Source organism: Crinia signifera, chromosome 19 (assembly GCF_055691185.1).
Source record: "Crinia signifera chromosome 19, ASM5569118v1, whole genome shotgun sequence".
Lineage (NCBI taxonomy): Eukaryota > Metazoa > Chordata > Amphibia > Anura > Myobatrachidae > Crinia > Crinia signifera.
This window is the reverse complement of record NC_139226.1, coordinates 143,220,916-143,336,424: the sequence shown is the minus strand read 5'-3', so window position 1 is coordinate 143,336,424 and position 115,509 is coordinate 143,220,916. Positions and strand designations below refer to the sequence as shown.

General features: G+C 47.7%; 1 protein-coding gene and 1 long non-coding RNA gene across 2 annotated transcripts; one reads left to right on the top strand and one right to left on the bottom strand.

Annotated features, from left to right (window-relative positions):
• Positions 1–12,699: 12,699 nt before the first annotated feature.
• Positions 12,700–40,139, top strand: LOC146043133 (uncharacterized). The gene is made up of 5 exons (XR_014464137.1): positions 12,700–13,328; positions 20,905–20,966; positions 21,503–21,570; positions 23,106–23,250; positions 39,986–40,139. It is a non-coding gene; the product is annotated as an uncharacterized LOC146043133 (long non-coding RNA).
• A 1,526-nt stretch (positions 40,140–41,665) lies between these two features.
• LOC146043132 (sialate O-acetylesterase-like) lies at positions 41,666–96,715 on the bottom strand. The gene is made up of 10 exons (XM_083163571.1): positions 96,600–96,715; positions 59,389–59,550; positions 54,255–54,427; positions 52,016–52,154; positions 51,749–51,926; positions 49,188–49,297; positions 47,946–48,079; positions 46,188–46,342; positions 43,013–43,208; positions 41,666–42,735 (listed from the first exon to the last, which is right to left on the bottom strand). The coding sequence occupies exons 1-10, from the start codon at positions 96,655–96,657 to the stop codon at positions 42,490–42,492; spliced, it is 1,551 nt and encodes a 516-aa protein (XP_083019697.1). The 5' UTR covers positions 96,658–96,715; the 3' UTR covers positions 41,666–42,489.
• Positions 96,716–115,509: the final 18,794 nt, after the last annotated feature.

Sequence of the window (115,509 nt, the reverse complement as noted above, 5' to 3'; positions counted from 1 at the left end):
AATGCATTCGACCAAACGATCCCAACCCGATGTGAGGAGGGGAATGGGGGCAGCAGGAAGCCACAGACTGAGAGTTATATAGTGGGAGGAGCAGGGTCCCCAGCAGCACAGAGTATATCAGGAGATGAGGGATGTGTCAGTGAGGACAGGGCTGTATGTGACAGGGGCAGTGACATGATGTGAGGAGGGGAATGGGGGCAGCAGGAAGCCACAGACTGAGAGTTATATAGTGGGAGGAGCAGGGTTTCCCCAGCAGCACAGAGTATATCAGGAGATGAGTGATGTGTCAGTGAGGACAGGGCTGCATGTGACAGGGGCAGTGATGTGATGTGAGGAGGGGAATGGAGGCAGCAGGAAGCCACAGACTGAGAGTTATATAGTGGGAGGAGCAGGGTCCCCAGCAGCACAGAGTATATCAGGAGATGAGGGATGTGTCAGTGAGGACAGGGCTGCATGTGACAGGGGCAGTGACATGATGTGAGGAGGGGAATGGGGGCAGCAGGAAGCCACAGACTGAGAGTTATATAGTGGGAGGAGCAGGGTCCCCAGCAGCACAGAGTATATCAGGAGATGAGGGATGTGTCAGTGAGGACAGGGCTGCATGTGACAGGAGCAGTGACATGATGTGAGGAGGGGAATGGAGGCAGCAGGAAGCCACAGACTGAGAGTTATATAGTGGGAGGAGCAGGGTCCCCCAGCAGCACAGAGTATATCAGGAGATGAGTGATGTGTCAGTGAGGACAGGGCTGCATGTGACAGGGGCAGTGACATGATGTGAGGAGGGGAATGGGGGCAGCAGGAAGCCACAGACTAAGAGTTATACAGTGGGAGGAGCAGGGTCCCCAGCAGCACAGAGTATATCAGGAGATGAGTGATGTGTCAGTGAGGACAGGGCTGCATGTGACAGGGCAGTGACATGATGTGAGGAGGGGAATGGAGGCAGCAGGAAGCCACAGACTGAGAGTTATATAGTGGGAGGAGCAGGGTCCCCAGCAGCACAGAGTATATCAGGAGATGAGTGATGTGTCAGTGATGACAGGGCTGCATGTGACAGGGCAGTGACATGATGTGAGGAGGGGAATGGAGGCAGCAGGAAGCCACAGACTGAGGGTTATATAGTGGGTGGAGCAGGGTCCCCAGCAGCACAGAGTATATCAGGAGATGGGTGATGTGTCAGTGAGGACAGGGCTGCATGTGACAGGGGCAGTGACATGATGTGAGGAGGGGAATGGGGGCAGCAGGAAGCCACAGACTGAGTTATATAGTGGGAGGAGCAGGGTCCCCAGCAGCACAGAGTGTATCAGGAGATGGGGGATGTGTCAGTGAGGACAGGGCTGCATGTGACAGGGGCAGTGACATGATGTGAGGAGGGGAATGGTGGCAGCAGGAAGCCACAGTCTGACAGTTATATAGTGGGAGGAGCAGGGTCCCCCGCAGCACAGAGTATATCAGGAGTGAAGTGATGTGTCAGTGAGGACAGGGCTGCATGTGACAGGGGCAGTGACATGATGTGAGGAGGGGAATGGGGGCAGCAGGAAGCCACAGACTGAGAGTTATATAGTGGGAGAAGCAGGGTCCCCAGCAGCACAGAGTATATCAGGAGATGAGGGATGTGTCAGTGAGGACAGGGCTGCATGTGACAGGGGCAGTGACATGATGTGAGGAGGGGAATGGAGGCAGCAGGAAGCCACAGACTGAGAGTTATATAGTGGGAGGAGCAGGGTCCCCAGCAGCACAGAGTATATCAGGAGATGAGTGATGTGTCAGTGAGGACAGGGCTGCATGTGACAGGGGCAGTGACATGATGTGAGGAGGGGAATGGAGGCAGCAGGAAGCCACAGACTGAGAGTTATATAGTGGGAGGAGCAGGGTCCCCAGCAGCACAGAGTATATCAGAAGATGGGGGATGTGTCAGTGAAGACAGGGCTGCATGTGACTGGGGCAGTGACATGATGTGAGGAGGGGAATGGTGGCAGCAGGAAGCCACAGTCTGACAGTTATATAGTGGGAGGAGCAGGGTCCCCCGCAGCACAGAGTATATCAGGAGTGGAGTGATGTATCAGTGAGTACAGGGCTGCATGTGACAGGGGCAGTGACATGATGTGAGGAGGGGAATCTAGGCAGCAGGAAGCCACAGACTGAGAGTTATGTAGTGGGAGGAGCAGGGTACCCAGCAGCACAGAGTATATTAGGAGATGAGTGATGTGTTAGTGAGGACAGTGCTGCATGTGACAGGGGCAGTGACATGATGTGAGGAGGGGAATGGGGGCAGCAGGAAGCCACAGACTGAGAGTTATATAGTGGGAGGAGCAGGGTCCCCAGCAGCACAGAGTATATTAGGAGATGAGGGATGTGTCAGTGAGGACAGGGCTGCATGTGACAGGGGCAGTGACATGATGTGAGGAGGGGAATGGAGGCAGCAGGAAGCCACAGACTGAGAGTTATATAGTGGGAGGAGCAGGGTCCCCAGCAGCACAGAGTATATCAGGCGATGAGGGATGTGTCAGTGAGGACAGGGCTGCATGTGACTGGTGCAATGACATGACGTGAGGAGGGGAATGGGGGCAGCAGGAAGCCACAGACTGAGAGTTATATAGTGGGAGGAGCAGGGTCCCCAGCAGCACAGAGTATATCAGGAGATGAGTGATGTGTCAGTGGGGACAGGGCTGCATGTGACAGGGGCAGTGACATGATGTGAGGAGGGGAATGGGGGCAGCAGGAAGTCACAGACTGAGAGTTATACAGTGGGAGGAGCAGGGTTCCCAGCAGCACAGAGTATATCAGGAGATGGGGGATGTGTCAGTGAGGACAGGGCTGCATGTGACAGGGGCAGTGACATGATGTGAGGAGGGGAATGGAGGCAGCAGGAAGCCACAGACTGAGAGTTATACAGTGGGAGGAGCAGGGTCCCCAGCAGCACAGAGTATATCAGGAGATGGGGGATGTGTCAGTGAGGACAGGGCTGCATGTGACAGGGGCAGTGACATGATGTGAGGAGGGGGATGGAGGCCACAGACTGAGAGTTATATAGTGGGAGGAGCAGGGTCCCCAGCAGCACAGAGTATATCAGCAGATGAGGGATGTGTCAGTGAGGACAGGGCTGCATGTGACAGGGGCAGTGACATGATGTGAGGAGGGGGATGGAGGCCACAGACTGAGAGTTATATAGTGGGAGGACCCGGAGGAGCAGGGTCCACAGGAGCACAGAGTATATCAAGAGATGAGGGATGTGTCAGTGAGGACAGGGCTGTATGTGACAGGGGCAGTGACATGATGTGAGGAGGGGAATGGAGGCAGCAGGAAGCCACAGACTGAGAGTTATATAGTGGGAGGAGCAGGGTCCACAGGAGCACAGAGTATATCAAGAGATGAGGGATGTGTCAGTGAGGACAGGGCTGCATGTGACAGGGGCAGTGACATGATGTGAGGAGGGGGATGGAGGCCACAGACTGAGAGTTATATAGTGGGAGGAGCAGGGTCCCCAGCAGCACAGAGTATATCAGGAGATGAGGGATGTGTCAGTGGGGACAGGGCTGCATGTGACAGGGGCAGTGACATGATGTGAGGAGGGGAATGGAGGCATCAGGAAGCAACAGACTGAGAGTTATATAGTGGGAGGAGCAGGGTCCCACAGCAGCACAGAGTATATCAGGAGATGAGTGATGTGTCAGTGAGGACAGGGCTGCATGTGACAGGGGCAGTGACATGATGTGAGGAGGGGGATGGAGGCCACAGACTGAGAGTTATATAGTGGGAGGAGCAGGGTCCCCAGCAGCACAGAGTATATCAGGAGATGAGGGATGTGTCAGTGGGGACAGGGCTGCATGTGACAGGGGCAGTGATATGATGTGAGGAGGGGAATGGGGGCAGGAGGAAGCCACAGACTGAGAGTTATATAGTGGGAGGAGCAGGGTCCCACAGCAGCACAGAGTATATCAGGAGATGAGTGATGTGTCAGGGAGGACAGGGCTGCATGTGACAGGGGCAGTGACATGATGTGAGGAGGGGAATGGAGGCATCAAGAAGCAACAGACTGAGAGTTATATAGTGGGAGGAGCCGGGTCCCACAGCAGCACAGAGTATATCAGGTGATGTGTTAGTGTTGTGACAGTGACATATTGTGAGGAGGGGAATGTAGACAGCAGGAAGCCACAGTCTGAGAGATGAATAATGTAAGGTGCAGCACAGAATAGTGATACAAGGTTCCCATATCTCCCAACTGTCCCTATTTTTAAAGGGAGAGCCCCGTTCATTTGTGACTGTCAGCAGTGTTCCGCAGTATGTGTGTGTGTGTGTGTGTGTTGGGGGGGGGGGGGGTGCAGTTGCGAGTCCCCCAGTCACTCGCATGCACCCAGTATTTTATCACGGCAGACCAGAGCCGGGCCTAGGCATAGGCAAACTAGGCAACTGCCTAGTGCATTTGGAATGCCTAGGGGCACCAGCAGCCTCTGCTGATTAAAATGATATGCAGCATGCCTATATTCTGTGTGTGAGTGAGGCTGTGTCTGCATATGAAATAGTGTATTCATGGAAATCACTGTAACATAGCATTCCGTATGCAGGTACAGCCACAGTCGCATACAGAATATAGGCATGCTGCATATCATTTTAATCATTGGAAGCTCCTTGTGTGTCCTGGTCACATATCAATGCAAATGAGATGAATTTTCAGCAAAAAAGGCACCCAACGTTAGCAGAACTGGCCAGGAGCTGCATGGCCTATTGAGGCAAGATGTATGAGGAAACATCTGTATCCAAGCAGAGGCAGAGGTCACAGTGTTAGCGCAGAGGCAGAGGTCACAGTGTTAGCGGCTGTGTGAGTGCTGTCTGCGGGTGGGTTGGTTGTGCAATAGTGTTCGGCATATGTGTAAGGGGCATTATGTGTGTCATGTATAAATGCATTAATAATGTGCAACATAAGTGTAAGGGGCATTATGTGTGTCATGTATAAATGCATTAATAATGTGCGACATACAGTATGTGTAAGGGGCATTATGTGTGTCATGTGTATAAGGGCATTAATAATGTGCAACATATGTGTAACGGGCATTATGTGTGTCATTATGTGTATGAAGGGCATTAATAAAGGTTGGCACAATGTGTAAGGGGCATTATGGTTATAAGGGCATTAATAATGTGTGTCATGTGTAAGGGGCATTACTGTGTGGTATTATCAGGGGTGCCGAGAGAAAGGGGTAGGGGGTACAAATTACCCAGGCCAAAGTCTGATGGAAGGGCCCAGTGGGGGCCCCGGGCCCCCTCCCCTTAAGTGACAGCAGCAGCTGCAGTTCTCTCCTCTGCCCAGCATGCACTGCTTTGTGCTGGATTGTGGCCATGGAGGCGCTTAAAATACAATATTTTCTCAGGATTTTTTTCTAAGGGTATAATGTGAATAATGTGAGGAGTAAGGTATATAAGGTAAAGTGGTACTACTGTGTGATGTAATGTGAATAAGGGACACCATCGCATGATATAATGTGAATAAAGTTGCACTACTGTGTGGCATAATTTGAATTGGGAGCAGGGGCGTAGCTAAGAATTCATGGGCCCTGGTGCGAAAGGTCAGCTTGGGGCCCCCCTACATACAACAAAATTAAAATCTCAGTCTGTTTATATTTTAATACATCAAGTATATTATGTTAATAATAGAACTAACATTTAAACATAGGATAGTAGTTTATTTAAATAAAATATTAAAAGAACAAAGATGATAAAACTGGAGAGGCCCAGGTTAGCAGTTTCCTGGCTTTCAATCTTTTCAAAATGCAATCCTAGTGGGGAAGGACAGTCTGCAGTGACATCGCAGCACTGCATGCAATGATAGTGGCAACAAGCAATTACTCCCATTAGAATGTCCAGTGCATGCATTGTTACCACTAACTAGTCTCTTCCAAGTTCCATGTGAGATCCCCATAACACTGTCTGTAACTAATGTGTTATCCTTCACAAAGGTGCAGGCAAGATAAAATGATAGTTTAAGGTGAAGCCTCCAACATTTATATGTATGCAATTGCCCACTCACTCTGTGTTCTGCTCACTGCTCCCCACTTACTGTGTCCAGACTCCCGCCAGCCGCTGCAGGTGCTCCACAGTCCTTCTGCTCCACGGCGCTTTGTATACTCTGCAGAGTATGCACCCGCGGAGGAGTGTGGGAGGTCCTCCTAATCCATGGCGCCTCAGCAGACCATACGCCAACAGAGGAGTACGGGAGGGTACGTGCCAGAGCCGCGTGACGTCAGCGCGACGCACGCTGGCCGGGCCCGCAAAGCACCACTGGGAACGGGTGCTACTGTTCACTACCCTCATCCAGGACGGCCGGACAGTGGCGGGGGCTGGGCCCCCCTGGCTCAGGGGCCCGGTCGCAGGTGCGACCGCTGCGACCCCTGTAGCTATGCCACTGATTGGGAGTAGTATTGTGTGGCCATGCCCCTTCCCAGCAAGAACGCACCCCTGTTTGGGCTGCGCACCAAATGTGTGCACTGTTTCTATTTAAAATATTGCGGGTAGGAGCACCAAAATGATGACTGCTATGATGAGGGTTAATGGTGCCGGGAAAGGGGAGCAGGGTCAGAGGCAGAAGTAGTGGCGGTGCTAGGGGGCACCAGCCAAAATCTTGCATAGGGAGTCATTAAGGAAAGGGCCGGCTCTGCGGCAGACAAAAGGACTGCAGCTCCCAGACTCTTACTTGCCAACCCTTCCGGAATGGCTGGGAAACTTCTGAAATTTGAGCGACCCTTCCAGCCCCCCGGAAAGGTGGGCAAGTCACCGCATCCTCCCCAGTCCCCCGCAACACACTCGTTAGCCAATACAAATACCAGAAAACGCAGTGCTTTGGTGGAGCTAAAATTATGCAAATCACACAATTTTGCCTCATTTTATCACCACCCTTTCTTCATAGACCGGCGAATCACGGCATTTGGTTGGAATGGGGGCGGAGCTTGAGGATATCAGCGTTATCAGTTAACATAACTGACTGCAATCATACACTGAGGGGAAAGGCCAGGAGCAGAGCATCCTCCTGTAGCTGTATTGTGTCACAGGACACAAATCATTGTACTCACAGTCACATGAGCATTGTTTAAAAGTGCCGGTACAAGGTGTGCGCCAACTAACACGGGAAAGTCAGGTGATTGTTTTTCAACACATCATACTTGACCATGTGATGTTGTGCACCAGCACTCTGTCATATCGTTAAAGCCCCCCCCCTCCCCATCGTCTGAATATGCAGGTCATGTTGCTATGTAGCCAATGACCTGCATGATATCATTAACAGTATCTTCAGTGTGTACGCACCATTCGTCCACCCACTTCACCATAGATATTGTTACCGCGTTATCTAGGGTGTCTGGGCGTTAGGAATGGATATACTAAGAACACATGGGAAGATGTACCGTGTTTCCCCGATAATAAGACCTACCCCGAAAATAAGCCCTAGTAAAATGTCCTTACACGCAGTTCAGACAGTAAATTATACCATCACCACTCCCGCAAACCTCCCTCACCTCCACGGTGCTTGTTCTGCACAGACTTCCCGGTTCCAGGGATGCACTGCGGGCAGCATGTGACGTCACTGCGCACATCACGCGGCTGCAGCACAGAGAGAGCAGTGGCGCTGCCAAGAAGAACTGGAAAGTTCTTTATTGTTGGTGACTCTTACCGTACAGTATGTTATTTAAGGGAGGACTGGGGGCATGTTTAAGAAGGAGGACTGGGGGCATGTTTAAGAAGGAGGACTGGGGGCATGTTTAAGAAGGAGGACTGGGGGCATGTTTAAGAAGGAGGACTGGGGGCATGTTTAAGAAGAAGGACTGGGGGCATGTTTAAGAAGAAGGACTGGGGGCATGTTTAAGAAGGAGGATTGGGGGCATGTTTAAGAAGGAGGACTGGGGGCATGTTTAAGAAGGAGGACTGGGGGCATGTTTAAGAAGGAGGACTGGGGGCATGTTTAAGAAGGAGGACTGGGGGCATGTTTAAGAAGGAGGACTGGGGGCATGTTTAAGAAGAAGGACTGGGGGCATGTTTAAGAAGGAGGACTGGGGGCATGTTTAAGAAGGAGGACTGGGGGCATGTTTAAGAAGGAGGACTGGGGGCATGTTTAAGAAGGAGGACTGGTTAAGATGTGGCCGCTCTCGGCGCCCCGCCCACCGGAAGAATAACGCCGACACAGGACCAGGACATCAGGACCAGGGCTACCTACGGAAAGAAGATAGGTAAGTATCAGTATGTGTGGGCTTTGTATGTATTAAAGTTTTATTTAAAATGTGTGTCAGTGTGTTTTGTGTACTATTTTTTTAACTGTGGAACTACAAGTGCCAGCGAGCCCTTTAATGCCCAGCAGGCTGGGACTTGTGGTTCTCCAAGTCCCAGCTTGCTGGGGAGGCTTGCTGGCACTTGTAGTGCCACAGTAAAAAACAATAGTTTCATCTATTTTTAACACTTGAATCAGCCCGATGCCCACCGCCCAGGGGCATCGAGGACAGCACCAGGCTTCAGCCTGGTCAGGTAAGTCCTGGAGGGGGGGGACCCCTTCATTGGGGGGGTCCCCACTCCCCCAGGGCCCCTGGCCAGGCTGACCGGTCAGGGGGTTAATGCTTTGGCCGTGGGACCTTATATCATAAGTGTCCCCCGGCTGTGGCATTACCCTGCTGGCTGGTTGTGCCTGGGGCTGGTTCTTAAAATACGGGGGACCCCTAGTCATTTTGTCCCCCGTATTTTGGGCTCCTTCAGCCTGGTGCTGGTTACAGCTGTGGGGGGGACCCCACGCCGGTTTTTTTATTTATTTATTTAATTTTTCTATTTTTTTTTACAACTTGCAGCCTGCACGGATCTGACTGATCCGTGCAGACTGCCAGAAACATTCGTATTAGCGGCCGTATATATGGCCAGCTAATACGAATCACTACACCATCGGAGGGATACAAAGCAGTCGTATCTGACTGCTTTGTAATTTCCCCTCCGGAACACGACTTTGCATACGACTAAAACAGTCGTATGCAGCCGTAGGGGAAATACCAATACGAAAAACCAGGTTTTTCATATTGGTAAATTTCCCCCGAAATTACATTTCAAAAATAAAAAAATCGGTTTACATGCAATATCTCTGGAACCGATTGACCGATATGGACGAGCCTGGTATCATATTGAAGGCCCAGCGATTTGGAATTGAATGAGATCAGCAACAAGCTTCTGTGATGCCAGGGCGGGAACTGGCAGCCGTCGGAACCGGGTGGGGGTCGGAATTGACGGGTCCCATATTATCCTATGGGGAAAAAACGTTACAGCTTTGCCAGGCGATATCTCAGGTTCCCGGGGGGCTAGAGACACGGGGCTGGGCTCGTTGGAAAGCCCTGGTCCTCAGCTACAAAATGCAATGACAGGGGGCACGTGCCCGGGTGCTTCCCCCCCTGGATCCGCCACTGGTTACACCCTGTATATAACACATGTAACTGTGACAGGGAAGGTGGCCCCTCTCAGCTCTGGGCCCCATAGCAGCTGCACTCCCTGCACCTATGGTAGTTACATCCCTGTATATAACACATGTAACTGTGACAGGGAAGGTGGCCCCTCTCAGCTCTGGTCCCATAGCAGCTGTACCCCCTGCACCTATGGTAGCTACACCCTGTATATAACACATGTAACTGTGACAGGGAAGGTGGCCCCTCTCAGCTCTGGGCCCTGTAGCAGCTGCACTCCCTGCACCTATGGTAACTACACACTGTATATAACACCTGTGACAGGGAAGGTGGCCCCTCTCAGCTCTGGTCCCATAGCAGCTGCACTCCCTGCACCTATGGTAGCTACACCCTGTATATAACACATGTAACTGTGACAGGGAAGGTGGCCCCTCTCAGCTCTGGCCCCATAGCAGCAGCACTCCCTGCACCTATGGTAGCTACACCCCTGTATATATCACATGTAACTGTGACAGGGAAGGTGGCCCCTCTCAGCTCTGGCCCCATAGCAGCTGCACCCCCTGCACCTATGGTAGCTACACCCTGTATATAACACATGTAACTGTGACAGGGAAGGTGGCCCCTCTCAGCTCAGGCCCCATAGCAGCTGCACTCACTGCACCTATGGTAGCTACACCCCTGTATATAACACATGTAACTGTGACAGGGAAGGTGGCCCCTCTCAGCTCTGGTCCCATAGCAGCTGCACTCCCTGCACCTATGGTAGCTACACCCTGTATATAACACATGTAACTGTGACAGGGAAGGTGGCCGCTCTCAGCTCTGGGCCCCATAGCAGCTGTACTGCCTGCACCTATGGTAGCTACACCCTGTATATAACACATGTAACTGTGACAGGGAAGGTGGCCCCTCTCAGCTCTGGGCCCCATAGCAGCAGCACTCCCTGCACCTATGGTAGCTACACCCCTGTATATATCACATGTAACTGTGACAGGGAAGGTGGCCCCTCTCAGCTCTGGGCCCCATAGCAGCTGCACCCCCTGCACCTATGGTAGCTACACCCTGTATATAACACATGTAACTGTGACAGGGAAGGTGGCCCCTCTCAGCTCTGGGTCCCATAGCAGCTGCACCCCCTGCACCTATGGTAGCTACACCCCTGTATATAACGCATGTAACTGTGACAGGGAAGGTGGCCCCTCTCAGCTCTGGGCTCTGCACACCTGTAATCCAGACAGGCTTGTGGGTGGAGTCTCAGCAGTCTGTGCTGAGTCAGCTGTGAGTAAGGTGTTTGGTGAGCTCCAGCGCTGCATCCAGTGTTTGCAGGGGGATTCCCTGCGATTTTCCCCCAGGGGGATGGATCCTCCTGGGGGACATGTCTCCCGGAAGTCCTCACGTGGTTGTGGTACTACAGAATCCAAAGTGAAAATTCCTGGTGCCCAGACAACTAGTGCGGTTGGCCAGTCTAGTGCATCAGGTAGCAACATGAGCAGCTCGAGAGGCAATGACGGCAGTTCCCTCAGCATGGCTTCGGTACAGGTAGAGCCGCAGCAAGCCCTCCCTATGCCACAGGGTGCTCTCCTGTGTGATGGAACACAGGATGGAGCAGAAATGGAAGTGACCTGCTCTGTTGGCAAGGCTCCAGTGGGTCAACTGGAGCCTCAGTCGGATAACCCCAAACTCTCCCTGGATGCTCCCCTGCATGAAGGGAAAAAGAAATGTTATTCACTAGGAATAGTCAGGCGCCTTGCAGTGAGCTGGTTCTCTGAGTAGAGCAGCTGCTTGATTGTGGGGGTAGTCACTCCTCACTCGAGAATACAGAAAAAACAGAAAGACTCACACTAGGTGAGTCAAGCAGCGCTCAAATCAATGAAATAATACCAGAAATTTAAAAAGGTATAACAATTTTTACTGTTTCTTTAAAAACACATGTAAATACAGTACATACATAAAATCAATTTATAATGACATAATAGATGAAGGGGGGGGAGATAAAAGTAAATTGGAATGAATGTAAAAAGTATAAATAAACTTGAACAAAAAAAGTCCCGCCTCAATGGACACAAAAGAGTGGACTGTGTCGACACTTGGAAAAATAATGGGTAAGTGCACGTTACCGACAGTGAATGGTGGGTCCCTTGAATTAAGGTGGTACTGGGGATCCTCTCGATGTTTGCGGAGATGTTAGATACCGCTGGAGGTTACCGCTTGATGTTAACCAGACCTTTTGTAGTTGGAGTGAGAGACTGGTAGATTAGTCTCAATCATCAAGGTTGTCTGGAGCGATTTCACCCAGGTAGTGTTTCAAATGATGGAATAGGGAAGTGGCTTCCGTGCCAGGTAGCAGTCCACACTGGTGTAGATGTTGTTAACCAGGGGTTTGATGAGCACGGTGTCCGCCAATTAGAGATGCCAGTTGGAATGAGCAACAAAAGTAATGTCCAAATCTGTCGAAATTGTCACAGTAGTGTCCAGAGGTGGGGGGCAATCCCACCTCTGGACACTACTGTGACAATTTCGACAGATTTGGACATTACTTTTGTTGCTCATTCCAACTGGCATCTCTAATTGGCGGACACCGTGCTCATCAAACCCCTGGTTAACAACATCTACACCAGTGTGGACTGCTACCTGGCACGGAAGCCACTTCCCTATTCCATCATTTGAAACACTACCTGGGTGAAATCGCTCCAGACAACCTTGATGATTGAGACTAATCTACCAGTCTCTCACTCCAACTACAAAAGGTCTGGTTAACATCAAGCGGTAACCTCCAGCGGTATCTAACATCTCCGCAAACATCGAGAGGATCCCCAGTACCACCTTAATTCAAGGGACCCACCATTCACTGTCGGTAACGTGCACTTACCCATTATTTTTCCAAGTGTCGACACAGTCCACTCTTTTGTGTCCATTGAGGCGGGACTTTTTTTGTTCAAGTTTATTTATACTTTTTACATTCATTCCAATTTACTTTTATCTCCCCCCCTTCATCTATTATGTCATTATAAATTGATTTTATGTATGTACTGTATTTACATGTGTTTTTAAAGAAACAGTAAAAATTGTTATACCTTTTTAAATTTCTGGTATTATTTCATTGATTTGAGCGCTGCTTGACTCACCTAGTGTGAGTCTTTCTGTTGTTTCCCCTGCATGAAGTAATGCAGGGTCGAGTAGCAGCAGCCATTGCTTGTCCAGGGGGGAGTGAAGCGGGGGGGGGGGGGGAGTGAAGCGGGGGGGGGGGGGGGTGAAGCCTCTAGATCTGGGGTAGCCAACCCTAGTCCTCGAGAGCTACCAACAGTGCATGTTTTGCAGGTCTCCTCACAGAATCACAAGTGAACTAATTGGCTCCACTTGTGGATCTTTTAAAATGTGTCAGTGATTAATGAGTGCAGCTGTGCAGCAGCTAGGTTGTCTGGAAAATGTGAACTGTTGGTAGCTCTCGAGGGCTAGGGTTGGCTACCACTGCTTCTAGATGCATTGGAAAATGTACCTACATCCCCAGGTAATACAGAGGATGAAGAAGAGTGTGGTGAGGAGGAGGAAGAGTCCTTTAACAATTTCTCTATAGAGGACCTGCAAAAAGAAGCCAAGCGCATACAGTCCAAAATTGCAGATAAAAAGAAAAAAAGAAGTACCTGCCGCAAGTGGGAAAGGTCTGTACTGAAAGAGTCAATTGAATCCCTTTCTACCAACCTGGAAAGGGTTAAAGCCAAATTACAGGAGAAGCGACTGGAAAAGCAGGCAGCAGTGAAGGGGTTACCTGATTGTGATGGAGCTCAGCTGTTAACGAGGCCTGTGGAAATGGCAGAAGCTGCAGGTAGCACACCTGTGTCCCTTTCTGCTGAACTCGAAAGAAAAGCATCAACTGAGAGTGTGTCAGTCCTGGCAGCAGCAGAGGATGCCAGCAAGGTAACATTGTCTAGTATGGATCAGGGTGTCTCTGCTAATAATGATATTCCTACAGCAGCTGGTAATGTGGGCTCTGCAGCAGCTCAGCATGGTAGTGACTTTTGTACATTATCTGTATGGGATGGGTTAACAGACAAGGCTGTGAAGACTGTTTCTAACATTGTACAGACTTCTGCTTCTCACAGTGACTTAGTGCAGCCTTGTAACACTGCACAAGGGCTGCCTATCTTGGACAGAAACATTTTATCTGAGGGGGGTAGGGAAGTGATTCAGGCTGTGTATGGCCAGTTGGATGCTCCAGCCAGGTTAAAAGCTGCAGCTGAATTAATCAGCAGTGAGAAAAAGAGACTTGAAGCCAGAAATGTAGTAAATGTTTCTAATGCTGCAAATAATAAGACTGATGAAGTAAATAAGAAAATTGTCCCAGGCACAAGGTCTTATGCTAGTTTGGTAAATATGAATGTACCCCCAACAGCAGTTACTTCTGGCCAAATGACAAAGAGGAGAAATCTTTTGCAATTTAAATGGGCAGGGACAGGTGAAGTCTCAACTAAAGAAGTCTTTTTAGAGATGATTTTCAGCCTGGGCTTCCATGCTTCAGATCTGTATGCCTGTATCCATCCAGTCAAAACACCTGACTTTGATGTAAGTTTCCTTTCCTATCAGGGCTTACAGGCTTTTTGGACAAAGTGGCAGGCATGCAGATCCCAGGCACCATATAGTAACTATAGAACTAATTTAGTTACAAAGCAGGATAAGGTTAAAATAACAATATTAGTCAGAAATGAGTCCATTCCTGCCCAGGATATTTAGTTTTGGTTGTCCAGATTCTGCACAGTGCAATCTAATTTAATAAAGGTTGGTTTCACAATGGGAGTCTGGGGAGGTGCGTGGTCGGCTATGGTTCAGTTAAAAAGTACGGATAAAGGTTTCTTGCATATACCATCTGCGGCCTATATTGGCAGAGACCGCGTCCAGTGCTTTTACACTGGGCAGCCACGCACCTGCTTTAGATGTGGAGACTTCCGCCACTTGAGTAGTGATTGTAATGTCACCAAATGCACACTCTGTGGGAAAATTGGGCACATCTCAAGAGACTGTAATGATGTTAAATGTAACCTTTGTGGGGAGGACGGCCACCCTTACAGTCGATGTCCATGGGCAAGCCATAATATGGAGAGTGAGCGAGAACAGAGGGAGGAAGCTGTCAGGAAAGAGAAGGAGGGTCCAGTCAAAGAAATTGTCTTTGTAGGTGTGAAAACCAGGGCGGCTAATGTTGGGGAAAAGAAAGATAAATTTCAAAAAGAAAATAAAGGGAAGAGGAAAAAGGATGACAGTGAAAAATTAGTCCTCTCTAATAGATTTGATGTCTTTTCTACTGATGAAGAACAGGAGGGGGAGGTTCTAAAAAAAGGTAAAGAGTTATTTTTTGTCCCCAAGGTTAGTAAGAAGAAAGCAAAGCAGGGTAAGAGAAGGAAACAAGTGGAGAATGAGGAGAGTAGTGGAGAAGAGGGATTAGAGTGGGATCCGGTAGGCACAGAATTAGGGGCTGAGGAGGTAGCTGGAGATTCTGAGATAGATGGTACAGGCTGCCCTACTCAAGAGATGGTAATAGAGGAGACACAACAGGTAGAGGAAGATGAGGAAAAAATTGAAATGGATTCGTCAAATTCAGTAATTGCACCGAGTGGGGTAGCTGCAAAAGACCTATTGAGAGTTCCAGGTTTACCTCCTAGGTCAGAGAGTAAACCACCAGATCCTGGACCCTCACAAAGTAAGGGTGGTCTGACCCAGAAGTCAGGCAGTGATGGCATGCTGGGTGCCATTGGGGAGGGGGAAACCTCTCTCAAAGGGAAAGGTTCTAGAAGATCTAGGTCTTCAAATAGGGTGTCTGGGAAGAATGTAAATGAAAAGTGAGCAAGGTCCTGCTTTTATAACCCAATGAAACATGGATCCCCAACCCATACGATGTGCCACCATTAATGTGGCTTCCGTAGTCTCTGAACGTGCTCGTTTTATGGCCTTTGATTTTTTCAATACGGTTGAGATTGATTTTTTGTTTTTGCAAGAGACCAGAATTAGTAAGTTGAACATCCTCCACAAGGCAAAGAGGGAGTGGAAGCGCGGGCCTTCTTACTGGTCTCTTGCGGCCGAGCCGTACAGTGGGGTGGCAGTGCTTTTTACTGGTATGGTAACCGTGCACAGGGTTATAGAATTACAGGCAGGTAGGTGTATGATTTTAGATGTCAATCTGAGGGGACATGACCTGAGGCTCATTAATATCTATGGACCACAGTCAAAATGGGACAGGAAATGTCTCTTCAGTGAGATAAAACCGTTCCTTTTTACGGCTCAGCAGATTGTCTTTGGTGGTGATTTCAACACCGTTATTAGGCCAAAAGACAGGGGAGGTTCAAAGACAGCCCTGGGCTATGATTCTAATTTTTTAGTTAGCATGGTTAGACAGGCAGGTCTGGTAGATGTGCACGTTCGCCATTCTCCAGACCTCACGGGTTACACTTTCTTTAGTGGTAGTTGTAGGTCTAGAATAGATAGGTTTTTTTGTTAAGGAGACTTTGAAAACTTTGCCTCCAGAGGTAAAGCCAGTAGAGTTCTCTGATCACGTTTTTCTCTCTGTCATTTTGAATGCTTCAGAAGCTACTCAAAAGGGGCGGGGCCTATGGCGATTGAATTCTGAGCTCCTAAAAGAGGAAAAGGTTAGACAATCCCTTAGAGACTTCTTTCAATCTCAGGAAACACTTTTGGAGGCTGGATGGAGTAGATCTGAGTGGTGGGAAGAGATTAAAAAGAGAATTCGGAGATTCTTCAAGAGGTTGGTAGCTAAAAAGAACTTGATAAAGAGAAATATCTACCAGAGTTTGAGAAGGAAATTAGATTTCTTGATTTCTGAGGGTGGAGATAGTGGGGAAATCTCCCGAGTGAAGGCTCAGATGAGGGAATATCAGTATAACCGTCTGGATTCTTTGATTTTGGAAAGGGATTTTGGCAAATACCACTCGCCTGATCCTTACCAAAATTGCGGAAGATCAGTCGAGATGAAGGAGGTGAGGGGTCTTTTTGACAAACAGGGTGTTCTTCGTGAGGATAAGGAAGGTATCTTGGGAGTCATTAGATCTTATTACTCCGATCTTTTGTCTGAGCAGCCACTTATCAGAGAGAGGATGGAAACATTTCTGAGGGAGACACCTGGACTTTGTAATCCAGATGCCTCGATTGAAACCTTGGGTAGGAGTGTGACAGCAGAGGAAGTTAAGATGGCGATTGATAAGTTGAGTTGTAAGAAATCCCCAGGCCCAGATGGTTTAACATCTGAGTTTTATAAAGTATTTGCTGACCTCTTGATTCCTCGCCTTGTAGAAGTATATAATGAGTGCCTGGGTGGGGGAATCCTCCCTCCTTCTATGAGGATATCTGCCCTCATATTACTGTCCAAGGGGAAGGACCCATCTCGTATTGAGAACTGGCACCCCATCGCACTTCTCAATACAGATAGAAAGATTTTGGCAAAAGTACTTTTTAACAGGTTGTCAGAATTTTCAGAACACCTGCTTTCCCCATCCCAGCACTGTACTGTGAAGGGTCGAAGCACATTTAGTGCTGTCCTTGGTGTCCGGGAGGCCATAGAACGGTGCCGTGCTGAGAAATGGGGAAAACACTTGCTGGCGTTGGATCAGTCTAAGGCTTTTGACCGAGTAAATCATGAGTACCTATGGGCCCTACTTGAAAGGTATGGTTTTCCAGTCAGGGTGGTCTATTGGCTCAGAACATTATACAGTCAGGCCGAGAGCTTCCCACTTGTAAACGGTTGGGTGGGCCCTGCTTTTGAGGTGAGCTCTGGAGTTCGTCAGGGATGTCCCCTGAGCCCTCTCCTGTATGTATTCGCGATTGACCCCTTCATACGAAGGGTAGAAAACGGTACGGTGGGAGGGGTGCAGCTGGGCCCAGAGTTCCCTTTTAAAGTGGTGTCTTACGCAGATGATGTCACAGTGGTTCTGTCATCAGTGGCAGAGGCACGTGATATGGAAGAGCTCATCTGTGAATACTCTATAGCCTCGTGCTCTAGGGTAAACCAAGAGAAGTGTGAAGCTTTCTGGATGGGGGAGGAAGGAGAAGAATTTTCCCTTCCGGACAGCCTCCCCCGGCCCAGTCCTCAGATAAAGATTCTAGGTATTTGTTTTGACCATGGTGATTATGCCACTCTAAATTGGGTGAAGTGTCTGGAGAATGCTGCCAAGAAAGTGGAGTGCTGGAAGAGGTGTAAATTCTCTTTCAGGGAAAGGGTGGACTTGTGCAAAACTTACCTGATCCCGTTATTTCTATATGTCAGCTATGTGTGTTTTTTGCCTCAATCTTTATGGGCCAGGTTGAACTCCTTGTTTTTCCTTTTATTTTGGGGAAACAGGATGAACCTAATCAAGAGAGGTATTACTTACAAGTCGAGGAAAGACGGAGGAGCTGGCATGATCAACCCTGTCGTCTTTTTTGTTACAACCTTTTTAAAACTTAATCTTGGGAGTTTATTGTTAGAAACTCCTCCTCGATGGGTAAGTGGATTTGAAGTCTGGGTGTCCCCCTTCCTCAAACTTTGGTTAGGTGGTGGCCAAGTGAAGAATCTTCAAATTCGGAAAGGGTATCTTCCGATCTACGTTATCCAGAGCTTGAAGGTGACAAAGCGTTGGGGTCTGGAAGTGGGGGAAGTACAAAACCTTTCCAGGAAGGAGTTGGGGGACAGGATTTTGCGAACCCACTTTCATGTTCCGTTGTCACTAAGGGATTGCCCGAGTGATGTCGCTTTGGCTGGATTGGCTCTCAGAAATTCAGAGAGAATACCGCCGAAGTTTAGAGACATTGCTTGGCTTTCTTTCCATGGGAAGCTTTACGTGAAGGGGAACATGATGTGGAGAAATGCCAATGATCGTGGTTGTCCACGGGAGGAGTGTCTAGGGGAGGTGGAGACGATGGACCATTTCTTGATCAAGTGCCCCTTTAATGTAAATGTTTACAAGAGAGTTTCAGGAGCTTTGGGTATCCCGTGCCTTTCGGGGCTTAGTTACCCAGAGTGGGCTTATGGAGCATTCAGAAGATATGGTGTATTTAATTTGACCACAATTTATTTAGTCAGTTTAGTAGTTAGATACCACACATGGATGGCACGGTGTCAGGTTTCCCTAAAAGATAAAATCCTTCCTTGTGAAGTGGTGGTGGATTTGATTCTGCACGAGGTGGAGAGGATGATGGATCTAGACCGGAAAAGGGTAGATGCTGTTAGGTGGTCCAATTGGTGGGGCCGCCTGAAACCCCCTTGAGTGGGTGGCAGATATCCTTTTCCAGGTTTAGCTGGAACTTTCTATCTTTTCACATCCTGTAGATTTTGGTAATAAGGTTTTTTTTTAATGGAACAGGTTTTGCATAGATCTAAAAAGCCTCGCTCAGTTTTCCTTTGCAATATTGGGATGAAGTAGTTATAAAGCTAATATTCATGTGTATATATTTCTCTATTGATATTTTGCTTATTAGGCAGATGTATCCATTGATATTGCGGTTTGCATTCATTTATGTTATGTATTAAGATTTCATTTGTAAAATACTATTTATTTATTTATTGTGATATATTGTAAAATTAGTTGCAAGTTTTAATAAATGGGAGAATTCCCTCTCAGCTCTGGCCCCATAGCAGCTGCACTCCCTTCACCTATGGTAGTTACACCCCTGTATATAACACATGTAACTGTGACAGGGAAGGTGGCCCCTCTCAGCTCTGGGCCCCATAGCAGCTGCACCCCCTGCACCTACGGTAGCTACACCCTGTATATAACACATGTAACTGTGACAGGGAAGGTGGCCCCTCTCAGCTCTGGGCCACATAGCAGCTGCACCCCCTGCACCTATGGCGGCTACACCCTGTATATAACACATGTAACTGTGACAGGGAAGGTGGCCCCTCTCAGCTCTGGTCCCCATAGCAGCTGCACCCCCTGCACCTAAGGTAGCTACACCCTGTATATAACACATGTAACTGTGACAGGGAAGGTGGCCCCTCTCAGCTCTGGGCCCATAGCAGCTGCACCCCCTGCACCTATGGTAGTTACACCCCTGTATATAACACATGTAACTGTGACAGGGAAGGTGGCCCCTCTCAGCTCTGGGCCCCATAGCAGCTGCACCCCCTGCACCTATGGTAGCTACACCCTGTATATAACACATGTAACTGTGACAGGGAAGGTGGCCCCTCTCAGCTCTGGGCCCATAGCAGCTGCACCCCCTGCACCTATGGTAGCTACACCCCTGTATATAACACATGTAACTGTGACAAGGAAGGTGGCCCCTCTCAGCTCTGCTCCCCATAGCAGCTGTACTCCCTGCACCTATGGTAGCTACACCCCTGTATATAACACATGTAACTGTGACAGGGAAGGTGGCCCCTCTCAGCTCTGGGCCCATAGCAGCTGCACTCCCTGCACCTATGGTAGTTACACCCCTGTATATAACACATGTAACTGTGACAGGGAAGGTGGCCCTTCTCAGCTCTGGGCCCATAGCAGCTGTACCCCCTGCACCTATGGTAGCTACACCCTGTATATAACACATGTAACTGTGACAGGGAAGGTGGCCCCTCTCAGCTCTGGGCCACATAGCAGCTGCACCCCCTGCACCTATGGCGGCTACACCCTGTATATAACACATGTAACTGTGACAGGGAAGGTGGCCCCTCTCAGCTCTGGGCCCATAGCAGCTGCACCCCCTGCACCTATGGTAGTTACACCCCTGTATATAACACATGTAACTGTGACAGGGAAGGTGGCCCCTCTCAGCTCTGGGCCCCATAGCAGCTGCACCCCCTGCACCTATGGTAGCTACACCCTGTATATAACACATGTAACTGTGACAGGGAAGGTGGCCCCTCTCAGCTCTGGGCCCATAGCAGCTGCACCCCCTGCACCTATGGTAGCTACACCCCTGTATATAACACATGTAACTGTGACAAGGAAGGTGGCCCCTCTCAGCTCTGCTCCCCATAGCAGCTGTACTCCCTGCACCTATGGTAGCTACACCCCTGTATATAACACATGTAACTGTGATACTCTCTCAGATAAGTATCTTTATCCTTACAGGTTATCTTGCAACAGCAATTATCAACAGCTCACCACAATAACTCACGAGGAAAAATAATAGAGTAATTTTATTAAGCTGGAACTCCGTTTTTCTTAGAGGAACTGATGGAAATCAAGGATACTATTATGCACAAAATATCAATATATAAATACAAACATCAGAGATTCTTCCCACGTAACATTGGTGAGATATTGATGTATAACAATATTACTTAGAGCATAACTTGTACTATTCTGCAACAAGCAAATAAGCAACTATCCATTCACCTGCAATGTATAACAAACCGTTACAATATCAAAACAGGTTATAGCGTTTTACCAGAACTAGATTATCATTGCGCAATAATTGTTTATGTCTACAATAGTCTTGGGTTAACCCTATTATGACTGCAGTCACCTGTTCTTTAAGCGCTTATTTATAACAAATATTCTTTCTTTTTTAGGTCCCACGCTGCAAGGTCAATTCTCTGTGTATTTGTAATCCAAAGTCAAGAGAATACATAAGGTAAGTCTTGCGTAATAATGCTGCTGACTTTTAACTTGAACGTCAAATAATCTGATAATAGATGACAGAAACTAGCAATCTTTTTGGAATATCCTGAGTAGAATGATATAAGCAATTTTCCCTTAGCAGTATAATTGCCACAAGTGTCTCTATAAGTGTCAGTCTACTTCTGTAATATGCAGCTTTGGGGCTGATTCAGCAGCCACTACTCCCTTCCTCCTAACTTGTAGCTAAGGACGACTTGGGTATTGTGTGCAGTATTAACTACTAGAGTCTCTCCCCAAATGCCGGTGTAGGTACTGCTTATTGCTGCCTGGATGAGGTGAATGTTACACACAATGCTTTCTTTAGCCGGGAGAGGTGTTAGGCTGGCTATGAGGTTAATGCAGGGGCGTTACAGCTATCTGTGGGCCATCCTGTAGGCTGTCTCTGGCTGGACTATCTCTGGGCTGATCTGTGGGATATGCAGGAGACTGTACTGTGCTGCCTTGGGGCTGGACAATCACTCACCACACCCTCTTCTTTATCGATCACAGCTTGGATCAGTCACCGCCTCTGTCACCGCTGCTCAAGGGGACCTCGGGAAATCACCGGAGCCCTTTTGGTAAGTATTCTCCTAATTACAGCAACGCATCACACACTTTCCAGCTGCGCAGCTGTGCTGCCTTAACTTTCTCTCCACCACTGCTACACAGTGTCCTTTCTGCTGCACTTCAGCTTTCCTCAACCCCTATCCACAACACACCTAACGCTCTTTCCCCTGAGCATCTCTATAGTTCCTCCTCTGGGGTTTCCTGATGAGCAGGGGCTCTGCCAACTGTCAGAGTATATTTTCCTTTCTGGAATATTCCTCACAGTTCTCCCCTTTAAAGCAGGGTATATGGTATAGTCCACCCTAATGGGCTAGGAGGACAAGTCCATTGTCAGTTCAGGAAAGGGGTAAACAGTGTTCAATCCACAATATTCTATTAATAAGGCGTATTAACACATTAATACTTTTCCTAAATAATTAATTAACTACTAATATTACTTTTGATATCTGCTACATTTACTGTATCACAACCATATAACTTTTTAGTTTATGTATAAACATTAACCCTTATTGGGGTGTTACATTACTTCCCCGCTGGAACGTTGTGTGTCCTCACACAACAGACAACATCCAATATAGAACAGTCTAATATTTGTGGACACACACACACGCACTCAAAAAAAACCCCCACACTTTTTACAATTAATATTGACAAAAGCAGTACTTATTCTGACTTTTATGTTCAATCTAATGCCTATACTGTATAAATGGGGCACTTCTGTTTCTCATTCCAAATTTTCTCAAAATCTGGTGCATAATTAATGCTGTTTCACTGGAACTTATCTCAATATATTTACTATTTGGAAGTTTGTACTCTGATGGAACAGAAGTTAAGGGCTCTTTAACTGAAATATATGGTTCTTCACATAAAATAGATTCAGACTTTAGCATAAAAGAACCAAGGCAATTAAGTTCATGGGAACCCAACCTCTCTGCTGTGGTTGAGTGGGCAACTCTTTCAATGTCTTCCTTATATTCAACAGTTTTAAAATCTGGCTGGTTGTAGTGAACTTTACCGGCATGTGTGTCATCCATTCTAGGTTTAATCTGGTATTCTGGCTCTGGAAGAGATTGTGGTTTGTTAGTATCCTGTAGGTTCTGCTGCACCACTTCACTCTGTTGCTCTACATTTTGTTCAACTGTCCTCCCAACTGATTTTCTCTGCACGGGGACATTGGCATATGGACTGCGACCTGCTGCATATTTGCTGCCTTGCACTGAAACACCATTAGGACCAGTTACATTAGTAGCTTTGGTGCCCTTCTCTCCAATCACCACATTGAACTCCACCAACTCTCCTTCTTCCAAACTGCAGAAGAAGTTCCTGGGGTTGTTCTTCTTAATGGCAGTATAGTGCACAAATACATCTTCCTTGGTGTCAATACGGTTTATAAAGCCATAACCCCGTTGGACATTAAACCATAATACTCGACCCAAAATGTTCCTTGTGCTGGCTGGCAGAACACTGCCTGCATTAGGTACACCAACATTTTTAGCCTGGTTTTGCAATACTGTTTCTGGACCTATATCTTGTCTGTCATCCACAGGTTGATCAATTCTTGCTGTGCTTCCTGAGCACTGATCCTCTGCCTCAGGGTTTGAGTTTAAATTCTCATGTTGCCTGCAGTTGAACTGAACATGTTCCTTTTGTCTACGGCATTGACATACTGGCAATCCCTGTGCGTCATACTGGTAGGTCCGTTTTATTCTCGAATTCCTGGCTCTCTTTTCGATATAACCTTTCTGTTGTTCTTGAGGAAGCAATTGCTCTTTCGTTGGGTTTTCCACCTCCCTGCACAGTTCTGTAAAACCAAGGATAGATTCTTCAATCTTGCTTTTTAATACTTCACTTTGGTCAGGGCAGGAGGATAACTGAGCATGCTGTATGACTGCCTCTTTGGGTGCCATGGTTTTTTTTCTTTCATTATAGCTGATTTTAGAGGGACTTCTGGCCTCAGAATTTTCCACTGATAAGGAGGAGGTAGTTTCAGAAGATGTATTCAGTCCCAGAATTTTGATAACAGTCTCCTTAAATTCAGGGAAAGGGCAAGTTGGATTCTGTGATCTCACCATGCATAATGTAGTACGCACTGCATCCCCGAAAGCTCCTTCTATAAATTGACTGGTCAATGTTTCATCCTCTTGTTGTTTTTCACGGGGGTCAAAGTTCTGTAGTTCTTTGAGTGATTCCTGCAAACTGAGAGCAAATTCTCTTAAGGATTCATGGGGCTGTTGCTTTCTTCCATAGAAGTTAATTTTAAGTTTAGATAAAGTTTGCAAATCAAAAATAGTGGACAATTTTTTAAATATGTCTTCTACGTTCTTCTTCTGTTCAGTAGACCAAGAGTTTACTTCCCGAAGGGCTAGGCCTCTTAACTGTCCGATCAATATTTCCACCTTCTGTGGCTCATTAAGGGAACCTATGCAAAATAGTGACAGCAGTTTTGACTTGAAGTCCTTAAATATACTGTTACCTGGAGTACATGCTTTCCCAGAATAAGTTGGCAGCCATGGGGCTCCAGGGTAGTAAGGCATTGTGATTGGTGATGCCATTGTTCTTTGCCTGGGTGACATGGGTAACAATCTCCGTCTCAAAGTTAACACAGGAGTCTGGATATCCAACATCTTGTTCCTATCCTGTTCGCGGACGCCAAATGTAAACCTTCAGGTAATTGCAGATTCTTTACCTCTCACCGTCGATAGGTTCGGACTCCCAGTAGGTAAGTAGGTTTGCTTGTTTTTCACAGGAGATTTCAGACGGTTTACAACTTTTCTTTATTCATTGAAAGAATTAGCTTCTTGTACAGTCACAAGCATAACATCACAATACAATCAATACATAAAAGAACAGGGTATGGCAGTGGGTAATTAATACAGTACACCAAAAGATTTTATTGCACTGGAACCTGCATTCGACTCCTACGGTCCTCCTTTCGCCAGGGTTCACGTTAACTCCCTACTATAGCATCTTACCGTATTCACTGCAATTAACAATTAGGGTTAGCACCACCTCTTAAGTGGCAACAAACAAGGTAAGTATAAACGAATATTTAAATTAACTCCAGTCGAACATTTCATGCACCATGCACATTGAATAAGTGTATGCAACTCGTTACTATCCTATTATTGCGCAATAATATACTGTACAATCACTGCTTAACTCTAACTTTCTAAACTAAGCGCTTTTATTCCCTTACAGAGTTCTACCCCGTGGCCACAGTCCAGCGAAAACCCAGACAAGTCCGGAATGTTTACAGTGTGTACAAATGTAAGTGTAGTATCGTTAATCAGCACTTCTTTCTAGTCTTTCTCCTTACGGCATCCAATAATTTACTCCTTTCCCACCTCCTCTGAGCTAGAGCAAATGTACCTTCTCTCTGCGCCGAGTAACGGGCATTTGACTTTCCTTGCTAGCAAGGTGATGCGTTAGAAACGGTAAAGTAGCCTGTTAGGGTAACTAACTGCGTTGCGCTGTATGCTGGCTGAGAATAGTTCTTACTTACTAGGCATTTGGACTTATTACTGTACTGATAACTGTCCTTCCTGCAGTATCACTCGTTCTTGTACTCCTGGGTTGGTCTAGTTATATTCTCCTCTTTCCGGGCGTCCCCAGGCCCCTTCGTAAGCCGGGTTTAGCCCTCCTTCACTAGTAGGTCTACGCAGGAATAACACTGCACTTAACAGGCCAATAGCCAAACTAGAAAATGTCACTCTTCACAATGTATCAGCGGAATCTGTATTTTGGGTAGGCTGGCTTTTTGTCACCGCAGTGGGCGTCCCCTGACTTACGCCGGGTTTAGCCCTGGTGACAAGCGACTATGGTATATGACTGCACTATACCTAGCGTTTGGAGTAATTATATCTACTTTCTCAGTCTAATTCGGGGTCACTGGCAGTTCACCGTTTGCACAGGCTGTTAACTGGTCGCATAGCTACAATGTTGCACAGTCTGAGCAATATGCTGGGTAGCGTGTATTCAGAGGCTGTTTAGGGTCCCTAGCTCTCTATCTCCCCGTTTTATGTGATCTGTGGCAATTCCGTGCAGCCTGTACTATGTGTCGCTTTCCCTTCTCTAATGACAGGGAGCTCTGGGCGGGACTCACCGTACTTGAACACCGGCCTCCTCCAGCCTCCGGCCTGTCAGGTCACTCCACGTCACCTCGGCTCAGCCCTCCAACTTAGATGCTGCCCAACGCTGCTGCTGCCTCCGGCCCAGCCCTCGGCTTCGGGTCCCGCCTCCTCAGTGACGCCGCGTCTTCCCCAGAGTTTCTCCACACTGCGCTACACCGCTGACCGCGGGTGAGGGAAGAAGATGGCAGCTCTCGGCAACATATATCAGCGGCTCCTTGGGGCGGGTAAGTGTCGCTTTATATTCTGTCAGCACCGCTATCCGCCTCCGATCCAGCTGCGTAGCTCTGCTCCAACCGGACGCCTCCGGAGAACTGCGCCACAGCCGTTAACGGCTCTCAACTTCCCTCTCTCTTCACGCGCTCCCCTCCAGCCACGAGCACCACAACTTTATTCACCTGCGCTGGCTCGAGGATCAGACAATTCTTCCCCCCAACCAGCGTCGTAGGTTCGCCCTGTAACTATTCCTTCTGGCAGGTTCAATCCATTTTCCCCCGTGAGAGGGGAGCTTGCTGTACAAATGAAATAGCTGTTGTGCCTCCTATGAACGTCTGGGTGACACAGTAAAGTCCCCGCTGCCCTCTGTGAGGGTAATCAGTAATTTCCTATGGAAGTCCTAATTGCCTTCTGTGAAGGCACTGTGTAACATATATACACGTTCCACTGTCCTTATCCCCCCTATGCCAGTCTCTATATGCTGTATAACCTTCACTGTCCCCTATGGGGATTAGTTAACCAATAAACATTGAGTAGCCTCTATGAGGCACAAACAACATGACATCACATGTCAGCCAATATGGGTGTTACACAAGAATGATATAAGCAATTTTCCCTTAGCAGTATAATTGCCACAAGTGTCTCTATAAGTGTCAGTCCACTTCAGTAATATGCAGCTTTGGGGCTGATTCAGCAGCCACTACTCCCTTCCTCCTAACTTGTAGCTAAGGACGACTTGGGTATTGTGTGCAGTATTAACTACTAGAGTCTCTCCCCAAATGCCGGTGTAGGTACTGCTTATTGCTGCCTGGATGAGGTGAATGTTACACACAATGCTTTCTTTAGCCGGGAGAGGTGTTAGGCTGGCTATGAGGTTAATGCAGGGGCGTTACAGGGACTATGACTTTCACGCACCACACCCGCGGCCTTCATCTCTTCCAGCAACTTCCGAACAGGCTGATACATAGTGGGCGCTATGGGACGATACCGTTCTTTGATGGGGGGAGCATCTCCGGTAGGGATGTGATGACGCACCGTCTCGACCTTCCCAAAGTCAGTCGCGTGCTGGCTGAACGTACTGGCATTCTCTTTTACAACCTTTAGGATGCCTTCCTTGAGTTCTACCGGGGTTCGTTCATCCCCAACGTGAATTTCGTCCCACCATTGTTGCTCTGTGGACTCGCCAGACGAGGTCTGCTCCGCTTGAATTATTCTCAGGGTCAATGAGTCATAGATGTCTTGAAATGTGACCCACGACAGCTTGGCCAGGACATAGTTTCGGTGTAGTCTCACCACATAGTCGTGCGGGTTTAGGATTCTGACGGGAACTCTGCCATCATGTACAGTCACTAAGGCCCGGGCCACAATCACATCGGTTCGGCTGGAGACATGACAGGGTTCTACAATGGCCTCGTAAGGTTTTCCGGCGGGTCCACATCTGGTCTTTCCCCAGACTATCGTTTCGGAGTTAGGCTGTAAAAGGATAGCCTTTCGATCGGTTGTCTTGATTCTCCCAACTCCTCCATCCAGATTTTGAAAGCACTGTTGAGCTTGCAGGACGCGGATGACCTTTTGTAGCGGTTGTTTTAGCCTTGGGGCCGCTTGCCGGACCTCAAAGGTCAAGGCTGCAATCAGGGCTTCAGGACAATGGGCTAGAATGTTCATGCCAATGATAATGGCGGGGACTGACACATCACTGACCTCTGTAATAATGAAACCCTGCTTGGGTAGCCGGTCCCACTTGAAAGTCCATGAAATGCTGAAAATGTTCTGGCCCATCCATGGGAACTTGCTTGTAACCTATCCAGAGGCTAGTTCAAAAACTGTGGTTGAAATGTTTGATGTGAATGCATGCGAAGAAGCTGTTGCACCCCTGAATGAGTCCGCTGTCTTGTCCTCCGGACCTGCAGCAGATCAAATGAGGGGACTGGAGGATGAGACAGTCGACGAACCAGTGGAATTAAGAAGGTCCAGCCGGACCACCAAGGGGATTCTGCCACGGCGTTACTGTGATTGATCATACAGTGTATATGTGTGTATATAATAGATTCTATATATGTAACGTTTATAAGTGATGTTGTAATTCTTGTGGTGTGAACAAGAGTGCTGGTGGACCAGCAAGTTTCAGCGGGGGAGTGTGTAACACCCATATTGGCTGACATGTGATGTCATGTTGTTTGTGCCTCATAGAGGCTACTCAATGTTTATTGGTTAACTAATCCCCATAGGGGACAGTGAAGGTTATACAGCATATAGAGACTGGCATAGGGGGGATAAGGACAGTGGAACGTGTATATATGTTACACAGTGCCTTCACAGAAGGCAATTAGGACTTCCATAGGAAATTACTGATTACCCTCACAGAGGGCAGCGGGGACTTTACTGTGTCACCCAGACGTTCATAGGAGGCACAACAGCTATTTCATTTGTACAGCAAGCTCCCCTCTCACGGGGGAAAATGGATTGAACCTGCCAGAAGGAATAGTTACAGGGCGAACCTACGACGCTGGTTGGGGGGAAGAATTGTCTGATCCTCGAGCCAGCGCAGGTGAATAAAGTTGTGGTGCTCGTGGCTGGAGGGGAGCGCGTGAAGAGAGAGGGAAGTTGAGAGCCGTTAACGGCTGTGGCGCAGTTCTCCGGAGGCGTCCGGTTGGAGCAGAGCTACGCAGCTGGATCGGAGGCGGATAGCGGTGCTGACAGAATATAAAGCGACACTTACCCGCCCCAAGGAGCCGCTGATATATGTTGCCGAGAGCTGCCATCTTCTTCCCTCACCCGCGGTCAGCGGTGTAGCGCAGTGTGGAGAAACTCTGGGGAAGACGCGGCGTCACTGAGGAGGCGGGACCCGAAGCCGAGGGCTGGGCCGGAGGCAGCAGCAGCGTTGGGCAGCATCTAAGTTGGAGGGCTGAGCCGAGGTGACGTGGAGTGACCTGACAGGCCGGAGGCTGGAGGAGGCCGGTGTTCAAGTACGGTGAGTCCCGCCCAGAGCTCCCTGTCATTAGAGAAGGGAAAGCGACACATAGTACAGGCTGCACGGAATTGCCACAGATCACATAAAACGGGGAGATAGAGAGCTAGGGACCCTAAACAGCCTCTGAATACACGCTACCCAGCATATTGCTCAGACTGTGCAACATTGTAGCTATGCGACCAGTTAACAGCCTGTGCAAACGGTGAACTGCCAGTGACCCCGAATTAGACTGAGAAAGTAGATATAATTACTCCAAACGCTAGGTATAGTGCAGTCATATACCATAGTCGCTTGTCACCAGGGCTAAACCCGGCGTAAGTCAGGGGACGCCCACTGCGGTGACAAAAAGCCAGCCTACCCAAAATACAGATTCCGCTGATACATTGTGAAGAGTGACATTTTCTAGTTTGGCTATTGGCCTGTTAAGTGCAGTGTTATTCCTGCGTAGACCTACTAGTGAAGGAGGGCTAAACCCGGCTTACGAAGGGGCCTGGGGACGCCCGGAAAGAGGAGAATATAACTAGACCAACCCAGGAGTACAAGAACGAGTGATACTGCAGGAAGGACAGTTATCAGTACAGTAATAAGTCCAAATGCCTAGTAAGTAAGAACTATTCTCAGCCAGCATACAGCGCAACGCAGTTAGTTACCCTAACAGGCTACTTTACCGTTTCTAACGCATCACCTTGCTAGCAAGGAAAGTCAAATGCCCGTTACTCGGCGCAGAGAGAAGGTACATTTGCTCTAGCTCAGAGGAGGTGGGAAAGGAGTAAATTATTGGATGCCGTAAGGAGAAAGACTAGAAAGAAGTGCTGATTAACGATACTACACTTACATTTGTACACACTGTAAACATTCCGGACTTGTCTGGGTTTTCGCTGGACTGTGGCCACGGGGTAGAACTCTGTAAGGGAATAAAAGCGCTTAGTTTAGAAAGTTAGAGTTAAGCAGTGATTGTACAGTATATTATTGCGCAATAATAGGATAGTAACGAGTTGCATACACTTATTCAATGTGCATGGTGCATGAAATGTTCGACTGGAGTTAATTTAAATATTCGTTTATACTTACCTTGTTTGTTGCCACTTAAGAGGTGGTGCTAACCCTAATTGTTAATTGCAGTGAATACGGTAAGATGCTATAGTAGGGAGTTAACGTGAACCCTGGCGAAAGGAGGACCGTAGGAGTCGAATGCAGGTTCCAGTGCAATAAAATCTTTTGGTGTACTGTATTAATTACCCACTGCCATACCCTGTTCTTTTATGTATTGATTGTATTGTGATGTTATGCTTGTGACTGTACAAGAAGCTAATTCTTTCAATGAATAAAGAAAAGTTGTAAACCGTCTGAAATCTCCTGTGAAAAACAAGCAAACCTACTTACCTACTGGGAGTCCGAACCTATCGACGGTGAGAGGTAAAGAATCTGCAATTACCTGAAGGTTTACATAACTGTGACAGGGAAGGTGGCCCCTCTCAGCTCTGGGCCCATAGCAGCTGCACTCCCTGCACCTATGGTAGTTACACCCCTGTATATAACACATGTAACTGTGACAGGGAAGGTGGCCCTTCTCAGCTCTGGGCCCATAGCAGCTGTACCCCCTGCACCTATGGTAGCTACACCCTGTATATAACACATGTAACTGTGACAGGGAAGGTGGCCCCTCTCAGCTCTGGGCCCCATAGCAGCTGCACTTCCTGCACCTATGGTAGCTACACCCTGTATATAACACATGTAACTGTGACAGGGAAGGTGGCCCCTCTCAGCTCTGGGCCCCATAGCAGCTGCACCCCCTGCACCTATGGCAGCTACACCCTGTATATAACACATGTAACTGTGACAGGGAAGGTGGCCCCTCTCAGCTCTGGGCCCATAGCAGCTGCACTCCCTGCACCTATGGTAGTTACACCCCTGTATATAACACATGTAACTGTGACAGGGAAGGTGGCCCTTCTCAGCTCTGGGCCCATAGCAGCTGTACCCCCTGCACCTATGGTAGCTACACCCTGTATATAACACATGTAACTGTGACAGGGAAGGTGGCCCCTCTCAGCTCTGGGCCCCATAGCAGCTGCACTTCCTGCACCTATGGTAGCTACACCCTGTATATAACACATGTAACTGTGACAGGGAAGGTGGCCCCTCTCAGCTCTGGGCCCCATAGCAGCTGCACCCCCTGCACCTATGGCAGCTACACCCCTGTATATAACACATGTAACTGTGACAGGAAAGGTGGCCCCTCTCAGCTCTGGGCCCCATAGCAGCTGCACCCCCTGCACCTATGGTAGCTACACCCTGTATATAACACATGTAACTGTGACAGGGAAGGTGGCCCCTCTCAGCTCTGGGCCCCATAGCAGCTGCACCCCCTGCACCTATGGTAGCTACACCCTGTATATAACACATGTAACTGTGACAGGGAAGGTGGCTCCTCTCAGCTCTGGCCCCATAGCAGCTGCCCCCCCTGCACCTATGGTAGCTACACCCTGTATATAACACATGTAACTGTGACAGGAAGGTGGCCCCTCTCACCTCTGGGCCCATAGCAGCTGCACCCCCTGCACCTATGGTAGTTACACCAGTATATGTATACATTATATGTAGGCAGGACACACAGTGAGCAGAGATGTTTCCCTATATATGGCTATACACTGAGTGGCCACGTCATTATGACCACGCCCTCATTATAATGTTGGACCACCTTTTGCCCTTAATACTGCATGGATTCTTCTTGGCATGGACTGCACTTTCCAACTCCTTAATATTTGATGGTACTGGATCCAGCTGCCTGGATTGTGCAAGCAGTGGCATAACTATAAATTTAGCTCCCCTGCCAAAGAAAATTGTGGGGTACTTGTTTCCTAGCACGGCCACAATCGCGGCCATCGGGGGTAATTTTTAGTGGCCTGCGACGCGACCGACGCGATGCCCCCGATTTTTCCATTGAAAACAGTGAAAATCGCGTCGGTCGGGTCGTATGCGGCCAAAAATGCTTAAATGGTCCACCCGCGATGGCCGTGATTTCCCCATAGGGAACAATGTTAAATGCCTCAATTTACCCGCGATGACCGCGATTTCCCATAGGAAACAATTTTAAATGGGTGAATTTACCCAAATCATCATAGGGAAGAATGGTAAATGGGCCAGAAACCCCCCAAAAAACCCCTGAACATTAACATGTCCCCACAAAAGTAGTTCACGCCACCCCGTGATCAATGTGAACCTGAAGCGTGGCGAGCGCAGCGAGCCGGCGAGAAGCGGCGGTACGCGTCCTCCGACCTTTTCATACCCCCACTATCCACGTCGGCGTGGAGTTGAGAATAGAATAGTGTGGCGAGCGCAGCAAGCCACCGAGCCCGAAGCGTGGCGAGGGGACGCGGATACCTTCACAGGTAAACGCGTCCCTTCGCGGGCTTCACAGGTGTCCGCCTCGCCATGGACACCTGGGAAGCCCGCGAGGGGACGCGTATAACTGTGAAGGTATCCGCGGGGCTCGCTGCGCTCGCCACGCTTTGGGCTCGGTGGCTCGCTGCGCTCGCCACACTATTCTATTCTCAACTCCACGCCGACGTGGATAGTGGGGGTATGAAAAGGTCGGAGGACGCGTACCGCCGCCCCTCGCGCGCTCGCCACGCTTCGGGTTCACGTTGATCGCGGGGTGGCGTATAGTACTTTTGGGGGGACATGTCAATGTTCAGGGGGGGGTTTTGGGGTTTCTGGCCCATTTACCATTCTTCCCTATGATGATTTGGGTAAATTGACCCATTTAACATTGTTTCCTATGGGAAATCGCGGTCATCGCGGGTAAATTGACCCATTTAACATTGTTTCCTATGGGGAAATCGCGGGCATCGCGTCTGGCCCATCGCACCCGATTTTTTTAGTGCATGCGATGCCCGTGATGGCCCCGATTTTACCCCCGATGACCGCGATCATGATCGTTGTGGCCGTGCTAGGAAACAAGTACCAATTGTGGCACCCCTCCCCCCTCCTTTCTTTAGTAAAACACGACAATGGTGCAGATTGGTTACCTGGGCCACTGTGCGCTGCCATGTGTACAAGTGGTCATAATAATGTGGCCACTAAGTGTATATTTCCTTCAATGGGCCTGATTCTTGTTTTATCGGACAGGGCTTAATTCGGCCCTGTTTCTGATGGTGGTGGACCCCCTGTCGATTCGCCTGTAGGTCTCACATTCATTTAGGTGTTCACATGGGCAGGGGATTATGTGCATCCCCATGAACACGCTGGGTGTTCCCCTGGGAATGCAGGCAGTTTGATGCCTGCTCGGGGCGGGGGCTGACGTCACATGACATCATTTCGCCCATCTCCGTCTCGGATAAAAGTAATGATAGGCTTCCTTTATCCAAGGCGGCCACATGCTAGGGGATGTGTCTGCGTACGCATCTCCTCACATGCTAGCAAGGGGATTCGGGGGGGCGGCCGTTTCATCCAGCAGCGCTTACCTGTTGGCTAGGCCTATCTAACAGGGCTGACCCTATGAAAAAGGTGCTTTCCAGTGATCTGCAATGGTACCTGGATGACTACTTGCAGTTTATGTAGACACCACCAGAGGGCAGTACACATCCAATTTTATGGCTTGTAAAATTGGGTGTGGTATGGGACTCCGACAGTCGGGATCCCGACAGTCATTATCCCGACGTCGGGATCCCGACTGGCCGGAGTCAGACAGCATGGCCAGTGCAAAAAAGCCCCTTGCTGCGCTCGCCACGCTACGCTCGCCACCTATTCTATTCTCCCTCTATGGGGGTCGTGGACCCCCACAAGGGAAAATAGCGGGGGGGGGGGTGTCGTGGACCCCCATGAGGGAGAATAGCGGGGGGTGGCCGTCGGGCACCCGGCTGTCGGGGTTTTGACAGTCGGGATCCCAACATTGGGTAAATGACTGTCGGGATCCCGACTGACGGGAACCCGTCCGGCACCCGCAAACACCTACAGCATGTGCTGAGCCTGCTGTCAGCACAGCACATGCTGTAGGTGTGTGCTGCAGATGCTGAGGAGGGTGGAGACAATAACACTCCTCCCTCAACTTTAAAGTGTGTTTTCACCCCCTAATTGTTTTGGGAGCGTGGCCCAGGGCCGGCGCCACCACTAGGCAAATCTAGGCATTTGCCTAGGGCACCGGCCACTGGAGGGTGGCATTTCACCCCCCTCCCCCCCCCCCCCCCCGTGCCGCGGGGGTACCTGTCCTGCGGCTGTGTATATAAAGCTGGCGGCGGCGGCAGCAGCGGGGGTCCCTGCAGTCGATAAGAAATAACGAGCGCTATCCGCCTGGCTACGCGGAAGCTCTTCTGTTGTGGAAACACTGGCCGCACGCTGATTGGCTGAGATTCAGCCAATCAGCATGCGCCGTGCGGCCAGTGTTTCCACAACAGAAGCGCTTCCGCGTAGCCAGGCGGATAGCGCTCGTTATTTCTTATCGACTGCAGGGACCCCCGCTGCTGCCGCCGCCGCAAGCTTTATATACACAGCCGCAGGACAGGTACAACCCCCGGCACCGGGGCGCCCCCACCCCGACTCGCCTGGGGCGCTCCGGTGTGGCCTAATAGCGGGGCCCGGCATTCCTCTCGGCTTCCCTGGTCTCCCCCCTTCCCCATATTCCAGGTACTTCCAATCGGAGTTAATAAGTGCGCTTATGGGACACACACACACACACGGATATAATTACAACACAAGACACAAAGTCCTGGTCACTATAACACCATGAAGCAATAACAGTCTTGTTTACTAATTAATGCTAATCCTTCATATGCAAAGCCATAAGCAACCCATACACGCAGCGATGCGGGCTGTGCGTTCTGTGCTTTGAGGTGCGGGCTCCCGCGGCACCTCATCACACAGTACAGTGTGTGCTTGCATCACATTGCATGCACAGGCAATGCAACGCAATGTGATCCGTGCTTGTTCAGCGCGGAACGCACGCCTGTATCGGGGTGTTTATGGGCAGCATTCATATGCAGAATCTGTAATTGGCAGCGACGGCTGTGTGTCATGTTTCCCTGACTGCTCTGACAGCGTGTTGTATGCTTGCAGATCGGTTCTGACTTCATTTCACCAATGTCCATGGTTTGTATTTACAGGACCTGGAACATAAGAAATATGTCGATTCCGTTCTCAAACACAAATTATCGCATCCCGCAGGGTTTTGCGAATCTCCTAGAGGGTCTGACCAGGGAAGTGCTCAGGGAGCAGCCGAAGGATATTCCGCTGTTTGCAGCAAAGTATTTCGCTGGAATCCTTAGAAAGCGAGAGGGTGAGTGGTGGCGGGCGCGCCCAGGAATTGGCGTCACGCAGCGTGCTGTATCGTGTGTGTGTGTGTGTCACGCAGAATCTTGCGTTTCACCAATCTCCTCACACTGCTGTATTGGGCCCATTTATATTTGCTGCAAACTAGGTTCCCTGCACTTAGGTACTGCTCGCAGCTACTTCCCCCATAGGTTCCTCTGCTGCCCAATTTACCAATATCTGGAATGTACAGCATCCCAGATATCTGGTACGGCAGCTACTGGCATCTCAGAATGGTGGTAGCCCACTATGGGCCTAGTGAATGGTAAGGCTGTACTCTCAGTGATGTCACTGGTTCCTAGTGAATGGTTACGCTGCACCCTCAGTGATGTCACTGCTTCCTAGTGAATGGTTAGGCTGCACCCTCAGTGATGTCACTGCTTCCTAGTGAATGGTTAGGCTGCACTCTCAGTGATGTCACTTGTTCCTAGTGAATGGTTAGGCTGCACCCTCAGTGATGTTACTGGTTCCTAGTGAATGGTTAGGTTGCACCCTCAGTGATGTCACTGGTTCCTAGTGAATGGTTAGGCTGCACCCTCAGTGATGTCACTGCTTCCTAGTGAATGGTTAGGCTGCACCCTCAGTGATGTCACTGGTTCCTAGTGAATGGTTAGACTGCACCCTCAGTGATGTCACTGGTTCCTAGTGAATGGTTAGGTTGCACCCTCAGTGATGTCACTGGTTCCTAGTGAATGGTTAGACTGCACCCTCAGTGATGTCACTGCTTCCTAGTGAATGGTTAGGCTGCACCCTCAGTGATGTCACTGCTTCCTAGTGAATGGTTAGGCTGCACTCTCAGTGATGTCACTTGTTCCTAGTGAATGGTTAGGCTGCACCCTCAGTGATGTTACTGGTTCCTAGTGAATGGTTAGGTTGCACCCTCAGTGATGTCACTGGTTCCTAGTGAATGGTTAGGCTGCACCCTCAGTGATGTCACTGCTTCCTAGTGAATGGTTAGGCTGCACCCTCAGTGATGTCACTGGTTCCTAGTGAATGGTTAGACTGCACCCTCAGTGATGTCACTGGTTCCTAGTGAATGGTTAGGTTGCACCCTCAGTGATGTCACTGGTTCCTAGTGAATGGTTAGACTGCACCCTCAGTGATGTCACTGCTTCCTAGTGAATGGTTAGGCTGCACCCTCAGTGATGTCACTGCTTCCTAGTGAATGGTTAGACTGCACCCTCAGTGATGTCACTGGTTCCTAGTGAATGGTTAGGCTGCACCCTCAGTGATGTTACTGGTTCCTAGTGAATGGTTAGGTTGCACCCTCAGTGATGTCACTGGTTCCTAGTGAATGGTTAGGCTGCACCCTCAGTGATGTCACTGCTTCCTAGTGAATGGTTAGGCTGCACCCTCAGTGATGTCACTGGTTCCTAGTGAATGGTTACGCTGCACCCTCAGTGATGTCACTGCTTCCTAGTGAATGGTTAGGCTGCACCCTCAGTGATGTCACTGCTTCCTAGTGAATGGTTAGACTGCACCCTCAGTGATGTCACTGGTTCCTAGTGAATGGTTAGGCTGCAACCTCAGTGATGTCACCTGGTTCTTGTATAACACACACCTTATTACAGAGCAGTTACAATGTGGTGTATTATGTATAGAGGGCTGGCAGTCTGTATAATGTAGTGTGTAGTACTCTGGGATCTGTGTGTTCTGCTCTCAGAGTCCGGCTGTGGCCCAGCAGTATGTGGTGTATTATGTATAGGGGGCCGGCAGTCTGTATAATGTAGTGTGTGGTGCTCCGCATTCACTTGGTTCTGTGTCTTCTGTTCTCAGAGTCCAGCTGTGACCCAGCAGCAGGGGGTGTATTATGTATAGGGGCTGGCAGTCTGTATAATGTAGTGCGTGGTGCTCCGCATTCATTTGGTTCTGTGTCTTCTGTTCTCAGAGTCCAGCTGTGACCCAGCAGCAGGTGGTGTAATATGTATAGGGGGATGGCAGTAGATACGCCACTAGTAGATATGACATTAGTAGATACGCCACTAGTAGATATGACATTAGTAGATACGCCACTAGTAGATACGCCACTAGTAGATACGTCACTAGTATATACGCCACTAGTAAATACGCCACTAGTAAATACGCCACTAGTAGATATCCCACAAGTAGATATCCCACTAGTAGATACCCCACTAGTATATACCCCACTAGTAGATAAGCCACAAGTAGATACGCCACAAGTAGATACGCCACTAGTAGATACGCCACTAGTAGATACGCCACTAGTAGATACGCCACTAGTAGATACGCCACTAGTATAGATGCCGCTAGTATAGATGCCACTAGTATATACCCCACTAGTATATACCCCACTAGTATATACCCCACTAGTATATACTCCACTAGTATATACGCCACTAGTATAGATTCCACTAGTATAGATGCCGCTAGTATAGATGCCGCTAGTATAGATGCCACTAGTATAGATGGCGCTAGTATAGATGCCGCTAGTATAGATGCCACTAGTATATACCCCACTAGTATATACCCCACTAGTATATACCCCACTAGTATATACTCCACTAGTATATACGCCACTAGTATAGATTCCACTAGTATAGATGCCGCTAGTATAGATGCCGCTAGTATAGATGCCACTAGTATAGATGCCGCTAGTATAGATGCCGCTAGTATAGATGCCACTAGTATAAATCCCGCTAGTATAGATGCCACTAGTATATATGCCGCTAGTATAGATGCCACTAGTATAAATCCCGCTAGTATAGATGCCACTAGTATATATCCCACTAGTATAGATGCCACTAGTATATATCCCACTAGTATATACGCCACTAGTATAGATGCCGCTAGTATAGATGCCACTAGTATAGATGCCACTAGTATATACCCCACTAGTATAGCTGCCACTAGTATAGCTGCCACTGGTATATACCCCACTAGTATATACCCCACTAGTATATACCCCACTAGTATATATACCCCACTAGTATATACCCCACTAGTATAGATGCCACTAGTATATACCCCACTAGTATAGATGCCACTTGTATATATCCCACTAGTATATATACCCCACTAGTGTATATATCCCACTAGTATATATACCCCACTAGTATATATACCCCACTAGTATATACCCCACTAGTATATACCCCACTAGTATAGCTGCCACTAGTATAGCTGCCACTAGTATAGCTGCCACTAGTATAGCTGCCACTAGTATATACCCCACTAGTATATACCCCACTAGTATATACCCCACTAGTATATACCCCACTAGTATATACTCCACTAGTATAGATGCCACTAGTATAGATGCCACTAGTATAAATCCCACTAGTATAGATGCCACTAGTATAGATGCCACTAGTATAGATGCCACTAGTATATATCCCACTAGTATATACGCCACTAGTATATATATGCCACTAGTATATATATGCCACTAGTATATATATGCCACTAGTATATAGATGCCGCTAGTATAGATGCCGCTAGTATAGATGCCGCTAGTATAGATGCCGCTAGTATAGATGCCGCTAGTATATACACCACTAGTATAGATGCCACTAGTATATACACCAATAGTATATACGCCACTAGTATAGATGCCACTAGTATATACCCCACTAGTATATATCCCACTAGGATATACCCCACTAGTATATACCCCACTAGTATAGATGCCTTTAGTATATACCCCACTAGTATAGATGCCACTAGTATAGATGCCTTTAGTATATACCCCACTAGTATAGATGCCACTAGTATATACCCCACTAGTATAGCTGCCACTAGTATAGCTGCCACTAGTATAGATGCTGCTAGTATATACCCCACTAGTATAGATGCCACTAGTATATACCCCACTAGTATAGATGCCACTAGTATATATCCCACTAGTATATACCCCACTAGTATAGCTGCCACTAGTATAGCTGCCACTAGTATAGCTGCCACTAGTATATACCCCACTAGTATATACCCCACTAGTATATACCCCACTAGTATATACCCCACTAGTATAGCTGCCACTAGTATATACCCCACTAGTATATACCCCACTAGTATATACCCCACTAGTATATACCCCACTAGTATATACGCCACTAGTATAGATGCCGCTAGTATATATGCCGCTAGTATATACCCCACTAGTATAGATGCCGCTAGTATAGCTGCCACTAGTATAGATGCCGCTGTTATAGATGCCGCTGTTATAGATGCCGCTGTTATAGATGCCGCTGTTATAGATGCCGCTGTTATAGATGCCGCTGTTATAGATGCCGCTGTTATAGATGCCGCTGTTATAGATGCCGCTGTTATAGATGCCGCTAGTATAGATGCCACTAGTCTGATGTTTTGAGTCTGTGCGTGTACCTAGCAATGCTGCCGTGGACTCCACTTCCCAGCATGATGTGCAACATTAATTTATAGATTGTTTTGTTAATAGTGTGTGAGGCCATGCGGATACATGCTTTACAAACATAGCTTTAGGCCTATAATTTGTACAGCAATGGCCAACATTTTACTAAGTAAGGAGTGGTTAAGCCACAACAATGTCAGTCCCCTAAATAGCACAGGTTAATTGTGAGGTTAGAGGTGATTCCACCAAAACAAAACTAACAATTGGGATACAGCATACATTCATCCAAGATGTAATATGTACAGTATGTGTGTGTCAACAGAATAGTATTTAGGACCATGTTTACAGCATACCCATCTTCAATGTAGTTGAAAAATGTATGTGGCCTTCACACTTAACTCACAACTTCTTATTATGTACAAATACAACAAACATTTGTGTATGTTATATATATTTTTTTTTGTATCCCTTCACTACAGACACTGAACAGCACCAGGAGGAGGTGGCCCATATACTGCAAGAAATGTTCCTGACCATCCTGTACTTGCATATTCTTTTCGGCCAACTGCAGGCCCTTGTTTAATTTTTTTAATATTTACATTTTATATTATTAATAAAAAAAGTTGATGTTCAGTTAGAAGTTGCCTGTGTTTTTCATCATAAATATGTGAGAGGGTTTGTAAGGGCAGGTACATACAGATGTGTAATGTAAGTTATATTTGTAATTAGAGGTGAGGGGTAACGATTGATGTGTGAATGTGTGTGTTTTTGGGTTAAATAACACATAGGGCCTTATTTTGGTTCACTCTTTCTGACAAAATCCTTCTTAGATTGACAAAACCATGTGCACTGCAGGGGAGCATATGCAAAATGTGCTGAGAGAGTTAGATTTGGGTGGGGTTTTACTTCAAAGTGAGATCTATATTGAAGTGTAAAAATAAAGCAGCCAGTATTTTCCCTGCACAGAAACAAAATTACTCACCCAAATCTAATTCTCTCTGCACATGTTACATCTGCCCCCCTGCAGTGCACATGGTTTTGTCCATCTAAGAAGTATTTTGTCAGAAAGAGTGAACCAAAATAAGGCCCATAGTGAAAATGCATGAATGTTGAATGTTGTTAGATTAAAACATCACACATAACATCAGGGTAGGTATACATGTTAAAAAATCAGATCAAACTAATTATGGACATAATTTAGTACATATACACAAACACCTAACATAACTTGATTTAAAAGTAACAGCAATGTGGGGACACATAGATAGTGATTAAAATGTAACATTAGAACATAATAAATATACATGTAATGAGGGTTAAAATGTTGTTTTATTAGGGTCTTTATTAAGGTAGACAATTGAGTTAATAGAAAACAAAAATTGACTAACAATTAGAATAATTAATTAAATGTCATAATCATAGTTGACAGGCTAGATTAGCAGGTCCATATATGTGAAGGGTATGCCAGCGTGCACGGACGTACGCTCACTCTCACGAGCGGTGACATAAGCTGAGTTTTCCATTGAAAACAATAGCGACCCGCCCGTGCAAGCTGGCGTACGCTCAGATAGCCGCAAGAAGTCAGTGGGAAGACGGACGAGAGAAGTCCGTAAACGGTGGCGTACGCTCTGTTGTACGCCAGTTGTCGGAGTCTAAGGGGTGATCCGTCCGTGTACGTTGGCGTACGCTCAATTGTACGCCACTCCCCTTTGTCGGTGTTTGTGCCCGTACATATGCGGCTGTTTTGTGGGTGGACTTTACCTCAATGGCCGCGTACGGAGAGCGCACGTTGATATGGAACGTATGTACGTTTGGCCGCACCAACCAGAATAAACCCCTATGTTACATTGCATGCACCCGCGACCAACTTTTCATAATTATTCCTCGTGATGTCACTCAGCTTTGGTTTAAAAGTAACTGCTTGGCATAGAATGGAAAGTTATTAGCTGTATTTACCAGAAGACTTTGCTGAACATGCGTAGGGAGACCGTAAGGGAAAACAGACTAAACTGAAAGGTTCTCCCAATCTGCTGCTGTAAATTTAGCAAATTAGGAGCCAAGCAGTGGATGACTATCCCTGGACATTATTATACTGATAACTAAACCAATAACTTCACACAGAAACTGCCAACTATCAGTGCCTGTAATAAGACATCAGCCAGACGTAATCCCCTTTATTCCGCCATCACATATCGAACAGAATTGGCAATTTAATGTTGCATTTATTCTGTGTATAACTGTATTGTACTTGGAAAATGCGCCTTTAGAACATATTAATAACACTGTCCAGGCACCGACTGCCTTATGTATAAGACACTTCATGCAAGTACTATATTGTGTAATGCACCACCAGAGGCTACCATTACCAGTCACCCAGGACCAGTGTTCCCTCTAAGCTGTGCGCACGTGCGCGCGCACACACCTTGACGAGCGTGCGCACAGACATTACAACTGAGTGGACAAAGCAGCAGTGGTCCCTTTTTGCAGTTGTGGACTCAATTAATGTGTGTTTCACCCCTTAACTACATTGTGTACTGTATTTTGAATGTTTAATATCATTTTGAAGTAAAGTTAACACAAATGCTGAATGTCATTTTCCAGTTATATATAAGTGACGCACAAAAAAGGAAATTTCATTCCAAAGTTGCACAGCCAAAATCTTTAGCCGCACACAGCCTTCGTAAAATTAGAGGGAACATTGCCCAGGACGCCCAGTGTAAACTCGGCGCATACTGTATATTACATCTTGAGATTCAGCCAGTTCTGCAAGTGGTGTAAATGCGTCTTCCGCAGGCGGTGCAGCCACGTCCTGCTGTTAATGTTGAGGGTATGTTGTATGATCAGAGGTTTAGGATTTGCAGGTTTGCAGAGCACAGAGAAAGAGCTGAGTGTAATTACCCAAATAACAGTCACCATAATTTGTGATTACAAAATTCCTTATTTCACCTTTTTGTCCCCAGAAATCTACAAATAAAAAAATAATTTAAATAAATTTGCGTCCCTTCTGAAAGTACTTTATGAATAGCGGAGCGGGAAGACCATGGTGGACGCTGTAAATGGGGCACTGTTTGTAGTCACAAGGCCAATCCAACCAGGCGTACCGGACCCCGGAGATGTGGGGGCAGCCTTTAAACGAGACAGTGACCACTTTAGAAGAGGAGGCTATTAATGACGCTGACACCCGGAGCCAGACGTAACTTTCTTCATCCTTACTGTTGCTGCAAAGTACCTGCAGTAATCAGAAACAAGCGATTAGTAACTAATGATCAGTCGTGTTCCATTGTAGTACATCCATCATGGAAGAGTCATGTGATGTGGGTGGAGCAGTTTTATTTGTCACAGAGAAGGCTTAAGTCAGGTCCCGCAGTCTGACTCAATGTCTGTTATCAATAAAATGGAAGTGATCATTCTGCAGGACATGTTCTCCTGGATCCGTGTTCGGAGCAATTACAGGCATCATTATACATATGTCTCCCAAGTATAATATGGTTTTACTTCCCACCTACCTCAAAGATCTTGTCCGATGTGTGAGTTATTAAAAGGTCCTGGTCATAGGTTATATTCATGTACGAATAGTCGTAGTTGACATCGATGGTGACTGGGAATGGACCCTGGAAAGAGACGTCCTGCTCGCCATATGCAATAGCTCGAGCCCCTAGGAACAGCCTGTATGCTACGGTTTGCTTATCCCTCGGGTGAATGCTGGAGAGAGAATGAAGTCATTGCACATCTATATGACCCAGTCCAAAACATCAAAGAAAATGGGCAATAACACTTGGCATGTGTACAGTAGGTATTTGTGTAATAGCACGGCGACCGGCTAAGCTACGTTTTCAGCGTAGGCTAAGCTACGCTGTCAGCGTAGGCCAACGGCTGCCTAGCGTACTTAGTGTAGTGACTCCGCGGCTGCCTAACATACTTAGCGTAGTGACTCCGCGGCTGCCTAACATACTTAGCGTAGTGACTCCGCAGCAGCCCAACGGCTGCCTAACGTACTTAGCGTAGTGACTCCGCGGCAGCCCAACGGCTGCCTAACGTACTTAGCGTAGTGACTCCGCGGCAGCCCAACGGCTGCCTAGCGTACTTAACATAGTGACTCCACGGCAGCCCAACGGCTGCCTAACGTACTTAGCGTAGTGACTCCGCGGCAGCCCAACGGCTGCCTAACGTACTTAGTGTAGTGACTCCGCGGCAGCCCAACGGCTGCCTAACGTACTTAGCGTAGTGACTCCGCGGCAGCCCAACGGCTGCCTAGCGTACTTAACATAGTGACTCCACGGCAGCCCAACGGCTGCCTAACGTACTTAGCGTAGTGACTCCGCGGCAGCCCAACGGCTGCCTAACGTACTTAGGCTCTTATTCAGATCTGATCGCAGTACAAATTTGTTTGGAAAATGGGCAAAACCATGTGCACTGCAGGTGGGGCAGATGTAACATGTGCAGAGAGAGTAAAATTTGGGTGGGGTGTGTTGAAACATAAAATCTAAATTGCAGTGTAAAAATAATGCAGCCAGTATTTACCCTGCACAGAAACAAAATAACTCACGCAAATCTAACTCTCTCTGCACATGTTACATCTGCCCCACCTGCAGTGCACATGGTTTTGCCCATTTTCCAAACAAATTTGTACTGCGATCAGATCTGAATAAAGGCCTTAGTGTAGTGACTCCGCGGCAGCCCAACGGCTGCCTAACGTACTTAGCGTAGTGACTCCGCGGCAGCCCAACGGCTGCCTAGCGTACTTAGCGTAGTGACTCCGCGGCAGCCCAACGGCTGCCTAGCGTACTTAGTGTAGTGACTCCGCAGCAGCCCAACGGCTGCCTAGCGTACTTAGCGTAGTGACTCCGTGGCAGCCCAACGGCTGCCTAGCGTACTTAGCGCACTTAGCGTAGTGACTCCGTGGCAGCCCAACGGCTGCCTAGCGTACTTAGCGTAGTGACTCCGCGGCAGCCCAACGGCTGCCTAGCGTACTTAGTGTAGTGACTCCGCAGCAGCCCAACGGCTGCCTAACGTACTTAGCGTAGTGACTCCGCGGCAGCCCAACGGCTGCCTAGCGTACTTAGCGTAGTGACTCCGCGGCAGCCCAACGGCTGCCTAGCGTACTTAGCGTAGTGACTCCGCGGCAGCCCAACGGCTGCCTAGCGTACTTAGTGTAGTGACTCCGCAGCAGCCCAACGGCTGCCTAGCGTACTTAGCGTAGTGACTCCGCAGCAGCCCAACGGCTGCCTAGCGTACTTAGCGTAGTGACTCCGTGGCAGCCCAACGGCTGCCTAGCGTACTTAGCGCACTTAGCGTAGTGACTCCGCGGCAGCCCAACGGCTGCCTAACGTACTTAGCGTAGTGACTCCGCGGCAGCCCAACGGCTGCCTAAAGTACTTAGCGTAGTGACTCCGCGGCAGCCCAACGGCTGCCTAACGTACTTAGCGTAGTGACTCCGCGGCAGCCCAACGGCTGCCTAAAGTACTTAGCGTAGTGACTCCGAGGCAGCCCAGCGGCTGCCTAGCGTACTTGGCGTAGTGACTCCGAGGCAGCCCAACGGCTGCCTAGCGTACTTAGCGTAGTGAATCCGCGGCAGCCCAACGGCTGCCTAACGTACTTAGTGTAGTGACTCCGCGGCAGCCTGGCTCTGTCCCCGGTGTCCATGGCTCTGTCCCCGGCGCCCATGGCAAGCCTATTGAGTGCCTCCCACACAGCGCCGGTAACCGCCAGATCCCCTGTGCTGGCAGATGCCAGCGGAGAGGGGATCATGCAGGCGCCGGCGGAGAGTTGCTCCAGCTGTCTGAGACGCACTATCCACTTCGGTGTGGAGTCAATTTTATAAAGCGTGGCGAGCACAGCGAGCCCCGTGTGGGGACGCGGATTACTTTACATGTATTCCGCTTGCCGCACTTCAGGCTTGGTGACTCGCTGCGCCCATCAGGCTTCGGGCTGCCGTGGTTAGTGGGGGTGTTTCAGGAACACATATCTGACAGGGACGCTGACTACGCTAGCGGGAACACTATGCTACTTCTGACTGACTATGCAAACTACGCTGATTCTGACAGGGCCGCCACGCTAACTACGTAACGGGCGCCGTGCTATTACAATATATATATATATATATATATATATATATATATATATTAACAGAAACCAGGGAGGGGGGGCAGTAACATCCATCACCCCACATCGCAGACATTCGCCGGGTACTGCATAGATAATAAGAGCTGTCCTTTGCTGGGAATGATCTGTGATGGATCCCTCAAATACCCGGCGATCAGGGTTTCAGTGCATGTGGATGGGTTTCAGCTCAGTGCCTACACTGTACACTGTCCTGCTCACATTCGGATGTTATTGTTCTGCTGCTGCACAAGTAGGAGCGCTAGTGACATCATTATGCTCCACCCATGGTGCCCTCTGACAGAGGGGGCTGGGGTACAGCATACTTTACACCCCTCCCTTAATCTGTCTATGAACACACTCTCACTTTCTTAATCCCACGAGTTTCATGAGGGGCAGTGAGAGAAACAGGCTGCAGAGGCCCGGGGCTGCAGAGGCCCGAGGCTGCAGAGACCCGAGGCTGCAGCTAGGGTGAGGAGGCACGTCCGGAAGACCTTGTACAGATGGTAGTGCAGCTTTAATGGCATGACGTATAAATACACATTGTTATACATTTATATTTATATATTCCGCTAAGCTCACCTCTTATATGGAGACATCTCATCACAGAGGTCCATTGCCACAGCCATAAATGTATTTGGCATCATTGGGTTGGGGGCATAACCGTAGTCAGCAGTTTGATGCCATCTGATTACGGGATAGTTGTCTTTTAGTGACCCTTTAGTGTATGTGCTTAGCTGGAAAGAATGAATAGAGCAGAGTTACACCAAACAGCGGATTACTGGTTCTAATACTTTTACCATCATCACCAAGAGGAAACCTTAGAGGTAATGTGATTCAGAATGCTTATAATCATTGTGTGCTGCTGTGACAGTATACCCTGTACCCTGCTCTTACCACAGGCTGCTGTGACAGTATACTCTGTACCCTGCTCTACCACAGGCTGCTGTGACAGCATACCCTGTACCCTGCTCTTACCACAGGCTGCTGTGACAGCATACCCTGTACCCTGCTCATACCACAGGCTGCTGTGACAGTATACCCTGTACCCTGCTCTACCACAGGCTGCTGTGACAGCATACCCTGTACCCTGCTCTTACCACAGGCTGCTGTGACAGCATACCCTGTACCCTGCTCTTACCACAGGCTGCTGTGACAGTATACCCTGTACCCTGCTCTTACCACAGGCTGCTGTGACAGCATACCCTGTACCCTGCTCTTACCACAGGCTGCTGTGACAGTATACCCTGTACCCTGCTCTTACCACAGGCTGCTGTGACTACATACCCTGTACCCTGCTCTTACCACAGGCTGCTGTGACAGCATACCCTGTACCCTGCTCTTACCACAGGCTGCTGTGACAGCATACCCTGTACCCTGCTCTACCACAGGCTGCTGTGACAGCATACCCTGTACCCTGCTCTTACCACAGGCTGCTGTGACAGCATACCCTGTACCCTGCTCTTACCACAGGCTGCTGTGACAGCATATCCTGTACCCTGCTCTACCACAGGCTGCTGTGACAGTATACCCTGTACCCTGCTCTTACCACAGGCTGCTGTGACAGCATACCCTGTACCCTGCTCTAACCACAGGCTGCTGTGACAGCATACCCTGTACCCTGCTCTTACCACAGGCTGCTGTGACAGCATACCCTGTACCCTGCTCTTACCACAGGCTGCTGTGACAGCATACCCTGTACCCTGCTCTTACCACAGGCTGCTGTGACAGCATACCCTGTACCCTGCTCTTACCACAGGCTGCTGTGACAGCATACCCTGTACCCTGCTCTTACCACAGGCTGCTGTGACAGCATACCCTGCTCTTACCACAGGCTGCTGTGACAGCATACCCTGTACCCTGCTCTTACCACAGGCTGGTGTGACAGCATACCCTGTACCCTGCTCTTACCACAGGCTGCTGTGACAGCATACCCTGTACCCTGCTCTTACCACTGGCTGCTGTGACAGCATACCCTGTACCCTGCTCTTACCACAGGCTGCTGTGACAGCATACCCTGTACCCTGCTCTTACCACAGGCTGCTGTGACAGAATACCCTGTACCCTGCTCTTACCACAGGCTGCTGTGACAGCATACCCTGTACCCTGCTCTTACCACAGGCTGCTGTGACAGCATACCCTGTACCCTGCTCTTACCACAGGCTGCTGTGACAGTATACCCTGTACCCTGCTCTTACCACAGGCTGCTGTGACAGTATACCCTGTACCCTGCTCTTACCACAGGCTGCTGTGCAGGGTAACTCTTTACTTTGTAATAACATTCTCTGCGTTTCCTGGCTGTCACAGCCTATTTTACTCTCAGGACTATAGGTTTATTACCTGGACAAATCCGAAGGGGAAGTTGGGGTCAGTTTGCCCCATAGAGCCCTCGTGGAAGGAACGTCTCCAGTCCTTGATGAGATTGGGGAAGGTGCAGTTGTACAGGTTTCTGTTTATGCCGGTGTTTTGCTCCCCTGGAGGGATTACAGGAGTGGATACAACAGTATGTAGTACAATAACGATCTACCATACAGGGAGCGCCATCTGCAGGGGATCCTGCAATGTACAGGGTACTAGCTGCTACAGGGACACTACGCAGTGCAACACGGCTGCTTCAGGGGTCTACGCAGTGCAACATGGCTGCTTCAGAGGGCTGCGCAGTGCAACACAGCTGCTCCAGGGACGCTACGCAGTGCAACACGGCTGCTCCCGAGATGCTACGCAGTGCAACACGGCTGCTCCAGGGACGCTACGCAGTGCAACTTGGCTGATTCAGGGGGCTACGCAGTGCAACACGGCTGCTTCAAGGGACTACGCAGTGCAACACTGCTGCTTCTGGGGACTATGCAGCGCAACACGGCTGCTTCAGGGGGCTACACAGTGTAACACGGCTGCTTCAGCGAGCTACGCAGTGCAACACAGCTACTTTAGGGGCTAAGCAGTGCAATACAGCTGCTTCAGGGAGCTACGCAGTGCAACACAGCTGCTTCAGGGGGATATGCAGTGCAACGCGGCTGCTTCAGGGAGCTACGCAGTGCAACACAGGTGCTTCAGGGAGCTATGCAGTGCAACACAGCTGCTACAGGGAGCTACGAAGTGCAAGACAGCTGCTACGGGGGGGCTACGCAGTGCAGTACAGCTGATTCAGGGAGATACACAGTGCAAGACAGCTGCTACGGGGGGCTACGCAATGCAACATGTCTGCTTCAGGGGGCTACGCAGTACAGCACAGCTGCTACAGGGAGCTACCCAAGTGCAACACAGCTGATTCAGGTGGGTTGCTATGGATTTGGGGGCTGCGTAGTGGGTTGCAGGGGATTCCAGGGCTGTGCTATGGGTTGCAGGGGATTTGGGGTGCTGCACAGTGAGTTGCTGGGGATTTGGGGTGCTGCGCAGTGAGTTGCTGGGGATTTGGGGTGCTGCGCAGTGAGTTGCCGTGGATTTGGGGTGCTGCGCAGTGAGTTGCCGGGGATTTGGGGTGCTGCGCAGTGAGTTGCTGGGGATTTGGGGTGCTGCACAGTGGATTGCTGGGGATTCTGGATGCAGTACAACCATGTTGCGGAACCTCGTAATCATTCTTACCCTGATACCATATGGCTCCTTTAATGGTCATGTTGAGGAGGGGATGGATCATGGCGTTCCAGAGGACTGAGTAATCACAATGACCCCCTATCCAATCTGAGAACTCAGCACTGCCGAAATAATTCCACAGTCACTGACAGCACATTCAGCAAAGAAATATTTCATTACTGCGATTACACCTGCTCAGCTAATACACATCCCAACACACAGCCCAACACACAGCCCTAACACACAGCCCAACACGCAGCCCAACACACAGCCCAACACAGCCCAACACGCAGCCCCAACACACAGCCCCAACACACAGCCCAACACACAGCCTAACACGCAGCCCTAACACGCAGCCCAACACACAGCCTAACACACAGCTCAACACACAGCCCAACACAGAGAGAGTCAGCCTCTCCCCTTTATAGGCAGCACAGGACACCAGCAGCACAGGACACCAGCAGCACTAGGCAGCACGGGACACCAGCAGCACGGGACACCAGCAGCACAGGACACCAGCATCACTAGGCAGCACAGGACACCAACAGCACAGGACACCAGCAGCACAGGACACCAACAGCACTAGGCAGCACAGGACACCAGCAGCACTAGGCAGCACAGGACACCAGCAGCACTAGGCAGCACAGGGCACTAGGCAGCACAGGACACCAGCAGCACTAGGCAGCACAGGACACCAGCAGCACAGGACACCAGCAGCACTAAGCAGCACAGGACACCAGCAGCACTAGGCAGCACAGGACTGGACTTTACACCAGGTTGCCACCCCCACAGACCACCACAACTCACCAGAGAACCTCCACCCACTTCCCTCTCCAATGCCGGAGTGAAGATGGTATATAGAGTCTGGATCCTGCGAGTTTGATGGTGGGATGATGATATTTCGGGGTGACCAGAGACCTAAGCCTGGCCAGAATCCCAGAACAGTGCTCGGGTCTGTACTCGAATTGGGGGTGTTCGGGTTTATCCAAACCTGCTCACCCCGTCTACATCCTCTGGCATCATCTTATGCAGCCATGGCATCAGATAGGTATTACCATACTTGGCACTTGGTAATGGCACATGCGTATGGAATATACACAAATGGGGATTTCCAACCACGGGCACAAGATAGATCGAAGTGTCTGAGTCTTCTTGTGTTCTCCACAAAAGTTTCTCAACCATATAGGGAAATTTAGAAAAGAGATTGGTGATTAGATATGACCATCCCGAATCTTATAAAAAACTGGAGCAAAAAGATGAGTGTGTGATGAAAGACACCCCTGGAGGGAGAATAAATTAGCGTGCCGAGCGTGGCGAGCGCAGCGAGCCTGCAAGGGGGGGCGATCCACGTCCCCCCCTTGACGGGATTTCGGCGGTCGGGATTCCGGCTTCGGGATTTTGAACGCCGGGATCTCATATTGAATCCATACATATACCTCTAGTTCAGGGGTGAGGAACCTTTTTTGTGCCAAGGGCCATTTGTATGGGGAAAAAAATCCTTCGGGGGCCATATGTAAAAATTTCTCTTACAAATTGTCCTGCTGCAGCGATTTGACGCTCTGGCGGCTGCCACTGAATAGGACTGACAGTCTCCAGCTGCTGTTAATTAAGAGGAATCTCGCAAGAACTACCAACTTCTTGCGAGAATTCCCCTGTACTTGACTCCTGGCAAAGGGTGGGAGGGCCACTCAAACCGGCTACGGGGGCCGCATACGGCCCCAGGGCCTGAGGTTCCCCACCCCTGCTCTAGTTCAAAGAGGTATATTATGACTTATAATTAATTTGACACAATTTTTGTTATATTGTTTTATTATCACTACATCATTGGAGAGAAACATGGTCTCTTGACTGAAGTTGAGCCCCATTAAAAAGAACACGCTACGTGTACAAAGATACATCTTTCCACGTGAGTTGGGGTAGGCCAATACATCATTGGTCTCCATATGAAAAGTCTCTTTTGAATAAAGAAACCTTTATATATGTACCTTACTTGATTTCTTGGTGAGTAAGGTACGAACTAAACACTTCTCTCGATCTGATATTAAAGTCACGGGGTGTTTATTTTTGGATATACAGTGAACACAGTAGAAATCTATACATTGTATTTTTCCTTCACACGTCCACTCACGGAAACCGAGGAATTCACCTGGAAAAAGAGAGATCAGAAGAAAAGAAACTGCTACGGGTCTTTACGCTGCCCTGCCTACCGTAAGTAGGGTACGTCCATCCATCTTTCATCACACACTCATCTTTTTTCTCCAGTTTTTTATAAGATTCGGGATGGTCATATCTAATCACCAATCTATTTTCTAAATTTCCCTATATGGTTGAGAAACTTTTGTGGAGAACACAAGAAGACTCAGACACTTCGATCTATCTTGCGCCCGTGGTTGGAAATCCCCATTTGTGTATATTGTATGGTATTTTGGGTTATTTGGTGATAACCAGGGGTCAGAACAGTCCATAGGCAGCATAGCGCCATCACAGGTCATATCCTATAAATACCATAGTTGTACATGCGTATGGAAACCTAAGTTATCTATATACATGCGTGTCACACACCAGGATCTCACCTGTCCTTGGAGAGTCCACACTTCGCCAGCGCAGTTTTCGATGACCAGGACTCAATCGGCGTTCCTCCCCATGACGATTCCACAAGTCCTATGGGATATTTCAGCCGATGTGCCAAATGGCAACCAAACAGCCAGCAGACAGCAGAAAAATAGGTGAAATTCCCGTGTCCAAGGTTTTCTTTTCTCAAGACACAGAAATAACAGAGATTATTGAAAAGCCAAGAACACGGCCACTGAATGCTGGGTAATTTCTGCTTTATTCCTTACGAGCGGTTGGGACTGACCACGCCAAGTCCACTCTCGCCAGGTCCTGAAGTTCTGCATTGGCTGTTACTAGCGCCGCCGTGAATAACCGGACATTGGGGTAATGTGAAGCTTTCGCCAGCTCACTGCTAGCGTTGGAAATCTGTTTAAGAGAAGATATCCATAAGGGCCGTATTCTATGTCTGACCAGTTCATACTAGGTGGCAAGATAACCATGGGTGCCCAGGACCCTCCTCTATTGGTCAGTAATGATGGAGCAGGATCATGGTACTTGCTTTGTTTCTATGGAAACAATGCTTCTGATTCAAAGTCAGGCCCCATGTCCGATACAAAGGCAACACCCTTTTCACACCGCGGCTATAACATGGTTTATTGCCATTTTTTAAGCGTTTCAAAACGGTTCTAGCTGCAGTGGGAAAGCGCCACTTTGAATTTACCGGGTACAAAAACCCTGTATTTGAAAACGGGTAAAAAGAAGGATCCTATACGCTTCTGAGCCATTTCATTGGGCAGTGTGGAGGGCTCACACCCGGTATTTACAACACATGACTCTGCCACAGAAGGTAATAGGCTGTCTCCCTATGTGATGTCACTGGGCAGAAACAGGAAATAATAGGAGGAATCACATGCAGAGTGGGTTTAGACAGGCTATGGGGGTGACTAGGGGGACGCCTGGGCATCTAGTTTTAGACGGACTATCTGGGTGAGGAATCGGTACATCTGTCAGAATGAACTTAGGTCTACAGTCATTAGGTCGACCCCACTAGGTCGACTGGCAGGAAGGTTGACCTGACTTAAGGTCGACATGGGCCAAGGTCGACATGACTTAAGGTCGAATTTGCATAAAGGTCGACATGAGGAAGGTCGACTGGTCATAAGGTCGACATGGGTTTTTCACTGTTTTTTTATCCGAATGTCGACACAGTCGACATGGACACAGTTGGCAATGAGAATCGGACCCTTGCATCGCTCGCGATGCTTCGGGCACGGTGCCTCGCTGTGCTCGGCACACTATTTTATTCTCCCACCACGCCCTAGTGGATGGTAGGGCATGAAATACCGCCTGTCGGCACATGACGGCTCAAAAAACAGTGAAAAACCCATGTCGACCTTATGACCAGTCGACCTTCCTTATGTAGACCTTTATGCAAATTCGACCGTAAGTCATGTCGACCTTGGCCCATGTCGACCTTAAGTCAGGTCGACCTTCCTGCCAGTCGACCTAGTGGGGTCGACCTAATGACTGTAGACCTAAGTTCATTCTAATAGATGACCGCTTCCCCTGGGTGACTAGGGGGACATCTGGGCATCTAGTTTTAGACAGACTATGGGGATGACTAGGGGGACATCTGGGCATCTAGTTTTAGACGGACTATGGGGGTGAATAGGGGGACGCCTGGGCATCTAGTTTTAGACGGACTATGGGGGTGACTAGGGGGACGCCTGGGTGTCTAGTTTTAGACAGACTATGGGGGTGACTAGGGGGACATCTGGGCATCTAGTTTTAGATGGACTATGGGGGTGAATAGGGGGACGCCTGGGCATCTAGTTTTAGACGGACTATGGGGGTGACTAGGGGGACGCCTGGGTGTCTAAATTTAGACGGACTATGGGGGTGACGAGGGGGACGTCTGGGCGTCTAGTTTTAGACAGACTATGGGGGTGACTAGGGGGACACCTTGGTGTCTGGTTTTAGACGGACTATGGGGGTGACTAGGGGGACACCTGGGTGTCTAGTTTTAGATGGAATATGGGGATGAATAGGGGGGAAACCTGGGCATCTAGTTTTAGATGGACTATGGGGGTGACTAGGGGGATACCTGGGTGTCTGGTTTTAGACGGACTATGGGGGTGACTAGGTGGACGCCTGGGCATCTAGTTTTAGACGGACTATGGGGGTGACTAGGGGAACACCTGGGTGTCTAGATTTAGACGGACTATGGGGGTGACTAGTGCTGGCCCGTCATATGTGTGAACCAGAAAAGTCCATTTAACATGACATCACATTGTTTTCTAAGGGTGAAACGGGTTCAGTGTGAAGGGTACCAACCCGGTAATAAACAGGTTATATTCCGGTTCCAACATGCAATGTGAAAGGGGTTTAGCTTGCTCAGACCCGTTTAAGAAACATTTTAAAATCCCGGGTCAGAGCCGGGTTTGTGATGTGAAAGCGGTATTAGTTTGTCCCTGTGATAAGGAGACCCAAAGTGACATGAAAGTCATTAGCTGTCCCTCTCGGTACCTGGGACACAGTCATCTCCATATTACTCTGTCCGCTGCAAATCCAGACATCGCCAAACAGGACATCCTCCAAGTGGATGCTTGTGACCTCTTGCTTGTAGTTTTGCTGGGCCACCAAGTGGTAGGGCCCCCCGTGATCCATCGGGTTCAGCAGGACCTTCCAGATGCCCACATCTCCAGAGCGGAGAGGAGACAGAGAGAGATAAGTAATGGGGTGTACGACAAGATGGCGACACGAGATTTTCTATATTTTCTAAATGTATTTCCTTTTTTTTTTTAACTTACCGTCCTCAGCAATCACGCGGACTGCGATTGGGAACAAAGTGAACCATTCAAGGGTACGTGCTACACTTATTGGGGGGCTTTGTTGACAGGTGTCGGCATTGACATAAAATTGTGAAATGCTCATGCCGACCTTTTCATTTGTCAACCTTTTTCCATGTCAACATTTTGCTTGTTACATAGTTACATAGTAGGTAAGGCTGAAAAAAGACTTGCGTCCATCTAGTTCAACCTGGTATAGATATCCATTGCTGATTTGGTAGGTTCTGGTATTTTACAGACAAATTATATTTCTTATTTGTACCCATGGATGTATTTCTCCAGTAAATGTTTGTCCAACTTTGCCTTGAACGCATTTAATGAGCCAGCCGTTACCACCTCTCTGGGAAGAGAGTTCCAGAGTTTGACTGTTCTGACCGTAAAGAAATTCTTTCTACTAGCTGAATGAAATCTTTTTTCTTCTAATCTATACTCATGCCCTCGCGTCCTAGATTCCTTTCTAGTAGAAAATAGGGTGTGTGACAGTTCCTTATATTGGCCCCTGATATACTTGTACATGTTGAGCATGTCCCCCCTTAAACGTGTCTTTTCTAATGTAAATAGTCCCAAATTACTTAATTTCTCCCCGTAGCTTAAATTCTCCATTCCCCTAATAAGCTTTGTTGCTCGCCTTTGGACTTTTTCTAATTCTATGATGTCCTTTTTATAGTGTGGGGCCCAGAACTGTACTCCGTACTCTAGGTGAGGTCTCACCAATGCTTTATATAGTGGCATAATTACCCTTGAGTCCCTAGTTTCCATTCCCCTCTTAATACATGCCAGAATTTTGTTGGCCTTTTTTGTAGCTACATTACAATGGGCACTATATCCTAGATTGCTGTCTATTTGGACTCCTAGATCCTTTTCAAGTATGGAATTACCCAGTTCCTCTCCGCTAAGGTTGTAACTTGCACACTGGTTGTGTCTCCCAAGGTGCATAACCTTACATTTATCTACATTGAACCTCATCTTCCATTTTTTTGCCCACTCATCTAGAATTGCAAGATCATTTTGAAGCATGGTGACATCTTCTGGTGATTTGGTGACTTTGCTAAGTTTTGTATCGTCCGCAAAGATGGATACATTGCTGAGTAACCCTATCCCAATATCGTTAATAAAAATGTTAAACAAAATGGGCCCCAAAACCGAACCCTGGGGCACTCCACTTAGTACCGGTATCATATCTGATACGGCACCATCCACAACCACTCTTTGTTCTCTATTACATAGCCAATTCCCTACCCATCTGCAGATATTTTCACCCAATCCTAGGTTCTCCATTTTATTAATCAATCTCTTGTGTGGGACAGTATCAAATGCTTTAGCGAAATCTAGGAAAATCACATCTACTGTACAGCATTTCCATTATCGAGGTTTTTGCTAACCTCTTCATAGAACCCTAGTAGATTAGTTTGGCATGAACGATTTTTCACGAACCCATGTTGGTTAGCACTGAGTAGACTGTGATGATCTAAATATTCCTGGATACCATCCCTTAAAAATCCTTCAAATAGTTTACCCACAATTGATGTTAAACTAACGGGTCTGTAATTAGCTGGATCTTCCTTTTTTCCTTTTTTGAATATTGGCACTACCTCTGCAATTCTCCAATCTTTTGGTACTATACCTGACGATAGTGACTTGCTAAAGATATAATGTAGGGGGGTAGCTAGTTCATCCCTTAATTCCATTAATACCCTCGGATGAATCCCATCTGGCCCTGGTGACTTATTTGTTTTGAGTTTGCTTAGCCTCAGTATTATTTCTTTCGGCGTGAAATCCACAATGAGATCTGGCTTATTTGTCCCGTTTGTGGTAAATGTTCGTTCCACAGTCTGCTCTCCCTTAGTAAATACTGATGAGAAGAACTCATTTAACAGTTTTGCTTTTCCCTTGTCCTCAGTAACACTTTTTCCACTAGTATCAGTTAGTGGGCCTATGTTTTCCTTAATTAAACGTTTACTATTTATGTATTTAAAAAACTTCTTTGGGTTGGTTTTGCTTTCAGTGGCTATGCACTCTTCATATAATATTTTAGCTGCTTTGATTACCCCTTTACAAGTTTTGTTTGATTCTTTGTATTTTGCGAACGTCTCCTCATTCAAGTTATTTTTATAGAATTTAAAGGCTCTGGTTTTATTGTTGATAGCTGACCTTACTTCTTTGTCCAACCATGGTGGCTTTTTTTTGTTGAATTTACCTTTTAGTTACTTTAGGAATGTATTCAATAGTTAGTGAACCAAGCACCTTTTTTAGAGTATCCCACATTTCCTCTGCATTTTTTCCCTCCATAATCGTTTCCCACCCAATTCCTGTTAGGGCTTCCCTGAATAATTCAAAGTTCGCTTTTCTGAAGTTTAGTATTTTTGCAGATCCTTTTTGATGTTATTTACTGAAGTTGATTTCCAGTGAAACCATATTGTGATCACTATTCCCTAATTGTTTAATTACTTTTGTGTTTGAAACTAAGTCTGTTATTTGTTAATACTAAGTCCAAGAGTGCCTCATCACGAGTTGGAGTTTCTACCGTTTGTGTAATAAACTGGTCTTTAAGTAAGCTTAAGAACCCATTGCTTCTTGCTGATTTACCTGTTTCGTTTTCCCAATCAATGTCGGGTTAATTAAAATCCCCCATAATTAATACCTGACCCTGATTTGATGCTTGTTTGATTTGGTTTAAAAGAAGAGACTCTTCCCTTTCATTTATATTTGGTGGTCTATAGCATACCCCTATTATAAATTTGTTTTTTGGTTTCTTATTATTGTCGGTTATCTCTGCCCACACTGTCTCCGAGTTGTCGTCTTCCAGGTCTGTGCTCATATTTTTCTCACATGATTAAGTTATTATTTACATATAGGCACACACCCCCGCCCCTTCTATTTCCCCTGTCTTTCCTGTAGAGTGTATATCCCTCCATGTTTAATGCCCAGTCATGCGACTCATTACACCATGTTTCTGTAATACCAATGATGTCGTAGTCATCCCTACTGATCACCGTTTCAAGCTCCCCGATTTTACTCACTAAGCTTCTTGCATTAGCCAGTAAGCATTTTAATTTATGTTTATTTTTAGATATGGCTCTAATATTGTGATTAGTTTCACCCCAGGACCCATTTGAATTCTTTACTAGCGTCCTCTTTCCCCTCTCCCCTTCAGTAGACTCTCTACAGGCCTCCCCACCATGCACACTGCCTGCCCTCTCCATAGTTCCGGGAATTCTTCCTCTGTCATTCCCTCCTTCCCGTATACTAAGATCATCTGTACCTAAGAACTGTAATGGGGTAACGTGACTGTTACAACATAACATTTTATTACATGACATTCCTGATGCACCCTGAGAGTTACCCCCGATTATACCCTTGTTATGTCCCAGGACTTTGTCTATGTCTCCGTCCCCCCCCCCATCTCCTTCCCCCATATGATTCCTGATCCCAGTCCGGCTTCTCTCCCTGATGGTCCCATAATGTCTTGCTGCCCCCACCCCCCCGTCACCTAGTTTAAAATCTCCTCCAACCCTCTAACCATCCTTCCCCCCAGCACCGCAGCCCCCTCCTCGTTCAGGTGCAATCCATCACGGCAAAAAAGATGGCGCCTGACGAGAAGTCCGCCCAGTGTTCCATGAACACGAATCCCTCTTTCCTACACCAATCCTTAAGCCACACACTTACCTCCCTGATCTCCCTCTGCCTCCCTGAGCTAGCGCGTGGCACTGGTAATATTTCCGAGAAAATTACCCTAGATGTCCTCGCCTTTAATTTCTTACCTAATTCCCTATACTCTTTCTTGAGGACATCTTGTGTCGACCTTTTATCAATATCATACAGTATTAAGGAAATTAACGACAATTATGGCGTCTATGTACTAAGGACCTTATTCAGGTCCATTCGCAGTGGCCTTTCTTTCGCACGGGGTCGATGTTTTCTCAATGCACATGGGCATGCGCTGGGTGCGTGCGGCCACGGCGAACAGATTCGCCGGGTGCACGGGCCCAACCTTGTGGCCGATGGGCGGGGTGGAGGGCGGGGGTACCCATGTGCGTTCCGATGAGTACTCATAGGTGTTCCCATGGTAATCGCCCAGTGACGTATGCGCTGGGGGCGGGCAGCTGACATCACCGGATATCCGCGGCCCGCCCACTTCCCTCAGAATGTGCACACGGATGTAAGGTTGCTCTGAGCACGTTCCATTCCCCCCACGCGCTGCGACTGGGCGGCGGCCAGGCCACCATTCACAAGGCGGGGTTTGGTGGACTTCCAAGGCTGCGATTTCACAACTGGAATACCCCCCAAGTCTTGGAGAGAGATAACGTGCCTGGATGGAGGTAACGTACCAATCCACCAGCCCCTAACTGTCATTTTTCAAACAGGTTTTAACATTCTAGAAGTTGATTGGTTGGTATTTTATCTCTCTCCAAGGCTTAGGACATCGACCCTTTAATCTCCATCCACTTAATTTCTTTCCTAAGGGTATATTTACTTACAGTGATTTCTGTCGATGTTGAACGATATGTTACTTTTTTGGGGGGGAGGGGGTGATGATGTTTGATTCAAAATAGACCTTAAATCGATGTTGAAATTCTGGGACTAGAACACACATTTACTAACATTTAAAACTGAATATAAAAATGAATCTTTTAGCAATGGAACCCAACACTGATCAAAAACGATTTTAAAGTCGATCAACATTGACCCAAAATCCCCCTTTAGGAAATATTCCCCCAAGGCTCATCACATAGATCCGTAAGTCTCTACCAGTGGGGCCCCATCCCAGCGTGGTCCCATGCACAGTCCAATAAAACAAGTGGCCACTGTACCATTGATGATCACAGCCGTCTTCAGGACAGATTCCATCCCTTGCAGAAGAGAGACCGTTACCTGGGCTCCCACCTCTCCGTACCCCCAGACCAGGGCTTGGGCTGGCTTCTGCTGCAATACCATGTGGTCCCCATAGTAGGACGCAAACCTGAACGTAGCACCTGGAATACACAGATACAATGTATCACTTACTGTACTGTCACATCTACAATGTATCACTTACTGTACTGTCACATCTACAATGTATCACTTACTGTACTGTCACATCTACAATGTATCACTTACTGTACTGTCACATCTACAATGTATCACTTACTGCACTGTCACATCTACAATGTATCACTTACTGTACTGTCACATCTACAATGTATCACTTACTGTACTATCACATCTACAATGTATCATTTACTGTACTGTCACATCTACAATGTATCACTTACTGTACTGTCACATCTACAATGTATCACTTACTGTACTGTCACATCTACAATGTATCACTTACTGTACTGTCACATCTACAATGTATCACTTACTGTACTGTCACATCTACAATGCTGAACAAAGCAGCATTGCCGAGGTCTGGTGGTCTGCAAATGTATGTAACAGAGATCTCTGCAAAGTTATCAACCTTTAAAAATATGGGCACAGGTTGTGCGTGATTATGGCGTTACAAGACACATGTTTCAACATTAAAGCTGTCCCTTTAAAAATATTATCGCTGTAAATGGGGCAGTACGGATGGTGTAATGGTTAGCATTACTGCCTCAAAGCACTGAGGTCATGGGTTCTATCCCCACCATGTGTTATATATATACAGGGCAGTACAGATGGTGTAATGGTTATAGCATTACTGCCTCACAGTGCTGAGGTCATGGGTTCTATCCCCACCATGTGTTATATATATATACAGGGCAGTACAGACGGTGTAATGGTTATATTACTGCCCCACAGCGCTGAGGTCATGGGTTCTATCCCCACCATGTGTTATATATATACAGGGCAGTACAGATGGTGTAATGGTTATAGCATTACTGCCTCACAGCGCTGAGGTCATGGGTTCTATCCCCACCATGTGTTATATATATACAGGGCAGTACAGATGGTGTAATGGTTACATTACTGCCTCACAGCGCTGAGGTCATGGGTTCTATCCCCACCATGTGTTATATATACGGGGCAGTACGGACGGTGTAATGGTTAGCATTACTGCCTCAAAGCACTGAGGTCATGGGTTCTATCCCCACCATGATATATATACAGGGCAGTACAGATGGTGTAATGGTTATAGCATTACTCCCTCACAGCGCTGAGGTCATGGGTTCTATTCCCACCATGTGTTATATATATACGGGCCAGCACGGATGGTGTAATGGTTAGCATTACTGCCTCACAGTGTTGAGGTCATGGGTTCTATCCCCACCATGTGTTATATATACGGGCAGTACGGACGGTGTAATGGTTAGCATTACTGCCTCACAGTGTTGAGGTCATGGGTTCTATCCCCACCATGTGTTATATATACGGGGCAGTACGCATGGTGTAATGGTTAGCATTACTGCCTCACAGCACTGAGGTCATGGGTTATATCCCCACCATGTGTTATATATACGGGGCAGCACGGATGGTGTAATGGTTAGCATTACTGCCTCACAGCGCTGAGGTCATGGGTTCTATCCCCACCATGTGTTATATATACGGGGCAGTACGGATGGTGTAATGGTTATATTACAGCCTCACAGGTGGGTTCTATCCCCACCATGTGTTATATATACGGGGCAGTATGGATGGTGTAATGGTTATAGTATTACTGCCTCACAGCGCTGAGGTCATGGGTTCTATCCCCACCATGTGTTATAAATACGGGCAGTACGGATGGTGTAATGGTTATAGCATTACTGGCTCACAGCGCTGAGGTCATGAGTTCTATTCCCACCATATATATATACACGGGGCAGTACGGACGGTGTAATGGTTAGCATTACTGCCTCACAGCACTGAGGTCATGGGTTCTATTCCCACCATGTGTTATATATACGGGGCAGTACGGACGGTGTAATGGTTAGCATTACTGCCTCACAGCACTGAGGTCATGGGTTCTATCCCCACCATGTGTCATATATACGGGGCAGTACGGATGGTGTAATGGTTACATTACTGCCTCACAGCACTGAGGTCATGGATTTTATCCCCACCATGTGTTATGTATATGGGGCAGTATGGACGGTGTAATGGTCAGCATTACTGCCTCACAGCACTGAGGTCATGGGTTCTATCCCCACCATGTGTTATATATACGGGGCAGCACGGATGGTGTAATGGTTGCATTACTGCCTCACAGCGCTGAGGTCATGGGTTTTATCCCCACCATGTGTTATGTATACAGGGCAGTACGGATGGTGTAATGGTCAGCATTACTGCCTCACAGCACTGAGGTCATGGGTTCTATCCCACCATGTGTTATATATACAGGGCAGTATGGATGGTGTAATGGTCAGCATTACTGCCTCACAGCGCTGAGGTCATGGGTTCTATTCCCACCATGTGTTATATATACGGGGCAGTACGGACGGTGTAATGGTAACATTACTGCCTCACAGCACTGAGGTCATGGGTTCTATCCCCACCATGTGTTATATATACGGGGCAGCACGGATGGTGTAATGGTTAGCATTACTGCCTCACAGCACTGAGGTCATGGGTTCTATTCCCACCATGTGTTACATATACAGGGCAGTACGGATGGTGGGGAAAAGGGGAAATGGGAAATGTACCCGCGCACAAGTTGCACCCAAAATATATTTTTCAGATATCTAACAGGCAATTATTGACAATGAATTAATTCCACAATAAACAAGGGTATTTTCTAGTATAAATACAGAGACAGTTCTTAGGTGTGGAGGTGCACCCCTGAGAGTATAAAACATAGGGATTTGAAAGAACAAGAAAAAAGTACTCTCCTTTGTTTGGGGGCACGCTTGGAAAAATAAAGATTATATTAAATAGTAATGTAATGGTAGGTAATTTAAATACATAACTTTTATTATTTACTTTTTGAATACTTTTGTTAACAGACTGACATACAACACAAATCATATAAAGCAGTGGTATTCGACTGCACACTGCTTAATTGATTACCAAGATTGTAATCGCTAGGTAAGGCACTGTTGTTTAAATTCACAAGGCTAGCGAAATGTATGTACCGGTCAATTCCACATATACTGTTTATGCTTGCCAGATTCCTTTTTAGTCATTCATATATGTATGTGTACAATTATAATTGTGTCCAATTATTATCACCCTCTCTGAGGGAATTGAATGAATGCTGATAGGTAGGTAAGCAAATAGATTCGCCCTCGTTAGGCAGATTGGAGATCAGCGCTAGGATTTGATCAGGTTGAAAATAGTCCCACAGAAGTTTGATCTATGAATAATTTCTAAGACACAGTGTGTGTCTATGTGCAAAACAGTAGTTCTGTGAGGAAAATGGTTCAAGTATGTAGCAGGAGTATCTGCTGTCTCCGCCTTCTTTTGAATAAGGTGCCCTGTTGACACCAGGTCAGTGCAGGGTCTAGCCGAATTCTCAAATGGGGAGATGAGAGTACTATTACAATGAGATAGGAGGTGTGGGTAAAGAGACGACTTACATTAATCTTGTTTGTAGGCTACTGCTTCCCATTGTACATACATTGATGGGTAGTGAGCGGTACCCAACGACAACTGCGTTATGTATAGGTGGGGTATCTGCTATCCCCTTATTCCGGTATAAGGTGCTCTGTTGGTATTAAATCAGTGCAGGGTCCTGCCGAATCCCTTATCAGGGGATGAGAGTACTCCGAATAATAGTGGGTGCCTGTATAGGAACAAGTAGATCTATCTGTGCAATATGCTGCTGTGTCCTATTGCTAATTGCAATGATAGAAGATGAGCGTTATTGCCAGAAAGATTATGCATTAAGAGAAATGCCAGAAGGATAAGATCATTTATCAGATCGAGATATCGGGGATACGTATGTCCCTGCTTATTTTATGACAGTGTGGGCATGCGTTTAAATATTCTGGTGTTTAGGGTATACATAGTAGTAAAAGCAACAACACTCATGTATGCAATATATACCCATTCATAGTTGCCATTAGTAAGTGCACCCTTGCTGTCTAAGTATCTCAGTAGGACAGTCACTCCAGGTAACGCCGGTATACACAATGGAAAAACAGCATCAGGTCACACAAGTGTGCAGTCTATACACATTCCTTGTTGCAAATAGTGGGTACACCCTTAGTGTCCAAATATAGCAATAGGACAGTCACACCAGGTAACGTCTATATGCTGTATTATGATACTGTGGTTAATAGATAATTCTTTTAAGATCCACCCCTGGTTTATTACGGGTAAATTGCCCGACACAGGTGGTGTGTGGACTGGTATGTCTAGGTACACAGTGGACTTACCACCGTGTTCTTTGAGATCGCAGCTTACCCGTTCCCAGGAAATTCACCGCGCTGGTTTCTCCTTGGAGATGCCGGAGGCGCCGCTAGTACGCGTCAGTACTGTCAGCGCCTATGTTTGAAACAGGAGCAGACAGCTGTTTCGCTAAGACAAGCTTCGTCAGTGCTACTGGACGAGCTGCACATCACAGGGTTTTTTTTTTTTTAACAACTTTTTATTAAGTCAAAGCATCAAAACAGTATAAAATGCATTACTGTGCATAGAGGCATGTAGATCAAGTACAAAAGTCATAATACATCTAAAGGGGTTGCATAGTGATAAAAAGGGATTTTTGTAAGAACTTACCGTTCGAATCCCTTTCTCTGATATGGTCCTGGTGACACAGCTCAACAGTGGGATGTAGGAGGGTCCGTAGGAGCCAGGCACCTATCCTAAAGCTTTTTGATGGTAGGCTCCTCCCTTCTGCATCCCAGATTCCTCAGTTCAATCTTGCAAAGCCACTGGAATACATTAACTCAGTACAAACGCCTGCACATATTATATGCACAATTTTAAAACTTTAACTTTTCAACCATATATAACATGAAACATCATGAAAACTGGCATACTTACTGAGCGTAAGGGAGGGATCGCTGTGTCACCAGGACCATATCAAAGAAAGGGATTCGAACGGTAAGTTCTTACAAAAATCCCTTTTTCTCTTTCAATGGTCCTGGTGACACAGCTCAACATTGGGACGTTCCAGAGCCGGTCCTTTGGGTGGGTACGCTCAGGTCTGCAGCTCTCATCACTGCTCGCCCGAATGATGCGTCCTCCGACGCGAACTCATGGAACCTATAGAATTTGGAAAAAGTGTGAACAGATGACCAAGTGGCTGCCCTGCAAACCTGCTCAGCTGTGGCCCCATGGCGAACCGCCCAAGAGGTGGCAACCGACCTGGTGGTATGCGCGTTGATCCTGGCCGGCACAGGCCTACCAACCTTAGTATATGCAAAGGCAATGACAGAACGCAACCACCTAGCAATGGTCTGCTTAGAGGCAGGCCAACCAATCTTGTGCAAATCATACAAGACTAGCAAGGTATCAGTCTTCCTGACACCTTTCACCCTGTCCACATAAATGCGCAAGGCGCGCACAACATCCAAATTCCTCAATTTGTCCCTTTTCCTGGAACCCTCTGGGAGTTGAAACACAGGCAAAACTATCTCCAGATTCAAATGAAAAGCAGAGACTATTTTTGGTAAAAATTGGGGTACTGTTCGAAGAACAGCCCTGTCATCATGAAAAATAAGAAAGGGAGACTTGCAGGACAATGCTCCCAACTCCGAGACTCTCTTTGCAGAGGCAACAGCCAATAAAAAGACAAGTTTCCATGTAAGGAACTTAAGGTCAGCCGACCTTAACGGCTCAAAGGGCGCTCTTTGGAGACACTCCAGTACCAGTGATAAGTCCCAGGGAGCCACTGGTTGCTTATAGGGAGGTTTCAATCTGGAAACCCCTTGAAGAGAGGTCTGCACCTCCGGTAGTATTGCTATCCTCTTCTGGTAATAGATAGACAGAGCTGAGATCTGTACCTTGAGTGACTGAAGGCTTAGCCCAGACGAGAAGCCATCCTGCAAGAACTCAAGTAACCTTGAAAGTTGAAATCGAGACGTATGTGATTTCTGCCTCTCACACCATCTAATATAGGTCTTCCAGACCCTATAATTGCTAGCCGAAGACACAGACTTCCTGGCCTTTATCATGGTATTCACCAGAGCCTCTGAGAAACCCTTATTTTTTAAGATGGCGGTCTCAATAGCCAAGCCATCAAATTTAGCCGAGCTAAATCCAGGTGGAAGAACGGCCCTTGGCTTAACAGATCTGACCTCTGAGGTAGACGCCACGAGTCCACAGACAGTCTCTGTCATGATTGGATGCCATCTTGTCATGAGCGATCGCCATTTTTACGCCAGAAGGAGCGTAATTGTACGACGCCATTCTGCCCTAATTGTAAATGTAATGGAGAAAGTGACCTGCCTTTGCCCTGGATGGTTGGGAGGACTGGGGGGTGAAGCAGGAAGGCAGATGGGATCTCCTTCCTTTGAAGTCCATGCTCTGTTTACAATACTGTTTCTGATATGGTGTGCAATCTACTCATCCTGTATTTTTATGTGGGTAAAAAGGTTATTCCAACAACCCTTGCTCATCTGTTTGAAACTCAACAGGAAAGAAGAGGTTATCTCCTTCCCCCCCTGCATCTATAAAAGTCCAGGGTCTCTGGCAAATGTCTTCCCAGACCAGAAGAGATGCCAGAAAAGCAATTCCCTTAGACCTCTAGAATGACACCTTATTTGAGATAAGAATTAGGAGGCTCCAGGGGGTGATTGAATGGCTAAATTGCTAAGCCTCAAAAGAGAAGTCAATTAGCCAGCCCCTGGGTATATCTTCAGGAAACCCCTGGACAAGGAAGATTCCTGAGGTGGGGGCTGTGATTGTGTGTGTTTTGCAAATCTTAAAAGTGTGTGTCTCACAAGACATGTTTGTTCATTTTCTTGGGAATGGGATAGGTCCGATACCTGTCTCTGAAATGATCCAGTATCCGGAGAGGTTTCCACTCCAACCCCGCTTCATGCTGTGTGTCCTTGAAGTGGTTTGTTTCTTTATTCCCATTTTGTTTTATTTTGAAATTGTTTTTACGTTTGACTTACCTATTAATCATAGATCTTGTAACTTATGTTTTCTGTAATATACTGTAAGCCTTGTAGTGTTTTCACTTAATTAAAAAGTCATAATTAGTTCTGGTATCTGCTGTTTTCCAGCCCAAGCCTCTGACGAATTGCCAGAGCGCTACCCTGTAACTCATAATTTGGTGTGTCGGCAGAATCAAAGCTGTCGCGGACTAAGTCCAAAAAGCTTACTTTGATTGGTGGCAAGCGGAAACGTGGTGAAATACGCACACGCTTGGGATACTCAGTGAAAGTGTCACGTGGCCGGGATACTCAGATTGTCGTATCTGGGGAATCGCCGACTAGGGTCGTGACAAACTGGTGGCCAGCGGTGGGGATATTTCAAAAAGCAATTTTTGTTTTTTATTTGGATAACTTAAGTGAATACATTTCACCAGATACCAAAACTCAAGGCTTATGTAGTACTGTAAGTCACCGTAAAAGCATTTTCTGTTCCCCATCCCTGTTTTATTATTTTGGAGAAGTAACTGCAGCAGAATGGCAGCTACTTATAAGGAGGCACAGATTAAGTGGAGATTGACCTGTGACTCTATGGAGGAAGATACAGAGCATCACGATGGCGGACTTGTGCGTGAGAGTTCACCAGCCAGGGCTACTGAGGTAGCAAGAGGTGGACTTCGTACTGAACTTTTACTTTCTGCGGAAATTAATAGTGTGAAGTTGGATCGTGATGTGGTCTCTGGTATCAACCGAGTGGAGCCTGCCAAGGGGCAGACCAGGGAACAGATGATCCAAGTCCTCAGAGATGCGGACCAGCAGGTAGCTGGGGGGAATCAAGCGGATTCCAGGTCTGAGGTTGGAAATCATTCTGGTTCCAGAACAGAGGAAGAGGAGAAGCGGACAATGAAGATTGCAGGCCCCACACACCGTGGATTGGATGCCTTCAATTACTGCTCTGCCTTGGATCTGTATATGCAAGAGGCTCTGAAGTATGTGAAAGAGCCAGATAATGCCGTGGTGCTGAAACTGATAATGCAGTTTAATAAAAGGGAGTCCACTGCTGCAAAGGAAGCAGCAGATCGCAAGCTTCAGCTGGAACTAGCTAAGCTCAGCTGGCAGCCTGTGACAGTGGATGCAAATTTCAATGGACTGCGTTACAAGGATTTCCCTGTCTTTGAAACACACAGGGAGAGCAAAGTAAATGCCGGCTTGGTTGTGGATAACCAGCTGGACCTGGACTTTACTCAGGGGTCTGGCATTTCTGCTAGTACCAGGGAGACTGGAGGGTGCATGGCAGTCACAGAGGCTGCGGAGTACCAATCCCCTATGGTACCGGAGGAGTCCAGTGGGTATATTGACCCAGAGGAGGATGATGATGTGTTTACCCTAATGAGCACAGAGGAACTAACGGAAGAATGCCAGCTGCAAGGTATCTCCTGCCACCACCATACTCGTGGGGAGATGATCACGCAGCTCACCCAGGCAAGGGACGATGAGTGCAATGCCTTCAGCCAGTATCGTGCAGCATTTCGTGTCTGGGGTCCATCTGCGTCTCCTGAGGTGCTGCTGAGAGAGCTGGGAGAATGTTACCAATTCGCGCAGCAGGAGGTCGCTGCTTGGAGAAAGCTGGATACCCCATTTTGGAGAGATCAGTGCCGCCGGGTAGATGCGGAGTGGCATCGCCTAGAACAGCTGCTGTTACCAGCTCTGGATGCAAAGTCCCAGTTTAAACTGCTGGGAGAAGCAGAAGCTGAGGATGTCTGCAGCTTGCTCTCACCAGGAATGCCCTACCAGGACAAGGTAACTCTGCCTACTACAGTCGTCATGGAACCTGCTCAGGAGACCTCACATCACAAGGCCCAGTTTAAACTGCTGGAAGATGTGAGCAGCATGTTCCCATCCGTTGCCCCAGATTTGTTGCCGGAAGATGCTGACTGCATAGTGAAAGTATGCAGGGAAGAGACAGAAAGAGGAATGGGACTTTCTGACTGTATGCACACAAATGTGTGTGGGACTACTGATGTGGGACTTTTATTCACTCCACACATATGTGTCAATGTTTTACCCACTGTCGCTGACCCTTCTGAACCATATGATGCATCTCAGGTAGTATGTAACCATGCTGAACATTGCAATGTTGTGATTTCTTGTGAAACTCCTGGGATGATCTGTGATAGTGCCGTACCTTCTGTAGAGGTAAGGGAGGGTGAGTTAGAGACAGGTATAGTGGGTAATCCTTGCCAGTTTGTGGGGTTAAACGAATGCCCTAATCTACTTGGGAATGAGACACCCTCACTCACCAATGGTAGGAGTGCTGCTGGTGATGTCATTCAGGTTGCGGTGCTAGAAGCTAACCCTATTCTTCCCCAGGGACCTGAGGCTATAGAGGTTTTACCACTGGCCAATTGTAAGCCAGCAGGATGGGTCCCATGTGTTGTGGAAGATGCACAGGCTAATTTGCAGGTATTGCAGGATGTCTCCCCAGGTTATGAGATTGATGTTACTGTTGATAATGTGATGTCTTGTGCTACTGTGGGAAATGTGGTACCAGGTATAATCAGTGACCTGGTGGGTCCTGGGTGCACTGCAGAACTGTCAGATAGGGAGAGAGTGTCCCTTACTGCAGCTTCCCCCATAGACCCCCCTTCTTCTTGTCAGGACACAGTCACACAGCAGGAGGTCCCTGCACACCCTGAGGGCTCAATAGAAAGTGGATCTTTCAAAGTGGAATTGATAACGGCGAGTCTCAGGGCTGCAGCAGCAGCTGAGGAGTCAGATGGCTCCCAGGGTACTCCCAGGCTGTACTGGGAGAATGGTTGTTTGCATAGAGAGTATGGAGTCCACAACACTCCACCAGGGCAAGTTACGGAACGTCACCTGGTCATACCCCAAAGGTATAGGGCGGGTCTGCTTAAGGTAGCTCATGAAATTCCCCTCTCTGGACACCTTACGGTTAAAAAGACCGGGGCTCGCCTGCCTAAGTTCCACTGGCCAGGTATGATGAAAGAGGTGGACTGGTACTGTCGGACCTGCCATACCTGTCAGATAGTGGGGAAGCCTGGGGATGTGGGCAAGGCCCCCCTCATTTCTTTCCCCGTGGTATCAGAACACTTTGAGCGGGTGGCGGTAGACATTGTAGGGCCCCTTGCAATGCCCAGTAGCTCCAGAACAGAGTACATTTCAATAGGGGTAGATTACGCCACCCATTACCCAGAAGCTGTAGCCCTTTTATCCATTAGGGCCGACAAAGTGGTCGATGTCCTTGTCCCCATATTCTCCCGGGTATGGTTCCCCAGGGAGATATTGACGAACACAGGAACCCAGAAGGGGTCCCCTCCAATCACGGAGAGATTCGGTGACCAAACCACAGACATGGAGGCTGCAAGCCTGCAAATGCCAGGTGAGCCGCCTCCCACTGCGGCTGCCCCGTACCTGGGAAGTGTGAAAGATACACATGGGTATAGTGAGAGGAGGGTTGCTTCAGTAATAGAGCCAGTGGCAAGTGCTGTGTGTAACCAGAAGGGTCTGAGGGCCCAAGGAGCACAGATAAACTCAGCTCCATTAACCTCTGAAAGGCTGGAATTGGATGTTTCCAACACAGGGGACAATGACCTGTTGGTTTCCCCCCCTGCAGAAACCTGCCCCCCTTCACAATTCACACACACAAAGGCTTTGAGGGAGTGTACCTCCCCCCCAGTGAAAGGGAGGGGGGGTCAATCAGCTCAGGCAAGAGAGCAGGACAAGAGATTCTTGGAAGGTGACAGGATTACCTGTCCCACTGTATGTAGTGCTGAGGTAAACACAGGAAAGGCCCTAGCCCATATGATTTGTATCATATTTATTGTTGTTAACCTCATGTCATGTAAAGGTACTTTACAACACCTGATAGCATTGTCCCACAGTCCTCTTAAGGCTGCCCCAGCCAAGCAGAGGCTCTGGAATGCCTATACCTCAGGGGAATGCCCGTGTGGGGTGTGGCAGAAGAGGTTGGTTCTGACCCCAGGATGGCAAACGGAACTGCCGGCTGCAGGTGAGAATCTATGCCCAGGAGTCCAACGCACAGCTGGGGTGGGCTGTGTCCTTGCCAGCAAGGATGGCACAAGGGGACACAGCTTCCACTGTATCAGTGGGCCCACAGATGGCTTGGGCAGGTACACCTGTTTGCCCGCAGCTTGCTGTCTCCTGGAAGAGGAGCAAGAATCCGGTAGTTCGGAGACCCCGCCCATAGCGCTGGTCCTAACCTGGAAACTGCAGCAGTCTGTTGGGCAGGGCACTGACAAGGGTCAGGGCTCAGCATGGGATACTGTGGCTGGTTTGGCCACTGCTCCCATGCTGATCTTTAAAGGGGGAGGTGTCATGATTGGATGCCATCTTGTCATGAGCGATCGCCATTTTTACGCCAGAAGGAGCGTAATTGTACGACGCCATTCTGCCCTAATTGTAAATGTAATGGAGAAAGTGACCTGCCTTTGCCCTGGATGGTTGGGAGGACTGGGGGGTGAAGCAGGAAGGCAGATGGGATCTCCTTCCTTTGAAGTCCATGCTCTGTTTACAATACTGTTTCTGATATGGTGTGCAATCTACTCATCCTGTATTTTTATGTGGGTAAAAAGGTTATTCCAACAACCCTTGCTCATCTGTTTGAAACTCAACAGGAAAGAAGAGGTTATCTCCTTCCCCCCCTGCATCTATAAAAGTCCAGGGTCTCTGGCAAATGTCTTCCCAGACCAGAAGAGATGCCAGAAAAGCAATTCCCTTAGACCTCTAGAATGACACCTTATTTGAGATAAGAATTAGGAGGCTCCAGGGGGTGATTGAATGGCTAAATTGCTAAGCCTCAAAAGAGAAGTCAATTAGCCAGCCCCTGGGTATATCTTCAGGAAACCCCTGGACAAGGAAGATTCCTGAGGTGGGGGCTGTGATTGTGTGTGTTTTGCAAATCTTAAAAGTGTGTGTCTCACAAGACATGTTTGTTCATTTTCTTGGGAATGGGATAGGTCCGATACCTGTCTCTGAAATGATCCAGTATCCGGAGAGGTTTCCACTCCAACCCCGCTTCATGCTGTGTGTCCTTGAAGTGGTTTGTTTCTTTATTCCCATTTTGTTTTATTTTGAAATTGTTTTTACGTTTGACTTACCTATTAATCATAGATCTTGTAACTTATGTTTTCTGTAATATACTGTAAGCCTTGTAGTGTTTTCACTTAATTAAAAAGTCATAATTAGTTCTGGTATCTGCTGTTTTCCAGCCCAAGCCTCTGACGAATTGCCAGAGCGCTACCCTGTAACTCATAATTTGGTGTGTCGGCAGAATCAAAGCTGTCGCGGACTAAGTCCAAAAAGCTTACTTTGATTGGTGGCAAGCGGAAACGTGGTGAAATACGCACACGCTTGGGATACTCAGTGAAAGTGTCACGTGGCCGGGATACTCAGATTGTCGTATCTGGGGAATCGCCGACTAGGGTCGTGACAGTCTCTGAACACTCGAGTACCAGGACCTCATTGGCCAATCTGGAGCCACTAGAATCACCGGTATTCCTTGTGATTGAATTCGTTTCAGAACTCTTGCCAGCATTGGAAACGGCGGGAAAACATAAAGTAGATTCCCCTCCCAGGGGATAGTCATTGCATCCACCGCTTCGGCCAAGAGATCTCTTGTCCTGGCATAAAACCTGCGTACTTGATAATTGATTGGAGGAAGTGTTTTTATTCCGCACTGAGTGCTCCTTTTGTTCGGACCCTATACAATTCCCTGCTGTTTCTTTAACCCTCTTATTTGTATTTTACACTCTTAGTTATGTGCTTTCTCTTGTTTTGTATTTTTTAGAGCTATGGTGCTACCCTTCTCTAGATATGTTTACATATGCAATAGACAAAGAAGAAAAAGGCTAGAGGTATCTCGGGTGCACTCTGGTTTTGGTCATACGGTCCGATCAACTGTTTTGAAAGAAATATTTATTAAAAATTAGCCTTTATTATTATTATTATTTAAAAAAGAGGGAAGATATATATGTTCTCTCCTCTCCACAAAAAATGAAAGAAAAAGAAGTGTATTAAAGTAGGAAATGGTGCTTTTAAAAGAAAAATGATTGTAAAGTTCTGGTCTTCATGTGCCGTTATTTATATGCTTAATATTTGTATATCTTGTACCCTTTATTGTATTTCAACTTTAATTCCCTTATTCAGGGTATATTTATGTGTATTGTTAATCACTTCTTAATTGGATAATTTATCTCCTTTTTATTAGTTTGAGTAGATGACAGGCATAATTCACTGTTGGTATGTTCTCGGACTCTGTATCAATTCTTATTGCATTTCTAACCTTTTACTCTTTGATCTTTTTCTGGGCTCTCTGCCAGCTCTCAATTGCAATATTTAATGATACTTTGTGTCCTTCAGTGTGAGTTCTTTAGTGGGAGATGTATCTTTTTTTATTGTTGTTAAATCCGTTTATAAAGCTATCGTTTAAACAGGGGTGAGGGATATTTTGATTTTATTCGATGTGCCTCAGCACTTGTGTGCTTGTATGTTTGCTGCTTTTTACAGTTATGGTGTGTGCCCTGGGATTTTTGTTGTTCCCTCTTCTCCTTGTTATTTAATTACAGGAGAGGGTTACACTTATATGCAGCCTGTGACAGTCTTTCTTAAGACCTTTCCTTTTTCACCTTAACTACTGTAAGTGTTTTTGCACCCTGCAAGTCCTCACAGTTTGGTATCAGTACAGCATGGCATTCTGTTTATTGTCACTGTTAGTGGATGTATGGCATTACTGCTATGTATTGTGCTATTCACTCCGTCCTCCAATACTGCCTTGGGTAGCTGTCAATTGCTACGTTGACTGCTGCTAACTGTAGTTCCACCTTTGTTATTATATTTAAAAATTTGTATTATGAGTGTTGTCCATATAGTGTTTGGTGGCTGTTATTTATTTCACTTGCTGCTTATCTCCGCAGCCTATCTCCTGCTGGCAGTTCATGTGGCTATTACATCAATCAGTATAGCACTTAATGGTATTTTGTGACAATAACTCCCTGCTCTCGCCGCTTATATATATATATATATATATATATATATATATATATATATATATATATATAGATAGATAGATTTATATCTATATAGATTTCTACTGTGAGCTCTATCAGTGCCGTGCTTCAGACATTGCATACGGTAACTCTGGCTGTTAGTATCACTGCTTATCCTATGCAGCGTTATATTGTTACACGTGGCAGTAGTGCTATAATCTCCCTGTAGGATTTGCACATTTATTGTGTTTGTCGACACTATAATTGCTGACACACTCTAAAATATGTCCGTTGTGACAGTAGCTCCCTGCTCTCGCTGCTTATATCTGCAGCTAGTATCTTGTACTTTTATTCAATGCTTTGTACTGAGCTCAGTCTGTGCCGTATTCCAGACATTGCATCCGGTAACACTGGCTGTTGTTGTTGCTGCAGCGTTGTACTGTTGCACGTGGCAGTGGTGCTATACTCGCTCTATAGGCTTTCCACATTTATTGCATTTATCCCCGCTGTAATTGTGGACACACTCTATAATATCCCCGCTCTCCCCCGCTGGCGGTGTCCGTGTTTAGCCGCATGCAGGCTTACACGGCTCCGTCAGTCTATCTCCCTGGCGTGTCAGGCGTCTCAGCCCGGCACGTCTGTGCTGCTCCACACTCTGATTGGCGGCTCCTGCCTGTTCTCTACTGTGGCGGGTGCACGTATTTTACATTTCTAAACATTTTTTGGGCACCAGAACTATTTACAAATCAGCGCCTATGCGCATTTCACCGGGTACTTCCGGCTTCGTCAGGGCAAGCCGAGTGGCCACCTGCGGTCTGTCTTTATTTGTTTCCCTTAGTAACCGTTGTCAGGGGGAGGATCTGCTAATTATTTCTTTTCTTTCGGGTTTCCTCATTTTGTTCTATGTATTTTTATGAGGGGATTTCTTTATTTGTAAATCTAATGGACCCATTTTTCTTATATGGATGGCTTAGATTTCTTGTTGTTCTCTTGATATATTTATTATCAGTTTGTGGCTATTCACTGTTTATTTCATTAATTCATATTTACAGCCTATATATATTTTTAATTGGGGGGGGGGGGGGGGGGAGGTTCTTCCTTCTTTTTTATGTATATTTCTGTGTTCCCTCTGGATTGATTTTTCATTATTTGTAGGTTATGCTGCCCTTCTATTGTTTATATTTCTCCTTTTATTTGATTTGTCTCTTTTGCTGCTTTTTATGTATATTCATTGTTCAATGTTTCCAAGTCATTCTCTTGTAATGATTCGGAATCACCTCTCCTCCTTTTGCTCTTATTTGCCTCTATTCCTAGAATACTCCCTTCTGCAAATTATTATATGTTGTCTCCGACTATTCTATTATTTGTGTCTGCTGCGTGATGAAGTGCTGTGTTGTTATTAAATTCCGTTAGATATTTCTCTTTTGTGTCTGAGTGATGTCATATCTGACTATAATGTGAGGTTATGTTTCCCTAGTTCATATTATTTTTTTGATTAAATATGCTAGGAGAGAGTGTTGTAAAGAAAATTTTGTATAAACTGTGCATAAAAGTGAAAATAAGAAATACGTGAAAAAACTTTGTAATATCGTGAAAAACTCCTTACAAAAATTCATTACAAAAATCTATATTGTGAACATGAGGGATTTTAATCCCTTGCAAGTGAGTGTGAAACAGTTATTCAGATTTTTTATCCATTGGGTTTTATCCCTTCGTGTTTAAATTCCTTCAAGTGCTAGGAGTGAGTTTTTTTTTTTTTTGTTGTGTCATTTTTTCTTCTTTGTGTAATTTTCCTGAATGAGGGTCTCTGTTGTTATCTTTATTTTTAATCCTTTATTTTTCAGGAGAGTAGGATTGGATGAGTTATATGTGGAATCTTCATCTTATCCCCATTTATTCTATTTTATTTTTTATATTTTATGTGCTTGTTATTGCTTGTAACTTATTCCAACTCTGCTTTTCGCTTTTTCAGATCTGAGTGGACCCCCGTTTCTCCGTCTTCACCGGTCATCTTGAGGTATATTGGTAAGTATATTTTTATTTTTGTATATTCTCTCTCTTTTCTATTTTGTATTTTTTAGTTGTTTTTTAGTATTATTACTTTTATTTTTATTTCTCCCTTTCTCTCTCTCCTTAGATTTGATTTTTTACTACTTGTCATGTTCTCTTTGTGGGATTTGTTCTTATATCCTGTTGATATCTCCTTCAATGTGTAACTTTACTCCAGAAATGTCATGAAGTTGTTATTCTCATTCAAACCATTGGGTATGACCGTATTCATAAGATAGATCATCTTGGTTTCTCTCCTGACTAGTTCTTTCATCAGGTTTCCACCTCTTATCCCTAGTTTCACTTTCTCCATTCCGAAGGCTTTTAGATATTGAACCTGGATGCCATAAGGTCCACATCCGGAATTCCCGACTTCACTGTAATCTGGTGGAATATCTGTGGGTTCAGACTCCATTCCCCTTCGAGCAGTTCCTCCCTGCTCAGGAAATCGGCCTCGACATTCTTCACTCCGCCCACAAGAAGATCCGGGAAACTTCCCACATGGCCAGTCCGCTGCGTGTGCCCCCCTGATGATTCAGGTATGCCACAGCCGTGGCATTGTCCGACTGAATCCGCAAGGGGAGACCCTGCAATCTTTCTCCTGCCAGGGATATCACCATCCACACAGCCCGCAGTTCCAGGATATTGATCGGCAAGGCAGACTCCTCCGAGGTCCATAAGCCCTGGAGGCGCAGGCCCAAACCCACTGCCCCCCAGCCCCTGAGACTGGCGTCTGTAGTGACTACCAGCCAGTCCCAGGACTGCAGAGACCGACCCCACTGAAGGGAATCCACCTCCATCCACCACTCCAGGGAAGACCGGGTTTCTGGAGACAACACTATCTGTTCTGACCTCATGGTCTGAGTATTCCCTGACCAGGGTGTCAGAATGTTCCACTGGAATACTCGAGAGTGGAACCTGGCAAACTGTAGCGTCTCGAAAGTCGTCGCCATTTTCCCCAGCAGCTTGAGACACCTCCAAACTGATGGACTCCGAGGCCCCAGAATCTCCCGAACCAAGATTGACATGTCCCTGGCCTTTGTCTCTGGTAAAAATACCCGATGTAGATGGGTATCCAAGATAACCCCCAGGAACTGGATTCTCTGAGACGGCACGAGCTGAGACTTTTGTAAATTTAAAAGCCAACCGTGAACATGCAAAAACCTGATGGCTTCTTCCAAGTGTTTCTGCAAGATCTCCGCCGACTCTGCTTTGAACAGCAGGTCGTCCAAATACGGAATCATAGTGATTCCCCTCAGTCGGAGAGCAGCCGCCATCACTGACATGATTTTGGTGAATACCCTTGGAGCTGTGGCCAGACCAAAGGGCAACGCCTGAAATTGCAGATGCAGGTTTCCTATGGCAAACCTCAGGAGAATCTGATGTTCCGGGTGGATAGGAACATGCAGATATGCGTCCTGGACATCCATGGACGCCAAAACTTCTCCCTGGTCCAGGCTTAGCAACACAGACTGCAGGCTGAAAATCTTGAGGCCTGTTTTGCTGCAGGAGCCGGCAGGAAAGTACTTTTTCCTCCCGTGGCCTGCTTAATAATCTCTTCTAGTTCGGAACCAAACAGCAGCTTTCCTTTAAAAGCTAACGCCTCTAAGGCCTTTTTAGATTCGTTATCCGCCTCCCAGGCTTTAAGCCACAGCACTCTCCTGGCATTGACGGACACCGTGGATACTCTGGAAGCCATTTTAAGTGCTTCCTCCTCAGCCTCAAGCACATACTCCGCAGCTGCTTTCAATTTCTCAGCTAGCAGTAACACACCTGGGTCAGCGTGTAAAATAGTACATAAATCACTGGCCCAAACAATCATGGCCTTGGATACCCATGCTGATGCTATAAGAGGGCGTAAAGTGAAACCCACCCCCTCAAAGATTGCCTTGAGGTTACCTTCAAGCTTCTTGTCCACGTGGTCCTTAAAGGCTGCACCCCCTTGGACAGGTAGCACAGTGGCTTTAGAAAGCCGTGCCACGGAAGCATCTACCACCGGAACTTTTACCCAGAGGTCCGCATGAGCCTCAGGCATGGGGTACAGACTTAAATACATCTTAGGCATCTGAAGCCTCTTATCGGGCGTTTTCCAAGCCCCTTCCAATAAATCCTGTAAACCTTCATCCGCAGGGAAGGTAACAGTTTCCTTACGCTGCCACTTAAATATTCCTTTTGCAGGAGTTTTATCCTCCACAGACAAATTCAAAGCCTGTTTTACAGCAGCAATCAAATCCTCCACCCCTGAGGCCGAGGAATCTTCAGAATCATCACCCTGATCCCAGGGGATGTCTGTGCACTCTCCCTCTTCTTCAGCAACAAGCAATGGCACTGAATAAGACCTCTTAGGAGTCCCCACAGTATCACAATCAAATCTGTCAAGCAAATCATTAAATCTGCTGATCCCTTTTGCAGTATCCTGCATGACCTGAAAGAGCCCAGGATCTGCTTGGGTCAGAGGCAGGGAACCAGAGGACTGCTGAGATGATGACATAGGTCTAGGGGAAGATACCAACCCATCACTCTGCCTGTCCAGCAATTGCACTAAGGCATTTACAGACCTGCCCAGGGCACCGGCCCATGCAGGTTCCGATTGCTCTACCCTCTGGGGTTCACTCCCCATGGGTCTCACAGCAGCGCAAGTAATACACAAGCCCCCCTTGGCCATCTGCTCAGGGACAAAATTCAGTGTACAAACACTGCAAGCGCTCAATGCATTAAGGGCTCCCTCCCCCAAAGTCACAGACTGTTGCTCAGACATGATGTAAAAGTAACACAGTCACAGTGCACAAAGTACAGGCGTTTTATACAGAGCCAATGTACCACAGTCACTTATCTGTCTGAAGCCTTCAGAAGTGGGGAAACGATGCCCACGAAATCCAATCACTCTGCCAGGATCTGTCAGCCAGCTCAGCTCCGCTGCAAGCGTTCCGAATGGCACCAAAACAGAGTGAGGGAAGAGACCAAGTCCCTGCTGCTGCGGGGTCCGTGGCTTTTGGCGCCAACCACCCCCAGACAGCCGCTCCCACTGCAGGATCTCCAAGTTCCAGTGTCTCACCCTCTGCTGGGGACCACTTGGAACATGCCTGTAACTGTCACATACCTAGTTATTTCTGCACATTTGTTCAGCATGTTCTCTCCAGTTGCTGCATTCTCAGGATATTCCAGCCTGCACTTCTGCTTCCATACATTCAATGAAAGTCTGTGTGCTGCTAATTGCACACCTGTGACAACCCTATCTAGCTCAAAAACTCCTGATCAGCTATTAACTCCCTGATTGCCTGTTTGCTGAAGTCATGATAGCTGTCCTCTTATGCACCAACTATTCCATTCAGAGTCCATTTCTGCTATTGCAATTGCTGCCTGGATATTCATCCAATCAGTGCAAGGCAAGGGGTTTAAATATTCAGCTCCTGGACTAAGAGGTTGCTCTCAGCAAAGTCGCTACCACGTCCTGATACCAGGTACTCCACAGTTTCCTGACCTGCACCCAGCTATTGTGTGCTACATCTCTGCTGTGAAGCTTCCAGTAATCCTACCATTCAGCTGTATCCAGACCCTCATCAGTTGCTACACTGCAATCCTCCAACTCCAGGCCAGTCTCTGGTTATTCTCCAGTCAGCTCTACAGTGCTTACAGTTCACCAACTCTGGTCCAGCTATATCTTGATCCCAGCAGCTGTCAGCCAATCTTCAGTCATTCAACCATCCAATCTTCAGTCATCCAACCATCCAATCTTCAGTCATCCAACCATCCAATCTTCAGTCATCCAACCATCCAACCTTCAGTCATCCAACCATCCAATCTTCAGTCATCCAACCATCCAATTCTCAATCATCCAATGGTCCAATCTTCAGTTATCCTTCTTTTTCTTTAAACTCAAATCCTGAACATTGCCTTGTCCTCTCCGAATTTCCTGCATGTATTCTTGTTTATTTTGCAAAGGACTGCCATCTTTTTGCTATTTATCAGAGACTTGCATCTATTTATTATTTTGTCCACTCAAAGAATTATTGAACCTGGTTATTTTATCCGTTGTATGAGTTCATTCAATAAACCTGTTTGTGTTAACCCATCTCCTGCTGGTCACGCCTCTCTTCCTGAGATCCGCACAACACCATCAAATCCACCATCTGACCACTCCAGTCACGACTGATTCCACACACCCATCTCATGACAGTAACACACTGCTGTCCTCTCATACAGGAGCTCAGTGTGTAAGCTCCGCAGAAAATGGCCGCCGCCATCACGGAGCGCCTGTCCCCCATGATCCCCACCTAGCGTGAAGCCGGTTTCAGGACGCTCCGGAGCCCAGGCAGCCTCTTAATAGAAGCTGTAAGTGCTGCACAGAGAGACCAGACAGTGTCTCCCCTGTGCGCAGTGAGCTGACAGGACGCGCTTCTGTCAGCTCCTGCTGCGCTAGCAGTGTGAGGATTCACTATGAGAATCCTCACACTGTGCCTACCTAGCTAGGGTAAAAGTTAATAAAATAAAAAACTCCTAACTAACTCTAATCCTTCGGCTGCTCCAGCAGCCCTTTAGAATAGCACCCACTCCAGTGGGCACCTAACACGAACTGAGGAATCTGGGATGTAGAAGGGAGGAGCCTACCCTCCAAAAGCTTTAGGATAGGTGCCTGGCTCCTGCGGACCCTCCTACATCCCAATGTTGAGCTGAGTCCCCAGGACCATTGAAAGAGAAAAGAGGGAACAGGTTATTCCAGGACCTGCGGAGGATCATTAAGTAACATCTGTTCTTCGTACCAACGGGTACTTCTGAAACATTGGTGGAGTGTTTGTTTGGACGACATGGGTAAGGTTTCCATATAACTGTTCCAAGTAGCAAAGAACATTTTAGTTCGTGAGTCCTTTTTGGAGGGAGGCCTCCAACCAGTCCATGTGGGAAAAAAAAAAAGTTTGTCCCTGAACATTGCCAAGGCTGGAGTAGTATCCTGAATCCATTCTTGAAGAATCGTCTTACGAGCTGTGGATGAAATTGCTAGCATTCATTTTTTAATAGGTTTAGGGGCTCTGGTCCCTTCCGGAAGGATGCCAAATATAGCCCACTCTGGGGTAAGTGGAGTGAAGTTAACCAAGTTTTCGTTGGCGAAGTCTCGGACCTGTACCCAGAACCTCCTAACCAATGGGCATGCCCAAAAGCAGTGATACAGGTCTGCTTGAGGGTGATTGCATTTGGGACACTTGGGAGAATCTAAAATTTGCATTTGGAACCCTCGTGAGGGAGAAATGTATGATCGGTGAAAGATATTTAAATACATTTCCATGAATTTGGCCATTGGGAATGTGGTGATTGAAATCTGTAAAGTTTTTAACAAAAGTCCGTTGTCAGGGAGGGGAAATGTTCCAACCATTGATTGAGGCCTGTTCGTTGCGTTGAATAGTCTATGGTCTTTCTGAGAAGAAGTAGAGATCGCTTTTTTGGGTAGTGGGGGAGCTAAGAGTACATTGTCAAGGTCATTATTCCAATCCTTATCCGGAATAAGTTTAGAGATCTTGTCTACGTATGATTGGGCTTGGATGAAGTTTAGGTTAAGGGTTGTTATCATAGGAAAGTCTTTGGAAGCTTCTAGGAAAGTTAGTGGTTTATGAGTTTGGGGATCCATCAGCTGTCCAACTCTACATAGGCCTGCAGTATGCCAAGTCGTGAAAAGAGGTGGGGCATTACCGTCATGGAAATTAGGGTTTTGTATAAAAGGCAAGTGTATCGTGTGGTATGGGTTCAGGTGGAAATTATGGCGTAAAGTAAGCCACAGTTTACGAACCGACATTAAGGGGCAGATGTAAAATGTGCAGAGAGAATTAGATTTGGGTGAGTTATTTTGTTTCTGTGCAGGGTAAATACTGACTGCTTTATTTTTACACTGCAATATAGATCTCACTTTGAAGTAAAACCCCACCCAAATCTAATTCTCTCTGCACAAGTAACACCTGCCCCACCTGCAGTGCACATGGTTTTGTCCAGCTAAGAAGAAATTTGTCAGAAAGAGTGAACTAAAATAAGGCCCTAAGAGAGGATTTAGGTGTATATCTGGAGGAATTTCTCCATCTTCTAGGTGTAAAAAGGCAGTGAAAAACCCATGTCGACCTTATGACCAGACGACCTTCCTCATGTCGACCTTTATGCAAATTCGACCTTAAGTCATGTCGACCTTGGCCCATGTCGACCTTAAGTCAGGTCGACCTTCCTGCCAGTCGACCTAGTGGGGTCGACCTAATGACTGTAGACCTAAATGCAGTCTGACGAATGATCCCATTCCTGAGGTGACAACTGGAACCAAGCATCAGTACATCTTTTGTACAGGATCTTTTTGCAGAAGGTTGAGTTGAGACAACAATAGGGGGGTGAAAATGGGGGAGGGAGACCAGGTACAAGGTGTAGAGGGGGTAGGGAGCGAGTTAGGGGGGTGATGGTACTTGCTTATGGAGCACACTTGATGGACAGGGCATACAGACAGCCCCGAGGTCGCAGGGTGGCCGTGTGATACAGTAATAGTCCAAGTCTCTCAAAGCAAGCAGTGAGGCACTTCACGGTGAATGTCCACAGGCTGTGTGAGGAAGCAGGGGGTCTCTCTTAGGTGGACTGAAGAAGGAGTCCGTCAAGGGGGGCACTCAGGGGTGCAGCAGGGCCGTTTATTTCACCCTCCACCTGCGTATCCAGCAGTAAAGGCAGCGGCACCAGGGAATAAGGACAGGGGGCTAGTGATGCAAGCGGACACGGTCTCCCCGCGGCTCCACAGTGTCTGTTACCTTATGGGGCGTAGTCCATCAATCTGCAGTACCAAGCGATCCCCAGGAGCTCCAGTTCCCCGGTCCCCGGCCTGGCGCCCAGCCAGGACCTCGGCGGGTCACAGGAGCCGCGATGATCTGTTACAGGCGGCGGTAGTCAGGTGGTGAGGTATGCCGCAGGCTCCCAGCTCTCTCCCCTGCAGCGTCCAGGGGCCGTCAGCTCCACAGCAGGCACGGGTGTCACGTGGGCGCGCGGCTCCCTCTATCTCTCCGGGGCTCGCCGCTCACCACCTTCAGCCCGCACCGCAGTGACACCGGCACGCTATAGGTAAGGTGTCCAGGGATTAGGGCTGGACTCAGGGGGACCCGCGTCGTCAAAGGGGTAAGGGTAGGCAGGCAGGCAAGTCTCTCAGCCCGGTGCTGTCTCTTGTGAAGGCCCGAGCACAGGCCGGACTCCGGCGTAGATAGGCTTTCCCTGGGGCTAGCGGCTCGGTTCGGACACCAGCCAGCTCTCCGCGAGGTCAGGAGTATTCTAGGCTTGGTTCTGGTGTCACTCCTGGGCTTTCTTCTGGCGGATTGCAAGGGATGGAGCCTGGGTGAGCGGAGCTCAGCTAAAATGTGGCCATCTTGGATGCGCCACCCACCGGAAGTCCTCACATCACAGGGTTTTAAATCCTTGCCCTGTGATTGGCTTGTAAAAATGTGTGTGTGTGTCTGTCCAATAATATGGTACGGAACGCTGGAATGGCTAATTGTAGTAGGATATCTCCGTAGTATTGAAAAGTTCAGATTGTGTAGTGTGTATGAAACTGATTGATACGGTTTCACTTGTTGGGCATGTGAAAGGAAATGTTGATTTTTTGTTCTAACATTCGTAATGTACAGAAAGGGAAAATTAGGTGCAGGGACTGATACGGTGGTAGTACACCTAGTGATTTAAAGGTAAAGGTATTGTCTGTGTGTATCCGCTAAGTATGTTTAAATACCATGTTGTTCTGGACATGTAAGTTCCTTATATGATATAGGTGTATAAAATAATTGTATAGCAGAAGTGAATGGAGCCTGTTTATGTTCCCTACCCTCCTCCAATAGGAATTTATGGATATATGAAAAGAACGTTATATTTATATAACGTATATGTAGAGTAAGTTTGTGCCAAACTTTTAAGGGGATTATATATATTTTATTTTATTGTGTATAGAGATGCTACTTGTAACAGATTGATTGATAAATATCAGACAGGTGAATAACTTGTTCTATCCTCTGACACATACTGTATATATATGTGTGAAAGGTGGGCGTATATGCCCCTGTATATGGGCGTAACGTGTAAGTGGACTTTGTTACTATAGTACTAGTGTTGTGTAATGGTGCTTCAGGGAAATGCAATGTGCGCATATTCTGATTAATATGCGGTAGGTGATAATTGGATGGATAATGGGTGCGGTGTGTTATTTATATTAAGTGTCAAGGTTGTAGTACGTGTAGTTAAGTGTGATACATTATAAGTAACATGAGGAATGGGACAGTGATAGTTTTGGGAATTGGAGAGTGGTGGTTGTTGGTGATCTGATAAGATCGTGAGGATATGGTTCTACATAGTGTTCTGCGTGGGGGAGTGATGTGTGGGGGAATGATGAATTAGGGTAGGGAGTAGTTACAAATGCTACTACGTGCGTATGCAGGTGATCAATAAGGTATCGGTCTGTGATAGTATGATTTACTAGTATGTTGATCACAATGGAGCTCTTCCTATATACATATCTGTTTTTATAATGCCAACCTGTTCCTTGGATGGTGGGAGAGGGAGTCTGTCTTTTCAGAGGAAAACGAAAGATATACCAGCCAAATAACAACTTCGCTGAGATATATCGATGATATTTTCATGATCTGGCAAGGACCAAAAAGTGACCTTCTAGAGTTCATCTCAATACTCAACACAAATTATCTAAATTTGAAACTCACATTTAACATCAGCCAGGAGGAAGCTAATTTTCTGGACCTAAGAATATATCTAGGGACAGACAATTACATCCATACAGAACTCTACCGGAAAGAGACAGCTACCAATAGTCTTCTCCACCGAGAAAGCTCACATTCCCCTCCCCCCCACAATCAAGAACCTTCCTAAGGGAGAATTCCTGAGACTTAGGAGGAACTGTACCAATAGAGAGACATTCAACATTAAAAGCAAAGAACTAATGGCACGACTTGTGGAAAGAGGATATAGACAAAGAGCTATAAAAAGAGCCAGATCCTAGGCACTGCAGATAAACAGAGATGAACTTATCTTCCTTAAAAAAAGGCCAGAAACAGACACGCCCCCCGTGAGATTTGTCACAGAATTCTGCAAAGAATGGAAAGAATTGCAAAAGATCATTGGCGATAACTGGAATATTCTGAGAAATAATACAGACCTACAAAAGACTCTTACCAGAGAAACCAGCATTTAGCTGTAGAAGATCTAGAAACTTGAGAGATACGTTAGTACAGAGCCGTTACATTGGACCTCCCAGAAACAAACCATTATTGAGGGGTACATTTGCATGCAGGAACGGCAAAGCATGTGCACATATCCAGAAAATGGACAAAATCAGATAAATTTGGACAAATACATACCATCCAACAATTCATGAGCTGCAATACGGTGGGGGTTATCTACTGCCTCACATGCCCATGCGGACTTACGTGGGCATGACAACTAGAGCCCTTAAAAACAGAATCCTGAAACACGCAGGAAACATAAGAAATGCCAGAAATGATCAGACAAAATTCAGGAAATTAACATCAGTGGCGCGCCACTTCCTTACTGCTCATGATGGAAAACCAAACGACCTTAGGGCCTTCGGCCTAGAGCAAGTACGCCTAGGAATCAGAGGCGGTAACCTCACCCAGGAAAAAGAAACAAAATGGATATTTGAACTGAATACAGTAGTCCCCAATGGCCTTAATGAATATACTAACTACAATTCTTTCTTATAATTAACTTCCTCTTACTGATAGCAAAATAAATAGCCTTTTCGCTAAAAACTGTATTCGCCACCAAAATAAACGTACACATTAGGGTGGCCAATCCCGTGATCGGGATCGGCGGGATCCTGGGATTTGGCCCCCAAAACACCGGGATTCCAATCCTGGGATTTCGGGATTAGACTGCGCATGCCGGGCAGCGTCTGAGCACACGCTCAGACGCTGCCCGGCTTCTCCCATACCCGGAGAGCACTGCGCAGCGTGACATCAGAGGTCATGCTGCGCAGGAAGGCAGGCAGAGATCAGGCAGGCAGTGATCTCTGCCTGCCCACAGCAAGCGACTCTGCAGTGTCCGCAGTCCCGCTTCCCCATGGCTCCCGGCACTATGAAGGCGCACTACCGCCCGCCCACCTAGCCAGCAAACAGAAACTGCCCACCCACCCAGCAACCCGGCCGCAAAAGTAAGCAAATGCGGGGCGGCCAGGGCAGTTTTTTTATTAGGAAAGCCAATCCCGGGATTGAGCATTTTTCAATCTCGAATCCCGGATTGGCATCCCTAGTATACATGGTTTCTGGACATCATAGGACCTTAAATGATTCCTCCTCCTCAAACATACCCTCCTATAGTACCCTCAAATAATTGGACTGGGTAATACACACAAGGTAACCCATATACCAAATGAATAATATATCCTCAAAATAAGATAATAATATACAATACAGAGGGGAACACACAGCGACAAGGATACTCAATACTATCTACTTAACACACTTATAAAAACAGATATGTATATAGGAAGAGCTCCATTGTGATCAACATACTATTACATCATACTATCACAGACAGATCCCTTATTGATCACCTGCATACGCACGTAGTAGCATTTGTAACTACTCCCTACCCTAATTCATCATTCCCCCACACATCACTCCCCCACGCAGAACACTATGTAGAACCATATCCTCACGATCTTATCAGATCACCAACAACCACCACTCTCCAATTCCCAAAACTATCCCTGTCCCATTCCTCATGTTACTTATAATGTATCACACTTAACTACACGTACTACAACCTTGACACTTAATATAAATAACCACACCGCACCCATTATCCATCCAATTATCACCTACCGCATATTAATCAGAATATGCGCACATTGCATTTCCCTGAAGCACCATTACACAACACTAGTACTATAGTAACAAAGTCCACTTACACGCTACGCCCAGATACAGGGGCATATACGCCCACCTTTCACACATACATATGCAGTATGTGTCAGAGGATAGAACAACGTTATTCACCTGTCTGATATTTATCAATCAATCTGTTACAAGTAGAATCTCTATACACAATAAAATAAAATATATATAATCCCCTTAAAAGTTTGGCACAAACTTACTCTACATATACGTTATATAAATATAACGTTCTTTTCATATATCCATAAATTCCTATTGGAGGAGGGTAGGGAACATAAACAGGCTCCATTCACTTCTGCTATACAATTATTTTATACACCTATATCATATAAGGAACTTACATGTCCAGAACAACATGGTATTTAAACATACTTAGCGGATACACACAGACAATACCTTTACCTTTAAATCACTAGGTGTACTACCCCCGTATCAGTCCGTGCACCTAATTTTCCCTTTCTGTACATTAAGAAGACATTACCTGGTGTTACCTGGTGTGACTGTCCTATTGCTATATTTGGACACTAAGGGTGTACCCACTATTTGCAACAAGGAATGTGTATAGACTGCACACTTGTGTGACCTGATGCTGTTTTTCCATTGTGTATACCGGCGTTACCTGGAGTGACTGTCCTACTGAGATACTTAGACAGCAAGGGTGCACTTACTAATGGCAACTATGAATGGGTATATATTGCATACATGAGTGTTGTTGCTTTTACTACTATGTATACCCTAAACACCAGAATATTTAAACGCATGCCCACACTGTCATAAAATAAGCAGGGACATACGTATCCCCAATATCTCGATCTGATAAATGATCTTATCCTTCTGGCATTTCTCTTAATGCATAATCTTTCTGGCAATAACGCTCATCTTCTATCATTGCAATTAGCAATAGGACACATCAGCATATTGCACAGATAGATCTACTTGTTCCTATACAGCAGTGGTTCCCAACCTTTTTTCTCTCCCGTACCCCTTGATTAGGCTTTTCATTGATAAGTACCCCCTCTCATTTTGAAATATGGACAGTACTTAGTGGTATGCGGATCCTTATATTAAGGAGGAGCGGAGGAGTAGTATACAGCAAGGAATCATGCCCTTCTGTGTCTAGACACTGGTTGTGTATTATCTCCAGGATTCCCACTAACACCGGTAGGATTAATGCCGGTGCTTCCTCCACCTTTGTCAGTGCTGGGCAGATGACTGGTGATGTCTGAGGGCAGCATGGGAAGCTCCCAGTGGATTGCTGGTCAGGCATATGACACAACATGGTTTGTCTCCATGGCAATGGGTCTTCTTCAGCCATCAAAAGACCTTTTCATCGTCCGCCATTACCAATATTATTTTCAAGTACCCCCAACTGGTCTGCAGAGTACCCCCAGGGGTACTAGTACCCCAGGTTGGGAACCACTGCTATACAGGCACCCACTATTATTTAGGAGTACTCTCATCCCCTGATAAGGGATTCGGCAGGACCCTGCACTGATTTAATGTCAACAGGGCACCTTATACCGGAATAAGGGGATAGCAGATACCCCACCTATACATAACGCAGTTTTCGTTGAGTACCGCTCACTACCCATCAATGTATGTACAATGGGAAGCAGTAGCCTACAAACACGATTAATGTAAGTCATCTCTTTACCCACACCTCCTATTTCATTCTAATAGTACTCTCATCTCCCCATTTGAGAATTCGGCTAGACCCTGCACTGACCTGGTGTCAACAGGGCACCTTATTCAAAAGAAGGCGGAGACAGCAGATACTACTACTACATACTTGAACCATTTTCCTCACAGAACTACTGTTTTGCACATAGACACACACTGTGTCTTAGAAATTATTCATAGATCAAACTTCTGTGGGACTATTTTCAACCTGAACAAATCCTAGCGCTGATCTCCAATCTGCCTAACGAGGGCGAATCTATTTGCTTCCCTACCTATCAGCATTCATACAATTCCCTCAGAGAGGGTAATAATAATTGTACACAATTATAATTGTACACATACATATATGAATGACTAAAAAGGAATCTGGCAAGCATAAACTGTATATGTGGAATTGACCGGTACATACATTTCGCTAGCCTTGTGAATTTAAACAACAGTGCCTTACCTAGCGAGTACAATCTTGGTAATCAATTAAGCAGTGTGCAGTCGAATACCACTGCTTTATATGTTTTGTGTTGTATGTCAGTCTGTTAACAAAAGTATTTTAGAAAGTAAATAATAAAAGTTATGTATTAAAATTACCTACCATTACATTACTATTTAATATAATCTTTCTTTTTTCCAAGCATGCCCCCAAACAAAGGAGAGTACTTGTTCTTTCAAATCAGTACGGACGGTGTAATGGTTAGCATTACTGCCTCACAGCACTGAGGCCGTGCGAATGGTGGGCCAGAGTTCCACCGCCGGCTGCCAATGGATGTTTATGTAACACATCTATTTACATGTTGTGCGACCGTAAGTACGCGCAGTGCGAATGGTGGGCCAGAGTTCCACCGCCGGCTGCCAATGGATGTTTATGTAACACATCTATTTACATGTTGTGCGACCGTAAGTACGCGCCATGCGAATGGTGGGCCAGAGTTCCACCGCCGGCTGCCAATGGATGTTTATGTAACACATCTATTTACATGTTGTGCGACCGTAAGTACGCGCAGTGCGAATGGTGGGCCAGAGTTCCACCGCCGGCTGCCAATGGATGTTTATGTAACACATCTATTTACATGTTGTGCGACCGTAAGTACGCGCCATGCGAATGGTGGGCCAGAGTTCCACCGCCGGCTGCCAATGGATGTTTATGTAACACATCTATTTACATGTTGTGCGACCGTAAGTACGCGCCGTGCGAATGGTGGGCCAGAGTTCCACCGCCGGCTGCCAATGGATGTTTATGTAACATCTATTTACATGTTGTGCGACCGTAAGTACGCGCAGTGCCAATGGTGGGCCAGAGTTCCACCGCCGGCTGCCAATGGATGTTTATGTAAAACATATATTTACATGTTGTGCGACCGTAAGTACGCGCCGTGCGAATGGTGGGCCAGAGTTCCACCGCCGGCTGCCAATGGATGTTTATGTAACACATCTATTTACATGTTGTGCGACCGTAAGTACGCGCAGTGCGAATGTTGGGCCAGAGTTCCACCGCCGGCTGCCAATGGATGTTTATGTAACATCTATTTACATGTTGTGCGACCGTAAGTACGCGCAGTGCGAATGGTGGGCCAGAGTTCCACCGCCGGCTGCCAATGGATGTTTATGTAACACATCTATTTACATGTTGTGCGACCGTAAGTACACGCCGTGCGAATGGTGGGCCAGAGTTCCACCGCCGGCTGCCAATGGATGTTTATGTAACATCTATTTACATGTTGTGCGACCGTAAGTACGCGCAGTGCGAATGGTGGGCCAGAGTTCCATCGCCGGCTGCCAATGGATGTTTATGTAACACATCTATTTACATGTTGTGCGACCGTAAGTACGCACCATGCCAATGGTGGGCCAGAGTTCCACCGCCGGCTGCCAATGGATGTTTATGTAACACATCTATTTACATGTTGTGCGACCGTAAGTACGCGCCGTGCGAATGGTGGACCAGAGTTCCACCGCTGGCTGCCAATGGGTGTTTATGTAAAACATCTATTTACATGTTGTGCGACCGTAAGTACGCGCCGTGCGAATGGTGGGCCAGAGTTCCACCGCCGGCTGCCAATGGATGTTTATGTAACACATCTATTTACATGTTGTGCGACCGTAAGTACGCGCCGTGCCAATGGTGGGCCAGAGTTCCACCGCCGGCTGCCAATGGATGTTTATGTAACACATCTATTTACATGTTGTGCGACCGTAAGTACGCGCCGTGCGAATGGTGGGCCAGAGTTCCACCGCCGGCTGCCAATGGATGTTTATGTAACACATATATTTACATGTTGTGCGACCGTAAGTACGCGCCGTGCGAATGGTGGGCCAGAGTTCCACCGCCGGCTGCCAATGGATGTTTATGTAACACATATATTTACATGTTGTGCGACCGTAAGTACGCGCCGTGCCAATGGTGGGCCAGAGTTCCACCGCCGGCTGCCAATGGGTGTTTATGTAAAACATCTATTTACATGTTGTGCGACCGTAAGTACGCGCCGTGCGAATGGTGGACCAGAGTTCCACCGCCGGCTGCCAATGGATGTTTATGTAACACATCTATTTACATGTTGCGCGACCGTAAGTACGCGCAGTGCGAATGGTGGGCCAGAGTTCCACCGCCGGCTGCCAATGGATGTTTATGTAACACATCTATTGACATGTTGTGCGACCGTAAGTACGCGCAGTGTAAATGGTGGGCCAGAGTTCCACCGCCGGCTGCCAATGGATGTTTATGTAACACATATATTTACATGTTGTGCGACCGTAAGTACGCGCCGTGCCAATGGTGGGCCAGAGTTCCACCGCCGGCTGCCAATGGATGTTTATGTAACACATCTATTTACATGTTGTGCGACCGTAAGTACGCGCCGTGCGAATGGTGGGCCAGAGTTCCACCGCCGGCTGCCAATGGATGTTTATGTAACACATCTATTACCATGTTGTGCGACCGTAAGTACGCGCCGTGCGAATGGTGGGCCAGAGTTCCACCGCCGGCTGCCAATGGATGTTTATGTAACACATCTATTTACATGTTGTGCGACCGTAAGTACGCGCCGTGCGAATGGTGGGCCAGAGTTCCACCGCCGGCTGCCAATGGATGTTTATGTAAAACATATATTTACATGATGTGCGACCGTAAGTACGCGCCGTGCGAATGGTGGGCCAGAGTTCCACCGCCGGCTGCCAATGGATGTTTATGTAACACATCTATTACCATGTTGTGCGACCGTAAGTACGCGCCGTGCGAATGGTGGGCCAGAGTTTCACCGCCGGCTGCCAATGGATGTTTATGTAACACATCTATTTACATGTTGTACGACCGTAAGTACGCGCCGTGCGAATGGTGGGCCAGAGTTCCACCATTCGCAAAGCGGGATCTGGTTAACTGCCAAGGATGCAAATTCGCATCTGAGCAAATCAACCAGAATAACCCCCCCAATGCATTTTTATTTTACCCTGTACTAGGGTGGCCAATCCCGGGATCAGGATAGGCGGGATCCCGGGATTTAGCCCCAAAATGTCGGGGATTTCAATCCCGGGATCGGCTGGATCCGGGATTTAGCCCCAAAATGTCCGGGATTTCAATCCTGGGATTTTGGGATTAGACTGCGCAGTGCAGTGTAATGCCGGGCCGCGTCTGAGACAGTGCCCGGCTGTTTCCGTTCCCGGCATGCGGCCTGCGCAGCTTGATTCGGTCATAGGTCACACTGCGCAGGCTGCAACGCTACACCACCAGCGCCAGAACTCGCTCACCGCCGGCTTCCCCCATCCACACACATCATACCCGCCGCCTGACTGCTGCCACCTGCCCCCTACACCGCTCCTCAGAAGTAAGTGATGGTGGCGCCGGAACCCGCTAGCCGCACGCATAATACCCGCTGCCTGCCTCTGCCCCGCTGCCTCCTGCTCCCCAAAAGTGAGTCAGTGTGGGGCACAGGGGCAATATTTTTAGGGATGCCAATCCCGGGATCCCGAGAATCCTGGGATTGAGCATTTTTCAATCCCTATTCCTGGGATTGAAAAAAATGCCCGGGGATTGGCATCCCTACCCTGTACCCAGCAGTTGGTTAGATGGGCAAAAATCGTGTATGGACCATAAGATCACACAACCGGTTTGTATGTTATTCCCATGTTCATGTGAGTCTCCTCCAGGTGCCCCAGTTTCCACACACCGAAAACATGCTGGTAGGATAATTAGCTGCTGACAGAAGCTGGACCATATTAGAAACATAGAAACATAGAATTTGACGGCAGATCAGAACCATTTGACCCATCTAGTCTGCCCCTTTTTAAAGGATATTTAAAGTCTGCCCCTTTCTTTGTAAGGATATTCATATGCCTATCCCAAGCATGTTTATATTGTTCTACTGTCTTAGCCTCTACCACCTCTGATGGGAGGCTATTCCACTTATCCACTACTCTTTCTGTGAATTCTTTTTAACATTTCCCCTGAACCTACCTCCCTCCAGTTTCAGTGCATGTCCTCGTGTTTTATTACTTCTTTTCCTTTGAAGAAAATTTCCCACCTGTACTATGTTATAATCCTTGATATATTTGAAGATTTATATCATGTCCCCCCTTTCCCTTCTCTGCTCCAAACTATACATGTTAAGATCTTTTAGTCTATCCAGGTACGTTTTGTGATGTAGGCCATGAACCATTTTAGTTGCCCTTCTTTGTACACTCTCCAATGTATTTATATCCTTCTGAAGATATGGTCTCCAGAACTGGACACAGTACTCCAGATGAGGTCGTACCAATGACCTATAAAGTGGCATTATTACGTCTTTTTTTCTGCTACTGATTCCTCTCCCTATGCAACCAAGCATCTGACTAACCTTCCTCATTGTTTTGCTACATTGCTTTCCTGCCTTTAAGTCACTTGAAATAGTGACTCCTAGATCTCTTTCCTCCTCAGTAGTTTCCATTATAGTACCCTTGATACTATATCATAGCTGCCTACCCTCCTGCATTCTGCAGGAGACTCCCTCAAATAGCAGCAATCTCCCTCTCTCCCTCATTAGTCTACCAATCTCCCTCATTTCACCTCACATTACACTGTTACATTTTTGGGGAAAAAAGGAATGAGAGATAGATACATTTACACTTAATCATCAGCACCATTTCCCAGCACTTTACCAAGTATAGGAGCTCTTACTAACTGCTTTGGGGCATTGCACATATGTCATTTTAAAAGATTCCTCTCAGATGTAGCAGTGCACCCCCATGCTTCTAGATGCCTCTTTGACAATTTCTTTTCACAATCTCTCCATATATGGAATTAGACACTCCCTTTGGGTGGAGCATGACACGCCCCTTCAATGAGTTGCTTTGCAAAATTCTACTACCGACTATAATCTCCCTGAAACTAGTTTTTAAATGTAGGCAAATATGGCCCACATTATACTGTTACATTTGTTGGAGGAATAGGAATGAGAGGAAGATACATTTACATTGAATCATTAGCACCATTTCCCAGCATTTGTGATGAAACACAGTGATCCATATGGCTACATGTAAAATACAATAGCTGAACAATGCCTGACACGTATCAGTGACTTTTCTTTAGCAAGTATAGTAACTGCTTTGGGGCTCATCTATATTTGGATATAAGTCATTTTAAAAGATTCCTCTCAGATGTAGCAGTACACACCCACACTTCTAGGTGCCACATTCACAATCTTTTTTCACAATCTCTCCATATATGGAACTAGACACACCCTTTGGGTGGAGCATGACACGCCCCCTCAATGAGGCGCTGTGCAAAATTCTACCAACCATAATCTCCCTGAAACTAGTTTTCAAAAGTAGGCAAGTATGTACTATATTGAGCTTTTGGGTTTCTGAGTCCCAAGTGCATAATTTTGCATTTTTTAGCATTAAACTGTAGTTGCCATGCTCTTGACCAATTCTCAAGTTTACTTAGATCATAAGTCATTTGATTTACCCCTCCTGGTGTGTCTACTCTGCTGCATATCTTTGTGTCATCTGCAAAAAGGCATACTTTCCCTACAATACCATTTGCAATGTCACTAACAAAGATATTAAAGAGCACTGGTCCAAGTACAGATCCCTGGGGTACTCCACTGGTAACATGTCCCTCCATAGAATGCACTCCATTTACTACAACTGCCTGTTTCCTATCCTGCAACCAGGTTCTTATCCATTTAATTGTTTTATAATCCAATCCCACACTTTCAAGTTTATTTAGCAGCCTGCGATGTGGGACAGTATCAAATGCCTTACATAAGTCTAGATATGTCACATCTACAGCCCCCCCTTCATCTAGAATTTTGGTCACGGAGTCAAAAAAGTCAATGAGACTTGTTTGGCATGGTCTCCCTGCAGTACAACCATGCTGTTTTGGATCCTGTAAGTTGTCTAATTTAAGATATTCCACTATTCTTTCTTTTAATAGTGTTTCCATTAATTTCCCTACTACTGATGTAAGGCTCACTGGTCTGTAGTTACTTGCTTCTTCTTTGCTTCCGCTTTTGTGCAGTGGAACTACATTTGCTCTTCTCCAGTCCTCTGGAACTGCACCTGTATCTAGTGACTGGTTGAATAAATCTGTTAATGGTGCTACCAACACATCTTTTAGTTATTTTAGTATCCTTGGATGCACTCCGTCTGGCCCCATTGATTTATCCACTTTCAGTCTTGAAAGTTCTGTTAGGACTTTCTCCCTAGTAAATGTACTTCCATCTACCTTATTTTTATGAATGTCCTTGTAACTTAACTGTGGTCCCTTCCCTTCTCCTTCTATAGTGAATATGGAGCAAAAGTAATTATTTAGATGATCTGCAATTGCCTTGTCTCCCTCCACCAAATTCTCAGTGTCTGTCCGCAGTCTTATTATTCCTCCATTTGATTTTCTCCTTTCACTTATATACTTAAAAAAAGTTTTGTTTCCTTTATCTACCGACTGAGCCATTTTCTCCTCAGCTTGTGCCTTGACAAGCCTGATCACTTTCTTAGCCTCTTTGCATCTGGCAAGATACACTTCTTTGTCATTATTATTTTGAGTCTGCTTGTATATCCTAAAGGCCATCTTTTTTGCTTTTACACTAGTTGATACCTCTTTAGTAAACCACACTGGCTTCCTTTTCCTGGTACTTTTCTTAACCCTTTTGATACAAAGGTCCGTTGCCTTTAGTATTGCACTTTTTAATTTTTTCCACCTCTCCTGCACTCCTTTCAAGTTCCTCCAATCCTCTAATGAGTCGCTTAAACATCTCCCCATTTTTGCAAAGTCAGCCTTCCTAAAATCCAACACCTTAGTTTGTGTGTGACTGGAGTTGGACCCTGCCTTGATACTAAACCATACTGCTTGATGATCACTGGATCCCAGGTTCTCACCCACATATATGTCTGATATCCTGTCACCATTTGTGAGTATTAAATCTAATATTGAGTCTTTGCGAGTAGGTTCCCTCACCAATTGCTTGAGAGAGGCTCCCTGTGGCGAATTTAGAAATTTGCCACTTGTAGATGATCTTGCAAAAGACTCCTCCCAATTCACATCAGGTAGATTAAAGTCTCCCATGATTATGACTTCTCAGTTTAAAGCCATTTTAGTGACATCAAGAAATATGCTCCTGTCCAAATCCTGTCCCTGTCCTGGTGGCCTATAGATGACCCCAGTACGAATAATGTCCTTCTCCCCCATTTCTATGGTCACCCAAAGGGCCTCAGTTTTTTCTTCAATGTTTTGTTTTAAAGAAGAATTTATGCTTTTCTTTACATACATTGCTACCCCTCCTCCGATTCTTCCCATTCTGTCCTTCCTAAATAACTTGTAACCTGGTATGCTATGTCCCAGTCATGGTTCTCATTACACCATGTCTCTGTAATAGCCACAATGTCTAGATCATCCCTTGTCATTATTGCAATTAGATCAGGAATTTTGTCTCCTAGGCTTCTAGCGTTTGCACACATAGTTTTAAACATTTTGCCTGTGCATCTGTTATTCCTAGTCATGTTCAGACAGTACACAATTCAAGTCTAAAGTTGAAATTACCTGTTTGATGATGTTGTTCAATGTTTGTGTTTCTTTTTTACTGTTCAGAAAAGCTGCAGGTCACTAATTCTAAGAATATAGTGATTCTGTTCAGGAAAGGATACACCTGAACACTAATGGCCAAATGGCCAAAGGAGATAATTTGCACTGTGTTTGAGTAGACATCAGGCAGAATGCAACACTAAACTATGCTTCACTGAACAACTTCCCCAAACAAGTAATAACAATTACAATCAATTCATTACATCAGAACTTTTGAAATCATACAAGTGTCCAATTGTGTCCTATGTGTCCTATTGTGTCCTATATTCGGAGTATGTGTGCGCTATATAAATAGCTGGAATAACCACCCACACTGAATGCAGTGCTAGATGTATAAGCCACATACTGAGCCCTATGGACAATGTGCCAGGGTCTCCCTACCTGCAGCGCTGATCAGAGAGAGGAGGGGCAGCAGCAGCAGCAGTCTGATCCCAGGCATGGCTCCGGCACTTCTACTCTGTACACCAGGAAATGCAGCAGCCTCAGGAGGAGGGGACGGCTCGCACACCCTGCTGTGTATAGGACAGGGAATTCACAGCAGCATCACAACACAGTCATTACATGTTTTCTGGCTGTACCTATTAGTGCTGCAGCCACCGCTCATCTCTGCAGCTCTATCTCTGCTCTGTGTCATCTGCACAGTATACAGGATACATTGATACAAGGGGATACGGTCGTTAGGTTGACACAGTAAAGGTCGACATACATTGAGTCAACCTCTGGATTTTGACATGGGCTAGGTCGATGCCTGAAATAGGTTGACTTGCTTAAAGTCAACATGGCTGGAAGGCCGACACAAGCCAGGAGCGTAACTAGATATTCATAGGCCCCGTAGCAAAAGCTTGGAGTGGCCCCCTAATTAGCAACTGATGGTGATAAATAAATATATGTAAAACATATGACTTAGACAGTAATGATGGGCCCCTTCAGACTGAGGGCCAGATACACTACACTTCAAAAGTGATCAAATAGAGAGTGACTAGGTGATTCATCGCGGCCTACGTGCGCTCTTCACACCGGCGTAAGGGGCTGCGCCCCCTTAATTTGTGAACGTTTGTATATGAGAAATATGGTTAGAATTGTATGAAAGATGCCTGTATTGCAACTTGAGTTATAGGTGAAATGTGTTACATAGAGAGCATATGATGTGGAAGGGGGTGTGTATTGTTTTGTTTAATTAAAAAGTGGTTACAGAGTAAGATGTACATTGATAGTGTGGAGGGTAGAGTGACATTTGTGGGTGTGGGGGGTGTGTGCGTGTTGTTTAGGTGTGTGTGTGTGTGTGTGTGCAATAATATAGTAGGGTGTTTTTGAGTCAGCGGCTCCCCACTGGCGGAGGTCACGACACAGGAAAACAGGAGGCTGGGTAGTGATAGGGGTGTGTGGGCATAAGGGGGACTAAAGAGGAGGGTGGGGGACACTGTGCAGCTTCTGCCAGTGGGTGAGGGTCCAGCGTGGCAGCACAGGAGTACAGGACGGTGCCCCTGAGTCAGTGTCTCTTCCTACAGGGTGCATGAGAGTAGGAGGGTGGGTGGTAAAGCATGATAGGGGAATGTGGGCAACACAGGGTGAGCGGGTCCCCACTGGCGGAAGTTACGGGGCAGGAGAACAGGAGGCAGGACAGTGATAGATGTGTGTGGGCATGAGGGGTAGTAAAGGTTTTTGGCTGTTGCTGAGTAGGGATAGGCATTGGTGCAGATGCCATCGATGGTTGGCATTGATGGCGATTTTGCACCCTGCCATCGATAGTAGTAACATATTACTTGGATAACCATCAATTGTTGTAGCTATAGATGGTCATCCATTATATCTGACTGAATAGGCCGTGGGTCAATCAGAACTTGGTGGCGGGACTTCCGGGTGTGGGGGGGGGGGGGCGGAGCTATGCTCCGTGTCCCGGCACCTTAAAAAAATTTGAAACTTGATCGGGTCTCCTTTGCCATCGATGTAGGGAAACCATCTGGACCTCCCACATCGGTGCCAAAAGTATTCAACATCGGCCATAAACCATCGATGATTTGAAATTATTGATGGTCGATGGACATCCCTAGAACTGGATGAGGGTGGGGGTCAGTATGCAGCTCCCGGCAGTGGGTGAGCGTCTCCTCCCACTGGGAGGAAGTGAGGGTGCATGAGAGCAGGAGGCTGTATAATAGTGGCATGTGGGCAAGACATTGATAAAAGTTGTGGTGCTGGTGCAGAGGACCGTGGGGTCACTTCTGGCAGTGGCGGAACCTGTAGCACAGCAGCCAGGGCCGGATTTCCCACCTAGGGGCGGCAACTGCTTGTGGCGGTACAGGATCCCCCTTTGTCACGGGGTATGTGAAATGCGGGAGCGGGGTCATGGGGGTCCGCTGGGGGGTGGAATTGCCGGAAGGGGGTCAGGGGGGTCTGCAAATTGCGGGAGGGGGTGTACGGGGGATCCGCGATTAGCGGGAGGGGCAGGGGTCCGCAAATTGTGGGAGGGGGCGCGGGGGGGGCTTGAATCGTGGAAAGGGAGGTCCGCAATTTGCAGGAGGGGGGTATCGGGGTCAGTGAATTGCGGGAGGGGGGGTTGTGGAGGTCCGTGAATCGCGGGAGGGACGCAGGGGGTGCCGTGAATCGCGGGAGGGGGGGTCATGGTGGGCTGCGAATCGCAGGAGGGGGGGGGTGCGGGGGGTACCGTGAATTGCGTGAGGGGGGGCGTGAATCGTGGGAGGGGGGGTCCGCGAATCGCGGGAGGGGGTCTGCAAATTGCCGGAGGGGGCGCTGATGGGGGGGTGTGAATCACGGGGGGGTCTGCGAATCGCGGGAGGGGGCGGGGGTCTGCAAATCGCGCAGGGGGCTAGAATTGCGGGAGCAGGGGCGCAAATTGTGGGAGGGGGGGTCGAAAATCGCAGGAGGGGGGATGCCGTGAATCGCGGGAGGGGGCGGGGGTCCGCGAATCGCGGGAGGGAGGGTCGCGGAGATCCCACGAATCACGGGAGGGGGGTTGCGGGTGTCCCACGAATCGTGGGAAGGGTTCGCGGGGGTCCCACGAATCGCGGGAGGGGGGGTGCGGGGGTCCCGCGAATCGCGGGAGGGGGGTCACGGGGGTCCGAGGGGGGGGTGCAGGAGTAATGGTGGATGGTGGCTGTGGAGTAATGGTGGATGGTGGGCGTGTACTGTAGCCCTGGCTGGGCGGGGGGAGGTGATGTCAAGGGGGTGGAACGTTATACACATGAAAACGTTATACACATAAAACACTGGTCTTTTCCCTAGGGGAGGCGGGTTTGTGTATGCCGCTGGGCGGGAACGTTATATACACAGGGGATGAGTGACAGATCTGGCTAAATATATAAGAGATAAATAACCAGCCAATCAGCTCCTGTATGACATTTTTCAAACACAGCCTGTGACATGGCAGGTAGGAGCTGATTGGCTGGCTGTTTATCTTTCTCCATGTTATCACTTTTGAATCTAAAGCCATATACACACGGCAGCGATATGTGCTGAAATCGCTGGAAATATGGTCGCTGGCGACCATATTGTCAGTGATGGGACTGTACCCCAGCGATAAATCGTCGGGGGCGTGCTCCCGTTTTCAGCTCCATTATAATCGCAGGTCGCAGGAGCTTGCTCCTGCGACCAGCCGATTACCTCTGCGGCACCGCCGGCAGAGGTGTCTTTTCATCAGCGACCATCTCTGGTCGCCGATGAAAAGGAGACATTGAGCGATATATCGCTCTACGATATATCACTCGGCGATATATCACCGGGTGATATATCGCTCTGTGTGTATGCACCTTTAAGGGGTGAACACATAGAGCGATTTTTGCTAGTGAGCGATTTTGTCTATACTAGAATTCACATACTTGGTTGGTCTTCATTGCAGATCGCCTAGTGAATATCTCCCTCAGCAGTGAATAGCAGCCAGCCAGTGATCTACTCCAAATATTCCTGCCTGGCAATGCAACTAGGCGATAGTATAGGGAGATTTGTCTAACCGTGACAGAGATCTTTACTAACCTTCTAAGCAATTTTGACTATGTAATCAAAATAGCTTAGAAGGATCGCTCTGTGTGTACACCCCTTTAGTGCATCTGGTCCTGAGAGTTATATAGTGGGAGGAGCATGGTCCCCAGCAGCACAGAGTATATCAGGAGATGAGTGATGTGTCAGTGAGAACGGGGCTGCATGTGACAGGGGCAGTGACATGATGTGAGGAGGGGAATGGAGGCAGAAGGAAGCCACAGACTGATAGTTATATAGTGGGAGGAGCAGGTCCCCAGCAGCACAGAGTATATCAGGAGATGAGGGATGTGTCAGTGAGGACAGTGCTGCATGTGACAGGGGCAGTGACATGATGTGAGGAGGGGAATGGGGGCAGCAGGAAGCCACAGACTGAGAGCTATATAGTGGGAGGAGCAGCGTTCCCAGCAGCACAGAGTATATCAGGAGATGAGTGATGTGTCAGTGAGGACAGGGCTGCATGTGACAGGGGCAGTGACATGATGTGAGGAGGGGAATGGGGGCAGCAGGAAGCCACAGACTGAGAGTTATATAGTGGGAGGAGCAGGGTCCCCAGCAGCACAGAGTATATCAGGAGATGAGGGATGTGTCAGTGAGGACAGTGCTGCATGTGACAGGGGCAGTGACATGATGTGAGGAGGGGAATGGGGGCAGCAGGAAGCCACAGACTGAGAGTTATATAGTGGGAGGAGCAGGGTCCCCAGCAGCACAGAGTATATCAGGAGATGAGGGATGTGTCAGTGAGAACAGGGCTGCATGTGACAGGGGCAGTGACATGATGTGAGGAGGAGAATGGAGGCAGTAGGAAGCCACAGACTGAGAGTTATATAGTGGGAGGAGCAGTGTCCCCAGCAGCACAGAGTATATCAGGAGATGAGTGATGTGTCAGTGAGAACGGGGCTGCATGTGACAGGGGCAGTGACATGATGTGAGGAGGGGAATGGGGGCAGCAGGAAGCCACAGACTGAGAGTTATATAGTGGAAGGAGCAGGGTCCCACCGCAGCACAGAGTATATCAGATGATGTGTTAAGGCCCATACACACTGGGCAACTTTGAGCTGAAAGTCGCTCAATACACCCAGTTTGAGCATCCGAAATTAGGGGGCGTGGCTTGCCGCAGGAGGGGGTGTGGCCTATAATCGCGGTGTCACACGAGGCGTCTATTTATCGCTGGCCAGCAACTAATGGGGGATCCTATACAGATCCTATACAGAAAATGTGCAGCATAAATATAAAATAGTATGAAAAAATATACAACAACCAAATATTAAAGCTAACAAAGTGCCCCTTGTTGGAATAATCAGTGAGGCAGGCATACAGCTAGTAAATTACTGAGCATGACAGGAGGAGTGGAGCATGTATTGGGTGCCAGTCGGGGCCCGGGGGTGGTGGGAGAGAGGATCAATAAGGATCAGGCTTAGTGGGTGGGAGAGAGGTTATAGAATCAGACAATGTTATACTTACTGCTGCTCCCGGCCTCCCGGCTCCCGCTGCCCGGCTCACTGCCACTGTTCAATGCTGCTGCCGCACCTCAGTTCCTCCTCTCCGCTGCCCTCCTGCTCCTGGTGCTTCCGGCTCCCGCTCACACTGCTGCTGCCGCTCACTTCAGCGCTGCTACTGCTGCCCAGTGACGCACCATGGCTACCCACACAGCCCAGCGGTGGCCCACGGAACATGCCGTTCGCACATGCGCAGTAAAACATTTAGGGTGACATTCTATGGGCTGAGATTTGTGTTTTTTGGCGTTAATTTGTAAAAAAAATGGCGACATCGCATTTTTCCGTCAAATCGTCTGAAATCGCATATTATGTGCGTTAAAGCATGCGGACCAAAAGTGCGTGATAAATTCGCATTTATATCGCATCCAGATGTTTTCGTACAGAAAAGAATACAAATCGCTTATTTAATGCAATGCGTTTTCGCAAATCGCACTTTTTAGGTGTCTAATAATCGCACTTATTTCAGACCAGGTTCTGTTTGGCGATTTGGCCCAGAACTCATTTTGGTCCAGTGCACACATGGTTAATTTCAGCACAGGTGCCCTCATTTTCACTCACAAACACCCCTACATAAACCCCAACATCATTAAGGACACCTGTGAGGGTTTGAGACATGGAGATTTTGCAGAGTGGTTTGGAGTTGCTTATCTGTGATGTGGCCCATTTGGAGGAGCTGTGCAGGAGGGTGCGCACCAGATCCAGGTAGCCCCCCCACTACTGCGTACCCCACGTATGTATCGTGCTCGGCTGTACCTGGACTCCCTCTCAGATCAACAGGTTGTGGGGATGTTTAGGCTGAACCGCATTAACCTGTTGGACTTATATGAGCAGGTGAGAGATGATTTGGACCCTTTTGGGGGAGGCAACTATGCAGTGTCTGGGCTGCACAAATTAATGTGTGCCCTCTACTATTTGGCCACAGGCTCCACTCAGTCTGTGACCTCATGGTCCTTGGGGGTATGATTCGCTTCAACTTGACCTCATAGGACGTGTAGCAGACAGTGGTGGGGCTTCCTCCGCCAGTCTTGGTGGCCTCCTCCAACTCCATGGCCATTTTACTTTTCAGCTGCCTTTTGATGAAATTGAATCTCTTCTTGACATTTCTGACCAGGCGCTTGTGCTGACTTACAGCGTTCACCGCCTGGGTGATGTCCTTCCACATAGCCCTTTTGCGCTGTGCAGTGGTCTTGTGGTGAGTTTTGCCAAGTAACCGGTCAAACACAGGCATGATAGCCCGGACAAGCGCAGCATTTTCCTCGTAGGAAAATCTGACCTTTCGGCCCCTTTTTGTGCAGCCAGCTTCTACCTCCTCCTCCTCCTCCTCATTTTCTACTCCAGCCATGTACCCCTCCTCCTCCATGCCAGTGTCTTCCTCCTCCACACCAACATCTTCCTCCACCTCTGACATGTGGCCCTCCTGCAGCTGCTGTGGGGTATGGTCAAGGTCTTGGCTATAGGATGGGGATGCCAGCAGATCCTCCACCTCCTCCTGCTGGGGCTGGACGCCCAGGGTCTGGTCTGGGGCTGGCCTTGCTGTGGCCATGCTGCCTGCCACACTGCTGGCTCTCCCACTTGGCTGGCTGCTGCCACTGCTCCCTCTGCCACTGGTTCCTCTGCCACTCCTCACTCTGCCACTGCTCCCTCTACCACTCCTCACTCTGCCACCAACTCCTCTTCCTGTAATTCACACTGCCACTGCTCCTCTCCATGCTCCTTACTTCCTATCAAAGAGTAAAATGGCGCCAGTGCCCCTTTATATAGGGGGTGTGATGCATAATGGAGGGGACAGAGGTGGGCCAATAGGTTGGGGGGTTCTCATGCGGAGACAGTTTTGTAAATCGCACTCCGGTTGGTCCAAAACTTGCACATGACCGGCGGAAGAAATCGCACTTTTTTGTGACTTAAATTCGCACCACTTCGCCGCAAGTCGCACCACTTCGCACTTTTCAGCCTCCAAAGCGCATCCCATTAAATATGCGAATTATTACAAAAAAATGCGATTTTAAAAAGGGCGAATAGCGGCGATGTGGTGCGATATAAAAACATGCGCATTTATCTCAATCCATAGAATGTCACCCTTTGGGAGAGGGGACAAGAATTCGGGAGGAATCGAGGGATTTGCAAAGGAGCGGAAGGAGGATTGAAAAAAACGGGAGACTCCGGCTAAATGAGGGAGGGTAGGCAAGTATGCATTATACACAGCCCCATATTACATTATACACAGCCCCATATTACATTATACACAGCCCCATATTACATTATACACAGCCCCCCCATATTACATTACACAGTCTCCCCCCCCCCACACACACACTACACAGAGTCCCCACAGTAATTACAGCCCCCCTCCCCCAGACTAGTACACATAGCCCCACAGTGCCACATTACACACACCCCCTCACTCCCCCAGTACACAGGACAGCACTCACCTGGCTGTGTTGTCCCTTCCTGGGAGGTGCAGCAGTAACTGGCACTGTGGTAGATGAAGCACATGGCAGCCAGTGACAGGAGCAGGAAGAGCCGAAGAGCATTGCACGGAGCATTGGGTGGGGCCAGCAGCAGGGAAGCCCTGACTGACGGCTCTCCTGCTCCTTCTGCTACACAGACTTGGGGAACACTAAATTCTTTTTGACACCAAAAGAAGCATCAGCCTGGTTGGACTCTAAATTTAGGGAGTCATATAAGGAATAACGGGTGAGTCGATGTGCTGAGATGTTATAATAACAAAGTACAATACATTGGGCCTTATTTTGGTTCACTCTTTCTGACAAAATCCTTCTTAGATGGACAAAACCATGTGCACTGCAGGGGGGCAAATGTAAAATGTGCAGAGAGAATTAGATTTGGGTGAGAAATTTTGTTTCTGTGCAGGGTAAATACTGGCTGCTTTATTTTTACACTGCAATATAGATCTCACTTTGAAGTAAAACCCCACCGAAATCTAACTCTCTCTGCACAAGTAACATCTGCCCCACCTGCAGTGCACATGGTTTTGTCCATCTAAGAAGGATTTTGTCAGAAAGAGTGAACCAAAATAAGGCCCATTGTTTGGATAGGTATTTTGGGAGTGGGAGAAAAGAGAAAATGTTTTTTTTTTCTTCCCCCCCCCCACTACTGCTCCGCTCTCTTTTTCAAATTTGAGCGGAAGTATAGACGGAGTTTAGTTTCCCAGAGAAAGGAATGGCATGTTCTCTTTGATTAGGTAGCCCTGTGTGGAATAGAGGACGATTCTGGATGCCCTGGTGATATAACAGCAAAATTCATTGTTAACAATTGTTAACACCACCCCACGATCAACGTCAACCCGAAGCGTGGCGAGCGCAGCGAGCCCGCGAGGGGCGGCGGTACGCGTCCTCCGACCTTTTCATACCCCAACTATCCACGTTGGCGTGGAGTTGAGAATAGAAAGTGTGGAGAGGGGACGCGGATACATTCACAGGTATCCGCGTCCCCTCGCGGGCTTCACAGGTATCCGCGTCCGCTCGCCTCGCTGCGCTCGCCACACTTTCTATTCTCAACTCCACGCCAACGTGGATAGTGGGGGTATGAAAAGGTCGGAGGACGCGTACCGCCACCCCTCGCGGGCTCGCTGCGCTCGCCATGCTTCGGGTTGACGTTGATCATGGGGTGGCGTTAACAATTGGGGGGGGCCATTTCACACTTCAGGGTGGCTATTTGGGGTCTGTGGGCCATTTAACATTGTTCCCTATGTAAAATCGGGTCAATTGGGCCATTTAACATTGTTCCCTATGTAAAATCGCGGTAATCGCGTCGGTCGCATCGCATGCCATTATAATGGCATGCGATGTACATGCGATGCCCGCGATGGGCGCCGTTCTAGGTAAAGAGTATAATTTGTACTAGGTAGTCATGTAAGGTATAACGGGCGATTTTGTTGTGTCGCGATGTCATACCAACATTTCTCTGGGATATGTATAATGACCGGGATTTTTTGTGGCAGTGCAACGGAGGGTTTACAGGCATTCTCCTCTTGATTTAAATGGATAGTATAAGTCACTTACTGGGGGATCCACAGTTACGATGGTTTTGGGGAGCGGGAGAGAGCTCCCAGCTAGTAGCCATTATATCAATTGCCCCAAACGATGTTTCTTTGTATGTTTGTTAGGGGTAAGAAAGGGACTAGGTTTTGGGAAGGGGGTCGGTAGTGAAGCATGTCATTAAAAAAAAAAGAGGGAGGGCATGCAGGGAGGGGGGATGGGGGGAGTGGGCATGGGAAGGCAATCAGGTTAACAAAATTTAAATCCAGTATAATGCATACCCCAGCATGTTCCACTATGGAGGAAATGTATAGTAATACTGAAAATTCGGACCCATGGTAGCTGCAAAATATAGCCTCCTCACATGGAATGTGAGGGGGATGAACGATAAAGTCAAAAGATCACTCGTTATGCGTCAGGTCAGGCGATATGCAGCGGACATTATATGCTTGCAAGAAGCGCACTTAGTCAGAAATTGTTAGGAACAGGGAGATCTCGCCTACCCTAACTCCGTTGTCACCCCTTGGAATTGGCGGATGCGTGCTAAGCTAACCTTCACCAATAATAGCCGCGTTCGTGGGAGCCCGTTAGTCAGGCTCCCACCCCGATGCCACCTGGTCTTACTAGAGACAACGCAGCCGCCAAGGCCGGAGGTAAACAAGGGGAAATCTACCTAAACAACCAAGGAGGCGAGAACCACCCTGCCCCACAGAGGGGGATGTCAGAGGATAGCGGACTGGGCTGGGACCCGCGGTGCTAATGCTGGGGGCAGCAGGCCAGACAAAGTACCGTGGCCAAATAGACTGGTATCACAATACACAAGGTGTACCCAGGTGTTGAGCACACGGTATGCTGATACAATCCAAGAAGTTGACGGGTGTAACAATACACAATATGTTGACACAATAAGAACTGCTGACGGGTGTAACAATACACAATATGTTGACACAATAAGAACTGCTGACGGGTGTAACAATACACAATATGCTGACACAATAAGAACTGCTGACGGGTGTAACAATACACAATATGCTGACACAACAAGAACTGCTGACGGGTGTAACAATACACAATATGCTGGCACAATAAGAACTGCTGACGGGTGTAACAATACACAATAAGCTGACACAATATAAATGACAATAAGGGAGGAAAGGAGTGAGAGTCTCCCAACTTATCTGACACCAAGATATCAGCAGGCAGACGCAAGCAAGGTTTCTGGAGGCAGCCAGGAACAGGGACTGGAAACCAGGAACAACGGGTGAGCAGGAGCCTGGAACCGGAAACACTCAGGACGCCAAATCAGGAGCTATAGCCGGCGTCTGAGTGTCCCAGTGTCCAAGTTTAAATAGCGCGCCAAGCGCTACCCTGACGCTGCGTGCGGCGTCATGCACACCCCTTCCTCCCTGCGGCCGCCAGGCGTCCTCCGTCGCCTTGGCAACCGCTGCGGCAGGGGAGGAAGGGGTTGTACGCCGGCAGCCTGACTGTCTGCCGGAAGCTCCCGGCTGATGACGCGACGGCGTCACGGTAACCCGGCAACCGCCGGAAGAACAGAGGAGACTGCCGGGCGAGCGGAGGCGCTGCCCGTGCAGCTCCTAACAGTACCCCCCCCCCTTGAGGAGGGGTCACCGAACCCTTACAACCAGGTTTGAATGGGAAGGTCTTAAAGAACTCTGCTTTGAGCCTGGGCGCATGTAAGAATCGCTCAGGCACCCAAGACCTCTCCTCTTCTCCGAACCCCTTCCAATGGACCAAAAATTTCAGTTGACCCCGAACAACCTTGGAATCCAATATCTGTTCTACTATGAATTCTTTGTGCCCTTGAATGAGGACTGGTTTGCGGTTGGAAGCAGGCCCTGATTGGGAAGCCATCGAGGCTGGTTTAAGAAGAGAGCAATGAAAGACATTATTGATCCGCAGTGTTCTGGGGAGCTGCAACCTAAATGCCACCGGATTGACTTGAGCAGTGATCAAAAATGGACCGATGAACCTGGGCCCCAATTTGGGACATCTCTGGCGAAGCTTAATGTGGCGAGTAGACAACCACACCTTTTGCCCCACTTGGAAAAAACATGGTCTCCTATGTTTGTCAAAAAAATTTTTTGAACGTGCTGAAGATTGCCTCAGAGCCAAAGGAACCTTTTGCCACGACTTCCTAAGGAAGGACACTGTGGAGAAGGGCGGCCGAGAGGAATCCCTCGGAACAAAGAAGGAGTTGCACTTGGGATGGAACCCGAAATTACACAAAAAAGGCGAGCTTTTGGAGGCCGCATGATACGAGTTGTTATAGGCAAATTCTGCTAAAGGTACCAGTTCGGCCCAATTGCTCTGACATTTGGAGACGAAGCAGCGTAAATATTGCTCCAATGCTTGGTTGACCCTTTCGGTCTGCCCGTTGGACTGTGGGTGATGCCCGGAGGAAAGACTGACCTGTATTCCTAAACCGGAACAAAAACTTCTCCAGAACCTGGCCACAAACTGAGATCCCCTGTCAGAAACAATATCCAAGGGAAGACCATGGAGTCTGAAAATATGCGAGATAAAGAGTTGTGCCAACTCTTTAGCAGTAGGAAGTTTACGCAAGGGAATAAAATGTGCCATCTTGCTAAAGCGGTCGACCGTGACCCAAATGGTGGTAAAACGAGAAGAAGAAGGAAGGTCGACAATGAAGTCCATAGAAATATGGGACCATGGCCTTTCGGGAATGAACAATGGCAGAAGAGTACCCACTGGTGATGACCTGGGAGATTTATGTCGAGCACATACCGGACAAGAAGAGATAAACAGAGCAACATCCTGTTTTATGGTGGGCCACCAAACCGCCCTAGACAAGTGCTCAAGGGTCTTGGTAACGCCAGGATGTCCAGTGACCCTACTGGAATGAAAATCCTTGAGGACCAAATTTCTGAGGTGTTTGGGAATAAACAGTCTATTATGTGGAGTCCCCTGAGGAGCAGAAGGCTGAGAAGCCAGGACACGGGAGGCCAAGTCCTGAGTCAGACCCGCAAAAATGACAGAAGACGGGACAATGGGCGTATCTTTGAGTCCAGTGCTCTGACAAGTCTGGAAACTACGAGATAAAGCATCAGCTTTGACATTTTTGGGGCCGGGTCTGAACGTAATGATAAATTGAAACCTGGTAAAGAACAACGCCCACCGGGCTTGTCGTGGGTTTAATCGCTTAGCAGATTCGATGTAGGCTAAGTTTTTATGGTCGGTAATCACAGTGATGATGTGTTTGGCCCCTTCTAACCAATGACGCCACTCCTCAAAGGCCCACTTAATGGCCAACAATTCACGATTCCCGACATCATAGTTCCTTTCAGCTGAGGAGAACTTACGGGAGAAGAAGGCGCAAGGATGAATCTTCTGATCACGAATGTCCTTCTGAGAAAGGACAGCTCCAGCCCCTACATCCGAGGCGTCAACCTCCACAATAAAAGGAATTCTGGGATCAGGGTGATGTAAGACAGGAGCTGAGCAGAAGGCCTTCTTTAATTGATGAAAGGACTCAACGGCCTGTGGGGACCAAATTTCAGGATTGGCTCCCTTGCGAGTCAGTTCCACAATGGGGGCAACAATGTCAGAAAAGGACCGGATGAATCTCCGATAATAATTGGAGAATCCTAAGAATCTTTGGATGGCCTTGAGATTGTTAGGAAGAGCCCAGGACATGATGGCTTGAACCTTGCTGGGGTCCATGGAAAAACCCTTAGGAGAGATGACATAACCCAGAAAAGAGACTTGAGCAATTTCGAATTCACACTTTTCGAGTTTGGCATATAATTGATTTTCACGCAACTTCTGAAGAATCAGGCGGACGTGTTGCCGATGTTCAGAAAGTGATTTGGAAAAAATCAAAATGTCGTCTAAGTAAACCACAGCAAATACTCCCAGGAACGGCCGGAGTACTTCATTGATGAAATCCTGAAAAACTGCAGGAGCGTTGGCCAAGCCGAACGGCATTACAAGATATTCGTAGTGACCTGAATGTGTGTTAAAGGCTGTCTTCCACTCATCTCCCTTTCTAATCCTGATGAGGTTATATGCTCCTCTTAGATCAATCTTGGAAAACACCACCGCTTCCCGAATTTGATCAAACAAAACAGAGATGAGTGGTAACGGATAGGAATTTTTTACAGTAATTTTGTTCAAGGCCCTATAGTCTATGCAGGGACGCAAAGATCCATCTTTCTTTTCAACAAAAAAAAACCCTGCACCTACAGGAGATTTAGAAGGACGGATGAATCCCTTTTCGAGACTCTCTTTTATGTATGAATCCATGGCCAGGGATTCAGGCTCTGAGAGGGCATATAGACGTCCCTTGGGCAATCTGGCATTGGGAACTAAGTCTATAGTACAATCAAAGGGACGGTGAGGGGGCAACGTATCAGCTTCCTTCTTGGAAAACACATCGGCAAAGTCTCTGTAGGGTATGGGTAAAGAAGAAAAAACGGGAAGGACAAGACGAAGAGGAAGAGAGAGACAGTGATCAGAACAGGAAGAGCCCCAACGTACAATTTCTCCTGTGGTCCAGTCGATACTGGGATTGTGCTTCCTAAGCCATGGTAACCCTAGGACGAGTGGCGTGAGCGGACAGTGAAACAACAAAAAAGAAATCTCTTCAGAATGAAGAGCCCCCACCGAAAGCTGGAGAGAAGGGGTGCACGCGGTAACACTGCCGTTGGCGAGTGGCTGACCATCCAGGCCACAAACCGACAACGAATTGACCAGGGAAATGGGTTTGAGCCCCAAAGAACAAACCAACCCCCTGTCAATAAAATTGCCGGCTGCACCGCAATCAACAAAGGCAGTGGTAGCGACAGTGCAGTTATTATAAGTGACAGAAACCTGAATAATGATCGAGTCTAGGGGAGAAAAACAAGATAGGCCCAAGTGAGTTTCCCCACACCCACCTAGGCCCTGTCTTTTCCCGCCTTCAACGGACAGACTACTGCACGGTGACCCTGACCACCACAATACAGACAGAGACCCTTCAGTCTCCTACGATTCTTTTCTGCGGCAGATAAACGTGTGGCCCCAATTTGCATGGGTTCGTCACAGACAACCTCCGAGGTCTCCCCCAGTGATGTGGAGGGATATACCCCGGAAACTCTCTCCCTCTGGCGTTCCCGGAACCTCCGATCTACCTTTATGGCTAACTCCATAATTTCATCCAGGGAGGTCGGAGTAGGGTAGTGAACCAATGCATCTTTTAACGTCTCAGATAACCCAATGCGAAATTGGCTACGGAGTGCTGGGTCATTCCAACCAGAGTCAATGGCCCACCTCCTGAATTGGGTACAATAAGCCTCTGCGTTACTCTGACCCTGCCGTAGTGCCCTCAGGTTGGCTTCGGCTGAGGCAGCACGGTCTGGGTCGTCGTAAAGCAATCCCATGGCAGAAAAAAAAGCATTCACAGAGGTAAGGGCCTCGGACCCTGCGGGAAGGCCAAACGCCCAGGTCTGGGGGTCTCCTTGTAGCAGGGAGATGACCATTCCCACACGCTGGGATTCCACGCCGGAGGAGGCCGGGCGGAGTTTGAAATAAAGTTTACACGACTCTCTAAAGTTAAAAAACTGAGAACGTTCCCCGGAAAACCGGTCCGGGAGACTCAACTTGGGTTCGGGGTTTCTAGATGAGGATAAGACCCCTTGTACCCGTTCCTCTTGTGAGTTTACCCGGAGGGTCAATTTCTGAAGCTCTTGAGTAAGAGTATGCATCTGCCCCGCCAGAGCGTGATTAGCAGCCTGCTGGGCTGGATCCATAATGGCTGACTGGAGGTTCGGGTGAAGTATTGGCCGGCTATAATGTTAGGAACAGGGAGATCTCGCCTACCCTAACTCCGTTGTCACCCCTTGGAATTGGCGGATGCGTGCTAAGCTAACCTTCACCAATAATAGCCGCGTTCGTGGGAGCCCGTTAGTCAGGCTCCCACCCCGATGCCACCTGGTCTTACTAGAGACAACGCAGCCGCCAAGGCCGGAGGTAAACAAGGGGAAATCTACCTAAACAACCAAGGAGGCGAGAACCACCCTGCCCCACAGAGGGGGATGTCAGAGGATAGCGGACTGGGCTGGGACCCGCGGTGCTAATGCTGGGGGCAGCAGGCCAGACAAAGTACCGTGGCCAAATAGACTGGTATCACAATACACAAGGTGTACCCAGGTGCTGAGCACACGGTATGCTGATACAATCCAAGAAGTTGACGGGTGTAACAATACACAATATGTTGACACAATAAGAACTGCTGACGGGTGTAACAATACACAATATGTTGACACAATAAGAACTGCTGACGGGTGTAACAATACACAATATGCTGACACAATAAGAACTGCTGACGGGTGTAACAATACACAATATGCTGACACAACAAGAACTGCTGACGGGTGTAACAATACACAATATGCTGGCACAATAAGAACTGCTGACGGGTGTAACAATACACAATAAGCTGACACAATATAAATGACAATAAGGGAGGAAAGGAGTGAGAGTCTCCCAACTTATCTGACACCAAGATATCAGCAGGCAGACGCAAGCAAGGTTTCTGGAGGCAGCCAGGAACAGGGACTGGAAACCAGGAACCACGGGTGAGCAGGAGCCTGGAACCGGAAACACTCAGGACGCCAAATCAGGAGCTATAGCCGGCGTCTGAGTGTCCCAGTGTCCAAGTTTAAATAGCGCGCCAATCGCTACCCTGACGCTGCGTGCGGCGTCATGCACACCCCTTCCTCCCTGCGGCCGCCAGGCGTCCTCCGTCGCCTTGGCAACCGCTGCGGCAGGGGAGGAAGGGGTTGTACGCCGGCAGCCTGACTGTCTGCCGGAAGCTCCCGGCTGATGACGCGACGGCGTCGCGGTAACCCGGCAACCGCCGGAAGAACAGAGGAGACTGCCGGGCGAGCGGAGGCGCTGCCCGTGCAGCTCCTAACAGAAATAAATTGTCAGCTCTTAAAAAAACATGGGTGGGTTGGGCATTCCATGCCTCCTTTACAAGTGCATCCAGAGGTGTTTCAGTACTAATTCGTAAAGGTATCCCTTTCTCTTTGATTTCTTCCCAAATCGATTCAGGAGGGAGGTATATTTTTATTAAATGTAAACTGGGTTCATTAGAAGTCTTAATCATGTCAGTGTATATACCACCCCCCTTTAACCACGAGGTATTGAAGAAAGTGGCCGAGTTTATGGCCCTATCCCCTAGTACTCCAGCATTAATAATGGGGGATTTTAACAATATACTTGACCCAGTACTAGACAGGAAAAGTATGATAAACCGAAGTGGTAGTACCCGAGGGAATGGGTTCCCGAACATGGTCAAAGAAATGGGGCTAGTGGATGCTTGGAGAAAGAGATACCCAAAGGAACAAAAATGTTCTTGTTTTTCTAGTACATATTCATAATTTTCAAGAATTGATATGGCCTTGGTAACAAAGGGATTGGATGCCTAGGATCCAGAGTGTGAAGTACCTTACCAGAGGGATCTCTGACCATTCTCCACTGGAAATCAGTGTGGATCTGGGAGAGGAGAAGGGATTTTCCTCATGGAAATTAAATGCTTACTGGTTGACTCATTTTAAGATTGGGGACAACTCAGAACCCCAATGGCAGGATTTTTTTGAGACCAACCAAGATTCAGCAGAGATTGTCTGCAACACATTCAAAGCAAACCTCAGAGGCCATCTTATTAAGGAGGTAGCTAGGTTAAAAGCAAATCACAAGGGGGGCGTGGCCTAGCGGCATATGGAGTAGGACGTGTCCCTACTAAGCTCCTGACCGCATACTCCTGCACATATCCTAATTCGACGGGGAGAACCTCTAAATAGCTAAATTCTGCCAGCCTACATACCCCTGACTGTGCTGCCCGGAGTTGGGGTGCTTGTGCTACCCAGAACGCCCGATATTTGGCTCCGAGGCATCCGCCCCTCCTGAGACGCGCTGCCCGGCACCATCTTGCAGGAGAGGACATCGTGGGACGCTGCGACGCCAGAGAGAGACCGCAGCACCAGAGAGGACGCGGACACCTCGGCGGTGATTGCGGCTCATAAGGCTCCCCTCCGCTATCGTGGATTCGCCATCCCCCGCAGCCCTGAGACCCGCTGTACAGACGCTGTAGGCCCGGAGGGAGACGCGGCGCGAGGAGAGTACCTCCCTGATCGAGCGCCCCTTCTGAGACGCCGGGGACGGAACGGAGTGACGGGGAGGCACTGACATACGAGGCTGCAGATTATCCAGCAGCCTTTATCCGCAAGGGAAGAGTGGTGAGTGACCTGCCGCCATCTTGAGTTGGGGGATTAGAGGTGACACAGCGCTCATTGCGTGCCCCTGAGGTCATATGACCCACAGAGAGACCCGCACCCCATGAACAGGGACTGCTACTGATGCACACTGTGGTCCCCTCTGTTGGGCACTGAACTCACAGGGGAAAGAAGATTTTACTGCACAGCGTCTACCCCCTGCATTCTGTTCGTTTATACTAAAAGACTGCCTGCTGGAGTGACACCCCTGTTTGGTCTGTCGACCCCCCCCCCCTCCTCCCTGTATATATAAAATGGCTGCCTGTCTGTACATGTGAATAAGACGCAGCGTCTGGTGCTTTCTACAAGCTGCTTTGTACACAGACCCTGCTTTTCTGTCAAGGACCCCCTGGACGCATAGGGTGGTGACTGGTGCTACCCCCACTCAACAGCTACACCTCTGTTTTAACATACTGAGCTTTCACCTGTGTCTTCCCCTCCCCTCTCCACTACTACACCCTGTAGTGGAATATACTGCATGACCTGTCCTACACCCTGATTGCCCTAACACCGTGCCACTACAACTGACAAATTTAACACCTATTGTGAGGGACTACTGGACTCCTTTTCTTCCTACTTGTCAAGACTCATCCAGCTCTATGTCCCGCATAAATACACCAGCTGCTGCGGCAAAGCTGGCAAAATTTGCTAGACAGGACCCCGCACTACCCCCTGCTAAGGCCCCATCCCCAGAGTCCGAGATGGCGGAGTCCCCAGAGGTAACGCTGGCACAACTTTTGCAGGCCATCACTGATTCGGAGAAGAGGCTCGCTGGTAAAGTTGCGGAGGTAAAAATTTATATATCTTTTATAAGGCAAGATATGCAGAAATTGAGGGACCGGGTCGAAGAGACTAAGACCCAAATCTCTATGCTAGAGGACACCACTGCACCTATCCCCAACCGCCTCTCCACGCTGGAGTCTCAAATGTCAACATGTCAGCAGAAACTGACAGATATGGAGGGGAGGCTGAGGAGGAATAATGTGAGATTTGTTGGTCTTCCTGAGAAGGCGGAGGGTACAAACCCTGAATCCTTCCTTGAGACTTGGCTGATATCCCTGTTTGGAAAGGACGCCTTCACCCCACAGTTCGCAGTGGAGAGGGCACATAGAGTACCCACACGCCCGCTGCCTCCTGGTGCACCACCACGCACATTTATTGCAAAGTTTCTCCATTATAAGGACCGTGACGCTGTTCTTCGACTAGCAAGAGTAAATGGTCCCCTTGAATACGAGGGTCAACGGGTGGCAGCCTTCCAAGATTTTTCTGTTGAGGTCCAGAAATCCCGATCTCAGTTTACTGGAGTTAAACAACGCCTGCGCTCCCTCCAACTGAAATATTCCATGCTTTATCCGGCACGGCTGAGAGTGGTTGCTGGCACTCGTACCCATTTCTTTGATACACCCCAGGCGGCCTCGACATGGATGGACACACAGCCGGCCCCGCGGGAACTTCCTCCCTGAACTGATCCTCTGGTGTGCCCGATGGGGACTGTCCAATCTGTGTA

What these genes read in the sequence shown, in the direction of transcription:
- LOC146043132 (XM_083163571.1), bottom strand. Translation starts at nt 96,657, where the DNA reads ATGCCTGGGATCAGACTGCTGCTGCTGCTGCCCCTCCTCTCTCTGATC. An exon ending in CTCTCTGATCAGCGCTGCAG is followed by an intron (nt 59,551 to 96,599) that starts GTAGGGAGACCC and finishes TGTGTATTCCAG; the next exon opens with GTGCTACGTTCAGGTTTGCG. An exon ending in TGGAGATGACTGTGTCCCAG is followed by an intron (nt 52,155 to 54,254) that starts GTACCGAGAGGG and finishes TCTCTTAAACAG; the next exon opens with ATTTCCAACGCTAGCAGTGA.